At 47.1% G+C, this 104410-nt stretch overlaps 3 protein-coding genes and 2 long non-coding RNA genes across 10 annotated transcripts in view; 4 read left to right on the top strand and 1 right to left on the bottom strand.

Moving 5' to 3' along the window:
• SLC5A7 (solute carrier family 5 member 7) overlaps positions 1 to 4368 on the top strand; it is a 21609-nt gene extending 17241 nt beyond the window's left edge. Inside the window, exon 9 of the mRNA XM_032493656.1 lies at positions 424 to 4368. Coding sequence (XP_032349547.1) covers positions 424 to 1050 — 627 coding nt within the window. The 3' untranslated portion in view covers positions 1051 to 4368. The remainder of the gene's footprint in view (positions 1 to 423) is intronic.
• A 34446-nt stretch (positions 4369 to 38814) lies between these two features.
• LOC106728653 lies at positions 38815 to 71573 on the bottom strand. 2 transcript variants are annotated; one of them, XR_004324774.1, is made up of 5 exons: positions 71463 to 71573; positions 53762 to 53810; positions 49854 to 50013; positions 49200 to 49285; positions 38815 to 39082 (listed from the first exon to the last, which is right to left on the bottom strand). It is a non-coding gene; the product is annotated as an uncharacterized LOC106728653 (long non-coding RNA). The 2 variants fall into 2 exon arrangements; XR_004324773.1 differs by having other exon boundaries at positions 49200 to 50013.
• On the top strand, positions 71477 to 82531 carry LOC102513391 (sulfotransferase 1C1). Of its 3 annotated transcripts, none has more exons than XM_006176581.3 (8): positions 71477 to 71615; positions 73902 to 74101; positions 74738 to 74866; positions 76437 to 76534; positions 79203 to 79329; positions 80173 to 80267; positions 80663 to 80843; positions 81031 to 82531. In XM_006176581.3, the coding sequence occupies exons 2-8, from the start codon at positions 73930 to 73932 to the stop codon at positions 81141 to 81143; spliced, it is 915 nt and encodes a 304-aa protein (XP_006176643.1). In that variant the 5' UTR covers positions 71477 to 71615; positions 73902 to 73929; the 3' UTR covers positions 81144 to 82531. The 3 variants fall into 3 exon arrangements, with proteins under 3 accessions (XP_006176643.1, XP_032349548.1, XP_032349549.1); XM_032493657.1 differs by having other exon boundaries at positions 71530 to 71640; positions 81031 to 81171; XM_032493658.1 differs by lacking the exon at positions 71477 to 71615 and adding an exon at positions 73434 to 73517 and having other exon boundaries at positions 81031 to 81171.
• A 1966-nt stretch (positions 82532 to 84497) lies between these two features.
• SULT1C2 (sulfotransferase family 1C member 2) lies at positions 84498 to 95272 on the top strand. Of its 2 annotated transcripts, XM_006176584.3 has the most exons (9): positions 84499 to 84833; positions 86009 to 86462; positions 90211 to 90388; positions 90753 to 90878; positions 91649 to 91746; positions 92966 to 93092; positions 93511 to 93605; positions 93764 to 93944; positions 94932 to 95272. In XM_006176584.3, exons 3-9 carry the CDS (start codon positions 90238 to 90240, stop codon positions 95042 to 95044), a joined length of 891 nt encoding a protein of 296 aa, XP_006176646.1. In that variant the 5' UTR covers positions 84499 to 84833; positions 86009 to 86462; positions 90211 to 90237; the 3' UTR covers positions 95045 to 95272. The 2 variants fall into 2 exon arrangements, with proteins under 2 accessions (XP_032349550.1, XP_006176646.1); XM_032493659.1 differs by lacking the exon at positions 86009 to 86462 and having other exon boundaries at positions 84498 to 84833.
• Positions 95273 to 98113: 2841 nt separating this feature from the next.
• On the top strand, positions 98114 to 102256 carry LOC106728655. 2 transcript variants are annotated; one of them, XR_001364913.2, is made up of 4 exons: positions 98114 to 98248; positions 98344 to 98517; positions 99778 to 99972; positions 101817 to 102256. It is a non-coding gene; the product is annotated as an uncharacterized LOC106728655 (long non-coding RNA). The 2 variants fall into 2 exon arrangements; XR_004324775.1 differs by having other exon boundaries at positions 98114 to 98517.
• The last annotated feature ends 2154 nt before the right edge of the window (positions 102257 to 104410 follow it).

Consider the following 104410-nt stretch of genomic DNA (forward strand, 5'->3'; position numbering starts at 1 on the left):
CCCGGCTCAGGCCGGCCTCTCCCTGGGCTTCCCGGGTCCCAGCCTACAAAGCGCTGCCACTTGTTTTTTAAGGTTGCCCTCCTCTGCGCAGAAGGCAGAGGGGCCACGCCTCCCCCGCCACATTAAAAACCATTCCTGAAGGTGGGAAGTAAGCTTGCTGGTTCCCCTATGATGACACAGGGCTCAGCCCACCCTGGGATGCAGCCAAGGGCAGGGTGGTCTCTGTTCCTGCACGTGTTCACTGAGACCCTCCCCAGCCCCCCGTGAGGCTTGCCTCATGTGCTTCACTGTGGCTGAGGCTGGGTCTGCCCATAGATCGAGCCAGGAGGACCCGGGGACTCTTAGAGCGGCTTTAAAGCACAGGAGGGCTTCTCAGTCTCTGCACGTCCCAAGAGAAACTGACCGGCTGGCGATGTCTTGCAGGCGTCGGACAAGGAGATCGTGTGGGTCATGCGGATCACAGTGTTCGTGTTTGGCGCATCGGCGACGGCCATGGCCCTGCTGACGAAGACGGTGTACGGGCTGTGGTACCTGAGCTCTGACCTGGTCTACATTGTCATCTTCCCACAGCTGCTCTGCGTGCTCTTTGTCAAGGGCACCAACACCTACGGGGCGGCCGCCGGCTACGTGTCCGGCCTCTTCCTGAGGGTGACCGGCGGGGAGCCATACCTGAACCTGCAGCCCTGGATCTTTTACCCCGGGTATTACATGGATAGAAGCGGCATTTACAATCAGAGATTCCCGTTTAAGACCCTGGCCATGGCGACCTCCTTCCTCTCCAACATTTGCTTCTCTTATCTCGCCAAATACCTGTTTGAGAGCGGAACCTTGCCACCAAAGTTGGATGTATTTGACGCCGTTGTCGCCAGGCACAGTGAAGAAAACATGGACAAGACAATTCTGGTCAAAAATGAAAACATTAAATTGGACGAACTTGCACCCGTGAAACCTCGGCAGAGCATAACTCTCAGCTCGACCTTCACCAACCGAGAGGCCTTCCTTGAGGTCGATTCCAGTCCGGAAGGCTCTGGCACTGAAGATAGTCTGTAGTCGCCCATCCACATAAAACTCCGCTTTCTCAAACAGCACGCTCGCAGGCTAGTCCCGGAGGATGGTTTGCAGCATATAAAACATATATTTAAAAGCAATGCTCACGAGGACAAAGACCCATATCCTGGTGCAGATGCTCAAAGGCAAGACAGGCCAGAAGGAGGCCCCTCTGAAGCAGCAGCTCTCTCTCCAGACTTCTCATCCTCATTCAATTCTGACTCTAGTAGCTCTGTTCAGACGTGAATCAAGCCCCACTCAAAGAAGAGAGAGTCAGACAGACCGTTCACCTTTGTTATGGAACAAGGAAGTCGAAACGAGTGAACCAGAGGTGGGCAGTCCTGACCCGACTCTGTGCACTGACGCCCCGCGCGTCTGGTTTGAGCATCGCACTGAGGTCATGAGAGTCCGTCCCCATCACCCCACTGGACGGTGCAGTGAGTTACTCAGCTCACCTTCTCAAGGTGACGAGTGACTCCTTCTTTCACGTCTTAACTTTAACATTTGCTGAATATGCACTTTGTTTTCCTTTGAGTAGCGGTGTGTATTATCCTGAGCGCAGGCAAAGCAAACACCAAAAAATATCGCGGAGCGGCATTTCCTGACGTGTGAGGCAATCGGAGAGGACAGTCCATCATGGTAGAGGGTCCCTGGTTCCTTGGAGAGTGTCTGCAGCCACCACATGCCTTGGGAAAAGCACCCAGTGAGGAAGGCAGGGGCACTAGGGAACTTCAGAGCAATAAATCACAAAGGCCGTTAAGTAGAGAATGGAACTTCACCTTCATCTGAAGCTCATAAAGTTTTGCTTCAAAATAAAAGAAATAATGTTTTTAATAGCCATCTAAATTAGCACAGGAAGTGAAACTGAGCCAGCCATAAGGTGAGGTAGCTACCCACGGATGGTTAGTGAGAGACAGACAGACCACACCTGCTGCTAGTAAACTAGAAACACAAAACCACCCAATTTGGGATATTCATTCATGAGGATGATTTAATGTCAGGAGAGCTACTCGGTGGCACTTTTTTATGCATAAGCCAGTCTTCAGTCCTGGACACATCACCACTCCAAATGATAAAGAGTGAATTTTAAAATGCAGAAGAAAGCAGAAAGTGAAAACAAGTCCTAATGGGAAGAAATCGTCCATTGTAGCATTTGACGTCTACATAACTTTCATGAGGTTGGTCATTATAGATTATTTTGCTCCTTTTCTGGAGTTACAGAAATATATGTGTATACATATACATAATGGTTTGTGTCCATTTTAGAATTTTAAATGCTTTCTCACCAGGCGTATTATAGGAGCAACGGGCGCTGTGTCTACAAAAGCAGAATGAACTGACCTGATGAAAAATTATCCAAGTATCTGATCCAAAAAAGAAAGGCAGGCTGAATTATTCAAGCTGAAGCACTTTTTCCAAAAAAAAAAAAGAAAAATTCTTTTTTTGCCATTCGTAGACAAACTGAAGTTAATTCAATATTTGATATTAAGTCTATAAGTTGTGTTTGAGAAGCTAGAATTCCTTTTTTTTCATTTCAATTGTCTAAAAGCATCAAATAATAATCTCCCTTGTTACTGAACATACATTAAATGTACAGGGTAATGGTTTAAATATGAAATTAAGTAATTTTACATGTTGCAATGTCCCGCATTTTTAATGCGTTAGCCAAACGTGATGGTGACTATGACTTTGCATTCAGAATCTTTACCAAGCATCATCCATAACCTGAAGGAAAGAGAATTCTTGTTACTCACCTGTGTGATCAGATTCTCCTCTATGCCCGGTACCCTATGGAGTCCTTGGAAAGGAGCATGGTTTTGGAACCAGTAAGTGTAGGAGTCCCAAGATTCTCAGGCATGGATTGAGAGAAGAACCAGGGGCAGAAAATACATAAAAAAAAAAAAAAAAAAAACTACCAAGCTGGAAACATTTGACCCCTAAAGGTAATTAATGGATGGGGCCTGCAGCTCCCGGGAGACGTGCTGTTTCAGACTTGCCACGCTTCCCAGCGCACTGCCTGGGTAGTTCTTTTCACCCATCCGTCACCGTAAGTTTTTGTTTCAACTCCTTGAGGCACATGCTTCCAAAGAAACTCATCACCTGTGGTCAAGTAGACTGAAACAGGGCCACGTGGTCCCCACTGACACTATGCTTCACAGTTTTGTCAGGCAACAATTGTCCAAATGATCATATTTAAATCCAATGAAAAAGAATAAATACTAACAGTGAAAATTTCTTCTATTTCATTCATTTTGTAATAGTAGAAAGATAAAGGGGGAAAAGGTTTACCTTGTTGAAAATATTAAAAACTAGAAAACTTAAATAATTTAAGCTAATAAATAATGTTCTGTTTTTATTTAACTCATTATTTCCTACCTACTCTCAAACTAGATATACAAAAGATTAGTTTCATGTAAAATACACCAGTGGATGGCTAGATATTGGCAGACAATTTTTTTTTCAAAAGGACAAAAAGGTTGAGGATCTAAAGGAATGGAACACTGGTCCCAAGGTCTTTGTTCGGGTTCACGCACAAATTTCCCCCACGTTCCAAGGGAGGAACGAGGCTGTGGAACGTGGTGGAGGGTCTCCGTGCTCATCACTGGCTCTGTCTTGGCATCATAGGTAACAAGCAGCCTTGTAGTTGACATACTTCCCCATTGGACCTAATTTTCAAAAAGCCCATCCTCCATGAAAAATAAAACAGAAACATCCCAACATAGGCTGTGTTAACCTTTGGAAGCAATACCTGTGGATAAAGCGTTAGAATAAAACAGGTTTGTTATTTTCAGAACATGTTACAAGTGTAACATGTTCCTTGTGTTGCTTTAATGTTGTTGTTTTTTGTGTGGGTTTTTTTTTTTTTTTTCCACATATACTCTTCAAAACATCCAGCTTGCAGCTGGACTGAAATGTCAGCAACAAGCTTTCCAACACTCAGCATTAAAATCCAACCTCATTGCTACACTTACAAGTAGTGAGTTTCGTGTGAGTATCAAATGAATGTAAGCTTGCAATCAGTGAATCTAATGTAATGGCCATTAGCTTTCTTTGTTTGGAAATGACAAACTAGTGTTGTATTTTAAACATAAATGTGACTTTTTGTTTTTAGCCTTTAAGAAGATTTACTCTGGTATAATGTATAATTTATCATAAGTTTGCTACTGAAGAGAAAGATACACATAATAGTTCTAAACGTATATTTTTGTCTGTCAAAATATTATGTAAATTGTGCTTCAAATAAGTAGATTTGCAACTGTCCATGTAAATGTCTTAAATGTAATGGTATTATATTAAATTGTGCTGGTGCAATTCAGGATATGATTGTCTGGGTTTGGCTTTGGGGGCCCTCTCTTAAAAGGAATATACATGATGCTTCAAGACAGTTAAGCACTGGAATTGAAATAAACCATCTCGTTACTGGAACAAAAGCAAATGCTCAGCGGAAATGTTGGACCTCCCATAAATCTTGGGGAAGTCTGATATGGTGTCTCAAAAAAAAAAAATGTGAATTACTTTTCTTGGAAAAGAAGTTCTTTCACTGTATACAGGCCTTTCTTTGAATCAAAGAAATCAATAGACATTATATCTACCCCATTAGTATCAAGAAGACACACTTTTTTTTTTAATTGAAGTACAGTCAGTTACAATGTGTCAGTTTCTGGTGTGCAGCACCAGTCGTGCATATACATACATATATTCATTTTCATATAAGGTCCACTTTTTTAAAGCCACCGTAACTGTCTGGTAGCTGCTGGTTTGGAATATGCACCAGTCGTTAGGTGCGGGACAGGTTCGCTGTGCCAGGGGCTGACTTCATACCTCTTACCTCACTCTCTCAGGTGTCTTTCAAGTGTAATTATATAAACTCTCAGAAGAACCTCGGCCCCTTACACCTTAGCCATGAGCATCGGTGCCCATGGAGTAGGGACCTAAATAAGCTCAAGGGTGAATGAAGAAGAGAGTAAGCAGTTATGGTGGGAAGTGTCACACCAGCTTGTCCGCCAGACGGACGCACTCCCAGAAGCAGGTGCCTTTGCTTTACCACAAATCCACACTCTAGGAGAACCATCGGGCACTAGGAAAGAGAGCTTTAGAACACGGCATTGGAGCCCGCTCCATTTTCACCAGTGCGTGGGGAGAGTTTAATATGACCAGCAGCCTTCTCCTAAGACAGATATTCTGAGAGACCCAGGAAGCTACAGGGTAATGATTAGTGATTATTTCTTCATTTGTAATACACTCATCTAAAGAAAAACTTCAAAACAGTGAAAACTGCCATCTCATATTACTTACATTCTCTAAAATCAAAGCGTATGTGGAAATTTTATGTCTGTTTTAGTTGGAAAGCTACGGTTACCTGTTTAAAAGAAGTACTGTATTGTGTGTGTTGAAGCCAAAATGTTGTGTTGGTTTTCTGAGGTTTGATCTAGAAGCAGTGAGAAACAGAAACTCGTTAGGACCAAAGGCCTCGTGGTGAGTTAGAGGAGTGGGTTTTAATGAAAGGAAGATTGGAGACATCCCACCCCGAGCAGTGCTTTGAGGTGCAGCTGACGGGAGCCAGGGCACGAGGGCTCCAGGAGAGAGACTCCCGACTCCCGGCCCAGAGACGGGCGTCGCTGGAGAATTACTGAACCCCCTGGGTCTCTGTTTGATCTTCTTAAGGCTTCTGATTCAGAGCATCTTTAAAGTCTCCTGTATCTCCTAATTTGGAAACCTCGGGAGGGATGGCAGTGATACAGGGTGGGCAGCGCTCAGGAGTGAGCCCGCAGGGAAGATATGGGGCCTCAGGGGCAGCTCTGCCTCGGACTGAGGGTCCCAACAGCCACACATGGGGCCAAGCCTCCTGTTCCCAAGTGACAATCATGGGTGCCTGTTAGTAGGCTGAAGTCATAGGACACACAAAAGGCCACAAGTGGAACACCCCTTAAAAATGTAAAGATACGGAAACTATACATAGAGCTCTCCAAATTGTGGGAAACTGTGACAGAGCGTATCCAGCTATTTGGGAAATCATTTTGACTTTGAAACTTGTCATGTTCAACTAGTTTTCAACATAGATTCTAAATTAGGAGGGAGAAAGGAGAGTCACGTTTTAAAGTATTTTAAGCTAGAGATCAGATTTGTTTGTTTGGCTTTTCAAGGACCTAATTTGACAGGATTTTAGTATTACTCTGAATGCATCTGAATTGTGGACCATGTGTGGATACAGGCTTAACCGGGAAGCTGCCCTCTATTCAGACTGGAATTTTCAGGCACTGCCACCTACCAAGAGTACTTTGTACTGAGAGTAAGGAACAGAACTTCTGCAAGCAGCTTGTAGGTTTGGAAAAGTCATTGAAAATTCTTTATTTGCTTTGTATATTTCTGATCATCCCGCTAAAAAAGCATCACATGGTTCAAACAACTCTTCACAAAGTAATAAAAATGAGAAGAGGTTGAAAAAAGCAAATTTTGTTATTTGAAAACCATCCAAAAGCTGGACTTAAAGCCCACAAATGTATGTGCATGGGTGGGAGTGGGAAACCGTGCTAATGGAAACCAATAAAAATTAACATGAAACTTAAAAACATCAAGGTCAAGAAAACACTGCAAACCACATTACTCTATTTAGGTCAAAACGTCCCAGGCACAGATGGCCGAGGGCATAAAATGTAATCTATGACTTAAGTGCAGGGAGCCGTCTGGGTCGAACCCATGCAAGGCCACCGCAGTCCCAGCCACGTTTGTCTGTGTTCACGGAGCTTGAAGACACACAATGGAGCCCACATCGTCTATTTTCTGTTGATCAACATTAAGTTGAAATTAGCCTTCAGAAAAAAATCTAACCTACATAGTCTTCCATTTTATAACAACTTCCTTTTCATGCTGCTTTAGTTTCCGTAGTAAAGTTTCTATTACATAATGCGATGCTTAGCAACTACTTCCCACATTTCATTTTGCAGAGAGAACTAGAGAATTTAAAGTGTAATATAAACGCAGATATCCGTCCATGGCCTCACACACATTTGATTCAGTCTCCTTTTTACACCTATTATGTACAAAACAATTCTGAGATCACTGTTATTTAGAAAGATGGCTAAAAACAACTTAGTAAATGCTAAAACACTATGTTGCCAAAGATTTAAGTCTGAGTTTTTAAAAGTAAGAAAGACTTAAATGTAACTTTTATTAGTAACTCATTTGCCATTGGCAAAGGAGTTATTTGAAATTATGGTTAAATAATTCTGCTTGTCTCCAAGTGTCTTAATATTGCTTATGATGGAGAAAAGACAGTCTCTTCAGTAAGTGGTGCTGGGAAAACAGGACAGCTACCTGTAAAAGACTGAGATTAGAACAATCTCTAAGACCCTATACAAAAAGAAACTCAAAGTGGATTAAAGACCTAAATGTAAGACTGGACACTATGAAATGCCTAGAGGAAAACATAGGCAGAACACTCTTTGATATAAATTGCAGCAATATTTTTTTCAATCTGTCTCCAAGAGTAATGGAAAAAAAGCAAAAATAAACAAATGAGACCTAATTAAATTTAAAAGCTTTTGCACAGCAAAGGAAACCATCCATAAAATGAAAATACAACCCACAGAATGGGAGAAAATATTTGCAAATGATGCAACCAACAAGGGATTAATTTCCAAAATATACAAATAGGTCATACAGCTAAATATAAAAAAAAAAAAAGCCAACAATCTAATCAAGAAATGGTCAGAAGACCTAAATAGACATTTCTTCAAAGAAGACACACAGGTGGCCAACAGGCACATGAAAAGATGCTCAATATTGCTAATTATTAGAGAAAAAAATAAAAACTGCAATGAGATGTCACCTTATACTGGTCACGATGGTCATCATCAAAAAGTCTACAAATAATAAGTGCTGGAGAGGGTGTGGAGAAAGAGGAGCCCTCCTACACTGTTGGTGGGAATGTAAACTGGTGCAGCCACTATGAAAATAGACTTACCATTGATCCAGCAATCCCACTCCTGGCCATATATCCAGAAAAGATGAAAACTCTAATTCAAAAAGAATGCTTTGAATTAAAGTTTTATATTCTTTAACTTCACTGAATTCATTGTTGAATTGATATACACCCCAATGTGCATAGGAGCACAATTTATAATAGCCAAGACATGGAAGCAACCCAAATGTCCATCAATAGATGACTGGATAAAGAAGATGTGATACATATATACAACGGAATATTACTAAGCCATGAAAGAGAATGAAATAATGCCATTTGCAGCAACATGGATGGACCTGGAGATGATCATACTAAGTGAACTAAGTCAGGCAGAGACAAATATCACGTGATATCACTTATTTGTAGAATCTTAAAAAATGATACAAATGTGCTTATTTAGAAAACAAATAGATTCAGAGACATAGAAAACAAACTTTCCCAAAAGGGAAAGGGTAGGGGGGGTTATAAATTAGGAGTTTGTGATTAACAGATACACACTACTAAATACAGACTAGATAAACAACAAGGTCCTACTGTACAGCACAGGATACTATTTCAATAGCTTGTAATACCCTATAATGAAAAAGAATATATATATATATATAACTGAATCACTTTGTTGTACACCTGAAACTAACATTGCAAATCAACTATACGTCCATTATAAATAAATAAAATAAATAAATAAATAAATAAAACAATTATCTTGAGGAAACAGGACTGCATGGTCAATTATCATTTGACAAACAGAAGTTGCAAGTTTCTTTTTATTTCTACAGCCACTTTGGTTGTGACCAATCTTCAGTCTTCTATTAAATTTCTACTCTATTAAAACCTCACTCTTCTGTTAGATGTATTTTGCTATAAAAATTATACACAAAAGCCTCTACTACTGTAATCTCAACTGGAGAAACTGTGGAGATATGTAAGTACATGATAACTTCAATGTGTGTAACGAACCTGCTGTGTTTTCTTATCTTCTAAGGGGTGCAAAAAGGCAAAGCTGCGGGGATGAGCCTGTGATTATCTGTAAGTCTTGGACTGTCATTTTATGGGCAGTAAATCAAAATGTGCATTGTGACAATATGTTTCCTCCCACAATGGTAATTCACCGAGAAATTGAAACATTAATCTAAAGAAGAGAACATGAGTGCCTGGCTGCTGCTGTGACCAGTTTTGCCGTTATATTAATATTGGGTGTATTTTTTGACACTTGACACATTCAAAAACATGTGAAGCAGTATTTCTGCTGAAACCCATACGCTTGTGGCTTTGTGAGGTTCTCAAACCCCTAGGAGCCCACCACAGCACTCAGAAGTGACCCTGGAGGAGGCAGGGGGTGTTAACACTGGGTTAAAACCCCCAAAGAGCCCCAGACTCTAACTTGCATTGGTCTACATCTAAGCATTTCACTGAACTGCATCGCTTTGCAGTTTCTTGCATTTGATTTTTTCTGCTCACCCTGAAGTCAGCCAGCCCCAGGAAGAACGATCTGCCTGCACTGGACACGGGACCCACGGCCTCCGTGTCTGAGGCTTCACCCAGCAGACCTGGTGCAGGAGCAACAGTGAAGCACACGGCCAAGCCCACCCAGAAGTCGGCAAACCAAGCTTGACTGTTACGTTCTGAGCATGGATGACAAAGCCTCAGAGAGCTGTCCCTGGGGCCCTTGAAAGAGCAAGCCCTTAATAAGCTCATCCCTGCCAGAGGCTGCACACCTGCCTGGGGACACACAAGTAAATGGCAGAGCCGTCACATGAACGGCTTTCTCTTCTGTGGAACTTGCTAGGACTGAGGCCAAAACCCCTGGTGGGCTGCCCGGGGGAGGCCGGGGAGCAGGACGGCACAGAACCAGGGCTGTGTGAGCCCAGAGCCGGAGCAGAGGCGGCAGGCTGCTAGGGGAAGGGGCCACCCCCCTGCTGGGATGCAACTGGAACTTAGTTCTTCCGGGGCAACAAAAGAAGGGTTCTCTTCACAAAGGGGTTTCTTCTGCAGGGCATATTGTTTAAAGGCAGTCTCCAGACACGCACACTCCAGAGGCAAGCTTCAGGTGAGTGTGAATGCCTATGCTGTGCAAACCTCAAGTCGCTTTCAAAATGTGCAGGTGCTGGTCACCTTTCAGCACCTGTTAATTATCTCGGATACTTGCTGATCCCAGAGGTAATGGTATGAGAGGAAACAGACTTGGCAGTGTCACTGTTGCTTCATTTTTGCTTCTGCAGACTACAACTAGTGTACAAACCACAGAGCAAAATTATGACACTTGTGTTGACATCAGGCTGTAAGAAATGAGATTTTCCCGGAGCTACCTGTGAAAAAATACGATGCACATCTCCACAGATAATGTGGAAGTTAATTATTTTGGAGATGTGGCTTCAGTTCATTTCAGTCTGCACACTGTTTGCCAACTCCAAGTTGAAGGACAGTTCCCAGACAGATGGCAGGAAAGTCTGACATTTGGTAAAGCAATTTGGCCGTGCACTGTGTGAGTGCAAAGGCTGAGGCTAAAAAGTTGTGCCAAAGTTCTGGGCTGCTAAAAATCGGGAATATGGCTAGAACCGAGCGGAGTGAAAGTTCAAATGAAAGTGTGCGTTGGAGCGCCAGAGGAAGGCTGGGAGTCCAGTCCTGAGTGCGGGGGGCGCTGCAGAATGTTCCTTCTGTTACTGATTATCCAACAAGAAAGTGGAGGGTGAGAGGAAGGACTGGCATCAAAGAAAGGGAACGTCTCGAAGAGGAAGAGCAAGGTTGCAAAGCAGCCAGCTCTGCGGGTTCACAAGGAGGCTCCAATCCAGAAAACCACAGACAATGTGGTGTCTTTAAAGGAGAACCAGGGACCAAAAGTTAAACAGAGGAAGCACTTTCTGAAGGTGTGAAGGATTCAGCAGATATGATGATTAAAAACCACAACTAGCATTTATTAAGCACTTACCCTATGCCGGATTCTGGGCGTACACTCACATATTTTTTAACTTACTAAATACGCCCCTAACATCCCATTGGATGAGACTCTGAGGGCCAGGGAGGAGGACGAAACCCCCGAGACCACACAGCCACACCTAAGGACGGGGTTTTAGGGCAACGGGAAGCTGCTGGGGGCGGGGCCGCGGCGGGGTGGGCGGGGCCGGGGGGAGGGGCGCTGAGGAACTGGGGGCAGGGCCCAGGGGCGGGGTTCCTTTCATCCAGAGACGGCTGGCCCAGCAGAAGAGCTACACAGGTGACATGTGAGTCCATCCCCAGAGGGCACGGGATCCGGCTCTAATGTGTCCGGGGCTCCGAGCCCAGGGCTCACCCCGCCCCTTTTCTCTTTCACTCCCTTCTGAGCTCCAGCACCAGACTTCTTTTTTTTTTTAACTTTTTACTTCTTTTTTGATAAACACAACAAGAAGTCATTATTATTTCCATAATATAATAGACGAGAATAAATGGTGTTTTCAATTGATGACATTTAATTGTTATCTTGATTTTCCTTTTTAATTTTTTCTTGTGCCTGGTTACTGAGAGAAGCCCTTTTGATGGTGTGTAGTTTACATGTATTTATACCTGCTACCTCCTATCTGTCTGGCTCCCACCGTGATGACCCAAGGGAAAACCAGAAGTTATCAGTCACCAATTCTGTGAAGTTTATGGTTAAAAACCTGAACCCCTGTAACATTCAATACGGAAACGTCGGCTAGTAAGTAAAATGTGTTTTCTCTTTACCCGCATCTAGTTCCCTTACTTTACGACCAAGAACAAAGCTGGCATCTAAATCACAGGGAGATGCTGGCATTCCATCACACCAGGCCTCCCGCTGGAAATCAGGCCTCCGGCACAGTAAAACAGAGCCAGCCGCACACGGATGAGAGCGGGGAGTCTGAGGCCGTCTCAGCAGCGGCTTGGTTGTGTTTCACTGTTTCATTTGTCTGGAAACTGCTCGCAGAATGAAAAACACTCAAGGGGGAGCAGCTTTCCTTCTGCTGCAGTAGGAGAAAAGATAAAACTCAAACTCACAAATTAGGTCATTGCCTTCCTGATGGAGCTTCATACGGAAGAAATGAGCATCAAGGTTTTTAATGACTTCTAAGAAATGCAAAAAAAAAAAAAAAAAGTCAACATCAGTATTTTGATTCCAATAAACTGTCACTAACTTTTCAAGTCACGGAGCCAACAGCTTGTGCTGCAGGCAGGGGCTCCATGTAGAAAGGATACTTCTCACCCAGCACGATGCTTTCCATTGAATTAAAGTGTTCAATATTTCTGCACACGTGGGCTTTACTAATTGAAAGCAACCCAATGCTCTCAGAAGGCTTAAAAGCAAATATAGAGGAACAGGTAGGCGTGGGGTTCTTACTGACTGATGAGCAGCATGTCTCTGTAAACAGGTGGCGCAGTGGTTGGCCTACCTAGAGGCCTGCTTTCAGACCTTGATGAGAAATGTTCATTTTCATTTGCATTAATGGCGCCTGACATTCGTGCTCCACACTCTGCTGCTGGCCTTCTCAGTGGGCATGGATGCGGCCTCCCTCAGGGCGGCCTGCCATTTGCATTAAGTATTCATCACAGAGATAAACAGTCAGGGCACAACACAAACTCTGGGTCTGGAAAAACCTGAGCAAGCCCTGGGGCCGGAAGGGAAAGGGATGTGAGGCTTTGGCTTTCTCGAGAGTCAGCGGAGTCTTCGCACAGCTGCCGGGACCCTCGCTCCAGATGCAGAAGTGGAGTGTGGCCCCGTCTGCCCACGCCGAGTTGTGACTCGCCCTGTCTCTACACAGACATTCGTGTCTGTTCGTTTATACAAACACAGTCTATTCTTCTGGCTCAAACCAGAAGTAAAGCAGGGGACACCCCACCCCCAGCGCAGGCTGAGTCTGTGTGAGTTTCTGGAAGTGGGACGCAAAACGGGGAATCCCAGAACAGACCTGGATGTGAAAGGAAAGGGGAGTTGAATGGAAAAAAGAAGAGAGGAAAATTAAATAAAAGGAAGAGGAAGAGCATGAAAATGAGAAGGAGAGAAAAATAAGTGAAAAGAAAAGAGTGGGGAAAGGGCCTCCATGAGTGGAGCAGGGACAGCGAGCCAGTGACCAGAGACGGAGGTGACCTGCCTGCAAGCCCTTCATTCACTGCACGACCTGGACCTGATTTCTCACAGACAGGCACGCGCACTCACATGCAGTGACGAACATGATATGTGCGTTTCGCATCACACAGTGAGTGTGCGTTTTGCCTGCACCTCCTGACTCTGATGCACAAGCACCCCGTACGGAAAAGTATGTGTGTGACATAGGAGTTGATGCCGCTGCCTTCCTGGGAAGCCTGACGACAGGTCTGCTTACATAGAAAAGGCAGAGTGTCTCCTGTGGGCTTTAGAATGACAAATGAGGCTGGAGAGGGCACGGGTGTGGGCCAGGGCATGCACTGGGATGGTCCCACACACCAGTCAGAGCTCCAGACAGCTCCTGCTCCACCACCTCTGGGCACAGGACAGCGGAGGCCACCCCCCCCTGTTCAAATGCAGTGCCATCTCTGTTCCCTGGTGCACTCTGTCCTCAGCAATGGCAGCCTTCACCCTAGCGGGGAAGCGGGCTAGAGCAAGAGGGGCTAGAGCAGACGCCCAGCGTGGGGCAGTGGCAAGAAACCCACCAGACCCCAGGCCGGTTTCAACCTGCTTCCTCCACCTCGATCCGGGGAGTGAGCAGCACACATGCACGCTCTTCCCAGCAGAGTCTCAGTTCCTCAAAGCTTCCTCTAAGTCCCACTGGTTTTCAAACCAGCGAAGGAGACTCGTCTTCCTGGCACAGGACCCCAGGTCTGTGTGCCCAATACGTGGCTTGATCCTCCCGCTCCCTGGGGAGAGTCCCCAAGCCTGTGATACCCTCTCCTCGTCTGTGTCCCCTGCTGGGATGTGGGTCCCCACCTGACACAGAGTACCCGGGCCTTTCCCACCCTGCACTTACCCTCTGCCCATCACCACGTCTTCATGACCTAAACCAGACCTGAGGCTGAGTTGCACTTTACAGAACCAGCTCAGCTCAGGTCAGCTCCCCAAGGCCTGTCCTGTTCAGACTGGGTTTACTCTCCTCCTCAGCTTGCCTCTAATGCTGGCATTTCAGAGTGTCTCGTGCCCAAGCCTACCTTTGTGCAAATATATCTCCCTTGCAAGCCATGCCTGGCCACCTGAGATTTTCACATTACTGTTTTGTTTGGAGGTACTAAAACTTCCTGTTAACCTGAAAATGTTAGGAAGGAATATAACCTATTAAGCCATTTTCAGCCAATAAAATCTTTTTGTTTGTTTGTGGCTCTGTTTTGTTTTGTTGAGACTCACTAGGGGCACCATTCATGATCTAAAATACCATCCCACTCATTCTGCTATGCTGGAATCAACAGATCTTTCTAGAACAAACTATTTAAAATATGCTCCAGATAAAATTAAAACCAGCATGATTAGATATTCAATTTCAAAAAATTGTATTTCTCTAAGAATATAGTTAGTAAATTATATTTCTTCCTCTCACTATTTACATGTATTACTTTTTTCTGTATCCAGTTTAGTTCCCTCTCAATTTCTATGAATTCACCGAGCAACTTCTCTGCCGTTGTGTGTCACTGTGTATGAGAAAGGAAGCCCTGAAGTCTCAACTCAAGTGATTTTATTATGTAACCAGACAGTTACTACCTAGAGAACAGAACTTTAGACAACATTTTCTCTGGACGCAGTCCTGGAACAGGAATTTGAAAATTCAGGGTGACACAAGGTCTAAAAGGAGCCTGGGGGGAGTCTTCCGACGAGAGGTCCCCCAGGGCCACTAAGAGATCAAAAGTCCCCAAGAGGCAGCTTATCTTAAGAGTAATCAGGAAAAAGTACAGACAGAACTCAATGTCAGATAAAACTTGCAGTATGACTGCGGACAGTTTGCCCTTTTTTGAGCCTTGGTTTCCTTATCTGTAAAAGTGTGTATCATAATATCTACTTTTCAGGGTTTATGTCTAAAGCAAAGAAAAGAAAATATAAGAAAATGTTGAACTGTGCCTGGAACAATAAAAGGAAAAAAAACAAAAACCTGCCTCTTTCAACCAAGACCTCTGCTGTCTGTCACTCGTCCATCTTCGCAGCCCCTACCTGCAGGCCCTTCAGGCAGGTGCTGTACAGGTTCCTTAGACACTAAATCAGGACAAGGAGGAGGACACAGAGCCCAGCTGTTGAGATTCATGCACAAGTGAATCAGAACCTTGAAAATTACTGGCAGGTCGTTTTAGGAACCCCAGAGCCTCCCAGTGAGCAGGACCTGAGGGGCCTCCAGTGAGAACCAGCAACGCCGGGGAGATTTCCCTCCACAGTCTCTCAGCTGTGTCAAGCAGGGACCGCCCGGGGACGTCAATGGCTTTCCTGCTGAAACAGGTGCTTCAGCAGAGCTGACTCCAAAATGACACAAGGAGGAGACGCTTCCGGCAGCTGCCTGAGATGGATTGGCTCTACGGTCGTAGTTCCGCCCTCCTGCGCCTTCATTTTATGACTTGGTAGTGGAAGTCATTTTGACACAAGGTCTTCAATAACACAGGCATTCATCCTAGACTATTCGATACAGCCAATTAATACATTCTGCAGATGATCTGTCACCCTGCGAGGCAGCTAAATGAATCAAACTCATTAAGCGCTTCTGTTTTATTACAGCACAAGTCGCATCTCTGCGATGCAGAGCTGTTAGCAGAGCTGGGAAGGATATGATTCAGGGTGCCTGGAGCCTGCCATGTAGCCTGGAACAGACGACCTGAGCTGGGTCTGGGGGACAGCCGAGGTCCTGTCCTGGCGGGTCCCAGACATCAGGTGTCCAAGGGGAGTCTTGTTGGAGCAGAGTCTGCCCACGAGTAAGTCAATCTGAAAAAAAAAAAATTGTTTAAAAACCTCTTTTCAATGAGAGAAAGAGAAGAATCATAGATTACTAGATTAGGAAGGACCCCAAAGACCATCTAGCCCCGCGGTCCTCAATCATACCTAACTAAGTATCATCTCAAATCTTTTTTAAAAAAATCAATGTTCATTAAAAAAATGCCAATCAGTCTCAAAGGATTAAAACAGTACAGTCTGTTCTGTGACCACAGCTGAATTAAATTAAAAAGAAGTGTCAGAAAAGTCCCAAACATTTAGAAATTGTGTGACAGATTATAAAATAATCCATGGGTCAAAGAACAAGTTATAAGTAAATGAGAAAATACTCTGAACTGAATGATAATAGATATACAACATATAAACACTTGTGGGATACAGCAAAAATAGTGTTTAATTATAAGTTTAAATGGATAAAATAGAAAAGAAAGAATTTAAATCAGTAATCTGTGATTCTACCTTAATAAGTCAGGAAAAGAGAAGAAATTAAGCCCTAAACAAGTAAAAGACAGGAAATACTGAAAATGAGCAGAAATCAAGAAAATAGAATAGAGACAAACAATAAAGAAAATAAATAAAATCAAAAGTTGGCTGTTTTAGTTCTTTCAAAAAGTCAGTAAAGTCAATAACTTCTAGAAAAACTCACCAAGAAAAAGAGAAAAAGGGAAGCAAATTATTACTATCAGAATGAAAAAGGAGATATCACAAAAATCCTATAGATATTAAATGGAAAACAAGGAAGGAAGGAATATGCAATTTTATGCAAATAAATTTTATTTTATGCAAATAAATTTTTAACTTAGATGAGATTTATAAACTCTTTGAAAGACACAATTAATCAAAACTGACAGAAAAAGAAACAGAAAACCTTAATAGCAGTACCTGTTAGAGAAATCTAACGAGTCATTAACAATATTCTGAAGAAAACATCAGGCCTAGAGGGTTTTCCTGGTAGATTTTATCAAACATGTAAGGGGAAAACATGACTAATGTGATACAAAAATGAGACAAGGTCGTTACAGAAAGAGAAATGTACTTATTATTAATATCCCTCCTGCAAACATAGACCCAAGAATATTCAACAAAATATTGGAAATCAAATCCATCCAAAAATCACTCTCCAGGCGTCCGTGATGTCTGAGCACCCATGACCACTGTGGATTTCAGCCCTTCCTTGTCAAGTGACGGTCTGAGCGGACAGATCCCTTCCAAGCTGCCTCCGGCTCTGGAGCTGAGGCCCGGCTGCCATCAGACCAACCACACTCTCCGGCAAAGCAAAGGGAATCTAAAGTCGCAAGAGGAAAACCCTTCAATCAGGGCGCACCCGGCTAGTTACTGAAGAAGAGAAACTGGTGTCACGAGGCAGATGGATGGTTGGCTTTTATTAATCAGGAAGTTGAGCAGCACTAGCTACCATTTTACGACAATAGAGGCATAAAGCATCTTCACTTGTATTTGCATCTGTGATAAGTAGCCTGCCGAGGCCAGCACGGTCAGGGACGGTCCAGCTTCACACCCGGGTGGGTGCTCTGCGGTGTTGGGTGTCGCCTCCCAAAACCCAGTTGCCACAAGCTTGTCCGATCAAGTTGAGCTTTATTATCCAGGTTCACACTCCAAACTTCTGACGTACGAGTGGGCATTTAAAAAAAAGGAAGAAGAAGAAAGCACTTCTCATGGAGATGAGCTGGACCCCGGGGCCGCCCCCAGAGCTCAGCTAGCAGTGACGGGGGGGACCACTGTGGCCTCACTGGCAGGTGAGAGGGACCAGCCGTGGGGCCAGGAGGGCGGCTGCCCAGTCACGTGTCTCCAGACGCAGCCTTCAGCATCTGTCCGGGCTCTCGGGGCAGAGCAGTCCGTAATGCAATTTCAGCTCATCTAATGGAGAGAGAAAAATGGGGGCTGCTTACCAGACATGTCTGCCTAAGCCTTCCCTGGACCCACGGCATTTGTATCAATCCAGGAAGTCAAGGAGGTAAATTGAATTTATAGACTTGTGAAGAATAAATCAATTCCTGTGGAAAAACCCTGGGACCAGAGCTTATACGTCAGCTGCCTCCTCGGGTATTTTTATTTGTGCTGCTCAGAGCTCGTGCAAAACAGGGAACTGTGACAAATCCAAATGCAGCAGTTTGAGAATGAAACCTTTTGAGACATTCTGCTCTAATAGTGGAACTTTCCTATGTCCACATCTGCCTTGATTACACAGCAAGCTATGGGATTCAACAGCACTCAGATTTGTTTTTTTAATCACTCAGGATATCAAAGCAGAAAGGAGCCAAGGGGAGTGTTTTTCATTGTTCATCTTTCTAACACAAGTTCAGATTCTTTCCCGTATTCTTCTCTTAAGACTAAAGAAAATGTTTGGGTGTATTGATAAAATGTGACATTCTAGAGAGCTCATGTGGATCCAGATGACTGAAATGAGCAATGTTCACATCTGAAACAGATGAGACATCTTTCCACGTTGCACCAGGCAGGGCTGCAGCAGGAAGCAGATGGGCAGACTGAAGAAAGGTCAGCGGCAGGACAGCTCACAGGAGCCTGGGCCCCAGCAGACCTAAGGAGCAGGGGGGCTGCCCTGGGAAGGGGCTGGAGAGGAGGACTCCTGGCCACTGGAGTCAGGATGGGGAAGGGGCAGGAGGTACGCCCTCCCCTACCCCCCAACCGTCCACTCTCCAGTCTCTTGCTGGCACATCTCATTGTCCAGACGCGACCAGAAGTTGACCAGCAAGAGGGAGACTGATCCCTGCAGGCTGATCTTCAAGAAAGGGCCAGCCTCCTTCAAAGCTCCACGGAAACTGGCCAGAGCCCAGTTCTTAGGGCCTCGGATCCTGGACAACCTCCAGGCTGGCCCTGAAGCTGGCACTCCCCGCGCCCTCGCTCGGCTGGAAGGAAAGAGTCTGCGGGGCTCCCCCGCAATGTCACAGCCCTCATGGCAGCTGGAGGCTCTGTGCTTCCCAGACAAACAGCTCTGAGGCCACAGCTGAGGCCTTCCCACAGCATGGACGCCCTAGACCCCTGTGCACGGCTCTGAAATGAATGGGAAACCAGGAGCCCACACTGGCCCCACGACCCCTCCCTGGGTTTTCCCAGCGAGCGCCCCATACGTGTGCCGTCTGGCCAGTACTTTGGTTTGTGCTGAGCAGGGAAGCCAGGTGGATGCCATCCAGCAAGGTCAGCCTCAGTCACCGAGTCCAGCCTCCCACCGCTGCTGCCCGACAGGCCAATGCACTGAGAGAAGGGGTGCCGGGGCAGGAAATCGGGGCCTTCCTTATTCAGAAAGCCAGCAGACCAAGAAGATGGTGGACTTGTGTCCCAGAGAAGCATCTTCCCTGAGTTGGAGTTCAGGCTTCTTTTATACTCAAAGAGGAGGGCGGAAAGGCACACGTTCCCTGTTTCTGGTTGGGCTCTGGAGGGGACGTGTTAATGTCCTCCTTCCTGCAGCCGCTCCCAGGTGGGCCTGCTCAGGATGCTTCCTGTGAGCTCAGCAAAGGTGTTTTAGCTTAACACTCATTTCCTGGGAGGCAGGCTTCCCAGAGATGGGCCATTGGGTACAATTTAAGCTTATAGGTGACACCTTGTAGCAAAAGCAATAAAACACAAAGGTCAAAGTAAAAGAAACAGATCCAAAATGGGGTCAGATTTGTTCTTCCCTGTTATACCCCACACAGAACAAGATGCAGACTCGACCTGGAGGGGCAGGCTGTGCCAGAACCATGTTTGCCCCCATCTCTCTCCCCACCCCCCACACTCTCCATCTCAGCCCTCTGACCCTCCCCTACCCCCATCTTACACATCAGGAAGGTCAGGTCACCTGCCCAGGAGATACCGGTGCTGGGACTCAGCCCTCCCTCCCCTGGGACCTGCCTTCCTCCAGACTCTCAGCAGTGGACGGACCACAGTAAGAGAGTGTCCAGCCCGCTGGTGTTTGCTCCACCCCTACACAACGCCAACCTCCCCCTTCCCTCTCTGTGGCACTCCAGTCACACACGCGTTAGATCACGTGCACCGAGGTGTTTTACCTTTCCCAGTCATTTTTCTCTCAATGTTAGTTTCCATCACCCCATCTTAAAGCCCACCAGCCTCTCCTCCGTTGATCTGCGGCTGAGCCTATCGGAGAAAATTTCTGATTCAGACACCGTGTTTGGCAGAGGCAGATTTTCCATCTGGTTCTTTTTCTAAAGTGTTCATGTTTGTGTGGAGTCCCATCTTGTCAACCTTTTTGTCCCCTTTTCCCTGAAACCCTTGAACATCTTGGTAATTGCTGTATTCAAGCCCAACATCTCTTGGTGTGGTCATTTTTTATGGCTTTCTGAAAATTGTAGATGTTACATTGCAGAGTTTGGTTTACGTTAACTTCTTTAGAAGAATATGGAGCTTTATGTTATTTATTTACTGGCCAATGAGCTCTATCTTGCTAACGTTTATTTTTAGGCATGGTGGGCAGGTTTACCACCCCTCACTCAGGGCTAGAGCGGCCCTGTGCTCTGCCCCTGCTGGGGTCTCAGTCCGATGCCTGTGGTGTTCACGGTGGCTTCTCAGATCTGCAGTCTCTCACCATTGTGCAATCCCGCCAGTCCATGGAACCGTTCTTTGCTGGCCTTCAGGGGCCCCATCCGCTGTGTGTAGAACTTAGTATTTGGCCAAAGACTGAAGGGATCTCCCATACTGAGCTCCTCCTCTGTGCACCTTCCTCTTTCATGCCCTGTTCCTCACATTCAGGCTGCCTTGGGGGCCCCGAACTTTATCCTGTGTTTGCCCCACCCAGCATCACCCCTGGACCCTGGGCTCCATTTCCCTTTGGCCTGGCTTGGAACGTACCCCCAGCAAGAAAGCCCCGGGACGTGTGAAGCTCATCCTATGGTATTCTCTTCTCTCAAGGACCACAGCATTGTGCTCTGACTCATCTGGTGCCTAAACTCATAGTTGTCTGTAGTGAGAAGCAAAGTCTGAGAGCCATCACCACATCACGGTGCAAACCAGACACAAGCATTGCTTTTCACATAATGAAAATAATCTTCTAATAAGTACATGTTGAATTAATTGAAAGATTCCCTGGTAGCAACATGTTATCATTGAATAAAGTCTCTTCTGGGTTTTAGAAATTTGGGATTAAGTTCCCAGCTCCGTGACTTCAATTAGTCATTTAATCAGTCTAAGCCTCAACTTTCTCACTTGCAAATTAAAGAAGGAGTATTAGATCATCTGTAAAGTTCTTCCTAGCTCTAGTATCTTTTTATTCTGTGGCACAAAGATAAAATTCACTAATTTTTCAGTAGAGTAGTCCCAACAAGCATCCCCTTTGTGTATTAGCTCTGGTAATAGTTCATAGAGGCTTTATAGGAGCAGTAAGATGGGGAGAGAAAACCGAGTGCTTAATGTTGTATCAAATTGTCTTTTATACGCCATGGTTAATGCTCAGCATATTACAGGCATTTAAACTTCCCATAAGAATAAATGCAACATATCAAATAACTCAGCGAATAATACCAGCAAGAAATCATGATGCCCACTCCTCCCAAGTGGGACAGACAATGTGTTTTATATTAATTCTGAGAATGACTTGAACAATAGCCACCAGTTCACTGATCTATATTTCCTCTTTCATTGTAGACAGTTCTGGTCTAGTGATCAGATTTAAACAAAATCAGAGGAGTTGGTGTAATTTGAGGACGGAAGAATCACAACTTTAACCTTCATTCATTCATTTACTCCACAAATACCTACTGAGAACTTACTATGTGCCAAGCACTGTACTAGCTTCTGGAGACAAAATCATGAGCAAAATCAACCTGATTTCTGCTATCACAGAGTTTAGAGTCTAGTGGAGGAGATAGGTATTAATAAAATAATAATTTATAAATAAGTGTAGAGTTTCAACTGTGAAGAGCTCTGTTAAAGTAGAGATTGTATGTGGTAAGAGGCTAGTGTGGATCCCAGCCGGGGACAAGACAGCATGCCAGGAGGAAGGGGCAGCAGTACAAAGTCCTGGGTGAGAGGGAGTTGGTGGGCATCCTTGTCTTATTCCTTATTTTGGAAACAGTGCTTTCAACTTTTCACTGTTGAGGCTGATGTTAGCTGTGGGCTTGTCATATTTGGCTCTTACTATATTGAGGTATGTTCCCTCTATGCCCACGTTGTTGAGAGTTTTTATGTTGAATTTTGTCAAAAGCTTTTCCTGCACCTATTGAGATGATCGCATGATTTTTACTCTTCAGTTTGTGAGTGTGGTGTATCATGTTGATTGTTTTGTGGGGATTGAACCATCCTTGCATCCCTGGGACGAGTCCTATTACCCTTCTAATTGTGTCAATATTAACCCTACCTTCCATAAAACATAATAAAGTTACTACTTCCATAAAACAATTCCTCAATGTTGTGTTCATTCATCACTCTGTCCATTTACACACACTACTCAAAGTATTACATAAAGTGACAAAAAATGCAGATGACCCTATGATCTGACAGTATGAGGTACACACCCATCAAACATTATAATATCAATCCTATAACTTATTGACATAGAAAATATTCATAATAAATTACTAAGTTTAAAAAATAGGTTAACATTTCCAAGGAATATGTTAACTAGTCACCTAATTTGGAAGTATGTGCAAATGTTAGTGTAAACATAGAAAAACATCTAAAAACATATATACTATAGCTTTAGCAATGGGTGTTTTTGTTATAATTTTATATTCTTCTTTACAATTTTGTATGTGTTTTTAATACCTTCTGTTAATTTTATAATCCTAAAAATTTTGCTTTTTTAATGGAAACATATTAAAAGATTATTTTTAGCATAAAAGTAAGATGATAAGATTTTCATATTGAAAAATTCACTCTAGCAGATGTGTATATGCAGAGCAGATCCATGTACACAAGTGAAAAGACCTCAGCAGAGTTCAGGCTGGTGGTTATTCAGACCAAGGGTACAGCACTGGTGACAATGATAATTCCAGATATAGTGGGAAAATTGACAGGAATTGATGACGTTTAGTTACCTTCTGCTCTCAGAATACTGCACATTTGGGATAAGGACATGAACACTGACTCTCATTGTCCATTTCCTGGTTTGTAATCACCTGTGACCTTTTTTTAAAATTTAAAAGTCTTTTTTAAAAGCATTTGAAAAATCAAATCTATATAATTATTTTCCAGTTCCATAGCAATCTTAACCTGTCAGAATAGTATTTATGAGTAAAATATGTATACTAAACTGAAATAACATTCTATGCTATCACCAATGTTTGCTAATAAAAATATGTTAATAAAATAGCGGTCTAAGTTGACTAAAACAGTGACAGCCAGTAATGGAGTTGTTTGCTAAAAAATATAGTTGGCAAAAATCTACTGAATGCCTGTGTTGGAAAACAATTATGATCAATTGAATAAGAAATGGTCCTCTTCCCAAAGAACTCATCATCTGGGGAGGATACTGAAAGAAAGCATTATTAACTGTGTTCCAGCGTAATAACAACAACTACTAGCCCATACAAATACATGTCATGTGTCAAGACCTAGCATGAGCAATCTACACACACCAGTCACTAAACGTCACTAAAGCCTCACAAGCACCCTATGAGATAGGCAGCTTTACTGCCTCCACGTGTGGGGGACTGAGACTGAGAAAGGGTTTGTAATTGGCTCCGTATCAAGTAGAGGGTGACACAGATTCAAGTCCAGGCACCTCTCCGGAGCACGTGTGAAACACTGTGGCACCAACAGAATGAACAGCTTCTAAACAAAACACAGAGAGGGGGACAAGTCACCCGTGTGGGGGGAGCTAGGGGTTGCCATACAGAGAAAGTGGCTTTTGATTCCACCTTGAAATTTTCCACATGCTCAAAAATGTGTAGGAATTCAAGCCAGAGAGATTAGAAGAGACATAGAGAAATAAAAGTGAAGGACAGATAGTCATGTACGCCTAGGAAACAGATGTAGAAAGCTATTGGCAGATGACAAGGCTTCAAAGGAAGGAAAAGAGCTTCCTGAATTTAAACTAAGGTCCTTAAATGTCAAACAGCCAAAAATAGCATGCCTTCTATCTAGCCAGAATCTCATTAATTTTTAATGAATAAAGCCAATTTTGATGTGTACATAAAGTTACACTATAGCCACAAGGGTACACATCATCCAATAGTTTGCATTCTTTCACTAAATACTGTTAGGAATTTAAAGATTTGAATTTACCGCCACATAAATACACACGTTTGTCAGCTGTGTTGGATGTGGTTGACGAGCAGTTCTTTCGAGTTTCCTAACATGCAAAAGAAACAGAATACAACTTCCTGTGATCTGAAGGTCACCGTGGAGCCCTGTGTGCCAAAAGCTCTTTGCCCTTGCCCACCACCGAGAAGGAAATTCTCCTAGTCAGTCATCTTGAGTTGAAGACAAACTTCTCTTACGTGAAACAGACAGAGAAAGGCAAATACAGTATGAGCCCATATATACGTGGAGTATTGATTTTAAAAGCCAAATGCACAGAAACAGAGAGCAGAAGGGTGGTTGTCAGGGGTGAGGAAGTGAGGGAAATGAGAATTTGGTCAAAGGGCACGAACTTTATTATGAGCTGAGTAAGTTCTGGTGTCTCACGTGCAGCAGGATGAACGTAGTTAATAGCACTGTATGTAGCACATGCTTGGAAAATGCTAAGAGAAGGTCTTAAATGTTCTCACCACAAAAAAAAAACAAACTGTAATTATGTGAGGTGGTGGATGTGTTTTCTAATCTTATTGTGGTCATCATTGCACAACATATACATAAATTAAATCACCACATCGTATGCTTTAAACTTACACAATGTTACATGTCAACTAAATCTCTATAAAGCTGGAACAAAATAAAAATAAATAAGACAAACTTCTCTGTAACAGCACAACCAGTGGCGGAAAAGAATGTCAACTACTAGCATAAACTCCTTTTTAATTTCATGATTAACCTTAAAATTTAATATGAATTGAAGATGCTGGTCTATAACATAGCCATAAATATACAATAAATCTCTAAGAATGGACTGTTATTTTAAAAATTACTCATCACAGAGGAATCTTAACACTTCGTGAAGACAGAATGTGTTTATCCCATCACTTACGCAGCGTTAAGCGGCCATACCCCAGTTTGAGGCGTACTGGGTGAAGACGCTGTCTTTAGCACTGTTTTCAGAGTCATAACTTTGTCCTCTGAGACACTGGCCTGGAATTAGAATCCAGGACCCAGAGGGAGGAGGACACAGACGTAAATTTCAGGAGGCCTGAAACTAGCAAGGAGTCAGGTTCTAATGGCAGGGCAGCGCCGGGAAGGGCAGACAGTGCCAAAGAGGGGTTTGGAAGAATTTGAGGGAGGAGGGTGGAGAAGAGGCAGAGAAAGAGAAGAAAATGAGGGTATTAGTTAAAATCAACATCAATTTCAGCAGGAAACCCAGAGGCTCTAGACGCAAAGGAAGAAAACAATGGTTTCAATAAAGATATTAATATAAAGGTAAACATTAGAATGAAAGTACAGACCATTTCACATACTGAGAAAAGGACAACATATTAATTAAATGCAACCTATAGGCCTTATTTAGATCTTAGTTAAGGTGAACTTTAAATATTGAGACATTCAGTGGACTTTGAATATGAGTAATGGGTATTTGATGATGATAAGGAATTATTGTCTTTTGTGGTGTGACGATTGTATGGCAGTCATTTTTTAAAACAGTTCTTTAAAGAAATACATGAAAATTTTATTAATAAAATATTATGCTGTCTTGAGTTTTCTCAGAATAAGCTGGTGTGAGCAGAGAAGTGATCAGGGTTATAATTCAAACAAGACTGGTCACAAATAATAATTGTGGACACTGGGAGATTCTTACATGGGGTTCATTACAGTATTCTCTCTACTTTTGTATGTGTTGAAAATTTTCCATTGAAAATTAAAAAAAAATAGTCAAGTATTGAGAGCAAGACTAACATTCAGAAGCTAGAAGACAGAGCTCTGAGGGGGGAAGATCCAAGTGGGGAAAGTTGGAGAGAGGGGCCTGAGGGCAGGGTGCGAGGGGGTGTGGGGAGGGAATGCGTGGGGGGGGGTCATGTTTAATAAGCAACCGATGAAATTTACACATCCCCAATTTCACCTGTAAAATCTTCAAACTTTTTATTACTTTCCATGTGTCTCTTTAAGATTTTGGACTGAGTGCATCCTTTCTAGAAAATGCATATAGTTTTGAATCCCTGCAGCAAGGTGGTTGGCAGGCAGTGGGGGAGAGAGAAGGGAGGCCCCAGGCAAGGGCAGAAGGCATGAGGAGAGAGAGGGGGTCTGAGTGCAGTTAGAAACCGACCCCATGGAAGAGCACGCCTGTCTCATTGAGCCTGCTGTAACAGCTTAACCTCTACACAGAAACAGAAAAGCAGCCTCCTGAGGAACCCGGACTCTGGTTTGAAAAAAGGCAGATTTTGGAGGGGGTCTAGATTTGGAGCAAGCAGTTGTCATGGCAGGACCCCCCCACCCCCATTTCTGTGGCTGTGCCCTTGGGGCAAACACAGTCATTGAGGTGGCAGCCTAATGATGTCTGAAAGTAGAAGACAAAACCCACTGCCTTTCTGGCTGGAAGAATCCGGGGCAGCCTGGTCACCAGAGAGCTCGGGGGCTACCTCAGCATGGAGAGAACCTGGGGGAAAACAGAGCCCGCATGTGTTTTCAACTCAGCGCAGATCACCAAGATTCCCAACTGCACATGTGTCAGAAAACTGGGAGTGGCCGGCAGCCAAGGTACGAAGGCTGAACGAAGCTGAGCCGCAGCCCAGCACGGCCACGCAAGGTGCAGTTTGCACCTGAGCTAGAGTTAGTCCCTCATGAAACAAAACAGCACTATTCTTCAGAGCAGGGAGAAAATACAGAATTTCCAGAACACAACACTTACACCATCAAGACTGCAATCTGGAAGGACTTGACGTACAAGTACAATTTTATAATGGAAAATTATAAACCAACTTCATAAGAAAAGTCAATTAATTAATACCCACTCAAGATCAATCAGATGTAATTATCAAAGCCTTTAAAGCAACTATTACAACTATGATCAATGAGGTAAAACTACACTTTGGTGTGTTCACACACATACACACACGTGTATATATGTGTACATAGCACATGTATATTGAATATATTCTCAGCAGGGAAGTAAAAACATTTTTAAAAGATCCAAAGGAGGTTCTGGAACATAATATTACAATAGCTGGAAAAAGTTCACTGAACGTGTTTAATAGAAGAATGGAGATGACAGAAGAGAAATCAATACATTTGATCGGTAAAAAGCATCCTGTCTAAACAAGGGAAAGGGAAAAGTGACTTTAAAATCCCAGAGCCTCAGGTGCCTCTGGAAGAAAGTAAATAATAAAAATAAGATCTAAGATCCAGTAAAAAGAAGAATCAAACAACAGAGAAAATTAACAAAACCAAAATCCGATTCTCTGAAAAGACTAACAGAATTGACAACCGTCCTAGACTGATGAAGAAAACAAGACGGAGAGAAAACACAAATTGCCGATATTGGAAATGAAAGAGAGGGGATTATTACAGTCCCTAAATACATTAAAAGAACAGGGGAAATTATAAACAATTTTGTCCAAAAAATGCTGTAATTTAAATTAACTGGAGATTTACACCCCTCATGAACGTATCATAAAAATTCTTAGCAATACATAAACAAAATAAATCCAGAAATACATATAAAGGATAAAATATCATGACCAAGTGGGATTTGTACTTGGAATGCAAGCTTGTTTGAGTATTAGAATGTTAATAAATTCAGCATATTAACAGGAATAAAGGAAAAAATATGTGATAATCTACACACAGGCGGAGAAAATGCTTACCAAATTCAATCATCCATTCACATGTAAATATGAATTTCCCTCCCCATGGAAAACTAGGAATAGAAGGGAACTTAATCAATCTGCTAAAGTGTATATAGAAAAAGAAAAACAGAAACAAAATACTTTAGCCTTGCCATATGCAAAGCTGAAATAGTGAACATTTGCCCCTTATGATTGGGAATAAGTTAGGAATGCCCATTGTACTGAACCGCAAGCCAGTACAATAAGACAAGAAAAAAATCACAGAGTGGGGAGTAAGATACACTGTTGTATCTGTTTGTAAATTACATGTTTGTTTACGTAGAAAATCTTCAGAAGGCAATAAAACACCTAAAAGAACAAATAGTAAGTGTAGCAGGACAGAATACAAGCTTAATAAAGGGAAACTGATTTTAGTATATTAGCAGCAAAGGATAAAAAGTGGAATTTGAAAATTCCATTGTAATAATTGTCTAGAAAAACACCTGACGAAAGACTTGAAAACCTCCACTCTGACAACTACTGAAATTGCTAAGCGTTCCATTGTTCAGTTAATTAAGTCTAGCTTGCCAGGCTTTTTAGACTTGTACATCCTGATAATTTGCTATATCTAATTCACTACTACTTATAAAGTGACTTCTAGAGTCTCTCATGACACAGCTCACAACCTGAGAAAAGGCAAATGAAGTAAGTTTTAAGTGTTTTCCCCATTACTTCGTTCCATTGTTACTTTTAGCAGTTTTCTAGAGTAAAATGGCTGAAATTTAGAGAGAAAGACAGAATGAGTGATGTCTTGGGCGTATTCCAAGAGCAGGCAGTTGAGTTACAGCCATTTTGTTAGGGTTAGAAAGACACCAACGGTTATTCCTTAAAGTTTTCATTACTCATTTTGAAGAAACAGAGAGTAATGGTGTTTTGGAAAGACTCAAGTCAGAAAAATGGATTTGCCTCAGGATGAAAATTCATTTGGGTACAGGGGCTCATATTCTCAGACACAGTAATGAAGGTGGCATTCCACCACACAGCAGCTTTCCAAAAATCAGAGGACTTTGGCCATTCATCGCTGCCAGGTTGTTCCTGTGAAGGACTGAGGACGCATCCCATCCAGGAGACACTCCTGGATGAGACATGTGGCTATGGGTGTGGTCAAGGTGCCAGAGACAGATCACAGACATCCTAGTAAAGGGCAGCATTGATGCCAGGATAGACAATGATCAAATGGGTTGCTCCAATTGTGATGACAAGGGAATCCTCATAGACGTATATAATTTTGACAAATATTTCTTTCACACTACTTTCTTGAGCATGCTTTACATTTAAGACATTGGGCTTGACGCTAAAAAGAATACAAGTATAATTTAAACAGAACTTCTGCCTTCAAATGACTGATGACTTATCAGGGTTAAATGATTTTATACAAAGATGCCAATGAAATTCAAGGTGAAAAGTCAATAAAACTTGGAGGAGGGACTACGAGATATCTTTGTGGGGGAGAAAATAATATTAATCCTTAACTCAAAGCAAACATGAAAATTAATTCAACATGGATCATAGGACCAAATGTAAACACTTATAAAATACAAAAGAAATGATATATACAAGAAAAACTACAAGCCAAGGCATAAAGAAAAACTTCAGGAAACCAGTGCAAGGTATGGTTAATGATTTGAAAGAGAGTGAGATTAGCTGTAGATGAAGAAACTATAAGACTTCATGAGGAATGAGTCTTGAGTCGCTCCTATCCTGGCCTTTAAAGTGGTGGGAGAAACACCGTTTCTCTTTGGGAAACAAGGGCAGGCAGTAGAGAGGATCTGGGTTGACCACTAAATACCGGGATGGGACAGAGACAGGTCTGGCCAGCTGCAGGGTAACCGGGCAGAAGGACATTGTCCCCCTGTGGGGAACCTGGTTATCTTCACATTTACCTTCACGGTTTCAGAGAGTGAGTCCCAGACATCCAACAGAAAGGTAGAATGCAATGCCAGGTGTTCGCGGAGGGACCTGCACGCACAGAGTCAGGGACCTGCATGCACGGTCAGGGAGGAGAATGAGCACCATCTGAGAAACACACCCACCGGGGTGGAGGAAGGCAAAGGAGGTTAAGTCGCGACAGTGAAGTGCTCAGACGAAGAGGTCAGCAGTCTGCAAGTCAGACGAGGGCCCTCACCCGAACCTGAGCACGCTGGCACCCGGATCTCAGACGGCCAGCCTCCAGAACCGTGAGAAATAAACTGCTGTTGATAAGCCACTCAGTCTATGCTGTTTTGTTACAGCAGCTCCAGCAGACTGAGACTGAGACAGAAGAACCCTGGAGGGCTCCTCGGGACAGCTGTAAGAGCTGAAGAAGGCTAGGAAGCCAGTTTTGCAGGTGCACGGTGAGGTGGGAGCACATGGATCCTGCATTCAAGGCAAGTGAGCTTGGCCACACAGAAACTCAGAGAGCAAGGTAGAATCCAGCCGTGTGGCTGGACCATCCCCAGCTCCTATCAACTTGTCTACTCCCGAGTCAGTGCAGGGAGCACTGGGTGTGCCAGTCCACAGCTGGGGCAGGAAGAGGCGAGTGGTGATTGCTGCGGGTGGGGTTCCCTTAGTAACCATGTTGAGACAAGAATTTGAGTGTAAGTCATTGTTTGAAACGTTATCCTAAGAAGTACTAATAGGGCAGGATGGAAGGAAACAGGGAGAGAAATACAGGAATCGTCACTGAGCAGGCTACCCGTGTCCACATCTGACACTGTGCACGCTGGACACCAGAATGTCCAGTGTCCCGCCTCCTTGTGGTGACCGTCCCTCGGGGTTCTTGTGTCCACATTCCCTGGGAGCACAGGCAGCTCCTTCCCCCAGCACAAACAGAAAATAAGCCAAAACTCCACAGCCAAGGAGTCAGAAACAGAGTGGGGAAAAGAGCTGCTCTTAGTCACCAAGCCCGCCACTTTTTGTGCATTTCACTGAACTGAAACAGTAATTAAAGCTGTCCAGATGCTGCCTGTTCAGAGGAGCACTAAAGTAGAAAACACGAAATTGCTTTAATTGCCTTGAGGTGATTAAATTCGGAAATGCTGGGCTCTCCATCAATCTAGCGTCCTTTCTTAGAAGAGAAAACACTAACCGTGTTGTGTTTCAGGAATATCGATCCGTCTGAGCCATGTGTGTATTTTTAAATAACTGTAGGCAGGTTATAAATCTAATCTACCTTCCGATCCTTGGTGGTGCCTTAAGCTTTCCTATCCATCCCACAGAAACACATCTGCTTCCTTAGTCCTGCCTCACTAGCTGAGAAACTGCTTCTTACCTGGCTGCACGCACAACAGCAACACTGCAAAGATAAGCTCTCTGGGGCAGAAATTCTTATGGTGTCTCTAAAGTAAAAGTAGACTAGATTGACGAGGTCACTTAAAGCGGCTGCCTCTTATGAGCAAGGACTCCCATTTGCGCTGTATCCTAACGCAGAGGAAGCCGGGGGGAACGGATCAGTAACATGCGATGACTTCTTCATCGACATTAAAGTAAGGATGTGATACCCAGAGGGTGGGCCAGAGAGGGGGTCCTGGGGCACTGAGGTTTAGCCTAATAACTGAAGACAAGCAAACAAAATTAAAGCATTAATTCAAATATTGAGTGGTAAGTGTAGTGTTAAGAAATGCACTCCTTTGAATCTATAAACATTAACCAGACAAGTCCTACCTCCCAAAGGAAGCTATAGATCAGTTGGCAAGTTAATGTTTTCTTGGAAAATAAGACACACCATGTATCTTTCCCAGTCCAAGTGGCATAAGTCGTCGGTCACCCATCACTGCTCTCCAAAGACTGCGAGGAGAGACTGGGCTTCTGAGTCTGCCGTTTGCTAACGTGGTGAAAGGCAGACTAAAGTGGAGCCGAGAAAAATTGGACTCAGATTGAAAGTGCAAGAGAAACTGAGTGATCGTGGTGAAATGTTTATGTTTTCGGGTAAATCTTATTTATAAAATCTATTCTGGAGCGATATTCATACAGCTGTGGGATGTTACCTGTGGAAGGTTTCGGGAAAGCATCTTGTTGCCCTTACCACTGGCTTTAATACTTTGAGGCAAATACTTCACTTTGCTGGCTAATATTCAGGATTTATTTGTTCCAGTTCAAATTGCAGGGCTGAAAGAATTGATGCTCGGAGCTGGAAGGAAATGGCTTCCCTGAATTTTCTGCATTTTCTCCTTTGAAAGTTCAACCAGACTAGGCTGACTGCACTCTCCAGCCCCATTTAGTGAGACGTTCCAGTGGACGTTAACACCTGCTGCAAAGTAATTAGCTTCTTCAAAGTGGAGTGCCCTGCACAGCAGCTAATTCAAAGGAAATGCAATTGTCAGGGCAAAAATAGAAAGTTCCTTTGTGAATCTGCACCCGCACCTGTCAGCTTCAATAGCAACTGCCCTTGGGATAGAATAAATGCACAGACCAGTAGGACAGGAGGCAAGGAAATTACTTAACAAGAATCCTACACTTGTGGGATGCATCGTGCTTGCAGAGGAGGGCACCCCTCAGCACCCTCTGAGAGGAATGGTATTTAAATTCAATATTAAGCTTCCCAAACAAGATATTTTTCCATTCATCACAATTAAACATGCACAAAAGTAAACTTTTGTCATTGTAACGACAGTATGTTGATGCTTATTTTAATTAGCAGGAAAGTGAAATATTTTGAAGCATCTGGTTTCCAGTCACCTGACATGGATCACACGTTCCCCTTGAGGATGTGGTCACCAAATGGCTTTGTCACCCCTACTTAGTAAACGGAAATATTTCTTCTACTCAAGGTCACAGCAAAACAAACAAACCTGTGGAAGGCGGCAAGATGAAATTTGCCCAGTGTTAAAAAAGATTGTCCTTAGTTTTCTGGTTTAGCTCAATCATGTAAAGCATCAGAGAAGAAGAGTGAACACCAGTAAACAGAGAGGGTGAAAGACTGAACTCAGTGTCACTTCAATGTCTACCCCCATGAATATTTATACGCTGTCTCCAAATATAAAGTTTTTTTAAAAGCATCTGTACTAATGTGTTTGGCAAACATCTTCTTGGAGGAGTAAGCCTGGTGACCTGAGACTAAGAGAGAATGACAATCATTTTAAAGGAAAGATTTCCAAAACTGTCCTAGCCTGGTCTTTTCTTTCTTCAGCTCCACTGTAGCATCTAACATGTTGATGGGAAATAGTTATTGAATAAATGCTGCCCTCCTTACCCACCCCACCTGCCGTCCAGAGCAGCAGACTGTATGGTCATCACGGCCTCACGTACAAAGTTTCTTTAAATATTATAAGGTGTTCAGCAGAAATCTGTTATAAACTATAGGAGGAAATACGGGTAGTTAAAAATGCCACACTTCCTGGAGTGAGACACAGCTGCGCCTAGACGTGGATCCCTGCAGGTCACGCGCCTAGACGTGGACCCCTGCAAGGTCACGGCGCCTAGACATAGACCCCTGAAAGGTCACAGCTAAGGACTCTCATCGGGGGCTCAGCTGAGGAGGATCTGTTTACAAGCTTGTGTGGTTTTCAGCAGAATTCAGTTCTTTAAGAGCCATTAGACTGAGGAGGGCCTGTGATCTTAGCTGACCCTTGACCTGAGGCCACCCTCCGGTCCTTGACATGTGGTTTTCTTCAACATGCCAGTTTCTCCATCAAAGTGTGCAAACCAAGAAGGCAACCGAGAGAGCTGCCCAGCAAAGCAGAAGCCACAGTCTTTTGCAACAATCACAGAGTGACATCCCACTACCGTTGCCACCTTCTGTGGGTTGGAAGCAAGTCATGGGACCCACCCGAACTCAAGGGACAGGACTACCCAGGGTGTGAGTACCAGGCGGGAATCACTGGGGGCCGTCTTCAAGTTTCCCTCCCTCATGGGACCACTGTGAGTATTAAGGCGTGTGTCTCACGAGAAGGACTTGGCAAACATCAGTTCCTGCCCATCGTCAGAATGCCTCCTCTTCCTCAGTTGTCAGAGACCCCAGTTACTTTGTTGGGCTCTGTGCCTACATTGTCTCAACCACATGGGTTTCCATGATTTATGTTTCAGAGACTGTTCCAGTCCACTGCTGACTCTCCTTCCTGGTGAACGTTTTCTCTGATGCCTTCCTGCTGGATTAACGTAACTTCCCTAATTTGTAGGTGTGGTGTGGAGCTCAGATGAGATCATCTTTGTAAAGGGTTTCAATAGTGCTTGGAACATGGCAAATACTCAATAAATTTTATCATCACCATCACTGTCATTACTATAAAAAGGCAAGTTGGGATTAGATTACAGGGAACCTAAAATTTGGGGCCAAGGAAAAATTCTTACTCTGAAGATAATAGGTTTCCTGGGTGCCCATGGTCAGTGTGCCTCAAAAATCACTATCTAAAAAGAAGTGTAACAAATATTTTAAAATACATATATATATAGCAAAAAGTCGATTCAAGGGAGAATCATAATTTCTGTTAAAAGACAGAGACTAGGATGGCTGTGGGAGGACTCTGGGGTAACGTCTGAACTTGTCAGTAATTGCCACTGGCAGTCACATGACTGCATCTGATTCCCGCAGCCCCCAGTCCACAGCCAACCCTTGATTCTTTCAGCCTCCCCCGAAGGTCATCCAGCGAGCCCAGCCCCTGCAGCACACCCACCCTCCCTTCCTCTTACTCAGATGCCTGGTTGCTGTGCTGTCTTTTCGCTGCAGGTGTAGTCCTGGCAGCCTCAGGGGCAGAGCGTCGGGCTTTATCCCTACCCAGCTACTCTCCTCCAACAACAAGTATGTCCACATCTTCCAGCGTTGCGTTACTGAGGAATCCTGTGTGTGGTCAGATCAGCACAGAAACAGCATTCTCATCACTGAATTTCCATCATAAGAATGTAGTCTGATTACTTTTCTGGCTCAAAAAAAGGCAGAAACTTCTATCCTCAAACATAACAAGCATCTCAAAGCAGGGGAAGCCAGATATTTGTTCTCTCATAATCAGACCCTTCTTTGAGGAGGCATTAGAAGACAAATAAACATAAATATATATCCAACACACACGTTTTAACATACACATATACATGTGCACTGCACATACATACACAAGTGTGTGCACACGTATGTGCGTGCATGTTTGTATGTAGAGCTCTACCTCAGAATTGGCCGTGAGCCCATGTTAACTCTCTTGAAACAAGTATTCATAAGGAAATGGTGAAACATAAGGAAATTGAGAATCAATACTGAATAATTTAAGTCAGTTATTAACTTTATTACATTAGCAGTAGTGCATTCATTTCAATTATTGATCTAGCCTACATCATCAGAGTGGGCAAAGCTTCTGGTATTGACTGTAAGCCAAACGGGAAGGGGAGAGGCAGAGAACGGAAGGTGCCCTTCTCACCCACCTGGCTCCAGAGCATCGCTGAGAGAGGGGAAGATCTGTGTACGTGGAGTGATAGATACGTGTTCACTGATTGGAACGGAGCGAGCCAGTTACTCCCTCAACATGGGCCAGTCGTGTTCACGTGAGAATTAAACCTGCCTGCAGGTTTATTTGTGGTTTGATGATAAAATGCAGGTGAAGTGTTCAGCATAGTACCTGGTACGCTGTAGGCGCATGGTAGGAACACAGCAGATCATACCTACTATCAGTATTTTATTCACAGCTTCCTCCACTGCTGTTCTTTTCATCCACCTATTTCTTCCAGTATTAACTTTCTCTTATCAAACTGGTAGAAACGTCTACACCACTGAACTGATAGGCCCATCTTGTCCTTTATGCACCGAGCTAGAAACAGAACTCCAGAGCCAGACATACCGATTAACTGCCATGGCTAAGTAGATGCCTTGTTCTGACTTTCTTCATAGGTAGAAATGAAAACACAACAAAAATCAACTGTCATCCTCTGTTCCGTTCCCTCCTGCAACCGCCTTTCAAGAAAAACAAAGTTGAACTCAAAATGCGACTCTTATAATTCAGGAGTATGATAAGTCTTAAGAAACAAAAAAATCTTAAAACCATTTGTGAACTATAATAATACAATCTAAACAATACTGTTAGGAGCACCAGTAAATTTAGACAATGAACAAAATGTATGTAAATAAAATACCCACAAATGTGAATGCACAGCCCACAAATGCATCTTTATACACAGCCTTCTCAGCGGGGAGATCCAGGCAGGACAGTGCATTCTCTCCGCTTCTTTATAGAGCGTCCACTTTGTGGAGTCTGGGCTGACAATGACTCATCTCAGTCCCCAAGGATTTTCTACATGTGTTGCTGAGGGTAATGTTGTGAAGCAAGATTTAATATAGAAAAGTTAAAAAAAAAAAAAAAAAGATAGTTTTAATGAAATAAGTTAAAACCCAGAGGCTGATCAGGAATTCTGTCTAGCTCAGCCTTCACCAGGACCCTCTTTTGACCTTGCTCAAGGAAACCAGCAGAACAAGCTGTGTTGGGTAATGTCTTCTGGAACGAAGGAATGGAGTCATTACACAATGATAAATCAAAGGAAGACTCTTTTCCAGTGACGTGATTAGTAACTCCAGGGTCAGAGGCAGAGCGCCGAGAAGAGGTCCAGTGACGTTAGCCTGTAACCTTCATGGCCTGATCGGAGCTGCCATTATAGTGGCTCTAATGGTGTCATTTTTATTTTACTAGTAACCAACCAGCTGGGTCAAAGAGGGGGAACAGACACATTCAGCCTCAAAGCACCTTGTTTGGTTTCCTAGCAATTGAATAACAGCATCTCTGGTGAGCTGCTAATGAAATTCTCCTCTCTTAACATCTAATCAAAATTCACAGCCAGAAGCAACATGGAAAGACTGTCCCAGCTAAAACATTGATTATTCTGGTGATAAAACTGTCTCAACAGTGGGCTTCAAGCAGACACGTTCTTTGTGACCAGCAATGCTTAGAGCATCACGTTCGCCCTTTGGTGTTTGACCGTTTCAGACCAGGTGGGAGAGAGGAGAGAGGGCAAAAGAGCCATCCATGCCCCGGCAGGTCCTGCTGGAGCAGCTTGGGAGTCAGAGGGGAAAGCATGTCAGTGTGTAGCTCTTGTCCTTCAAATCCTGAGAAAAGTGACAGTTGTGTCTGAAAGTCATGAGCGTAGGCACTTCGCCAAATTGAAGAGATTGATCACTTCAGCCCCAGTTAGGGAACCATTCGAAGGCTCTAGTTGCTCCACCTAGAGAATTCATCTGACAGAACACCGGCATTGGTTAAAATTAGAGCAACCTCATACGAGTGATTAAAAAAAAAAGTTAAAAATAACATTAGAGCAACCTCGGACCTACTCACCCACTGTAATGTGTTCTCTAAATGGGGCGCTGCCATTGGCAAGGCTCTGAACATCCAGCACCACAGGCACCATTAGCATCAAGAAGAAAACAGTTCTCTACGCTCAGCGCTTGCAGGGCTCTGGGCACGGTGATCTGGAGACAGAGCCAACACAGTCTGCCAACCATATGGCCTACTTTCCACTTCTTTTCTTACGGCAAACACGCATGGCCTTCACCTGTCATCCTGTAAGCGACCCTGTTGTAAAACTTAAGGCTAAAAAGAAATAAGAAGTGCTTTATTTATCTATTTGTTATTTACGATAATAATAATAATCAAAGGTGGGTGGGAAGTAACAATCATTAGTGAGAAGTGACCTTGTGCCAGACACTCTGTCAATGCTTCATGTGGGTCACATCGCTTCAACTTCACGTGACGTCTGCGATCGAGACAGATTACTATTGTGCTTATTTTAGAGACGAGGAAGCCTGAAGCTGGAAGGAACCTGTGGCTCACCCCGGGCACAAGACAGCAGAGCCACTCGCCCAGGGCCGCACATGCAGACCACTCACCCTCCGCCTTCTTGGCAGAGACACAGCTGCAGAGACACGTCAGATGCACAGACAGCATAGCGCCAGGCACCTCCCGGGCCTCAGTCCCCACAGCCCCACGAGGTAAGTCCTGCTTTTGTTGCTGTCATCCTTGTCGGTGTTGGTGTTACTCCCCCTTACTGAGCAGGGGACACAGGGACGCAGAGAAGCTGCTAGGAGACCAAGGGCACACGGCTCCCAAGCGGCCGCGCTGACTCCGGAGTGCACTCTTCATTACCAAGTCCACGCCTCCCAAGACTGGTTTCTTCACTTCCTCCTGAAACTTCCCTGCGCTTTCCAGGCAACTGCAAAATGCAACTACCTTTTCCTGTGCTGTGAATGGCATGGTCGTCTACAATTAGATTTTCTCAAAATAAAACTGGAAATCAGAAAATAAAGACCTGGATTCTGACTTAGGGCAAAGTAGTTACAGTTAGTGTATGTGACCTTGATATAGTCTTTCAGTGTATCGTGGGCTTGATTTCCTTGGCGTCTGTGCCCTTCTCCCGAGTGCATGAGCATCTGACCGGCTGTGGAGCATCTACTGTTATGTCTAAAGCCAAGCCCTGATTTCCCAGTTCCCCCTGAGCTCTGTTTCCCGTACTTGGAGACTGAGCTGACAGTGTGCTTCTGAATACATAAAGCTTTAATTCCACCAAGGAAAGTCCTAGTAGATACACACAAATCACCTTCCCTGGGAATTAGTTTCCGCATCTCTGTAATAAAAGGGAAGGGAACAAACTGTTCCCTCCACAGACTGTGGGTGGACCCACTGGCGCAGTGAGTAGACATCTTTAATTCGTCTTCTAAAAGCTGGTTCACCGAGAGGTTCAGGAGAATTCCCCAAGAACGAGTACAAACAGCAAGAGGTAATTACCATGGGGTGGGGGGCTTATGTTTAAAAAAAAAAAAGAATCTCAGAAAAGAAAGAATGGGAGTGTGTCAGGGACAACGAGGGTATAAAGGTGCACTCTCCTCTGAGGAAGAAAACCTCTCTGGAGAAGAGCTGCCCTCCAAGAGGGACTTAAAGACACTCCCTGTGAAGTGCTGCCATTTTTCAATGAAGAGGATTCAAAAGTCATCCACGGTGATTAATTCTTTCAAAAGCATGTTTTGATCATAAAACCACCCCTGGAGTGAAATGAATGTTTGTATTTTCAAAAGCAGTCCAAGAAAATAACCAAACTATAGAAAAACAGGGGATTGGCTGAGCAAATGTCTACTTCCACACAGAGGAATGTTGCACGATCGTTCAAAGTAATACCCTGGAAACATTTATTCAGTGGAAAGGTGTCAATTATGTATTTTGGATTTAAAAAGAATGTTCCAAAACAACAACCCAGTGACGGCACCATTTTTTAGTTCTTATTTTTCACTGACGTGTAACCTCGATTTACGTCGTTGGTTTCCGGTGCACAGCAGAGCGGTTCAGTTACGCGTGTGTCTCTGTGCGCACGCCTCCGTGACGCCGGCTGCTTCTGGATGCTCGGCTTCTTATTGTCTTTTCATTTTCCATAATGAACATGCTCTTAATCCTATAACGAAAGCAAATATACTTTTTAACTAACCTGAGAGGGCAGACCCTGCATGCAGTCAACAAGACATGATGTATCTCAACTGGCAGAATTGCTTAGACCGAGGATTGCACATCAGACCTTTCCCAGGGGAAGCTGTTCTGAGCCACAGACCGCTACTGCTAAGCTGTCAGTAAGTAACCCTGACTTGGTAGTCTTGGTGTGACCCGCCCGGGGATGCCCGCACTGCGTGGGAGCAGGTGTTCATCCAGCCGGATGGTCTTACACTGACTACAGCTATGTTCGCACCACAGCAGATCTGGGAGTAAAGAACTGGTAAGTTATGAGCTTGTCAGAAGGTAAAACACAACTTGAACCCACCCATGAAATTTAAGCCCGTCACTGGCAAGATCGGATTTACGGATTTACATCGTTTCTCTCCCCGATCCATCTTAAAAAAGGAGAAAGTGCGTCAAACAGATCAAGATGAGTAAGTCTGGGAAACACATCTATTAGATGCTTCATTCTGTCAGTGGGGGAAGTGGTAAAAACCAGAAAAATGAAAGAAGCCAAGGCAGAAACCCCCAAACTAAGACATGTTCCTTAAAGAGCTTTGAATCCTTTAGAATAAGCTCCCAGAGGGGGAAAAATGTGGACCTGGAAAAATCACATCTATCCTTTTAAAAAATTATTTTCCCAAAATACCCTCGAATTTTCTAAATGAAAGAGAGTAAGTAAGTTCCATCATTTACTAAAGCTGTACCTGCACTGAAACGAAGCATTGCATATGATTTACTGATGGTCAGGTCGGTTGTGATGCATGAAGCTGGGGTGCATTAACAGGAGTCCAAGTAGTTGGTATCCCCGGAGTTGGGCCACACGGCAGGACTGAGTGACGTCCTGCGTTCAGAGCGTACGTTGCAGGGCAGCTTCCTCCCCTGTGCCCATCTCACATGATCCTCAGAAATCCTCGGTGGAGCTCGCAGAGCAGCTGTGATTGTTCCCATCCCCACGTTCCAGGTAGGGATGCTGAAGCTAACCAGTTATTCACAACCTGAAGCTACTTAAAAATGAGACTGCTGACCCCAAATGATGATGTTTAACTCTCAAAAACACAGAAATGCCAGCTTAGTAAATCATTGCACCATTTTCCACTCTGGAGGATGAAAAAAAATTCTTAAGACTTTTAAAACTTTAGTTCTAGAATATGTCTTCTTTTTCCAAATAGCCACCTCTTTCTAGATGGCAGTTTCTTCATTTTTCAAATTGAGGTGAAATGCACAGAACATTATACATATTAAAGCGAACAATTCAGTGGCATTTAGAATATATACAAGGTTGAGACACCACCACCTCCAGTTCCAAAATACTTTCATCACCCAGCATAAAACCCAGTTCTCCCCTCCCCTGGCAACCAACAATCTGTGTCATCTCTTTAGACTGAATGACAGCACACGTCGCATAAAGGAAGCATGCGCTACGTGACCTTTTGCGTCTGGCTTCTTTCAAGTAGCCTTGTGTTTCTGCGGCTCACCACTCTGCACTTTGTGCCAGGACCCCTTTCCTTGTCATGGTTGAATAAAGTCAACTTGGCAGGTGAGGAGTTGTTTTTATCCTGCCACGTTCTAGGTCTTTCTCCTTTGTCTTTAGCATTTGGCATTTTTACTATGGTGTGTCTGTGTTTGGATTTGGATTCATCCTAATCAGAGTGCGTTGAGACTCTTGATATGTGGGTTCATGGTTTTCATCAAATCTGGGGCATTTTCAGCCATTGATTCTCCAAGTGTTTTCCACTTCTTTCTCTCCTTTCCCGGCACTCACACTGTGCCGCGCTGGTGTGTTTCATGGCGTGCCGTGTTTCTGAGGCTGTCTCCACCTTCTTCCTTCTCTGCCTCTGCTTTTCAGATTACACGATTTCTGTGAAATCAATGTGGCAGCTGTTTGCTGAGACCCTCTAGTAAATTTTTTCATTGCAGGTTCAATTTCCGACTCCAGAGTTTCCATTTTGTTCTTTTTTATAATTTCTCTCCATTTAGGAATATTCACTATTGGGTGAGACTTTGTCATCATACTTTCCTTGAGCTCTTTTCAGCATGATTTCACTTAGTTCTTTGAAGATATTTATAACAGCTGCTTTCATGTCTTTGTCTTTTAAACTCAACACCTGAGATTTCAGTCAGTTTCTATTGCCTGATGTTATTTCTGTGTGTTGGTCATACTTCCCTGCTTCTTTGCAAGTCTCATTTTTTTTTAATCTGGACATTTTAAGTAATATTTTGCAGCGGTTCCCGCTGAGCGTCCTCTCCAGGGGTGTGTTGCTGCTGCCGTTTGCTTGTTTATTTGCTCAGGAACTGGCTGGACTATTTTAGTAAAGTCTGTCTCCCCCAAAGTGAAAGCCTCCGCTCTCCCTCCTCCCAGGGCCCAGCCTCGCACATGCGTGCGGTCCACCTGTGATGACAGTGGTCAGGGAAGCCCTCCTGAACGATCGTTTTCCTTAATTACAGTCAGCTGTTAGCATCCACCAACCTCCAGATGAGTGCTCTGTTGTTTTCCACGATACTCCAGGGCATACCTTGTTGTCCTAATCTGATCCTATTAAATCCAGGTCCCTTTGAAGGGACGGTTTTTCGAGGCTACTCTTTGAGGTTTACTCTGACCCCAGAAGGGCCCTTCTGAGCGTTTTTTCCCCCAGTTGTCTCTGGTAGAGCAGCTGGCCTATACCATTTGGCTTGTTTTGTTGCTCTCAAGAGCTGCCAGTCGCCTTTGAATTGCCTACAACCAACATCCTCATTGTCTTCAAAAGTACCCTTAGGCTTGAACTACCCCACATCCTGTTCAAGTCAAGTCAGTGTCCTAGAGAGAGCTTTGGGTCTCTCTATTCAGATGGCCTGCCTCTTCCCCCGGGCAGAAATGTCAGCGCCACAGCTCCAGCGGAAGGGTTAGGCACAGAGGTCTGCTTCCTGAGTATCACCTGCTTTAAGAGCAAGGCACTGGGTGAGGGAGGGCAGTAGCCTCAGTCCTTCCGGCTTCATCTCCAGACGTGGAACCTCCACCCTACAAGCAAACGAGGTCAAGGGATTGGAGTCCAGTGTCCTTGGTGTGCCCCACTGGAGGTGGCGTCTCCATTCCACAGACAGGGGCCAGGTGGAGAATGGGAGCCCTGACCTCTCTGAAGCCCTGGTCTAGAATGTAGTCTCTACCACGCACAGCTGGGGGCAGGGGCGTGTGATGAGAAATTCAGGTGGCCTGCCCCCCAACCCAGGGAGATAGCGTGGCCTCTACTGGGAGCTGAGGAGAGAGAAACCCCTGTGTTCTTGGCTACACAGACCTAGGGTGGAGTTTCCATCACGTTGAGCCATGAGAAGGGAGAGAGAAGGAGGGTCATGGTTCAAACGCCACAGATTCTCATCGTTTTTACCAAGTTTTAATAGACTTTCTTAAAGTTTCTCATTTGCTAAATGCTCCTGGAGCAGTTTCCAGAGATTTAAATGATTGTTTGTTTAAACAAAATTTTCGGCAGTTCTGTTTACATCCCTGGGGAACAGGACCAGGAAGCTCTTCACATGGCTGTTGTGGAAGTGGCCCCCACTCTCTGATATTTTAATGCTACAGATAATTGGCAGAACCAGATGAGAAAAAAATATCACAAAAAGTTTAGAATTGGTAAAAATCTTAAAGGTCAGCTGATACAGTAATTCAACTTAGCTTTTTACAAATCTTTTTAAATGGAGACAGAAATAGTAAGGAGCATCCTGGTCGTACCTAATGTCAGATAAAGGGGCCAAGAGGAGGTCATACATGGGGAAACTGCAGGCCCCACCTTAGGAAATGTTAAACTTGTCACGCAGTAAGTCTACTCCGTGTCTGCCTAGACTGTTCATGTGACTGTCCAGTCTCATCTCTCCTAGGTGGCCGCAGACCAGCTTCTCTTTGGTGCCCCAGTGTTTCTCCACTTGTTATCCACTCGTTACTAGCTGCAGGGCCTGGAGCACAACTGAAACACAACTCTCCCAACCTTTCACAAGGAAGCGAGTTACGGTGCTTTAGTGCTGTGTCTGTCATCAGCATTCACACCGACCGTTCCTATAACTTGCACGTATGTTTTAAATAAATCATATTATAAGCATAGATAGGTACAGATATGTAAAGATAATAGGGGTTTTTTTCCCTATTTCTGGTAGGTCCAGAAAAAAATAACACATGTGAGGAATATTTAAAATCAATAGAGAAAACTTATCTTAGAAAGTTGTCTTCTTACAGAATAGTTTAAGAATTTAATATTAGATGATAAACCCCATCTTAATATCATAATACTCTTTTTAGTATGGTCCCTAAAATATTTGTCACACAATATCAAATATTTAGGGCAAAACAGAAGGTACCAGTATATCAATCCCTCAAAAAGGAGCATGCAAGGTCACCGTGATGTTTGTGAAACGGAGTAGAAAGAAAAAGAAATTCTGAAAAATATGTCTCAAAATGGACTCTCCCTGATAAAAATCTAAGGGGCAAAATCCCAGATCCCTCAGACTGACATGCATGTCTGGGAAATGCTTCCAGTCAGTGGGATTTACAAGGCAAGATAGATCATCAAAGGACTTGAGGCTCTCTGCTGGCTAAGACTAGAGCCTTGAGACTTCTCCTCTGACAGCTTTGCGAAACTATGGTAAATTATGATTTCTGCATCCTTCAGTTGGAGATTTATATACTGGGCTTCTGACCACGCCACATACAATTCAATAAAACTGAAACATAGTTGCACTGGCTGACACTCACATTATCACATAATCCACCTTCTGAAAATACCTACTGAGATTTCAGTTGAAAAGGAAAATATTTCTCAAATGGTACAGTAAAGATTATTGTACCACAACTTCACAATTTCAGATTCAGATATTTCTTTTTTCCATATGCAGGAAAAAGAAAGAGAAGAAGGAAAGAGAGAGAGAGGAAGAGAGGAAGGAAGAAAGGAAGGAAGGAAGGAAGGAAGGAAGGAAGGAAGGAAGGAAGGAAGGAAGGAAGAAGCTCTACTCACTCATCTGTTAATGTTTTGAAGTTATAAATATTATTTTATACCTTAATGCAGAACAACCAGCCAATAACTTGAGAAAGCTGTCTCAACTTTTCCTGAAAACTGTATTTCTCTGTGATTTGGGGTCTCTGTTTAGAGAAGTGTATGTTTTCTATTTCTTGCCAGGGATTTCTTGTGTGGCAGGAAAGGGGAACTTTATCACAGGAAAACCTGGGGTAGAGTCTCCCTTTGATGTGTCAGACAGGGCTTGACACAACTGGCAGGGAAGAAGTAAGTGAAGTTTCTATCAGTGTTTTGTTATGGAAAGAATCCAGAAATGTCTAAAAGGTAAAGTCTGTACATTGATTCCAGGTTGGGAGGTCAAACCTTACAAAGGTCATCCAGGCAATCAGCCAGCTTGGCGAGGCCGTGGGAATTCACTGGGGTCCACAGGCGGGCCCAGCTGATCTGACTCCCCTAATGTCATATGCGTATTCTGTGTGTTTGTATATATGTTCATCTTTCACAACTTTCGTAATATGCGACTTGGAGAGTTCCATGATTTATTCAAGTCAGTCCCTATTCTGTGCTATGCCAGATGCTGGGTTTGGTCGTATTGATTAACTATTTCTGTGTAAAAGAAAATTCCCCGAACCTATTGGCTTAAAACAGTACGAATTTATTTTTGTGTATGAGTCTACGGGTCATTTATGGATTTGCAGCAGGCGCAGTTGATCGCAGAAGGGTCTGATTGCGCATTCATGGACAGCTGGTGGGTTGCCTGGGGCGGGCGGGACCAGGATAGCAGTTGCCCGCCTGGGGCATTAGAGGTGACCGAGCCAAGGGTCTTTCATCATCCAGCTGGTTGGCTCAGGCTGATCAATGTGGCAATAGCTGGGCTCCAACAGAGAGTAGGTCATTCAAAGTCCACTGAGGTCTAGGCTTGAAACTGACACACCACATCCTGACACACTCTTTGTGCCAATGCAAGTCACAAATCAGCCCAGATTCAGCACTTGTGAGAGAAATGTGCACAGAAACTGCCACCTGCCTCTTCCCTTAAAATTCTTCTTAAAACTCATTTACTGCATCTGTTGAGATGATCATAGGGTTTCCATTCTCCGATTTGTTACTGTGGTGTAGCACACTGATTGATTTGCAGGTATTGAAAAACCCTTGCATCTCTGAGATAAACCCCACTTGATCAGGGTGTATGATCCTTTTCACATACTATTGGACTCAGTCTGCTAGTATTTTCTTGAGGATTTTGGCACCTGCATTCATCAGTGATGTTGGCCTGTAATTTTCTTTTTTGTGATATCTTTGTCTGGTTTTGGTATCAGGGTGATGGTGGCCTCATAGAAGGAGTTTGGAAGTGTTCCTTCCTCTGCAGTTTTTTGGAATAGTGTCAGAAGGGTAGGTGTTAACTCGTCTCTAAATGTTTGGTAGAATTCCCCTGTGAAGCCATCTGGTCCCGGACTTTTGTTTGTTGGGAGATTTTTAATTACTGATTCAACTTTAGTACTGGTAATCAGTCTGTGCACATTTTCTGTTTCTTCTTGGCTCAGCTCTGGGAGATGTACCTTTTTAAGAATGTGTGCATTTCTTCTAGGTTGTCTATTTCCAGACATGGGCTGTCCACACAGTTGCTCGTGGTAGCCCTTATGATCCCTTGTATTTCTGTGGTGTCAGTTGTAACTTCTCCTTTTCCATTTCTGATTTTAGTTGATTTGGGCCCCTTGCCTTTTTTCCTTGATGAGTCTGGCTGCATATCAGTTTTCTTTATCCTTTCAAAGAGCCAGCTTTTAGTTTCATTGATCTTTTCCATTTTTTTTTTCAGTCTCTGTTTCATTTATTTCTCCTCTGATCTTTATGATTTCTTTCCTTCTACTAACTTTGGCTTTTGTTTTTCTTCTTTCTCTAGTTCCTTTAGGTGTAAGGTTAGTTATATTTATATATACAAGATATATTCTGTAATGGAAAAGAATCTCAAAAAAGAATAGATGTATATATATATAACAGTCACTTTGCTGTATGTCTGAAACTAACAGAGTATTATAAATCAACTATACTTCAATTTTTTAAATTCTTTAATCATTTAACCCTTACTACTTTCAGGAATCCTTAAAACGATGCCCTGTTCAGGTAACACATCAGCAGGAAAGGAATGTGGGTTCCTGTATAACAAATTACACTAACCCGTCTCCTCCCAACACTTTCTGAGTCCAGAACTGTTTCTTTTCAATGTGATTGAATGTGATCTCGTTAGTCAAATAACTTGCTTTATGTAAATAAATGTGTACATACACCCCACACACAATGCCCAATTTTCCTAACTGCTGGGGCACCAGGAACTCTGCATGCTGTGGCCACGGGTTCCGGATTTTAGCTTCATGTTAATTGTTTTAAAAAGAGGTTACAAGGGAGCCTCCTTGACCAGCCAGGGCCACGACTCTGAGACTGACTCCTCTCAGAGGCCACAGGAGCTTCTGAAAATCACTCTACCAGTTACTTATTAATAGCATCTAGTTGATTTTAACTCCGGGCATGGCTATTGGACACAGATTGTTATCTGTCAAGGTGAAAGAAAACAGATGTCAAACAAAGAACAGTGGGCAGGGAACAGAAGCCTTGGACTTTAATCTTGGAACTGGTACCAAACAGCATTGTGGCCTTGGCGAGTCACTTAATCATTTTGGCCTCCACCTCTTGAAATAGAGTGTTTTAGATTAAGTTCCTAAGTTCCCTTCCGGCTGAAAATTGGTGTTTGTGTGTACATATCTATTTTATAGTAGCCAAATAAATCACCTAAACTTAATCACAATCCAGATTTAAATGATTCCACCAACAACTGGAATCCAGCAACATTTCAGTGTCCTGTACCTGGTTCAATGTTCCAATTTTAATGTGAATTTTCATCATGGCAATTTTCAATCCAGGTATTTCTATTTCCTATTATGAAGGCCTAGTACCAGTTAAGAACTTCTGTAAACAGAAAAGAAGAAAAGAACCCTTTTTGTTCAACCTAAGGATTAAACCTGCAAAAAAAAAAAAAAAAATGGACAGACTAGACAGAATTAGAAATAGAATTGGCCAAAACAAAAATGCCAGTCATTTTCCAAAAGTATTCATCCCACACCTCGATGCTGACAAGTGTTTCTGCCTGTCTTCCTACTCGGTGACTTTCCTCTCTCGCTCACTTCCTCCCCAGATCTCTCTGGTGGCATGAGTTCACATCTCTGAGGCTATTGCTCAAAAGCCAGTGGGAAAGAGCTCATTGGTTTGGCATTTTGACTCCATGTTTTCTTAAAAGAATATATCAAATGTAGCAACAGTTAAGACATTTAGGGTAGGTGTTACAACACCTCTTCCCCATGAAGGCCTAGAAAGGTTTTTCTGTGCCATGCATCACTGTATAACACCAGCTCCTTCTGTGGCTTCTACTTGCAGGTGACAGAGGTCTTCCCGGTGGAGAATAGGGAGAGTCAAAGCTGACTCTACAGAATCCACAGGGGGAGGAGTCTGCAGGGGAGAGCGACTGGGGAACTTTCTGAAAGGCGCCCTTAGTGTGGGCTGAGAACTCTGGAGTAGCGCCACCACTTCCTGAAGAAACGTGGAGGTTTGATTCATTGTGTTGATCTTCATCCCTGTTTGAGTGTTTTATAAATGGACCCCACGTCCTGTCCTACGAAGCTAATCATGAGCCACCCTGCTGTCACTTGTTTCTTCAATTTGGGAATAAGTTTTTTAAAAATGGGTAATATGACCCCAAAACAACAGATTACAGCACCACATTGGATGCATTTTAAGTATCAAAGGAATACTTACACTTACTCCAGTTTTCCGTTCTGAAAATCTACCCCTCTGCTGGGTTAACTTTCATAACCTCTCACAACACTATTGTGATAGCTGTTAAGATTTTATTTTCAACGTTACTAAAATCAGGACGAAGATGTCCCTTCATAGACTGATAGGCCGAGTCCTGATGTTACAAGCACCAAGCAGAGCAAAAGCATATCTATTCAGAGCTTGCTGTGTGTGTAGGACCTTTGCCCACACATCCAGTCTCATTTCACTTAGCATAGTCATATTTCTTCATTAGCCTGTTTGTCCATAGGTTTCCAAATTAAATGCAATTACTTAAAAGGAATCAATAACATAGCCAAGACAGTTCAGACCACGGTTGGTTTCTAAAATAACTCTCCATCTTTTTTTACCAGAACAATGTGTAGTCAGGTTTGAAGAATATTTTAAGAGGCCCTAAATCAGATTAAGTGCTGGCTTTCAGGTCTTGCTCTCTCGGAACGCTGCCAGATAGCAATCTCTGTGATTGAGTCATTCTGCATTACGAGAGCTTGTTCCGATCATGCCCACATGACTCATGGCTTCTAATTCTCTTAAAAAGAGCCATGAGACCTGCAACGTTAATTACATTACAGGACAGAGTGGAGGAGTATTTAATGGAGCTGGATCCCAATTCCACACTGCAGGCTCCTGTCTGCAGAGTCATTTTGGGGTGTAGGTTTGTCCTCACCGGGAAGGCATCTTGGTCTCATGGCACCGGGGTTGTTAGTTTTTCACTTTGCAAATATATTTTTAACAAATGAAGTATGAGCTAATATGACCAGAGTAATTAGAAAGTAGGCAATTTGTCCTCCCCTGGCCCAGGCTGCGGCGAAGGCAGCTGTGTGGGCAGCAGCTGCTGGGTGTTTGCATGGAAAACTGGGTATAGATTTCATTCTGAGAGGAGCGTGTTATCGGAAACGGTCATTTCCCCTGAGTGTGAGTGATAAATCTAGCGGACAGGACAGCCCACTCCAGACAGCATTTGTTTGATGGAAGGAGGTTTGCTGTGCCTTACCCAAACAGACAGCACCCACATTAATCAAGGACTGTCTGACTTCCATGTTTTTAAAGAAATGAAACAAAGGAGTGCTGCTTGGCGAAATCTGTCTGGGAATACTGAGCTGCAGCCACAAGAAGATCCCATCCACCTTCCACTGCACGCGTGGCTTTGCCGGACACGTGCCTTGGCCGACATCAGGAAGTCAGATGACATGAATCCGTGACCTAGAGCCCCCACGGCTGTTCAGGTTGCTCGGACACCGGGCTCTCCTCTGCACTCACCCGGAGCCTGCTGGCTCATGAGTGGTCGAATGCTTCAGGAGGGTCTTGGATGTTTCCGGGCTACATGGAACCCATTCAGTTCAATTCTGGTAAAGAATAAGAACAGCCCTTTATCAGCACCCTGAGGTCAAGGAGCATCTTTGAGACAGGACACAATCTGAGTCAGTACCAACTAACTAGTCTGCAGCTTCAGACTCAAAAGGCTGCCTTTTCTAGGGTCACACCAGTGGAGCCAGAGCCGGGATGCTGGGCCCTGCTGAGCTCATGGCCGCACCACCGCAGTGGAGTAACGGCAGACAAAGGGAGGGACCACGGAGAAGGGAGGCCACCAGGATGGGAGAGGAAAGCCTAGCATCTGAGACAAGCAGAGAAGGGAAGAGAGCAGACAGGAGAATCCCTGGTGGGATGGAAGGTGGTGGAGTTAAAGCAAACCAGTGCCTGGGGCCTGCAAGCCTCTCGTAAGCCGATTCTGCACAGACTCCCACAGCCCTCAGGAAGGTCACGACAGGTCTATTCCACCTCATCTAAACTATACAGAAATAGTTCATTAAAATATTCAAGTGATAGCATTAAAGCAAAAGTCCTCCTTAACTGACCTCCCTCAAATTCCAGGAACCACCCCCCCCAGGGGTCACCGTGGTATCAGGTGGGTACCTTCCCAGGCTGCACAGGTGCTCAGGGGCTGGGGGTGGGGGTGGAGCTGGAGGCCGGCTGGCGTCCGCAAGCTGAGACGGGTGCCCGGCCTGAGGCTGCCGCTGCCCCCTTCCAGTTCACGGAAGACGAGCAGAGGCCCAGGAGTCTTCCCAGCTCTGTTCTGCATTAACATGCAGGGTTGCAGATGATTCTTTAAGGTTTTTATTATGCATGTTGTTTCGTGTTTTAACACGAAAATACATCTTAGAAGCTTGTCCAGGCCAATAAAGTAAATGATGACATCATCCTTTCATTTGCATTTTTAAACATTTTTTTATTGAGTAATAGTCATTTTACAATGTTGTGTCAAGTTCTAGTGTAGAGCACAATTTTTCAGTTATATTATGAACATATATATATTCATTGTCACATTCTTTTTGCTATGAGCTACCACAAGATCTTGCTTATATTTCCCTGTGCTATACAGTATAATCATGTTTATCTAGTCTGCATTTTAAAATTCCAGTCAGTCCCTTACCACCCCCCACCCCCTTGGCAACCACAAGTTTGTATTCTATGTCTATGAGTCTATTTCTGTTTTGTATTTATGTTTTGTTTTGTTTTGTTTTTAGAGTCCTCATATGGCGACCTCATATGGTATCCCTCTTTCTCCTTCTGGCCCACCCCACTCAGAATGACACCCTCCAGGAACATCCATGTTGCTGCAAATGGCGTTATGTTGTCAGTTTTTATGGCCGAATAGTATTCCATCGTATAAATATACCACTTCTTCTTTACCCAGTCATCTACTGATGGACATTTAGGCTGTTTCCATGTCTTGGCTATTGTAAATAGTGCTGCTATGAACATTGGGGTGCAGGTGTCATCCTGAAGTAGAGTTCCTTCTGGATATATGCCCAGGAGCAGGATTCCTGGGTCACATGGTAAGTCTATTCCTAGTCTTTTGAGGAATCGCCATACTGTTTTCCACAGTGGCTTTCCTTGCTTCCCTCTCTCACTCTTAATGATTTAGATGTCTTCTTCTACAATTTTGTGTTTATTCTTTTTGTAATTCATGGCAGTTATCTCCTTTCCAGTTATGAGTTTCTCATTTTTGTAGCATCCTGCTTCTTTTCTATTTAGTGTAGACCTGTCAATATTTCTTTTAGCATGGGTTTAGTGTTGCTAAACTCTTAGTTTTTGCTTGTCTGTGAAGTTCTTTATCTCTCTTTCTATTCTAAAGGATAGCCTTGCTGGATAGAATATCCTAGGCTGCATCTTTTTTTCATTCAGGACTTTGAATATATCTTGCCACTCCCTTCTGGCCTGTAGTGTTTGTGTAGAGAAATCAGCTGAGAGCCTCATGGGGGTTCCCTTGTAACTCACTCTTTGTTTTTCTCTTGGTGCCTTTGGGATCATTTCTTTATCCTTGACTCTGGCCATCTTGGTTATGATATGTCTTGGTGTGGATCTGTTTGGGTTCTTCCTGTTTGGGACTCTCTGAGCCTCCTGTACTTGGATATCTGATTCCTTTAGGTCTGGGAAGTTTTCAGTCATGATTTCTTCCAATACCTTTTCAATCCCCTTTGTTCTTTCTTCCCCTTCTGGGACCCCTATTATGTGTAGATTGGCACACTTTATATTATCCCATAGGTCCCTTATATTGCTTTCATTGTTTTTTATTTGTTTTTCTTTCAGCTGTTCTGATTGGGTGCTTTCTGCTGTCCTGTCTTCTAGATCACTTATTCGTTCGTCTGCATTATCTAGTCTGCCTTTAGATCAGATCTCATCTCAGCAAATGAGTTTACTAATTCTACTTGGTTCTTCTTTATAGCTTCTATTTCATTTTTGACATATTTTATATCTCTAAACACTATTTCTTTTAGTTCCTTCAGTACTTTGATCACTTCTTTTTTGAAATCTTGATCTAGTAGACCATCAATGTCTGTTTCCTTGATCATGCTCTCAGGGGATTTCTCTTGATCTTTTAATTGGGAGTGGTTCCTCTGCTTCCTCATATTGCTCATATCTCTCTGGCACTGTGGCTTAAGGAGTCTCAGTTACCTAGTTCTCCTGGAGACGGAGTGCTCTTAATGATTTTATTGAGAGGTCTTTGTGTCTTCGCCCTGTCTCACGAACTTGGCTTGCTGTTTCCAGAGGCCCTCTGTTGGCGCCCTCGTCTGTGCTGCTCCCAGTGGCTGTCGGCTAGCAGATCGCGCCCCCTCCCAACACTTGGTCAGGTGCTGAGCTCTTATCCGGTGGGCAGGTGGGTCACTCCCCCTCCCGATGCCACAGTCAGATGGAGGCAGGTGGGTGGATCGCGCCCCCTCCCAGCACCGCGGTCAGGTGCTGCGTTCCTTCCAGGAAAGCGGGTTGCCGCCCACCCTCTCCGGGAACCGGTCGCTCCGCTGCTCTGTGCGGCTGCCCTATCCGCCTCGGGTCGGCGCTCCGAAGGCCAGCTCGGGGAAGACCGCGGAACGGCCCCGCCCCTGCTCCGGGCCAAATCTCAGCTCCTTGTTGGTCTTGGCGGCAGGAGTTCTCTGAGGTGCCAGGGCAGAAAGATCCCATCTGCCTCCTGCTGTAAACAAGTGTCAGTCCTGCCCAGGAGGTTGCGCAGCCCCGGGTGCGGATTCAGACCGGCCCCGCCCCGCCCCGCCCCCGCCCGGGCGCTCGCACAGGAGGACACGCGGCTGTGGCTGCGCCCGCCTCTCTTCTTGCGAGAAGCGCCGGTGATGGCGCCGCGGGTCTGAGGAGACAAAAGCTATGGCGCCCCTACCCCCAGGGCACACCAGTCGTGTTGCTTTGCTTTGTTCGCAATTTATGGGGGACCGAGGTGGTTCTGCTCCGTGTCCCCTCCCGGCCATGGTGCGCAGCCCCCTGCAGCCCCCGGGGCCGCCCCAGCGCAGCCGCCCCGTCCTCCACCCGGCTTGGTCCGCCTGCCCCGGCCCCAGCTGCCGGCTCGCATCTCGGGCTGGGTGTCATGGGGACCCTTTGTGCCCGTTTAACTCAGTTCTGTCGGTCAAGGGGTGCTCAGGGCAGATGTGAGCCTCGGAGGCTCCCCCTCCATCCTGCTGGCCTCTCCGTTGGAGAGGGGAGACCCAGCGAACGAGCGCCAGTCCTCCTTTGCCACTCCCTCCCTGCGGGATCGGTCCCGCAGTGTTTTGCTTTTTCTTCTTTCTTTTTCCCTTTTTTCCTACCAGATTTTTGGCATCTTTCTGTTTCGAAGAGGGCGATGTTCTGTCGGAGTTCGGCGGGTGCCCTGGTTGGTTGAGTGGGTCCGTAGATGTGAGTTTTGGTGTATTTGTGGGAGAGGGTGAGCTACAAGCGTCCTTCTACTCCGCCATCTTGCTTCCTTCTGCATTTTTTTATATTGACCCATAACCAAGACCACAAAACATCAACTTGAGCTGTTTCCAACACTGTGCTCCTACAGTGGGCAAGGTGAACATCCTTCTCCGTGAAACTGTTTCCATGAGGCGTGTTGGAGGCTGGGGGGGTGGGGTGGCTTTGTCTGCAGAACTTCCCACAAACGACTGTGAGGGTCATCCCAGAGGACAGGGTTCTGCCTGGACCCCACACTTCAGAGGCCCTCCTCCGGACTAAACCAGTAACAAATAAACCGGCTCAAGAACCCGCGGGCCTGTTGGTCACTTGGGATCCAGTGCTCCATGCTGGCATCACTGTTCATAACCCCAGCAGTCCACCCAGGTGACCAGCACTGCTCCAGCCCCAAGGAAACACTGCTCTGCACAGCGAGCCGAGTCTAAGAGGCCACTGTGCCTGCGCGGAGCAGGCCTGGACATCAGAAAGGACACCAGACCCGCACGGGAGTGCTTGGGACACCAGAGGACAGGGGACTTCAACTTTCCTTCTCAGACCTTGTGCGAACCCACTGGCTTGCTTCTCCTCCTGTTCCCAAAAGTACTCACACATTACCGTGGTATTCACAGCAGTCCCACTGGGCAGCTCAGGGACATTCTGCAAAATGAAGCAAACAATATAGCTCATTAAAACTGCATTGCACGCCCAGGTCTAAAGGTAGCTCTAGACATGTGTGGAGTAAACACGCTTGTGTGTGATGGCAGCTGGATGGACACTGAACACTAACCTGTGCTCAGTTTACTTTTGCAAATGCATTATCCTTAAAAATCTTTATAGACTAATAATGCTTAATTCAATTTTTCAAAAAAAAGATATATAACCTTTCTAAAATTTTATTCAAAATTTTGGAATTGTAATTTATATTTTGCCTTTCAATTTTAATAAGCATTTTGAGGACATTTGCTTTTTAGAGAAAGCCAGGAGTTTGCCCACAGAATTGACGGTGGTTTTCTAAATGTCTGATGAATAGGCCAAGTTAGAACCACATAAGCATTCCTTCTGACTGTTCCTGACGGTCATGTGCAGATGAGGAATGAGGAATGGCTGGGGGCACAGCAAGCCCTCAATAAACATCCGCAGACCTGAGTGAGATCAGTCCCCACAGGACGTCAGTGGACACTGGGTGGAGGCCAAGACTGAGTGCTCTTCAGTGCGCGCTGCTGGAAGCCCTGGCCCCTCGCTGGGGAGCTCTCTATCCCAACCTGGAATGCTGGGAATGCTGCTGGCTGGTCAGGGAGGCAGTGTCCCAGTACTTCCAGCATCACTGCCTTCTTTCTTCAATTTCCCAAAACTCTTGCTCTGGGTTCTGGAGCAGAATACTTTTGTGATAAATTGACCTTAATTAGGCCAGTGTATGGGCTAAGTTAAATTAAAAGAGCATTGAGCTGCCAGCAAATCCATTTAGAGATTTAAAAATATTAACCTCTTGCTAAACACGGCAGACTCTGCATATTTAGTCAGAATGATCAATTTCTCTCCAGGAGCTGAAATCAGGGCAAATTGGAGATGTTTCTTTCTATATGAAATATATGGAAAATAACCTAATATTATGAATAACCTAGTAGTATGAAATATAACCAAATATTATTATAAAAGGAAAAAATTATGAGGCATTTATGATTCCATCCCCTGCCCCCTCAAAAAGGAAAAAAAAATTATTCTCCAGCTTTGACTTATCACCCAGGCTCCAAGCTAACCCCTCCATAAACTTCCTGACAATGACACCACCCTCTCAGCAGGCCCCATTGTTGCTGCACACTTTGGAAATTTTGATTGAAGTGCAGCCTTTTTATACATCTCATTTTTCATGGATAACAAATATGAGAATTCATTTTAGGATCAAAATAGAGCATTTTGATGCTAGACTTGACATCATCCTTGTCTGTAACTGTCAAAACAAAAGCTGACGGTGACAGATCATCTTGTTAAAAGAGCTACGCTTCAGCGGTCTGGAACCCACAGGCAACGGGGTCACACTGGCTGGCAGTCACGTCCAGCGTCAGGGCATCATTCAAAACGATACAGACGCCTTAAATACGGCTCTTCTTTATGAAATAAAGTCCACGAGTTCATTAACCATGGACAGGTGTTGGGTCTCACACAAATACTTTCAGGATGCAATTCATAATTCCCAGTTTTGAAATTAGGAAGTTGAGGCCTGCCTGCCCTGGCTGCTCGGAGTTGCTCTAACAGCGCAGGACACGGGGAAGCCCCTCCCCACCCTCCGTCCTTCACACGCTCAGACTCAGAAAACGAAGCCCGCCCAGCGGGCCCGCTGCCCCTGTGGAGAACAAACCACGGTGCTGGGGATGCGGCTCTCACTGCAGAGCCTCCGGGAATTTTACCTCCAACTCAAGGAAGTGAAATTTAAATTTGGTGAAATGGAAATAACATTATTTAGCCGGCACTGTTTGAAGCCTCTCTGTAGCTCCTAAGATTTCATTCTAACAGCGACCCCACTCAGTAGCTGCTCTGATGACCTCAGGCGAGGAGACTGAGGCAGAGACCTGTCCGCGGTACCAGGAGAGAACGTCCTGGAACCGAGGGTGGGGGTGCTGCACGCACTCTCAGCTTTTATGGCTTTTCCCCTTTTTCCAGCATCTGAAATCAGTCACCACGGACCATCACAGTAGCCACACAGTGGACACCTTGCTCTCACAGCTGCCATCTCCACTGCCCACAAGAAAAGCCTCTTGGGCCCCGCGTCCAGCGGGCAGACGGCCATGGAGCTCGACCAGCTCAGCATCGCGGGGCCGCACCCCGCAGGCCCTGAGTGAGGCAGGCTGTCTCTCCGGGCACCCTCCAGTCCGTCCTGAAGCATCCTTTCAGGGCTAGAAACTCAAAGTAATCCAGTTAATGCAGACTATTTCCTCTGCCCCTAGCTGAGCCTGCTCAGAACGTGGGCCAGAGTAGCTATTAGCGGTGATTAAAAGTGAGACGGCCAGGATGAGATTCCCTTGGGAACAGAGAGAGAAGTGCCTTTCCTCCCTGGGCTCATCAGCACTAATGAAGGCTCGGCAAGGAGCCCCGTCAGGCGTGGACCGAGGACCAGGGGAGAGATGGCTCCAGAACGTTGCTTCTGATTAACTAGCTCATCAGGTGCACGTGGGATGGAAAAGTCAAGCAGAGTGTGTCGTCATCTTGCTCTTTTTAAGGAGGGACCAGAAAAGAAACAGAGCAGCATTCTAACTCTTACCAATAGCCCTCCTCTCATTCTGAGACAAAGCCAATTCAAGCTACTGTCACATTCGTGGGAGCAACACTAGATTCACTCAATTGTAGGTAGAAACCCATGCTGAGAACTAGAGAACTCAGGTGAGAACCGTCCCCAAATGGTGCGGCCCCAGCTCATCCTGGGAGCATCCCCGATTCCCCACGGTCACAGGACTGTATGGAGAAGACAGAGGGGGCAGGGGCATCCGGTCTTCCCACCTACTCGTGTTGGGTCCTGACAGCCTTAACACTGAAATCTGGGCTAGTGTTCCTGGAATAAACAATCTAATTCTGGGGAAAGGGTTATTTAACATCTGGCCAGAACTGACCTTTTCACAGTAACACTTGAAAATGGAGCTGAGGTGCCTGAATTTGGGGAGCTGTGAGCGGCCCCAGCGATGCTGCAGAATGATGTAAAAATGGTGGGAAATGTAGGCTCACCTTCCTTAAGGTGGCTCACACACCTCGACTACGGCAGGTGTGCGTGTCCCATACAAACAATGTCCCAAAGGTCCAGGGACTTGGTCATGCTGTGCCACCCAGGGAGACTGGAATGCTGTGGACTGTGCTGTGCACTTCGTAACGAACTTATTTACAAAGCAGAAACAGACTCACAGACATAGAAAACAAACTGGTGGGTACCAGGAGGAAAGGGGGTAAGAAGGGATAAACTGGGAGTTCGAGACTTGCAGATACACATGACTATATATAAAACAGATAAACAACAAGTTCATACTGTACAGCACAGGGAACTATATTCAATATCTTGTAGTAACTTATGGTGAAAAAGAATATGAAAACGTATATATGTATGTTCATGTATGACTGAGCATTATGCTGTACACCAGAAACTGACACAACATTGTAAACTGACTATACTTCAATAAACATATATATATGTGTGTGTGTGTATATGTATACATATATATATATATATATATATATATATATTCACACACATATATATACAAAAAAGAAAAGAAAAGTGAGGAACTAAGAAGAAGAACTCATTCTGGAAGAAAATGTTACCCAAAGGATGGGATAAAACAAACGTTTTATGCTGTAGAAGAGCTTAAGAATACAAGCTCAAGACAACTTGAAGAATTCGAAACCTAGATGGCAAAACAAAAGAATAAGGTGAAAAGAAAAAATCTTGGAGTGAAGAAAGCCAGTTGAAATTAAAAGACCGTTAGAGATTGAATTGTGCTGCAAAATGCAAGGCCATACATAGACTTGCTGAGAATCGAGTTACTGGAATGCAGGGAAGGCATAAGTAACAACAGTGAAGGTAGAAGAAACATTGAAAGAATCAGAGGAAAGAGGACAGATACTTGGGGAACCTCAGATTAGCAGAATAATGGCGAAAGCCTGACTCTTCATCTCCCTGTCACTTACTTCCCCCAAAACAGGACATCAAGGAGGAACACACGTTCGGCGTTTCTAGAAAAGCAAGAAAACGCAGCCACCAGACTACCTGCAACTGGAGAAGAAAAAAGAGGAAGAGAAGAAAAGGAAACCTAGAGCTCCCGCCAGATCGGCCCTCTGGACGTGAAGCACGGAGAAGAGAAGGCTTAAAAGACTCCACGTAAAGAAGCAGAAGACACCTCCAGAAGGAGAAACTGCCAGAACAAATGCCCAGTTAAGGAGCCCAGACCAGGACTTCATAGTTTACAGCCTTAGATGGAGAAAGGGACCAGAGGGCAGCTTGGAAGAACGATCGCTCTCAGGAAGAATTAAATGTATGCAGAGGAGATGTGCCTTGGAGATGATTCAGTGAAAAAAGTAGGAAGTGAGGGGGAGGAATGGAGATCTTTCAGAAATGAAAGACATGCCAGCCCTCCCCTTACCCACCACCAACACCTCCATCCCTAAAACAAACTGCACAGAAAGGGGACCGTCAGACAAGGAGTCCTAATCACGAGACCAGTAGGAATAAAGAACAGAAAATCACCCTCACGTAATGTGACAGCAACCTGCGGGAAATAAATAAATACATCAATAAATAACCTTTTCTGCTGATGAAACATTGACCAAAACCCTAAACAGAAGATTGAAGAAAATTGCAGTACAAAAACTCCGAACTGCATTTAATACCCTCAGTCAAGAATCTGGGGATGCAGTAAAGCAACATAAAAGCAAAGAAACTTTATCACAAGACACTTGTTAAACTCACCTGTGGAAAGCAGCCTCTAGTGAACCTGTACCCTAACGTGTGCACGCTGGGCAACCATGTTGATCTGTGGTCATGCTTATGCCTCAGACAACAGTGCGGCTGTATCTTCCCATAGCAGACATCCGGGAACACAGAGGGAAATTCATTTCCATCCGTGTTGCCCTGAAGATCACCAAAGGAGACTGATAATGTGTAACCTTGGACGTTAAATTATTAATGGTTGTCGTGGGCTAAAATAAAGCACGAAATCAGGATGAAAGCCCAGAGTGAAGTTGCGTTTACAGGAAGTATTACCAAATTAAGACAAAAGAAATACAGCATCAATAATTCAACAGCCTGGTAGATTGCATATGCGACCCAACCAGCAAGAAAAATCACACCCGGCTTCTGGCTTTCAGGGTTTTAGGAAAATGATTTTTTTTTATTGGAAAGGACAGCAGGGCTATATCTCTGTTAATCTTTTTCCTCCTGCTCTGGAATTAAAGGGAATGAGAAGAGAGAAGCAGTGAATTTAAGAGACACAGAGAAGGCCATTTTATGTCTCACGAGGGCACCAGCTTTGTTAAAAGTCAGATAGAAAGGTAAAAAATGTACAGAAAATTCTGACTTTCCACCCTCAAAATAAAATCATCATTTTATTAGAAATAACAATTATTTTTAGATGTTTAAGGAAGAGTGAGTGCTGAAAGGAGAATGTGAGCGGCGGTCAGCAAGGACCCCTTTAGTATAAAACATCAAATACAAATATTGAAAGACTTCTTCAAATTCCCTCCTAGACCTCCAAGGCCAGTAAACACGCACGCTTTCCCGCCCACTCAGGCTGCACTGGGGCCAGGGACCGCGCTGGGCAGCAGCAAAGCCCATCGGGCAGCTGTGGTCTCCTGCCCTCCACGGTCCCCGACCCCGGGCACCCCCAGCACCGCACAGTCACTCTGGGCGCCCTTCTGCGGGCAGGACCATGGACAGCGAGCTGTGAGGGCCTCAGTGACGACCGTTTTCCCCGCCTCTTCAGCTGGTGTAGGCTGTGTGGGGACCTGCACGTCAGTTTTGCAGCAACACGCACACACCTGGGCACCGGGTCCAAACTGACAGCCCCGGGAAGTCTCACTGCGATCAAAGCCCGCCTCTCCGGGAAAACTCAGAAATGCTCTTCCCGGGCATCCATCCCCTCTCTACAGCCCTTACTAAAGACACTTCCCCAGAAGGAACGGGTAGTGTAGCCTGCAGTAAAGGTCACCTTTCCTCCACATGCACTCAAGACAAAAGCTGTTTAAGACACTTCCAGTGTAGGTTAACTCAGGTCCAGCTGGAGGCTCTTTTTTTTTTGGCACTGATTTTAATGCTGATTCTCCAGGTCAGCCTTCAGATGTTCAAAGGTAATGATTTCAAAAAGAATAACAACAAAATTAATAGCAGCTCAACTTCATTTCTCCCTTCTAGCCGGCATGCGGGGACTGTTCTCTGGCCACTGAAAATCAATACTTTCAGGAATGATGCTGACCCACTGCTAGTGAACAGCCTTCCCAGCAGGACAAAGAATGCTCTGAAAATTCAACTTACAAACATGTCTCAGGCTTTAGAAATGCAGTCAGTGTCAGAATCCCCACTGCACCACGACCTGCTGCTTCAGTAAGGAAAACAGGTTTACATTCCAAGGGTCTCAGTAACCTGGACAGGACCCACGAGCTGGGCGCCAACTTACACTGACGGATGGTCTTCTGTCACCCTGCCTCATGGGCTGTGACTGTTTGAAACTTCAAAATGGAGGAAGTGAAACGTGGCGGGCGCTCCCGGAGGATGAGGATGAGGCAGGGCGGGGGAGCCGACACTGTCAGAACAAGAACATGTTCTTCCCAGACTCATCCGTCAGGCTCGCAGACCTTCCGACCCGTGTGCTCCCCACGTGCACAAAAGTGTCCACGATGCACGGAGACAAAACCATGGATGGCGTTTCTTCTGTGTCTAAAATATGCAGCTTTAAACAAATGACCATCCATGTAATCCTTTTAACTCGAACTACATTTCAACGTGTGCATTCTAAACACTTAGAATTGTATTCTAAAGTTAAGGGGCTCAAGTGCTGTTCAGAGATTTTAAGCCAGAGAATTGGTTAGGAAATTACAACTAATTTAAACGATGGAACACCGGGAAATTGTTAAAAATCACATTCTAGATGATTTATATGCAGGTAATGTAGTACATTAAAAAATATCTCCAAATCGTATATCCATTTTATGTCAAATAAATGTATCAGTATAGGTAAGATCTATAGATTTAATAACACTAGATATAGATAGAAATGTGGATGTAAATACATCCAAAAACCACTGAAGTTTCACACAAAAATATTCACTGCAGTTGTTCCATAGCAGAAGTATGGGTAATTTTTTGTATTTTCCCTCAAATTCTATAAATTCCCCATACGTTTATATAAGAAAAATATTGATAATTACAGTCTATATAAATTTCTCTCAATGTATACCTCTGTGTATTGAGAGTCAGCATCCTGTACTGAAGTTCAAGAAATCTCACTGTATCTAAGCACGTCTCTTCTTGAAACGACACACCTCGCACGTCCAGGGGGCCTGGAGGCTGAAGGGCCGTGGAAGCAAGGCCGCGTGTGGATGAAGAGTCAGCAGCGGTCCACCTGCGGCTCCTGAGCAGACAAGGGAGGGGCCGCAGTGCTTCACGGTGTCGCTTAGAGGGTCCTCAGCTGACGGTGTTTGTGGACATGACATAAAGCTTTGTCCACTCTGTCAGGGAGGATGACTGTGTGGAGGAGAGATACCCCATCTTCAGAAGGTCGGAGGAATTGGCTCTGAACTGACACCAGTCCAGGGGGCACAGGTGCCACTCAGGGTGAATGGTCAGAGTGGGGCTTATGGAAGGACAGCTGATAAATAGTCTTGGTCTCAGTTTGTCTCACAGCGTGTCCTGTGGGCTCACAGGCCCATCCTGTGAGGGATCATTGGAATAAATATACTCAGAACTGACATAAGTCCCACAGTGACCCCCTGACCCATGGAGTGAAGACTGGTATGGTAGGCAAAGCAGAAGTAACACCGAGAGCATTTCTGAGAGAAATCGCAGAGGTTAGTGTCACCATGAAGGACGGCAAAGACGGAAGCACTTCACTGTACACCTGAAACACTGTAAATCAACTATGCTTCAGTAAGGGGTGGGGGTATGTAATAGCAGCCAGTATAAATCCAAGCAGATCTGGGTCTAATGAGCAGCCTGCCATCACCCAGAAATAAACGCCAGGGGTTCAGACTGCAACTGACCCTCTGTTTCCTCTGAGCACCACTCACACATTCTACGAAGCAGGGCTGGTGGGATTAGAAGCCTTATGTTGTCTCTGCAGAGCCCAGGTAAGCCCACATCCTCCATTTCTTCACTGGAAAAGGACAGAGCTCCAGAAGACTGTCTGGTTCTTGGACAAATGCTGGGAACAGCAGCACCAGAGCAAAACACAAAAAGCAAAGACACCGGGAAGTGTGTGTGAGGCGCGTGGAGGGCAGCGGGGGAAGTGGCCCGCGGACTGGCCCAGCTGCTGGTCGGCCCTGTGGGCTCTCCGGTTCCCTCCCCTCTCTGAGCCCCGCCATCCTCAACTGCGTGGAGGGAGCAATGACCCACATCATTTATCGTCGGTGTCAGGTTCACATGAGACGGAAAGGCAGCGTCACATAGTGGTTGAGGGTGGGCTCAGGAAACAAGCAGCCTGGATTTCTGTCCTGGCTCTCACTAGCTGAGTGGTCCCAGGCAGGTTACTTAACTCTCGTTTAAGTTCCTTCCCCAGTAAGACGGACAGTTCTTACCCTTAAGGCTCTAGGGAGGGTTGCATGAGCTGGCACATGAGGACTCTCGTGACAGAGCCTGGCCCGTTGCTAGTGTTCAGTATCAGCTATGACGACAATGACAGTCACGACCTTGAACCAGAGTGAGGCCCATCGAGGGCCCAGAGCAAGAGGCCCCGCACATGAGCAGTCCTTCCCACGACTCAGTAATCCCCTTTAAGACGAAGACCCCAGCTTGAGCTAAAATGGCAGCCCGTATTCACGTTCCTGCAGAAACCACAGCCCTGGCAAGTCGGTCGGAATCTCAGACAACGTCTAACTCGTTTGTGTTTCTCCAGAGTCCATCAATGACTTCAACCAGTTCATCTCAAACTTTTCCAAAAACTATCCAACTCCTTTGTTCTTCTGTTGTGAGACTGTTACACTCAGTGCTTTTACTGTAAAGTTCTGTCCTAAATAGTTAAACCTCACCAGGCACTTTTATAGGGTTTGATGACGAGTGAGAAACATCTGTCCAGACAGACCCATGGAAAACCACTATTTTATTAAACACAGTTGCATTCACACGCCATGCACAGATCCGTGGTGGGGGGGCTGACAGCCCCGTGGAACGTGGGTCAGGCTTTCCAGAGCCTGCTGGCTTCACCGGAAAACATACATTTCCTACCACTTTTACATTAGTTTTTCATGTTGTCATATTTTCAGACAAAAATAACAAAACAGTTATACCAAACAATAATATTTCACACAAGTGGACACCTCCCACCTTCTCCAGTGTATTTATGTCTACGTGCTTGGAAGAGCTAACAGTCCATTACTGCATCCAAGCAATGACAGTGGAGCCCAGACTGTACTTCTGGGGGTAATAAATCACACGAACAGAGCAGCACTCCTAGCAGTGAGACCTGCAGACGATAAAATGCGTGTACATTTGTCTTCTGAAAAAATGTAAACAGATATAGACAATGCAGAAATAGATCTATTGGTTAATGTCCAAAGACACCTGTTTTTCTCTTCTTTCTGTATGTTTTCTTATTTTCATGGTTTTTTTTTAACATGCCAGCCTTGCTTTGCAAAAATATGCATAATCAGGTTAGAAAAATGCTCAGCCAACAGCATGAAGAGCAGGGGTTCTCAGATCCAGTTTTGCATCAGAAGCACCTGGGCGGCACCTGGTTTTAACCCAGACATTAACCTCCAGGGTTAGAGGCCACGACAGTGGCTCTCCTTGGTGTCAGGGCAGAAGTGGGTAGTGACAAACGGGGACCAGAGAGGGTCTTCCTAGGAGACAGCAGTGTTCTTTTCCCTAACCAGAGTGATGATTATAATTATGTGTTTACTTTGTGACGTTTAATCAGGTTTCATACTTACAGTTCACACACTTTTGTGTCTCTATGCTATGCTCCAGTAAAAAGTCTTTTTAAAAATGAGTAACTAACGTGTAAAAAGTTATCAAGGAAATATTTTTTAAATGAAGGACTAGTCAAAAAGCAGCAAAAATTTGTATTTTCCACCTCAGAAACAACACATGATGCCAGTTGTTCACCTGTTTATAAGAGGAGTAGGTTCCCCCACAACAGAAGAGGCACTGACTCAGGAGTGAGAGGCACGTGTTTGCTGTGCCCCGAGCCGCAGACCAGGGGCGCTGCTCACAGTCCCTCCTCCCCAAACCCGCAGGCCTGGGGGAGGCCCCAGACTGGCTCATGTTTGACGGCTGCTCTGGCCAGGGAGCAGGGTCGTGTTTTATAATCACTGTTCCCCCCTCTGGGAACGTGAGAGTCAGGAGGAAAGTAATTGCCAGGAAGAAGCCGAGCAGGAGCGAATGGCCGGAGAGTCAGTCCGTCCAGGGTTTCGCTGATGTTAACTTGATTTAGTTATTGGCCTAAGTGACTGTATTAGGAAAATCAATACACCTGAAACACACTTTTCCCAGGTATGTGGGAGAATTAGGTTATGTTTTGTGTTCTAGCACCCAAATCCAAGCAACCAGACTGATTCCTGAGCAATGAAGTTGATTCTTTTTTTTTTCCCCTTCATTCTATCTCTGAGTTTCTCAAAAATCTGAGCCTAAAGCAGAAAGCTCATGAGCTACTATTTTATTAAAAGGATGATCCTGTCGGCAGACATGAGGGACAAGGTGACTGAGCAGGGAGGGCAGCAGAGCCAACGCGGGGACCCCTGCCCAGCCAGTCCCTGCCCAACATGAGTGACTGTTCAATCCAGGACACCCAAAAAAGTCCCGGTAACAGTAGATTGGGACTGGCCCTCGGACGAGGCAAAGGAGGATAATTCATGCACTGTTCCCCACTCCTGCTGGCCCAAGCCTACTTCTTGGAAGACTAACTCCCCACACTCCAGGCTGCACCCCCGTGCACAGGTGGGCCGCCCTGGAGAAGGAGGCCGGGGTGTGCCGTGTGGGATGCAGGTGAGGGCTGATCAGGTGCACCTGCACAGAGCTGCCCAGACAGGGATAGAACCAGAGACTGGGGAGGCAGAGAGGGTCTGCGGAGGCCAGGGGGACTCTGACCCAAAGCCACTCACTAGGCTTAGAAAAACACGTGTGGTCCCCTCAACTCTGTGAGGCAAACTCAAGGAGACGTTTAAGTATCAGCATCACTGGCAACATCTTGTCTCAGAAAATGTGACATCAAATCAGTGCGGATTTATCTCGAGTTTGGAAGGGGTTTCATCTGAGCATTCTTTGTCAGTGTGTGAAAAGTCAAAAAAAACAAAAACAAAATTAAAGTCTCCCTCTAGTGTCCAAACTGCTATCTTACAATTCTGTCCATTATGAAATGGAGAAGCACATCCAGATGGCAAAATATTGATTAATCTTGTAGAGAACATTTTTTCAGCTGATAAATGGAGTAACAGAAAGTGGTATACGCATACAACAGTACACTACTCAGCCACAAGAAGGACATGCTGGTTCAGGCAATGGCACGGGGGAGCCTTGACAGCACGTGGCCAGTGAAAGAGAGCTTCACACTGCATTTGTGTGAAGTGTGCAAACTGGGCAAATCCCTGGAGGCAGAAGGTAGGTTCCATCTCCAGGATGAGGGGTGGGGGCTCCCTGCTGGGGGCACAGGGCTTCTCTGGGGGATGGGGAAGCACTCAGGATTAGATAGCAGTAGTGTTTGCATGACTCCGCGAATCCCTCTAAAACCCTGACTCGTACCCTTTAGATGGTGGATTTTATGGAACATGAATTACAGTTGACCCTTGAACAATGCAGTGGGCAGAGGCATCATCCCGTCACCCACCTAGTCAAAAATCTGAGTATGACTTCACAGTCGGCCCTCACATCCACAGCTCCCTCGTCCCCAGGGCAGATCAACCACCTGGATGTGTGGCACTGCGGTATTTACTCTTGAAAATATCCAGGAATAAATGGACCCACACAGTTCAAACCTGCATTGTTCAAGGGTCAATTGTGTATCTCAATAAACTGCTATTTAACAAAACAGAAAAATGCATAAATCATAAGTGTAAGACCCAATGAATTTTCAGTGAACACACCCTTGTAACTAGCACCCAGATCAAGAAATAGAGTATTCCTTTTTTTTTTTTTAATTTATTACATCTTAGAGGGGTTGAGGAGGGTTAGGTTTTTTAATGGAAGCACTGGGGGTTGAACCCAGGACTTTGTGCATGTTAAGCACACGCTCTGCCACTGAGCTCTACCCTCCCCCAAGAAATACAGTCAGAAGCAATCTTCTTCTTCAATATTCCCCACTCTCCTGACACCGTAAATTAGTTTTTACCCCTAATTTGGCCTTCACATGTATAGAATTACAAAGAATATGCCCTTTTGTGTCTGACTTCAACACAATAGCAACCCCCTCACATATGTGAGACTCACGCAACTGCTGTGCAGACCGTTCACTCTCACTGACCGGTGTCACCCTGCTGGGCGAACACACAGCACTGCACACATTCTGCTGCTGATGGATAAATAGGTTGTTTTCTGCTTTGCGCTGTACTGCAGGTCACGCTGCTATGACCGTTCGTATAAAGATGGGTGCACTTTTGATGAACGTGTGTGCATTTCTGTTGGTTATATTCTTAGGAAAGAAATTGCTAGAATCTGAGTTATGCAAGGCTCCGGTTTAGTGAATTCTGCTAGTTTTCTGGTGAGAAGTATATGAAAATTCCAGTTGCTCCACATCCTTGCAAATGCTTTTACGCACAAGCACACACACACGCCCCTGCTGGGATTTTATTGGCATTGCACTGAATCTACAGATCAGTTTTGAGGAATTGACAGCTTGTCAATATTTAGTCTTCCAATTTATGAACATGGTAGGTTTCCCCATTTGTTTAGGTCTCTTTAATTCTCTTGTAAATGTCTTATAAAAATAATATTAGTCTTGCACAACTTTTATTAAATCAGTCCTAGGTGTTTAATGCTGTAAGTAATAACAGCCACGCCATCTCTCACAAGATCTGGACCTCAGCCCTGGTGGCTGCAGAGGACAGATCCCCTCCTGGGAGCTCCCATCTCAGCCCTACTGATGGTGGCTGCTCCTTCTGCTATTCCCAAATTCTTTAGAGTTTTTCTTTTTATTCTTACTAGCCAATCCCTCTTACTTCAGTCCCTTGCATGGCTCATAACTCTCTGTGTTAAACTTCCTCTGCTCAAATGACTGTGTGGTTCCTCTGTCCTGTCTGGACCAAGACTAACACACATGTAAAAATACTGTGCACATATTTTAAATGCTTAATATTTGTGATGCTTCTCTTTCACTTTTTGACATAGATATTAAGCATCCCCTGCCCGCTCACAGATAACTTTGTAACTATTTCAGTCTAACTTGTTTGATTATCTCCAAATGTAAATAGAGAACCTGTTATTTTGTCAGTTGGCTCCCAGTATCTTCCATCTTTCCCAAGGCAAGAGATTAAAGAAACATTTTTATAAGATTAAAATGCACCTTTAAAATACTGGGGAGGTGGAGTGGCAGGTTTGAATAGTGGACTAAAGACAAGATGGAAAATTCTCCTGTGTTTAAAAAATGGAGGATAAAATCATCAGAAGAATATGACAAAGAAACAAAAGGTGACCCTGGTAAAAGAAAAATCATAAACACAGGGAAAAAATATTTACTGTTATAACCTTCAAGACTCTTTCTCTCACTCACTCTGTGGAAGACCTCATTCTGCCTCGTGGACTTAAATTCCTTCTACATGGTGCTGTCTCCCAAATTGGTGTCTCAGATCTCAACACTGAATTCCTGAACTGTCCATCCAACTGCCTACTCCATATCTCTACTCCTGTGCTTAATATACAGTTGATCCCACGTGCAAAAGAGTGAAACCGGACCACTGTCTAACACCATACACAAAATCAATTCACAACGGAATAAAGACCTTAATTGAATGTAAGACTGGAAACCACAAAACTCCTGAAAGAAAATACAGGTGGTGAGCTCGTTGACATCAGTCTTGGCAATGATTTTTTGGATTTGACACCAGAAGTAAAAATAAACAAGTGGGATGACATCAAATAAAAAGCTTGGGCACAGCAAAGGAAACCACCAATGTAAGAAAAAGGCAACCTAATGGGAGAAGATATTTGCAAATCATATATCCGGTAAGGGGTTAATATTCAATGTATGTGAAAAACTCATACAACTCAATAGGGGGAATAAAATCAAGTAATCTGATTAAAAATGGACAGAAGATCATAATAGATATTTTTTCCCAAAGAGTATGTACAGATGGCCAACAGGTACATGAAAAGATGCTCAACATCAAATCATCAGAGAAGCACAAATCAAAACCACAAGGAGATATCACCTCACACCCATCAGAATGACTATATCAAAAAGACAAGAAATAAATGCTGGTGAGGATGTGGAGAGAAGGGAAACCCAGCTCACTGTTGGTGGAAATGTAAATTGATGCAGTGACTATAGAAAACAGTATGGAGAGTCCTTGAAAAATTAAAAATAGAACTATCATATGACCCAGTAATTCCACTTCTGGGTATTTATCTGAAGAAAAATGTTAAGTCAAAAAGATATATTCACCCTATGTTCATTGCAGCATTATTCACAGTAGCTAAGATACAGAAACAATCTTTATGTCCATCAATGGATGACTGGGATAAAGAAAATGCAATAGATAGATAGATAGATAGATAGATAGATAGATAGATAGATATAATGGAATATTATTCATCAATAAACAAAGGAAATCTTGCCATTGGCAACAACATGGATATACATTTAAGGCATCATGCTAAGTGAAATAAGTCAGACGGAGAAGACAAATACCATATGATCTCACTTATATGTCAACTCTAAAAAATAAAAAATAATTTAAAAGCCAAGCTCACAGATACAGAGAACAGATTGGTGGTTGCCTGAGATGGGGGATAAGAGCTGGGCAAAATGGGTGAAGGTGGTCAAAAGCTACAAACTTGGCAGGTATAAAATAAACAAGTCCTGGGGATGTGATGTACAGTGTGGTGACTCAAGTTAATAATACTGCATTACATGTTTGAAAGTTAATAAGACAGTACACCTTAAAATTTCTGATTACAGGAAAAAAATTTGTCTGTATGGTGATGGATGTTAACTAGACTTACTGTGGTCATTTTGCAAGATACACAAATCTTGAATCATTATGTTGTACATTTGAAACTAATATAATGTTAAATGTCAGTTATACCACATTTAAAAAAGAAAATTTTAACAAAACTCTTAAAAGACTCATTCATGAAAACACTACTGAGAGAAATTTTAAAAGACCTAATAGGCATGCATACCATTTCTATGAATCGAAAAGCTCAATACCATTAAGCTATCAGTTCTTCTGAAATTGATCTATAGAGTCCAAGCAATTTCAGTCACAAACTAACAAAAAGATTCTAAGTTTTACATGAAAATACAATTGCCCTGGAAGCATTGAAAAATAAAGTCATAAGGAAGCACTAGACCTGTAGCCACAGAGCGTTTGATAATGCATTCAAAATAAGGTTTACAACAGAGAAGAGACAGACCTTTGGAACAAAATACAGAGTTCCAAATTCACATTGAAATTTAAACTGTGATAATGGTAGCATTTCAAGTCAGTGGCGAAAATGTGTATCATTCAATGCAAGACAGTCAAATCCCTGGCTAACACTTGAACAAAATAAAGCTGAAGTCTTACCTCAGTCCCCCCATTAAAATGAACTTCTTTTTTTGTTTGTTTTGTTTGGTTTTGTTTTTAAAACAACTTTACTGTGATATAATTCCTGTACAGTAAACTACACGTATTTCAGACGTACAATTTGATGAATTTTAATAGCTGTATACACCTGTGAAACCACAGCCACAATCAAGATACCTAACATTTTCATCACTCCCCAATGAATCAACAATTTAAAGATAGAAAAAAAACCAGAGTTGGGGAGTTCATTTATTTATAAGCTCAGAATAAAGAAGTCCTTGCAAAGCAGAACACAAAACCAGAAACCATAAAGGAAAATATTGACAACTTTGAACACATAAATATTTATATAGTTTTCTTTCAGATGAGAAATGCCCCAAACACAGTCAAAAGACAAATGACAAAGTGGAGAAACAATCCTGAAATATTTGATAACAAAGAGCTAGTTTTATTCATTGTGAAGAGCTCACAAAAACAATAGGAAAAAAAGATGAGCGCCCCAACGGGAAAATGGGCGATATGTATGAATAGGCAGATGAGAGACAGCCACAAATTTACAAAAGGACATCTGCTCTGTCTTAGATATAAAGGACTTCTTTTCCAGACAAGGTATGTTCCCCGTCTCAGACTGATAAGTATCACAAGGTAAGCAGCACCAGGTGTGGGAGGGGTTTGGGGAGGCAGGCACTCTCTCATCCCACAGTGCAGTGCATCCCTTTCTTGGAGAAGAATTTGGCTGTGTCTATCAAAATTGCAAACATACATTCCCCTGCCCTGTAGTTCATAGTGCAGACCTGGTCACAAAATTTTTCGAAGCAAGATTCCTGGGGATGGGAACCCGTGTTTCAGCAAAGTTTACTTTTCTCCCCTAGAACATGTTTTGTTTTGTTTTGTTTTTAAATACAGACTAAAATTACAGCCCTGTCTGTTTCTGGGAGGTGGATTTCACTCCAGTGCATTTTTCCTTCTCACATGGGAAGGAAGGAGGAAGCCAGGGGAGGTCCAAACAAGCCCACTCCACGCAGCCGGACACCTGCTTGCCCGCGCTCCTCTCCTCGGGAAAGTAAACAACTCTAATCCTCCTGTGCTTGCACATAAATGAGCTTATTTCCACCAAGGATGAAATCATGCGAAGGCCTCCAGGAGGCAGGGAGTCAGGCCTTCCCCACACACACGTCTATTGTGGGGTGAAACAAATGATTCCTGCAGGTGTTGGAGCAGTAAACCGATACGCCCCGAAAGGTGCGTCTGCTGAAAGGGGCATGGGGCAGCCTGGCCCTGTGACCAGTTCTGTCCCCAAGGACAACACGTCTGTGATCATATCTGCCAGAAAGCGCATTCGCCAAACCACTGCGGAAACCTGCAGTCTGGGGTGGGGGTGCAGCCCGAGGGTAGAGCGCGTGCTTAACCAGCGCGAGGTCCTGGTTCAATCCCCAGTCCCTCCGCCACGTAAATAAATAAGTAGATAAATAAACCTAACTCCTCCCCACAAAAAGAAATTTTTTAAAAACCCTGTAATCCAGAACATGTCTATAAAATGGATGCCTTTCAGTATCACTCCAAGGTGAGCTCGTGAGCCGTGACTTGAGAGCAGACAAGCTTCTGGGCTGTTACTGCCGTTGGCACCCCGCCTCCTGCAAACTGCTTTCCAACAGCAGCCAGCCTGCGCTCTGCCCAGCATGGCGCAAGCCCTCCAAAGGGGCCCTATCAATGTAGAACAAAACCCAAAGTTGCGTCCAGTCCCAAAGCCTGCTTGACCATTCGGACCTTGCCCAGTCATCACACTGGGAGGTTCCTGTTGGTCCAGCCCTGGGTCTTAGGACGCGCGGCCCCTCTGCTCCCATTGGCTGCTTTCTTCACCTCCTCCTCCAGCCCCGAGCCTTTATGTATAGTCTGCGCCTGACCCACCTTAAGCAGGTCCTGTTCCAAGGGAACAAGTTTCAGGATCAGTGTCAGAGCTGCTTCCCCGGTCTCCTCGTCTGGAACACGTCTGACATCCTCGGAGGAAGAGCCCGAAGCAGGCGAAGCAGTCAGGCTCAGCAAACAGGATTGGAGGGCAAGGTGCGCGAACCACCCACCTGGGGCCGTGAGTACCGCCTGGGGCCCTCCCAGCTTGGCCAGCATAGCCTGGTCGGGGAGAACACAGCAGGCGGCCAGCGGGGAAAGAGATAGCCCCTCGCTCCAGCTCACACAGGGAAAGCATTTTTCTCAAAGCTATGAAGGAGGAAAACCACTTTTCTGCCCTCATCCTGAACTTTCCCAGAGCCTATGTCCATGGGTCCCAGGGCAGCCTTTCTGGACGGGGTGGGGGCAACCTTTCCTCCAAGTTCATGTAGGTTCCCCTGAGCAAACTGGCAGGTCCACTCTCCCTGCAGGTGGGAGACAGGCCACCTCCATGGAGTAGGGTGCCCTGCCCAGGTGTGTCCTCCAGGGAATAGGGCCGGAGTGTCCATAGTGGGGCCCAGACCACCAAGCTCTCTGCCCAGGGTGTCACCCCAGGACAGGTGGCCCTGCCTCCAACTTTGCTGCAGGTTGTTTTGGAAAAAACGGATGGACTGACAGCAGATTCCAGGCCCAGGCGGGAAGCCCACAGAGCCAGGGGCCAGGGCTCGGGTCCGGGAGACCAAAGGCCTTCCTAGTCTTTCTTTTGGCTGCAGAAAGGGTTCCATCCCCTGACCTGTCACCCCAGGATGGGCTCAGCCGGCTGCCAGGGACACTGAGCTCTGGTTCTAGATTCACACCAGGTCCAGCCCAGGGGTCCAAGGACCCAGGGAGCAGAGTCAGGAGAGAAGGAGGCTGAGGTGGTGGTTTAAGAACAGTAACAAAGTCATCAGACCAGCCCTGGAGGCAGACTAGGCCACGGCTTTCACAATCCAAGCTAAAACGAATTCATTGGTTTATAGGTTTCCAGAGCAATTGCTCAAGTACCACTGTTTCTCTACGCCATTGAAATTGTTTTTTACTAAACTGAGTATGTTTCTAATATCTCTTAATTGAAGAAAGAACTTGTTTTTTAGGGAAATGCTCTTTGTTTTTTGATTCAGTGTGAGAACTTTAAAAAGTTTAAAACGTGTACGTAGGGAGGTCCTTTCTGCCAACTTACAGTATAAAAATGTCTTATACTTAACCAACACAGCCAGCTTGATTTGTGAAACAAGGAAATAAAGGCTTACTTCTCCAAAAACAAACAAACAAAAAAGTTTTACTTAAGCCAAAACTAATAGATTAAGGAACTTCCGGGTCCAATACCCAAATCAGATACTTGAAAATCCTCCCAGTACAAACACCAAGAAATTCTAACCACACGAAGCAGACTTTTTTTAGATGTGAGCAGGGCGTGGAGAGGGAGCAGGACACTCAGAGGAAGGGGCTGAGCTCTGACGCCACCCGCGTTGCGGGGCCGTAGGGTTGGGGGTGGCCACCTCCGTGTTTAAAGCCTGTACAGGTCAAGAGAGGAGACAGGCCCCTGCCCTGAGGGGACGTGGAGCTGGACGGCCCTGCTGCAAACCTGGCCTCTTCCAAGAGCCCTGGGGAAAAGTGATCTCGTGCAGGGAGTGGCCACCCTGGGCTGGAGGAACAAGCCTCCCCTGGGAATTTGCAATCAGACTGCAGACCGAACAACACAACCCACACGGCCCAGCAACCCCCCAGACAATGTGTTAAAGTGAAATTAAATCTTAGGTTAGCCACACCCTGGGCCCCTGCCAGGGCAATCCCAGAACTTCTGCACAGACAGGCTGCTGCCCTGAAACCTTTCCAAGGTCACTGTGCCAACAGGGACCTCCCCTCGCCCCACAAGTTCAGTTAAGCCTCACCTGCTTCTGGAACTTTGCTCTGTAGTGCCACCAGCCCGCCCCCCTCCTGCCCCCTCCCCACTGCTCTCCTGACCCCGGCCATTTCAGCACTGGTTGGCATCCAACCAGCCTATGTGCCGATTCCACTCTGGACATCTGTTGCTCAAAGGTGACTGCGTCTGTGAACTCGGTGGCCCTCTGCCTGATGCCCTGCTCGGCCACCCCCTCCTCCATCACTCAGGCTTCAGACGGGCCACCTCTGACGAGGCAACCCAAAAGACCACTGCCTCGTGCGCCCCTGGCTGCACTTTCCGCCCGGCCTGCAACTCATCAGAAATGTGTTCCTTTCTCCAGGTCTTTACAGCCAGAATTGAGGCGACTCAGAATGCTTCCGGCTCCCACAGCACTCCTGTCTCTCACTTAAGTTAACATTCAACAAAGCAATGCGTTTCCACTGCATCTCTCCTGACTTTTTCAGGGAATCGTTCTACAAAAAGAATAGGAATGACTGTTCAAAGCTTTAGAAATGACACGTGCACACCTTTCTTTTAAGCACCTGTCAAGTCAGTCCACGTAGAAAGATGTCCTTGGAGGAAATGAAAGACCTGTGTGTGGATGAGAAATGCCTGCGGCCAGAAACCTCAGAAGTGGGCGGGATCCTCATGACCAAGCTAATGAGCGATAATTGGGACAAAATCTGGAATTTCCAAGCAAGACCAGACGATCTTCTCATCGCAACCTACGTAAAGTCAGGTGGGTTTGAGAAGCTGGCGGCAGGGAGCCACGTTAGCAGAGCTGGGATCCCTGGAAGGGGCCCCAAATTTAATGCCATGGTCACATTTAGCTGTAAGAGAGACTAAACGGTGTAACCTGTGAGCCAGGTAGCCCTGTGCCCAGCTGAAAATTGAAGATTTATTAATTTGAGAAAGAAGGGGAAAGTGGGTACTAACTAGGCAGGAGGCAATCTCCGTCATATCTTACCTTCTACAGAAAAGACTGTACGCGTGGTCGGGCAGGGACAGTATCTGCTTCACCCTTGTGTCTCCCTGCTCCCCTCTGAGTCTGTATTCTTTCACTCAAGCTGTATGTATTAGGTGCAAAGCCCTAACGCGGGTGTGAGGGGCAGAGGGAACAAACAGCCAGAACCTGCCTCTGCAGCATTCTCGGTCCCACATGACGGCAGGTGCGTGGGAAGACCTGGATGATGAGCGCAGGGGACCCAGTGCTTGGAGCAGAGGCTCCATCCACCTGGGTGTCACGCAGAGGAGGTGGTACCTGAGCTGACTCTACTCAACGCTAAGCACGTGTGAATTTTACTGAGTGTGTGAGTAACCATGGAAAGAGAGCTATACAGTGAACGGGAGGGACTGAGGAAAACCGACCCTCTAGGCACAACCTGGACACAGGAGATTGTGGACATGATCCAGAATGACGGGGACTCGCAGAAGTGCCAGCGAGCCAGCACCTTCAACCGGCAGCCTTTCATCGAGTGGGCTCTGCCCCCGCTCATCAAATCAGGTACATGCCCAGTGGGGGGACCCGTGGACTGCAACCCCTGTGCGGGCCAGTTCGCTTTGAAAGGAGAATTACTTGTACAGTCAGCCTTCCAGAAAATATTTCCAAAAGGAACTGGGAAAGCTTTTGAAGGAGGTTCAGGTCAACACACTCCTTCACCTGGGAAAAAAGACCCCTCCATGCCTCTCTCGAAATGCGTGAGTGGGTGGCCTCAGGCAGCACGCTGCCCACTCAGGAGTGACCGCAGAGGTCCAGCCCAGCGAGGGCAGGCTGAGGACTCCTGGAAACCACACCCCTGTGTCCGCATGCTTCCCTTTAGGGGGGTCTGTCTTCTGCTCTGTTTGATCTGTAACCTGTGCATCCACCGAGAGTCAAGCTAGATGATACCTAGGACCACTCTTACCAACAGGTGACTTACTTCCCACCAGAGATACTAAGAAATACTGAACACAGCATCCTCGAAGAGCTTGCAATCATTTAGGAATACAGGACAAGTTCTTATAAAGTAAATAGTAGCAAAGAGTAGCTTTTTCTAGAGAGGACAACCCAGTGGTGAAAAGGCACCGATTTGGGAATCAAGCAGTCCAGCTTCAGTTCTGGTTTGCACTCTTATCTGGGTGACCCTGAGCAAGTTGCTAAACCTCTCAAAACCTAACCTTTCTTCACTTGTAAAGTGATACCTGCTGAAAACCTGTTACTCACTGAGCCAATTATTCCAGCACTACTGGTGGAAAAAGTTACCTTTTCTCCCATCGAATGGCCACAGCCCCTTTCCCAAATCTAATGACCCCATACCTGGGCGCCTTCTGGACCTTCTGCTCTGTCCTTGGCATCACGTGTCCCTCTTTATGCCGGCTCCACACTTTGCGATACAGCAGCTTTATACGTTCAGAAATTAGGTAGAATAAGCTGACGGTTTTTTTCTTTTCAAAATTCCTTTAGCTATTTTAGGATCTTTGCATTTCCATATAAATTTTAGAATCAGGTTGTTAGTTTCCACTGAAGAGGAACCAACCTGCTGACATGTGATTGGGAGTGACCATTGGTCTGGCCCTTCGTGGTGACTGTCTCACTTTCCAGCCCTTGGCTGCTGTCTGCAAGGTGCCAGAGGTGGCCGTGGGCTGCTGGAGTGAATTTAGACCCGCGTGTGACTGGCAGGCGCTGGGGCTGGAGGGTGGCCAGGCCCCTCCCTCCCTCCAGAGGGACGCCAGCTCTTCTCCAGTTGCCTTATCCAGCCCTCCGTTCCGGGAGGAGGGACCCCAAAGGGGAAATGTCCCGGTGCACACTGGGTCAGAGTTGTCACCCCTGCCCCCCCCCCACATCCTCCCTGCCCGCACAGGCACACACACCAACAATCAGACCAGGGGCGTTCTGTCGCCAAGGTTGTTTTCAACACATAATTACTATTTCCTTCACCAGAAAGGACAGTAAAGGTGTCACCAGGAGGAAAATACAGATTGTAAAATCGTAATTTTAGGCAAAGCCAAAATGTGGTAATTCTGATTGCAGACGCTTGACCCCCAGCAATGACACTGGAGACGAGCGTGCATTGAGTGGCGGCCTTTTTTCGCAGGGCTGGACCTGGCCAACAAAATGCCGTCTCCGAGGACGCTGAAGACCCACCTGCCTGTTCAGATGCTGCCTCCTTCCTTTTGGAAAGAAAATTCAAAGGTAAGAACAGCCAGCTCTGATCTGTTGGCCAAGCAATGTCTCCATCTAAGTGGAAACAATTGAAGCTGTTGGAAGACAACCACCCAGGGGGGTGCAGGGCAGACAGCAGCATCAGACCCTGCTCTTTCCCACTCCTCCTTCTGGAGCCGCCTTTCCCTTAAAGCACGATCTCTGGGTGCACCCGGGACTGGATTTCACACAACATCATTCTGATCACCTGCCAACAGAGCCACCACGGGAGGGGCATGAAACAAAGCGCTTGCTTCCTAAGGAAGGCGGCTCCCTCAGAGCGAATCCTCCAAGGAGCAAAGTGCGGGGGTTTCTGTCTAGGGAAGACCCATGAGGGGAACCGTGGAGGGAGACAACGGGGCGTGGAGAGAAATTGGTCTGTGTCCCATGGCTCAGGCTCCAAGGCACAGTCCTACCTCCATGTCCTCCAGTTTTTATTTCCTTTTTTGGTTTTATTTTGACACTTCCACATTCAGATCCTATAAATGCCATGTACACTGAACATGCCAGCGTTTTTTCCTGATATCTGCTTCATCAGTGACTCTTGAAATCAATGAACTATGGAGTATACACCAAATACCAACTTATACACCTGCAGTGACAGGTGTAGCCGCCCAGCAGAGCCATACACCTGTCTCCGCTGGACCATACAACTCCCAGCGGGGAAGCCACGCTGGGGCCCAGCTGCAAACCCTTCCGCCCTCTGGACTGAACGCTTTCCAAGGAAACCACATGGTCAAGTCTGTTTTCCCAAGACACTATCTCCCAGGCACGGTGCTCAGACCCTCTGTCCCGGGTCTCCCTGGCTCTCCACCCCGGATGTGTCTCTGGTCCCCAGACCAGCTGCTGTGGACTTAAGTAGGTTCCCAGAGATCAAAGCACTACCTCATCCCCGACTCGCTTCCCCAAACTCCCACCCCGCTCATTGTGGCCTTGAAAACAGCTTGGCTTACTCCTGCAGACAGATAACTCAGTCTTGATTAGGGACCAGTATGATTTCCAAGTGATGATAGTGTGGATCAGTCAGGAGACACCCTCACATTCGCCTGCCATCAGATTACCAGCTGCCCTTGGTGAGCCAGGCCTTCTAGAGCCGCCACTCTCCGTGGCAGGGCCTCCCTTCGTCTGCTGAGGACGGTGGATTACTTGAGGAGGCTGTCAGAGAGTTGAGTCTGGGCGTTTCCTCCTGTGATGGTGTGCTGAGCAGAACAGGGTCCCCCAGACGCCCGTGAACGTTGCCTGAGGGGCAGATGTGACCAAGTTGAGGCTCCCGAGGTGGGAGGAGTACCTGGATTCTTGGGGTGGCCCTGAAGATCATGATGAGGACCCTTACGAGTGGGAGACAAGAAGGCCAGAGGAGCAAGTTGGGGTGCGACATGTGACACAGACACTGGAGGGCTCTGAGGGCAGAGCCGAGAGCCAAGGAAAGCGGGCGGCCCAGGTTCTAGGACAGCGAGGGAGTGGATTCTCCCCTGGAGGCACCAGAAGGAGCCAGCCCCGGGAAGTCTGGTTTTCAGAATCGTAAGAGAATAGAGCTCTTGTCTTAGCCTCTCCAGCTATGGTCACGCGTTACAACGGCAGCAGGAAGCTCCCAGATGCAGCAGCAGGCACAGGAAGTGTAAGCTGGGCATCGCTCACGCACAGCCGTCTGGCTCCAGACTCAAAACAGTTCACCCTGCTCCTCATCCAGCCCGACTTCCCCTCCTCCAGTTACTCTGGTTTGATTTGCAAAAAAGCAATAACCCACATAAGCACTGAGAAATATGTTTACTTGTTAATAAGACCTCGCTGCTGTGTTCTGCTTTTTGGTCCCTGAGTGTGTTTGTGAATATCCGAGAGAAACCCAGCAGGAGGGAAGGGGACAAGGACAGTCACGGCTGGTCTGGGCTCCTGGAGAGGAGCGACTGGGGAAATGCAGCTAGGGCTGCAGGATCTGGGCTGACTGCCCGGAGGAGAACCCAACAGGGAACGGGTGTGGCTGGGCCCACAGTTCTGCTGCACAGTTGGGGCCTGGGGGAGCACGCCTGAGAAACCACCAGTCTGCACCTCCTCCCAACCCCACTGAGGGTGCACGCAGCGGGGCAGGCTGGGCTGGGGGCCGGCTGGGAGAGTGGGAGGGAGGGGGCAGCAGGGCTGAAAGCCAGACCACGAGTCTCCTCTCCCAGGAGAAGAGAAGGCAGGTCACCCGCAGCTCCAGAAGGTAGACCGAGCCCCGCCTCAGGGTCCTGTAGTCTTAGCAGCAGAAGGAATTATCTGCATGGCTGCGGTTCCCTGTGCACAGATAAGGCAGAGGCTCCTCCCATCCTATAACTGAGTTAGATCCCCTGCTCGGGGAAAGCCACGGGGCCCTTCCTTCCACACACTGAAAATGCCACAGAGCCCCTTCAACCTCCAGGGACGTGACGGCCAGGGTGACTGGAGTATTTATCGTGAAAACCGGGACACTTTCAGAGAGAAAGGGGATGTTCCCAGTGACGGTGCCTCAGCTGTAGATTCAAACTCCACTGGGGAGACCGGAAGAAGTGGGCACAGAAAAGGCACATCCAGTCACTCACCAGGGTGGTCTGAGGTTCTCCTGGTAACGTTGGCTCTGTCCTGAGCAGGCACCTTTTTTGTCTTGTTTTCTCTGTGTCTCCATCCCCTGCCCGGCTGGTTTCAGATCATCTATGTGGCCAGAAATGCCAAGGACTGTCTGGTGTCCTACTACCACTTCTCAAGAATGAATAAACTGATGCCAGACCCTGGCTCCTGGGAGGAGTACGTGGAGATGTTCAAGGCTGGGAAAGGTGCGTACCAGGGAGCTGTGGGGCCACGCCTCCCGCGCGCCCACCTGCTGGCATCAGGAAGGCGGGGCTCTCGCTGAGCGACCGTGTTTATCAAGGTCCTGGAAGGATGCGGATGGGACCCTCAGGTGAGAGTTTAGCTAGGATGCTCCTTGGAAAGCTGTGGCAGGGCGTGAAGGACCCGACAGGTGATGGGACCGGGTTCTGGGCCACTGAGCCCGGGGAGGGAGAGGGCTCCTTGGCAGCTGCTGCAGGCGTGGCGGGGGGACGGTCGGCCACGGCAGCACCATCCTCGCCCTCCTGCTCCTCATGCCTTGTGCTCGCAAAAAAACGAGGACCCTGAGGGCGGAGGAGCCCTCTGACACAGACCAAGAGGTCAACCTCATGGGGGAGGGGGTAGGGAGTGGCTTTGGGGGCCCATGGAGACACCAGTGCACCCCTCTCCCTCCACTGCCACCACAGAGAGTGAAGGGGCCCAGGTGTCTGGTCACTGTGATTCTTCAGAGTGAGATTTCTTTTCAAAATCAGCCTTTTGGGGAGCAGTACTTCTCGCCAAGCGCTGATCTCGGCACCTGGCAGTGAAGCAAGGGGAACACAGACCATGCACCCTGCCCATGAGCGGCCTCTCACGAGGAAGTCAGTTCAAGGGGCAGACAAAAGCCACGGAGCCTAGGGTCCTTCGTATGGTCTCCCAGAGGGTTAAAAATCCCTGTTCCTGCAGGGAATTGCGCCAGGGTCCCTGCTGCCTGGTTGTGCATATTAAACATCCTCTTTTACCTGAGACACCTTGCCCGTCTCACAGGGTTCAGGTCAGTGCTCACGCCCCATCTTCCTCTGTCCCTTCAGTGCTGTGGGGCTCCTGGTACAACCACGTGAAGGGATGGTGGGACGCCAAGGACCGGCACCGCATCCTCTACCTCTTCTACGAGGACATGAAGGAGGTGAGGCTGTGCGGCCGCCTTCGCCCGCAGACGGGCCCTGTGCAAGCCCTCTCTCAATGATTCTCTCCAACTCAAGTTTATCCTAAGATGCCGTAACCTTTTTTTTTTTTTTTGGTCTTCTAAATTTTCTCTGCTTAAGCTCACAATTTCCAGAAGCTCCTCCCCCTCAAGAAATATCACATGCCTTTATCATCTGATTAATCCTGACACTTAGGAGCCATGTCTTTCATCTGCAAAATGCACATCACCTCTGTCTGAGTCTCATGAAAGCTTCGTGAGGATGTGTGAGATCGCGTGGTAAAGCGCTCCCTAACCCATCCCACCCCAAACACGGTCATCCAGACAGAAAGAACGTCCCAAATGGGAAGCCCCGAATTATTTGTTTGATCCTGCAGGACCCCAAGAGGGAAATTCAGAAGATCCTGAAGTTCCTGGAGAAAGATGTCTCAGAGGACATTCTGAATAAAATCATCCATCACACCTCCTTTGACATGATGAGGCAAAACCCGATGGCCAATTACACCAGCCTGCCCAGCAGCATCATGGACCACTCCATCTCCCCATTCATGAGGCGAGGTGCGTGGGGCCTGCGCTCTGGGGCTGGGCGGGGTCTGCCCCACCATCTGCATAGACTTTCCAAAGCGTCTCATGCTCCTTCTTGTGGACGCCACTGCGGGACAGTGTCCCCCTCATGCCGGACCCGCTGGTGAGTGCTCCCCCTCCCAGGGCCCCCGCCAGTCACTGAGATGCTTCCTCATTGCAGGGATGCCCGGGGACTGGAAGAACTACTTCACGGTGGCTCAGAACGAAGCCTTTGAGGCAGACTACGCACAGAAGATGGCAGGGAGCAGCCTGACCTTCCGCACGGAGATCTGAGTAGTGGAGGGCGGCTGGGGACCCCACATGAGGCTTTAGACGTCTGAGCCTCGTGATCAAGGGCGCTTAGAACAGCGACTCCCTTCCTCCTTCCCTAGCTTTGCACACAACCCATAGATGCTACGCCCCAGTGTAGACAAAACGCGATCAAAGCCTGGGTAGAGGCCGACAATTAAATCACACAGTTACCCACGTAGACCTGACCACATGGTGTGTGGATGCAAAATGAACACAGGACTGAGCTCTGTCACTGGTGTCCCCCAGCCCGGCCCCCCACAGATGAGGTTTGAGAAGAGAGTCAGAAAGGAAAGGAACCGGGGATGCAAAGAGCTGAGATGTGGCCCCAGGGAGAACGTGAGAGCGGCCAGTTCTCACCCTAACGACATGGGAACCAGAGCCACCAGGGGCCCGCAGTAGAGACGTGAGCTGAGGGGTTAGGGGTGGATGGAGGAGCTGGTCTAGGACTGAGGGAGACAAGGCCGGGGAAGCAGGGCCGAGAGTGAGAATGACCTTGTATTTCAGGCAGACTTCTGGGGGGGTTAGGGGGGCTCACGTTAGCCAAGAGAAAATAAAAGGCAGTAAAACACCCAGCACCACGTGCACTTTAACAAAACCTGAGTATCACATCTCTGACACGAAGCCCATGGTATCCTTCTTAAAGAGGCTCTTGGCAACATTGTCAGGGCAGCCAAGCTGTTTAGGTTCGCAGGGAATCGTGTTCTGATCCTTCTTGTTAAAATCTACTCAAGAAAGTACCACCATCATCTACACAAGTTGTGCGAAGATTGGTGCTTTTTCTTAAATTTTATTTTATCAAAGTGTAGGTGAGTTATAATGTTAGTTTCTGGTGTCCAGCAAAGCAGTTCAGTTCTACAGTGGTCAGTGTTCAGTCTGAAAGGCTGTCAGGAAGGCTGCTCTGTGGGAGGGACTCTGCCCTGGGCCAGCACATCCTCTGACACAGACAACCATGTCCCCCGCCCCGGAACTAAGGCAGCCCCTGTGCGCACTCCTTCTCCTTCTAAGGCAAGTGTGCGGATCATTGACCACCTGACGGATAAGCCCAGTGGCATCTCTGCAGAGGGCTGAGTTGCACGGAGGAGCAGGAGGGGGAACCAGCCGGCGTGATTAAACAGCAGACATGCTTCTGCCAGTGAACCCCACGCCTGACATTCTGGGGCTACTTAGCAATCTAGACAGCGAGCACGTAACTCCCTGTGTCCAGCACGGCCTCGGCGTCCAGGGTACCACGGTGATTAAACAGGCAATGTATCTAGTTACAACTAAGCAAAGCTTGTCTTTCTTCTTTTATGAACTGTCCAATTCTTAATGTTTTAACTGTGAAAATAAATTGCACTCTTACATTCTCCATAAATTTCAGTCACAGAAAACATGTGTGGATTTCTCTCTTACAAAGCTCTGCTATGTCCTTTTAAAAAATACTCAAAGTATAAAGAGGAAGAATTAGTGGTTTAATTCTTAAACCTTTTGAGGTATCTTCTGTCTCTCAGTTGCTGGGCTCGGCCCACACTGGACTTAAAACTCCATGGCCCCCTCGAGGTCCAGTCCAGAGACCACTGGCTGCCCCTGAGCTCCGGGGGGATGGGGAACATGGTGGCCCCACCAGTGCGGGCCACAGGGAGGGGTCCAGTGGGGACGGGTGGGGGAGAGGTGTTAGCGGGGGGAGGGACAGCGGGGAGCAGGACAGTAGGGAGTGCGGAGGGACAGGCAAGCTGGCCTCCTACAAGGGGCCCTGCAGACAGTTGGCTGTGACTTCAGTGCATGATCTCACATGTCCTCCCAGGAACCGAGTGACCAGGGAACTGGCATAAAACACCCCCAGATTCCCCCCAGCCCAGGTCCCAGGAGGATGGAATGTGGTGGAGTCAACCCAGCAGGGAGCTGGCATCAGCCTCGTGCTGATCTTGGGAGGCCTGGGGTCCTGGTTTGGGATTGGCTCACAGAGCAGACCCCGAGCTGAGGATTGAGTGCCCCCATGACAGACTCTAGGGAGCAGGGCAGCCGGGTGGAGGGACAGGAAGGGGTGTGGACAGAGCACAGCCCCAGCCTGGGCCTGATCCCCAGGGTTCCAGGGTGCCCACCCCCCAGGCATTGGTCCCCCAGAGAGCTCAGCGCTCATACTCTGGTGCCCTCGGAGCATGGGGCAAAGCCACTGGGGCCAGGGCTCCCCCATCCTGTGAAGGCAGCAGCCCGGGCCTGGAGGGAAGCCCAGCTGAACGAGGTGGCGCTGGGGCACCCAGGCAGCACCAGCAGGTCCCCACATCTCCAGGAGCTCTGAGACCCACAGAAGTCCCTGTTAGGAGCCCCGAGCTCTGTGGGACCCAGAGCCCCACCCTGAAGCCAGATGCGGGGCCGTTGGGTAGGTGCAGATGGGACAGGCAGGTCAGAGTGAGGACAAGACGGTGGCTCCTGGGGTAAGGATTTGCCGGCCCGGCATGGTAGGTAGGCTCTGCCCCAGCCTTTGCCCCCCAAGCTGGGAGGGCCTGCAGGTGGATGTCCCCACCCCACCCGGCTCCCCAACATGCAACATGTGGCCTCCCAGATGGAACCCACCTGGCACCTGAGACAGGCAGCCTACTCCCCGAGGGGCAGAGGGGAGGGGGTCCCAGCCGGGGGTCCCCTAATCAGGGCACGAGTCCCACTGTGATCACAGGAGTACAGGCTCCAGGGTTAGGTCTGAAATGAGGGACTGAGACAAGGTGGCTGGAGAACACAGCCTGGGGAGGAGTGGGTGTGGGCAGGACAAACGCTCACAGGGACAGCAGGGGACATGAGACAGACAGGAAGTGAGCAGACGGGAGGGTTTGGGGGAAACACCTGAACCCCGTGGGGTGGGAGGGCAAGTCCCCCAACAGACCAGCTTCACTCAAACCAGAGGGACAAAACATTACTGCGTTTTCCGAATGTACTCAATAGATCTTTACTTAATTTCTGAAAGCTGAAAATACGAAAATATATACTTTTCCATTGACATTGAATTTTATCATGAAACCTTTCATTGTGAGAGAGAGAGAGAGAGGACTGTTCCCCTGTTTCCTGGGGTACTTGGCATGTGAGTCCCTAAATGCCCACACACCATGGGGATTCAAATGAGGTTTGCCTGGTCCTTCTGCCTGAGCAGGATGTTTGGTTTTGCAAAGATTTTCCTTTACAAACAGCCTGTGGACATTCAGGCTGGAATCCAGGCATGTCTATGTAGAGCTAAAGCAGAGAAACAGTATTGGAAATCGTGCAGCGATCTGGCACAAAGCTGCACCCAGCGGCCCCGGAAGTCCCATGGGAAGTCGAGAGAACGCTCTTTGCCCTCTCTGTGCCTGATGTTCGCGGTCAGACAGATGGGCGGGAGCGCAGGGCTCACTTCCCCCACCCCTGGGAAGCTGCCCTGGTCCCCAGGCGACAAAAACCCTGCGTCTGCACCAGGTGTGGCATCACTATCGAGAGTAAACTGTGTAGCCAGAGCCCTGACAGGAGGAGACCAGAAATGAGCTCCTGGACAAGAAAACAGCAACCACAGGCCGCGGCTTTGCCTAGTACGTGGCCACACAGCCCAGCGGAGGGACGCGTGATTGCCCAGAGCCAGTTCCCCAGCGGGGCCTGACAGCCTGGGGGTGGCCCCGTCCAGTCTCCCAGCCCCTCTGCCTGGAGACACACCACTGCCCCTGAACTCCAGCTGTAAGTAATCCTGAAAACACAGAGCACGGGCTTGGAGTCTCCCTTTGGAGACTGTAAATGAAATGGATTAAAACACTGAAAATGCAATGCTACTGATTCTGAAGGGGTGGTGGGATTGTAAGCAGATTAAAGGCAAGAATAAGTTTATGTGACCTTGACTGATGAAAGAAACGTGTTACCACTTTTATTTTTTCCCCGGATGATGACATGTAATGGATGCATTACCTTGTGTAAGTTTAAGGTCGAGCGGGTTGATTTGACCCAAGTACACCCTGCAAAGTGACCACCACCACAGGGTCAGCAACACCCCATCCCGTCACATAATTACCGTTGCTTTTTTGTGGCGAGAACATTTAACAACTTTCGTGTGTATGATGTATTATTGCTAACTGCAGCACCATGCTGCACCTTAAATCCCCAGAACTTGTTCCTCTTGTGACTGGAAGTTTGTGCCTTTGACCAACCCTCCCCACCGCTCCCTCCCCTGACCCCGGCAACCACCATGCGAGTCTTCGTGTCTATAAGTTAGACTTTTTTTAAGATCCATATGAAGTGAGATCACACAGTACTTGTCTTTCTCTGTCTTCTTCATCTCACGTTGCATAATGCTCTCCAGGTCCATCCATGTTGCTGCAAACAGCAAGATTTCCTCATATATATAGATCTTCCTTACCCACTCATCTGTCGATAGACACTTTGGCTGTTTCCATGTCTTGACTGTTGTGAATAAGGCTGCAATAAACACAGGAGTGCATTTGTCTCCTCAATAACCCTTTTTAGTTTTCTCCGGATGTACAGAAGCAGAACTGCCGGATCACATGGCAGTGCCAGCTTCGATGTTTTCAGAAGCCTCCATACTATTTCCACAGTGGCTGCACCAATTTACATTCCCACCAACAGTAAACAGGGTCCCGTTTCTCCACATCCTCACAAACATTCGTTGTTGTCTTTTTGATGACACCCATTCTGACAGGTATAAGGTGGTATCTCCTGGTTTTGATTTGCATTTCCCTGGTGATTAGTGATGTTGAGCACTTTTTCATGTGTCTGTTGGCCATCTGTACATCTTCTTTGGAAAAATGTCTACTCAGACCTTCTGTGAGAGAAATTTGCTTTACTGATCCGGCTCCACACTGAACCATGTCCCCTTTGACGAGTGTACCCTTTACTCTCAGCACGTGAGAACACAAGGACACAGAAGTACTGTCTCCAGGGGATCAGGTGGCTCGTAACTGTTTACAGACACAGCCCAGGGAGCCCCCAGTGTTTGGGGAGAGAGTGGCTGAGGCTCTTTGCCTCCAGAAGTGGCGTCTGAAGGTCTGGCCTCAAGGGAAGTGAGCCGCCGTGGAGTCCCCCCCTTGTTGGGGCCAGCCCTCTGCCCACACTCACCAGGAAACAAGGCTTCAGATGGAAGAAATAAAAGAGAACACAGGGCGGTGGCGCCAAGCTGGGGCAGGAAGGACGTAAGGAGGCAGCTGTGTGGTCGGAGCATCCAGGTCACCCACCAGCCCCCCCGACTCAGCGGTAATTTGAGGCTCACGCTGCCTCCTTGGAAGGCGAGACCTTTGAGCTCACTGCCCCTTGGTCCCTCCTGCCTCCAGGCTGCTGGGCTTCAGCTGGAACCTAAAGGTAAGAAAATGGCTTAAAAGAAATCCTTTACGTAACTCATTGATTTACCTTTTTTAATCTGTACGATAGTAATGTAGGTGCGGCTGTGTAGACGACTGATTAATTCAAGCCAGAAAGCATGTTAAGGAACCTGAAGAATAAGATGTTTGTAACCGGCAGGGCACCAGCCAACCGAGCAGGGCTGAGAAACCCAGGCCCAGGGCAGACGTCTCCCTGAGCTCCGCTCTGACGACAGGGTCTCGCTCCCACCCCTGCCCCTAGCGGCCCCCACTTCTGTGCCACGGCCACTCCTTCCAAAAAGTGCCCTCCTTCCATCCGGCTGCTGCCCACACTCAGCACTGGGTCTCAGACGGGCTGGGATCCGGGCTCTGGGGGCCATACGTGCAAGCAGGGAGCGTGGGGCAGTGGGGGAACAACTCCGGGGCTTACACACGAAATGCTACAGGTTCCCACGGAAGGGACCAGGATTTCTGTCCATGGCACCAGGGAACTGGGGCCCTTTTTTTTTTTCAATCTCTAGGTTCTTCTCCACCTGTTTTTAAATTCTCTTGTGATTCACTAAAGAAACTGTACCCTTGACCTGCCGACTTTCACAAGGTCTGCATTTTGTCGAGCCTCCCTGTGGGGTGTTTTAACACGTCGCCCTGTTCTCCGCATTTTCTGTAACGCGTCTAGATTTTGAGACTTAATCAGAATCAGATTCAGGGCTTTGGGCAGAACCACTTTGTAGGTAACGTGCTTCTCACCGAGGGTCTGCTTGTCCTCTCTGTGATGTTGGGGCCTGTGAAAGTTAAAACCCTGGATCCTTTCACCATGGAGGGCTGCAAAGGACCTTACAAGCCTGTAATTTATTGTTCATGTGTTTGCTGGAATAATTCTGTGAAGAGAAACTTTTTTCGTCTCCTATTTGGTTTTTCAGCAGTGCAATTAGTACAGGAAATTCAAGATGAATGGTTTATCCTCTCCCTCCAGTCACCAGTTTCCAAATAGACAGCTGGTCTCTAAGCTGCCTTCGAAGGTTAGTTTGCATTAGTCCGTTCAGGCCGCCTTAACAGCATAGCCTGCACTAAACGGCGTAAACAGCAGAGATCTGCTTTCTCACAGCTCCGGAGGCCGGAGGGCCCGGGTGAGGCATGGGCAGGGTGGTTACTACCGAGGCCTCTCTCCTTGGCCTGCAGGTCAAGACTTCTTGCCGAGACCTCATGTGGTCGACCCTCTGGGCAGGTGCAGCCCTGGCATCTCTGTGTCTCATCTCCTCTGCTAGTAAGGACACCAGTCCGATTGGATTGGGGCCACTGGCCTCATTTTAACTTAATTACCCCCTTAAAAGCCCCATCTCCAAATACAGTCACATTCTGAGGTCCTGGAGGTCAGGGCTTCAGTTTGGGGGGAGATGCTGTCAGTCCATGGTCCATGATCATGTCCCCGGAGTGGTTTGTAATATATACAGTTTCCTGTTGTGGCTATAACAGATTACCACAAATTTAGCATCTTAGAACAACACACATTTGTTACCTGACACCTCTGTCATCAGAAGTCCCCAGCAGGTGTCTCCAGGTGAGACCAAGGTGCTTGCTGGCAGCACTGCGCTCCTTTCTGGAGGTCCTGGGGGAGAACTGCTCCCAGCTCATCCTGGTTGTTGGCAGAATTCAGGCCCTAGTGCTACAGGATTGAAGTCCCATCTCCCCGCTGTTGGCTGAGGGTGGTTCCTGAGGACACGTGGGGCCCCTGACCCCTCCGTCTCCAGGCCAGCAACGGCTGGATGAGTCTCCCTCAGGCTCTGAATCCCCCTCCGCTGCTGCATTGCTCCCTCTCTCTGGCTCTTCCAACTCTAACTGTCCTCGTGGGGGCGTGGGTCCCACCGGCTAGCCCAGGACAACTCCACAGCCTTCACGTCCTTAAGCCTAATTCCACTTACAAAGTCCCTTGGCCACACACTGTGACGAATGAGGAATTAAGGCGCAGACCCCTTGGGGGCTACTCTCTGCCTACCACGCATCATGTGTATCTGAAAAAGAAACACATCAAAATAATAATTCCTGCATGATGATTTTTTTCCTTGTACATCTGAGCTTATTCCAAATTTTATGCCCTGTGTATGTGTATTTATACTCACAACACAAAACAAGAGGTCATTCTTAAAGGAGGAATGTGGGATTTTAGGCAAACTTTGGCTGCCATCCTGAGCAAGTTACTGATCACGTGACTCTCCGCTTCCTCACACATGTAACGATGTTAACACTCTTTCCCAATAAATGTTTGATACAAATTACAAGAGAAAAATTTGTAAAAGCTCTAACACAGAAGGCCTGTTAGAAACCTTAGTTCTCTCCCCTTCTCCCTCCTGAAACTGACCATAATCTCAGGAGGATTGTCCAAACTCCACCTTCTTTGACACATTATAAATACAGCTGCTTCTTATGGTTGAAATATTTTTGGAGAGAGTTTGTCTTTCACTTTCTGAAAACACAGGGTCCATCCTGAAGGGCTGGACTCACCCTGAGAGTAGAAAACCCTTGAAAAGGAGTCTGGGTGACGGGGACACCAGCCTCCCACCCACTCCTCGGAGGGACTGCCCCAGGCTCTCACTCAGCATCCAACAACCGTTTCTTGCCACAGCTTCTGGAAGGACCCTTTCAGCTTTAAAGTTCTAACAGTCATTTTATGCAAGAGTTGGAATGACTTCAAGTTCATAAGGCACTCAGCCCAGCACATGCAAACTGACGTGTTTGGTGCTGTTAGATTTTAAGTGTTAGTTAAATTGGCAGTAGCACTAAATGTTTCTGGAATCCCAGTTGCCAACTATCCTGGGGTAACAGTGCCCAGCCTTCCTCATTTTGTGCATTTAAAAGTCTCTCTATACAACAGCAAAAAACAGACAACCTGACTCAGAAGTGGACGAAGGATTTAAGCAGCCTCCAGAGAAGACACACAAATGACAAACAAGCACATGGAAAGGCAGTCAGCGTGGCTGATCGGTGGAGACACGAATCCCCACAGCACGATGAGCTGTCACCCATGAGGACGGCTATTATAAAATTCAAAAAGAAAAACATAAAATAACGAGTGTTGGTGAGGATGTGGAGAAGCTGGACCTCAGGTACTGCTGGCGGGAAGGCAAAATGGTGCAGCCGCTGTGGGAATGGTAAGGCAATTCCTCAAAAAATTAAACCTAGAAATGCCACATGCCCGGTGATGCCTCTTCTGGGGGAGGACCCCAAAGAGCCAAAAGCAGGTCCTGAAGAGATGTTTGTCCACCCAGTTCACAGCAGCATGACTCACAAAAGCCAAAAGCTGGAATCAACCCCAGGGTCCATGCATGGACGAACAGATAAAATGTGGTCCACACACACCGCGAACGATTATCCACCCTCAGAAAAAGGGTGAAATTCCAACACACGCTCCAATATGGATGGATTCCGAAGACATGATGCCCAGTGAGATGAACCCATCACCACAGGACAAAGAGTGTGTGATTCCCCTCGTGTGAGGTCCCTGGAGGTCCGATCCACAGAGACAGAAGGCAGAGGGCAGGGCCTGGGGCTCGGGAGGGGACCGTGGAGAGTGAGTGTTCCACAGGGACAGAGCTCCAGTTTGGAAAGAGGAGACGTTGGCAACCATGACACAGCAGTGAGGTTGTGCTTCATGGCAGTGAATGGTGCACTTAAAAATGGATAAAATGGTAAAAATTAATGTCACGTGGATTTTACTACAGTTTAAAAAATCTCTCCTCTATTCTCTGCCATAGGGACGCCCCCTCCCACCCCAAGCTGTCATGGCCCTGACCACAGAAGTGGGGAGACGGCCACCGCTGAGTGAGCTGGAGGGGGTGCCCCTGCCAGCAGCCACCGTGGACAACTGGGGCCAGATCCAGGGGTTTGAGGCCAAGCCAGACGACCTCGTCATCTGCACCTACCCGAAGTCAGGTGGCTGTGGGGCTGGGACGGAGCCCTCAGAGCTGGGTGGGCATGGCTTCCCAGGGCAGTCGGACCTCCCCTGATGGGAGGTTCGCCCTTGTTCCAGGAGACCTCCTTCTGCGCCGGGATGGGTGCTCCGGGAGGTGGGTTCCTGGGTTTACAGGCTCAAGCACAACAGCTTGGGGGACCCAGCCTGCTGGGCTCCTCCCTCCCTGGAGACCCCGTGGGTGCCTCCCGAGTGGGCGCCCGTCTCTGAGGCCAGCAGGACCCTAGCCTGAGAGGAGGCTGATCCGAGCAGCCATCAGTCTGCCCAGAATGGTGGGGGCAGACAGTCTAACTGGTGTCTGCCTCTCACCATCTGTGTGAGCTGCAGGGACGACGTGGATCCAGGAAATTGTGGACATGATTGAGCAGAACGGGGACGTGGAGAAGTGCCAGCGGGCCACCATCCAGCACCGCCACCCCTTCCTCGAGTGGGCCCGGCCGCCCCAGCCCTCGGGTGAGAGCCCCTCCCTCACTGCCCTGCCTCCTCCCTTCCCTTCTTTTAAGACTGTACTTTTTTGGGACAGTGTTGGGTTTACAACAAAATTGGGAGGGAGGCCCAGCGATTTCCCACAGCCCTCTTCCCATCACTACCCACTCCTAGAGGGGAGCCCGCCTGTCAGGACTGAATTGCCACACGGACAAATCATCGCCCGGATCTGAGTCCATCTGAGGGTCCCCCAGGCTGTGCCTCCTGCGGGTTGGGCACACGTACAGGACGTGCATCCATCCGGACAGTGTCACACTGTCTGCCGGGCAAAGGATGAGGAGGCATTTGCATCAGCGTCTGGTCCCTACACGGGGTGGCCGCTTCTAGAGAAGGACATAACTTCCCGGCCACCCTCAGGGCCACACGGTGGTTGCACAGGCCAGGTGCCCAGGGAACGTCTACAGGACGCGGCAGGAGTCCCAGTTCACACGCCATCAAGAACAGCGTGTCTAGAGATGAAGCGAGGGGCTGGCTGGGGCGGGGCACACGCGGGGCCTGGCTCTGCCCCAGGAACACATCTGCTCATCCTCTGACCCACAGTACGTCAGCCCTCTGCTCCCCGCAGCTCTGGGCTGTGTGGGTCCACATGGGGTGATGGTAACACTCCTGTATGAAATCCCTGAAGTCGAGACGCAAGCAGAAAAACAGGCAGGCGATGGGAGTCTGGACAGAGCCCCGACATAAGGTCCCCGTGACGCCTGCACCACAAAGGCATTTCCCCTCTACTCACATTATAGGTGTGGAGCAGGCCCGGGAGATGCCGTCCCCGCGGGTGCTGAGGACTCACCTTCCCACCCAGCTGCTGCCGCGGTCCTTCTGGGAAACCCGCTGCAAGGTGAGAAGCTCCCAGGGGTGGGGACAGTGCCTGACCCCAACTCACAGCATCCTCTGTCATCGTCTTCCCTACCCCACCGCATGGTGTGTCGAGAGTTTAGTAAGAGAAAACAGCATCTCCAACAGGACAGGAAGGCTACAGCCAGGCTGAATTTTTGGAGAGAACCGGAGACATGGGGGAGGCTGTGAAAGGACGAAAGGTCGAATAAGAAAGGTCAAATAATTTCCAGGCTGCAGACCTAGGACTGCCCTTGGTTGTCCCTGGTTGTCTGGTCGTGGCCTGGGTGACCAGAGAAGGAAGACAGTGGCCCCAAGTGTGATGGTGGGGGCTCTGGATGGGCTGGTTTGCGTTTGGAAGGTGTGCTAATGGTGAGATTACTATCTCTGCAACTGTCCAACCCTGGAAGGGCCATCCCTCCAGAGCCGAAAAGCCCCCAAGATGTCAGGGCGTCAACCACAGCAGTAAGGACGTGGTTAGTGCAGGACTGATGGGCTTGGCGGTGGGGGCAGGGCCAGCCTGTGCACTGCAGTGGGCACAGCAGCTCCCTGGCCTCTGCTCACTAGGTGCCAGGAGCACCGCCACCCCCCATTGTAACAACCAAAACCATCTCCAGACACTGCCATGGTGTCCCGATGGCAAACTCATTCCCAGTTGAGAACCACTGCTTTAGGGTGAAAAGTCATCAAAGCTGTAATGTGGCTCGTGGCGGGTCTAGGACACCTCGTCAGCAGGGCCACTTTGGGGTGGATGCTGTCAGAGTGTGAGCTGAGTACCGAGAAGTCAGGAGATCAAGGTTAGATGTTAAAGTGAAGGCTAGGAGGGCAGAAAGCACAAGGCTGTGGTTGACATGAAACCCAAAGGGCTGCTTTGTAGGGGAGGGGTGCTGGGAGATGAGACCAGGAAGACATAAGCACTTCTCTTGTCCAAACTTAACCATGAAGCGACCTCCAGGGACCATCACCAAGTACGTGGAAGCTGCTGTCTGACGGTAGTTCATAGTTTATAGTTTCTGCAGGAAGATTCTTCTCTGAGACCAAGGGGGCAGTTGAGGGGTGGCTGCGTCGTAGGATGGAGCCAGGGAGAGGCAGGACACCAGAGCTGGGTCGGTCCGCACAGGACAGCTGAGCCCGTGTGTGCAGACCCCTCGGTGACCCAGCCTACGAGAATTCTCTGAAAACCCACTCTTTACGCCTGCACCCACTTCTCTTCTCCCTGCAAGTTCCTTTATGTAGCTCGAAATGCCAAAGACTGCACGGTGTCTTACTACCACTTCCAGAGGATGAACCAGACACTCCCCGACCCCGGCCCCTGGGAGGAGTACTTGGAAACCTTCCTCAGTGGAAAAGGTACAGGATCATCCTCCCCTCCGCATCCCCTCGTGGCGAGGCTCCATCCGGGGACCACGCACACCACCCTGACCTCCACAGGCAGGGACGGCATTGAGCGGGCTGGCCCCTCCCACAGCCAAGACCCAGAGCCCCAGCAAGCGTCCCCGTGCAATCCAGAAGCCTTTATTCCTGTCCCAACATGAGGGCGTTTGGGTTAATAAATTAGAAGCCCACTTCAAGCAGCACGTTGGGATAAGCGCCCCCAAGGCTGCCCCATCCCACGTCTCTGTCCACATCCAACACATCAGGACTCAGGATTTATCTGGCCCATAATTCATTATTCTCCCTCTGACACACTTCAGGTGAGCAAAGTCCCTAAGTGCTGGAAGGTTCTGTGTGATCCCTGCACGGACTGTTGTCCTCCTACGTCTTACAGTGGGCTGGGGCTCCTGGTTTGAGCACGTGAAAGGCTGGTGGGAGGTGAGACACAGGTACCAGATCCTCTTTCTCTTCTACGAGGACCTCAAGAGGGTGAGTCAAGGCCATTCCGGGAAAGAACCACTTCAGACCCAGGTGCAGAGAAACCCCAAGCTGCTTCCGGGCTGGATGTCTGGGAGGGACACCCTGAAGAGCCTGAGTGTGTCCTGACACCCTCTCCCCGTCCAATGCAATGTCACCTCCCCCAACAGGACCCAAAGCGTGAGATTCAGAAGGTAGTGCAGTTCCTGGGAAAGCGCGTGGATGGACCTGTGCTGGACAGAATTGTCCAGGAGACGTCATTTGAGAAGATGAAGGCAAACCCCATGACCAATCGTTCTTTGGTTCCCAAGTCTATCCTGGACCAGTCGATTTCCCCCTTCATGAGAAAAGGTGTGTGGGCAGCAGACACTACACGAAAACAAGTGTAAACCACTCGGGCTGTCTGTCCACAGCGCCGGCCTCCCAGCAGGCAGACGCGGCGTCTGATTGAGTCCGGGTCGGCACGTGTGGATGGTCTGTCACGGGGTGGGGATTCGATGCTGCCACAGAAGGGAGCTCGCTGGGGTGTCTGGTCATAAGGAGCAGAGTCCTCGAGCCAGACTGGGGAGACCCGTAGGGCACCGACGGACAGGTCCGGCCTCCTGCGGTCCCCAGTCTGGGGAATCCGGCGCTTTGCTCCGAGGCTCCACTGTGTACAGGAGGAGGCCCTTCTCCACTGACCAGCTCCCAGCCTCGCTGGCCGCGGTGACTTCTTCCTGCTTTACAGCCTCTGCTCACCCCCCGGGCAAGTCGGTTTTCAACGACTACTCAGAGCTGCCTCCTGCTGTAATATTTCTTAGGTCCAGTTCCCAGGAGAGGAATTCTGACTGGCCCAGCTAATGTTTTTTAAGGAAACAAAAAAGCTTTATCACTTTTTAACTTAAAAAAGTAACACATGTGATTGTGAAAACCTAGAGCAGTATAAAATCATATAAAAAAATTGTCTTGGCAAAACCCAGCTCCCACACGCCCCACAAGTGAACCTAGGCAGTACGTACCTTCTAGTGTCTAGGGTCTTTTACTCAGTGCAGTGTTTGGAGCTTTCTGTGTGTGGCCGATGTCAGAGTTCACACTCTCACCTCTGTGTGGTCGTCCTGTATATGAACACACCCCCGGTGAGGCCAGGCTGCTGGCCCCTTTGGGTCGACTGTCCACGATTTAGGGGCCCCACCCCCTGCACAGGCACCCAGGGCCGTATCTTAGCAGAGGGTCAGGGGCACAGGCGTCCCCAAGGGGAAGGGGGTGGGGCAGCTGTGCCCACATTCACCCCAGTTCTTCCCTCGGGCCACCAAGACTTGCAGCCAGAGAGTCACACCCGCGTGGGCTTTCCTCCTCTAGGAACCGTGGGGGATTGGAAAAACCACTTCACGGTGGCTCAGAATGAGAGGTTTGAGGAAATCTACAGGCGGAAGATGGAAGGAACCTCAATCTGCTTCTGCACGGAACTCTGAGCAAGACAGAAACAAAGAGACAACAGCCAGGGTGCAGCCCCACCCTCGGCCCCAGCTGAGTCTCGGGAAGTACGTTGTAAACCCCCTGTGGTTAGTAACAGCGGATACCAACTTCATCTCTAAAACGGATCATGCCTAATGCTCATTGTCCCAACCATTCCTTCCAAAGTAAGAAATAAGATGTAAGAAATAAATGAAATAAAACACAAGACTTGGATACTGCAAGGATTTCTAAAATCTCCATTATTTTGGAAAATGCATCCTAGTTTTCTGGTTTGTAATATATTTAAAAAATAATAATAATACCTTGAGTATTCACATGCAAATACCAGGTTAAATCCATACTAAGAACCTGAAGTTTCTGATGTGTGTCCTGGCCGTTCGAGGAAGTCCAGATGTACTAGGTCCTGGGTTCCACTTGGCCGCTCTGGGAAGGGACACTTGGAGGGCAAGCTGGGGCAGCAGCCCCGAGGAAGCATGTCCTGAGGTCCTTCCCTGGCACGGGGGGTACAGGGGAGGGAGCAGAGGGGAGAGCCCAGGGACCAATACCCGGTCCAGGGAGTCTTGGCGCTGGGTCATGTGGGCGACAGAAAGGCTCACGTGGCCTTTTCGGAGCCCAAGGTGAATCCTGGGAAAAGCTGGAACCTGGAGATGGGGGCAGCATGGAATGTCAGACCAGTCATGGTTTTCAGGCTTGGGGTTACTTGAGTCTAGACTTCAAGCCAGGCCCTCTGCGGAGCCCCCACAGCAGGCTGGGCACCCTCCCTCTGGTTCCCACGGGTTCCCACAGGCTCCCGGTGTGGCCCTGATGCTCCATCCACACCTACCAACTCACCTATCTTATCGCCCTCTGGGTCGTCAATTCTTTTGCGTTCGGTTCTTTGTCTCAGTCACCATTTCCCTGCTGGTACCTAAGGCAGTTTCCTCATCTGGAAAATGGAATCAATGTTCGTATCTCTTGTGATGTTGTGATTTATGAGAAATATATATATTTGATCTTCATGTGGTTCCTGGCACGGAGCTCCTGAACCCTTGGAATTTCCCATGAGGAGATCCGCTCTAGTATCTTTTGTTACATGAATGAGGTGACTTTGGGAAAGCCCTACTCATTAAAGGGTGGGGACTGGTTGCCAGGGAACCAGCCACCTGATTAGAAGGCTGGAACTTCAGCCCTACCCCTTGACCTCTGGGGAAGGGGAAGGGCTGGATGGAGATTGAGTTCAATCACCAATGGCCAATGATTTAATCAATCACACCTGTTGCTGCCGCGTCTGCAAAAACCTGAAGGGACAGAGTTTGGAAAGCTTCCAGCTGGTGAAGACTTGGAGGTGATGGGAGGGTGGTTCCTGGAGAAGCCATGGGACCCCCATGCCCCCTCCCCACACCTTGTCCACCTGGCTGTTCCTGAGCTGTATCCTATTACAACACACTGGTGATCCAGTGAGTACTTTCTGAGTTCTGAGAGCCACTCTAGTGAACTAATCAAACTGGAGGAGGGAGGGAAGGGGTCCTCCAGTTTGCAGCCAGTCGGACAGCAGCACAGGTGCCAACCTGGACCAGTGACTAAGGTCCGTATGGGGGGTGGGGGGCCATCCTGTAGGACTGAGCCCTTAACCTGTGGGGTCCAGGTGGTGGTGTCAGAACTGAGTTGAACTGTAGCACACCCAGCTGGTGCTGGAGAATTGCTTGGTGCTGTTGGGAAAAAGCACACGTAGGAGTCGGTGTCAGACCGTACACACCTCATACAACTTGGGGAGTAAATGAGCTGAAGCACATAAAGCTCTGAGACACAGTCCAGCCACAGAACACGCAAGCAGGGAGCTCAGCTTGTCTCATTTGTTTTGTTTCACTGTAACAGTATCAGTAGCATAGGGAAGTCGTCTTCACGACGGGACAGGAGGGAAGGCAGGGGTGCGGGCACAACCACTAAAAGGACGACACAGACAGTGAGGCTACGACATAAACTGGTTAGAACCAACTCGGCCCCAGATAGCGGGAGATGCCACCTCCAGTGTACCTGGAGCCCCATTATACCCTCATTTCAATAAAATTAGCCTTGCAGATGAGACGTGCCCATCATGCACCGAGGCCATGACACTTTCAATCCAGACTAAATAAGGACAAAAACCCTTCTCCCACTCGGGAAGGTGAAGCGGGGATGGAACTCAGGGAATACGACCCCCAACCCTTCCCTCCCCAGGGAACGTTCTTCCCATTCATTTTTACACCCTGTGCAACCAACTTGCCAAAGAAACTCAGGGCAGCTGCCCACCTGAGCCTGCCTGCTCTCCCCTTGAGAGCGTCCTATCCACCTCTTAATAAATCCTCACTTTACTTTCTTAACCTCCCAGTCCCGTCTCTGACTCATTCTTTCTGTAGCAAGACAAGAACCTAATAACCGGTGACAACCTCACCAAGACAGAGGGTTAATTTGGGCAACGTCAGGTTTAAGGACGAAATGAAGCAGGTCGAGTTCTTGGATCTTGTGACAAAGAGAAAACGGAGGTAAAGGGAGGCAGGCCTGAGCAGTGGCTGCAGAGTCTGTCAGAAGACTCGGTATCAGCCTGGAGGAAACTGGTGCCCGACCTGGCTCAAAAAACGCTGGTTAATTTGTTCAATTCCCCAGAACGGTTCTGTCAACCTTTGGTGCAGACAAATACTGCCTAATACTTGGATTTCCCTACTTGGATTGTAAAAATGCCTACCTAGATTATTTCACCGCTTTATTTCCTCCTCCAGTTTCAAAAATTCAGAAACAAAGTCGTCTGCTTCTACAGCTTATATTATTCATAACTTTCACCCTTCTAAGGAAGTAAAATAAACATGAAGGACATACCCGTAAGGTAAGAGGGTGAGTTAAACATCTTCCTGACAAAGCAGCCTCTAGGACAGAGTCTGGAGGTAAGAGAAGATGGGGTGGGGGAGGCAGGGCAGGAGCTGCCCCTTGAATCTGCTCGACATGGAAGGAAGGAGCCAGACACAGAGGGCAGGTCACGGACGACACCATCAGCATGAGGGTCATGAGGAGGAGGAACTTCTCCAAGGGGGTAAAGTCCGGACGGCGCCTGCCTTGGGCAGGGGTTGGTGGTGAGGCATCGACTGGGAAGGGAACTCTCCGAGGGGTGGAGACAGCCTCATTCTGATCTGAGCACTGGCTACGTGGGCGTGTGCACAAATGAAACTCCATCGAGATGTAAACTGAAGGTATGTGCATTTCACTGCACGTTAATTATGCCTCGACACTCAAAAACTCTCTGGGGACAGTCCTCAGACCCTGCGGTCTGACCTCTCTCTCACAGAGAAGACCAGAGCCCCGAGAGTTAACTTGGCCTCGGAAGCTGAGGTGAACTGCCCTGGCGGGTGACATCCACGGGCGCCCCAACGTGAGACCCATTAACAGAAGCTCAGCTCTGCTCTAAGGAGCAGGGAAGGGGGTTCTCGGAATCCCCGGGACCTGGGATCTCTGACTCCAGGTGAGAAGGGGAGGAGGGGCCGGTGCGGGCAGTGATTCCCCCTCCATGGGCATCGCAGAAGGAAATGACTCAGGGAGGGGCCGGGCGCGGGCAGCCCCTCCCCTCCCGTCGGTGGCAGCCTGGGGCCCTGCAGGGCCTCGTGGGAGGAGGGCCGATGCTGGCACAATGTGAAGGGTTCCAGTCCAGTTTTCACTCAGGAGGGACCGAGCCAGGCTCCTTCTTCTAGGATGGCTACCTCCCCCATTATTTGCTCTGACTTCCCAGGAAAAGGATTAGGAACCTAACAGGAAAGAGGAAGTGAGGAAGGGTGGAACTGTTTTGGTTGGCTTTCTTAAAATGCTAAAGATCTTTTGTTTTAAATATAAGTTCCCCATGAGCAATACTTTTGCACGTGACATCCTGCTCCGAAGTTTGTGCCATAAGCTCACACATGAGCTGCATGCATGGCCCAGGGCAGACCTGGCTGGTCCCCGGGTCCTTGTCAACCACTCTACTCTCCCTGCTCCCCTCTGGTGGACAGAGGTCTCTGCCCCTTCCTTCTTCTTACTTGGCTTGGGCCCAACCCCTCTTCCTGTCCATCTGCAGCTTTCCAAGGTGTCAGCGTGGTCCCTGTGGCCCCCAGCCCCACGCCTGTTTGAGAGCTGCAGAGACTAGTCAGCGGGGCCGTAAGGATGTGAGCTCAGCCAGGGTGGCAGGGAGCTGGGGAGCCCCAGAGGGCCCGAGACTCCCTACAGGAGACACCTACCCCAACCTGGAGCCCTCCCTTCAGAGTACATGGTCTCACATCTGTAAACAGATGTCCCCATCCGGCCCAGAGTCCTGTGGCAAGCACGAGACATGGGAGATACGGGACACGGGACGTGGGAGCGAACGCCCCAAGGCTCCACGCCCACTTAGAGGAAACACGTCTCGTTTACTTTGAAGGACAGCCCTCTCCTCCCAAAAAGCGTCTTATCTGCCCCCCCCCATGAGTAAAGCCAATGATGCTTCCCAGATAAAACACTCCCGCCTGCCTGCTAGCGTCCATTCGAGCACGGAGGAAACAGGGTTGTGTTCATGGAATGGCACTCGAAACCGCCATGTTTAGCGATCTGATAGTCACAAATCTACACATAATAAGACTAATAATAAGCATAACTTGTTAGAACTACTTTTAAACATAAACTAACAGGCTTTTAAAACATTGGTTTTAAATGTTTTCTCCATTCTTACCATGCTTGGCTCGCTAAGGTTTGACTGTTACGTTTTCTCCTTGGGCAGAAAAAAATCTACTACCGCCTTCTACTCCTCCCAAAAGGATCCAAACGTGAGATCAGGAAAGTGATGCAATTCCTGGGGAAGGACCTAGAAGAAGAGGTTTAAGACAAAATTGTCTACCACACTTCATTTGATGTCATGAAAAACAGCTACATGACATGAAAATGAACCATGAGCTTTCTCCGTTCATGAAAAAAGGTGACGTGTGTGCGCTCTGCCTTTCTCCCATAACAGAGAATTCACTGATTCCTAACTGGGTTTCTGCCTTCGAGCTGGGTGAATCACTGCCTGAAGGGTTTTCTGAAGCCAGTTTCTCGAAGCCTTATTCAGAGAGAGCCCACGTCTCACCCTCAGAGAAGTGTGGGAACCCACCACCCGCCCCCTTGGAGCCCCAGAGCATAAATACGTTTCTGAGAAGGAACTCTGCTTTAATTCTGCTTAACTCGGGGCTTCAAAAATACACCTAACAAAAACGTCTTTCTCAAGCAAAGCCTTTAATCTCCAGGACACTAGTGTTCCTCCCTTCACATTCTGGAGGACAGTGGCAAAGGTCATTGGCCTTATGAGTTGGGAGGGTGGCCACTTAGTCAAAATGCCTTCACTGAGAGTGACCACGGAGGCACCTTGAGTGGTTGGAGCCTGGCCGGAGCCAGGACCTGCAGCCGCCAGCCCAGCTCCCATGCTGGTGACTCCTTAATGGAGACAAAATTTGTTGAGGTTGTAACCACTTTAGGGAAATGAAAAAAAAAACAAAATTCTGGTACCTTTTGTTTGATAAAATAAGCAAAAACTTAAGGCTCAAAGGAGAAATTTTCTAATTTGATCTTTAATGAACCTGATTTCTTTTTTTTTTCCTTTTTTTAACATTTTTATTAGAGTTGATTTGCAATGTGTTAGTTTCAAGTATACAGCAAAGTGATGCAGTTACACATAATAATTTCATTATAGGTCACTACAAGATATTGAATATCGTCCCCTGTGCTGTACAGTAGAAACTTGTTGTTCATCTGTTTCATATACAGTAGTGTGTGTCCGCAGATCTCAAACTCCAAATGTATCACTCCCCCCACCCCCTTTCCCCTTTGGTAACCATAGTTTGTTTTCTATGTCTGTGAGTCTATTTCTAGTTTGTAAATAAGTTCATTTGTCTCATTTTTTAGATTCCACATGAGTGAGATTGTGCAGTATTTGTCTTTCTATATCTGGCCTGTTTCACCTCACATAGTGTCCCAGGACTGCTTTTGTTCATGGATAGCCAGCTGTTGTTTTGGGAGTGAAGGCTGGTATCTCTTACTCCACCATTTTGCTGATAGCCCTAAGGCATCTAATTTTCTTGTAATCCCATTGATAAATCATGTAACCATGTAATTTATTACTCCTAGAAAATTAAGGAAATTTACATTTCACACATGAAAATAACGCTGTACGGCTCAGAGAGCCTATGTGAAGCTGACGGCCGGGAGCCATCAGAAGGGAAATTGCATTCTATAGACTCTGTGGCCATTCTCAGTTATGAAAGACAAAAACGTCTGAATACTCTGTTGCATTAAGTGTGAAGTAAAGTTAACCAACCCTACCGTCCCTTCACAGGCCATTGCTTTATCACACGTGAACACAATGAGAACCTAGGCTGGGAAGGAGAGGCCTCAGCCGTGTTCAACTCGGAACGCTGCCCGCACTAGGGACACAGATGAGACAGAGAGCTCTGCGGGGCAGCCACGTGCACCAGCCCTCCAGCCACCCCAGAGAAGATGAGAAAAATCAGTCCTGTTACCTTAAGGAGAAAGTTAGATGTTCTGAGGGTTCGGGAAGCGCTGGCCCGTCAGAGGGCTCAAGGTGCGATGCGGAGAATTAGCCCGCGTCCCGAGCGTTTCAGAGCGAAGCTATTTGCAGACACCTCCCCTGCCAAGCGGGGCAGTCACCTGGAGCCAGGGAGCTGGTGTCTGTGCGGGGACGTTAGGAATTGAGAGGAAGGGACTGATGTGCAAAGTGGTTAAAGTGTGTGAGCATATCATTGAGTGTGCTTTCCACTACCCTCTTAGGAGTCATGGGAGTTCACTGAAGCTCAGAACCAGAAGTTTAATGAAGACTATGCGAGAAACATGGCTGACACCTCCCTGTCGTTCTGCGTGGGGCTCTGCAGCCCGGAGTAAACACGTCCTCTCGGCCGCCTCCCTGAAGTGGAGGAGAAACCTGTTTCCAGCGACCACCATGGCTTGGGTGCCTTGACGGAGGGCTTTTGAACAATGCCTGGGCGTCCCTCAGCCCTGAATTCCTGATCTGCCTTTTGGATGGGCCCCAGTGTCACTTTCCAGCCTCAACACTCCTCCTGCTCCCCCTCCCCAGATTCGCAGTGTTAGGTGAATTTCGGCATAGCAGCGTGTAGTGTGTGACACAGTGCACGGCCGGTCATTTCTGTTCCTCCTGTAATCCACTATCGTGCTATAATGTTCCTTGAATTAAAACATTGCTCTCAAACTTAGTCATCGGAAATGCCAGCTCCAGTCACTTGACAGCAGACTTGTGTCGAGGGCCCTATCCATGTGGGGACAGAGGGTGTCGAAAGATGATAAAAATAAGGCTACTTCCCCCAAGAAAAGTGCAGCCTAGTAGGGCCACAGGCAAACTGCCCAGTCGAGCGAGCTGACTCGCTCTGCCACAGGGGAAAGGCTCTGGGGCAGGACTGCAGAGCGGGGCAGGGCGCCGGGGTGGGGCCCAGAGAGGCCGAGGGCCAGGCCTGGGGTCTCACAGTGCCCACAACATCAGTCTCCCTGTCTCCCCCGCCCACAGCCTGTGGTCCTGCTAAGCGCAGGTGCCCCACAGACCTGAAGTTTCCACAAGTTAAGGCTGTGGCCACCCTGCGTCGAGCAAGTCTGAAAAAACAATGTGTAAACCTTAATTTAAAAATATTTATTGCTTAAAAATGCTAACCATCATCTAAGTCTTCAGTGAGTCATAACATTTTTGCTGGGGTGTCCTGCCTCCACGTTGATGGCTGCTGACTGGTCAGGGTGCTGGCTATTGAAGGTGGAGGTAGCTGAAGAAATTTCTTAAAAATTAGACAACAGTGAAGTTTGCCACGCCTACTGACCCTTCCTTTCATGAGTGAGTTCTCCGCAGCATACAGTGCTGTCTGACAGCGTTTTTCCCACAATAGAACTTCTTTAAAAACTGGACTCGATCCTCTAAAACCCTGCCACTGCTTTTTCAACTACATTTATGTCATATTCAAAATCCTTTGCTGTTATTTCAACAGTCTTCACAGCATCTTCACCAGGAGTAGATTCCATCTCAAGAAACCACCTTGCTCTAACATAACATAAACCAACTATACTTCAATTGAAAAAAAAAAAAGAAAGAAACCGCTTTCTTTGCTCATCCATAAGCAGCAGCTCCTTGTCTGTTCAGGTTTCATCCTGAGACGCAGCAGCACAATCCCGTCTTCAGGCTCCACGCCGAATTCCAGTTCTCTTGCCATTTCTACCACGTCTGCAGTGGCTTCTTCCACGGAAGGCTAGAACCCCTCAAAGTCATCCAGGAGAGTTGGAGTCAACTTCTTCCAAACTCCTGTGAATGTGAGTATTTTGACCTCTTCCCATGAATCAGGAATGTTCTTAAATGGGATCTAGAATGGTGACTCTTCCCAGAAGGTTTTCAGTGGACTCTGCCCACATCCATCAGGGGAATCCCCACCTGCAGCAGCCACAGCCTTAGGAAACGTACTCCTTAAATAATGAGGCTTGAAAGTCGAAATGACTCCTGGGTCCGCGGGCTGCAGAGTGGATGCTGTGTCACCGGCATGAGAACAACACAGACCTCCTTGTCCATCCCCCTCAGAGCTCTCGGGGGACCAGGTGCCCTGACAAGGGGCAGTGGTGTTGCAGAAGGAACCTTTGTTTCTGGGCAGTAGGTCTCAACAGTGGGATTAAGAATATCCAGTAACCGTGTTGTAAACAGATGTGCTGTCGTGCAGGCCCTGCTGTTCCACTTACAGACACAGGCAGAGCAGGTTTAGCCTCATTCTTCAGGGTCCCAGGACTTCCGGATGGTAAATGAGCACTGGCTTCAGCTCCACATCATCAGCTGCACTAGCCCCTTCCCTCACAGTCCCTGAAGCCGGGCACTGACTCCTCTCTGGCTGTGGAAGTCCTGGGCGGCATCGGCTTCCCACAGAGGCTGCTGCTTCGTCTGCACTGGGAATCTGCTGTGCAGCGCGACCACCGCCGTGAGTGATCTGAGCCGGGTCTCCCGGGGAACCTGCCGCGGCCTCCCCACCCGCACCGGCTGCGCCTCCCACACTGTGACGTCACGAGGGCGGCGTCCCCCCTGAAGCCTCGTGAACCAGCCTCAGCCTCTGCTGCCTTCACACTCTTCCTCCTCAGCTTCCTCACCTCTCAGCCTTCACGGACTCGAAGAGAGTCGGGACTTCGCTCCAGATTAGACTTTGGCTAAAAGGAACGCTGTGGCTGGTTGACCTCTCCAGGCACTAACACTTTCTCCGCATCAGCAAGAAGGCTGTTTCACTTTTGTCTCATTCCCGTGTTCACTGGAGCAGCACTTTTAGTTTCCTTCAAGACTTTCCCTTCGCAGCCGTGACTTGGCTAATTGACACAAGAGGCCCAGCTCTCAGCCTGTC

The sequence above is a fragment of the Camelus ferus genome, chromosome 12 (assembly GCF_009834535.1).
Source record: "Camelus ferus isolate YT-003-E chromosome 12, BCGSAC_Cfer_1.0, whole genome shotgun sequence".
NCBI lineage: Eukaryota > Metazoa > Chordata > Mammalia > Artiodactyla > Camelidae > Camelus > Camelus ferus.

Bases quoted from the DNA above. Each gene is read 5' to 3' on its own strand.
- LOC102513391 (XM_006176581.3), top strand. From the start codon at position 73,930: ATGTCCTTGGAGGAAATGAAAGACCTGTGTGTGGATGAGAAATGCCTG. The intron at 74,867-76,436 runs GTACATGCCCAG...CTTTTTTCGCAG, and splicing joins GCCCCCGCTCATCAAATCAG to GGCTGGACCTGGCCAACAAA. The intron at 80,268-80,662 runs GTGAGGCTGTGC...TTGATCCTGCAG, and splicing joins TCTACGAGGACATGAAGGAG to GACCCCAAGAGGGAAATTCA.
- SULT1C2 (XM_032493659.1), top strand. From the start codon at position 90,238: ATGGCCCTGACCACAGAAGTGGGGAGACGGCCACCGCTGAGTGAGCTG. The intron at 91,747-92,965 runs GTGAGAAGCTCC...TCTCCCTGCAAG, and splicing joins TCTGGGAAACCCGCTGCAAG to TTCCTTTATGTAGCTCGAAA. The intron at 93,093-93,510 runs GTACAGGATCAT...TACGTCTTACAG, and splicing joins AACCTTCCTCAGTGGAAAAG to TGGGCTGGGGCTCCTGGTTT.